This window comes from Ursus americanus, chromosome 6, assembly GCF_024610735.1.
Source record: "Ursus americanus isolate L20-20 chromosome 6, mUrsAme1.1.p, whole genome shotgun sequence".
NCBI classification, from domain to species: Eukaryota; Metazoa; Chordata; class Mammalia; order Carnivora; family Ursidae; genus Ursus; species Ursus americanus.
Window position 1 is genome coordinate 61,057,525 of NC_142132.1, and position 124,104 is coordinate 61,181,628.

Here is a 124,104-nt window from a genome sequence, read left to right on the forward strand (position 1 = left end):
GGTCCCTCTGGCTGCTGTCTCTGTCTCAGGTGATAAAGGCTATTTTTCTCCTTCTTTGTTTTTTTTTTTTTAAGATTTTATTTATTTATTTGACAGAGATAGAGACAGCCAGCGAGAGAGGGAGCACAAGCAGGGGGAGTGGGAGAGGAAGAAGCAGGCTCATAGCGGAGGAGCCTGATGTGGGGCTCGATCCCATAACGCCGGGATCACGCCCTGAGCCGAAGGCAGACGCTTAACCGCTGCGCCACCCAGGCGCCCCTGTTTTTCTCCTTCTGATACAGGAGAGCGGGGAGGGGCACCTGCCTGAAGGGAATTTCCTACTCAGCCCTTAGACAGATGAGGGAGGGTAAAGAGCTTTTACCTGCATCAGCGGTTTCTCAGTTCAGCTCAAAACATTATTTATGCCAAAGTGGCATATTTTGGGGGAGCATATTCTTATCCCCTTCACCTTCTAGGACACAAGCTCCAGAACATCTTCTAGAATGCACTCAGGAAAGCATCTCGTTCACTGCTGTATCCAGAGGACCTAGAAAGAGCCTGGTGCATGGGGGACTCACTAAGTGATGTCGAATATGAATGGATGAATTGCCTCAATAAGTACACGAAAGATGAATTTATGATTTGTGCATTTTTGCTCTTCTAAACAAGTTTGCCCCACTGTCTCTTGTCAGCAGATGGGTTTGTGAGAAGAGATTAAAATTGCTCAAGGAGGACATCCAGAGTTTGTACCTCGCAATGGGGACACTAATTTTGTTCTGATTTCTGGTACACTTCCTTGCTTGGATGACTAAGAGCCTATGACACCGTCCTTGACCTGATGCAGACTCTCTGCTTCATGTTGAACGAGCTCAGCACGGTTCTCTGAGTAGGTGAGGTCATGGCCTGATTTGGGTGCTGACCCTGTTTACAGGCATTCTCGATGCCTTCAGAGCTTGCTAATATACCAGAGAGAAAATTCGAGAAGGCTGTTGAGCTGTTTTTTTTAAAGATTTTATTTATTTGTTGGACAGAGAGAAAGCGAGCATAAGCAGGGGAGGGGGAGCGGCAGACAGAGGGAGAAGCAGGCTCCTTGCTGGGCAGGATGGGGGACTGGATCCCAAGGTCCTGGGATCATGACCTGAGCCGAAGTCAGACGCTTAACCGACTGAGCCACCCAGGTGTCCCAGCTCCCGAACTATTTAAACTCCAGAGTAAAGGAACTGCTCAGGCCCTTCCTGAGAGGAGGTGTTAATAACACAGAAGCCTTCTGTATCTGAGGTTGAGAATACCCAAGACAATCTTCATATATATTATAATCTAGTGGCAGACCAGCCCCACCAATATTTTTCCACCCACAGCTTAACTTGATTTGTTTTCCATTTGATTCTTACTTCCCCAATTTGGAGGGGGGGATGTTTTGATATCTTGAAGGGTCATTTGAGCAATCTTAGAGCTGAAAGATATCTTACTGATCATCTAATACAGTATTTCCCAAACCTGTCTGAACAGAAGAATCACCCAAGGTGCTGGTTAAAAAAGTCAATTCTCAGGCCTCACCCTGTTGATGTGGATTCAGCAGGCTTGGGTGAGGCAAGTGATACCTGTATTTTTAAATAGCACCCCAGGTGATCCTCATATTCAAGCAAGTTTGGGAAACACCAATCTAACACAACCCTTTCATCTGGATGTTCATCGGGGTCAATGGCTCAAGAATCTTCATGTGTCTTGACCTGATTCTTTTTCTTATGCCACCTGGCCTCCACTAACTCTCCAACCTCCTAAAAAAAAAAAAAATGCTGTTTAAACAAGAGAACTGAGCACCTAGAAATGCTTCCTCAGTATTTCCAGTGAAAATGTTAGCTGACTTCTTTCAATATACCCTCATTGTGAAACATCTTCTTTTTTCAAAACCTCTCTACTTGTAGTGTGTGTGTGTGTGTGTGTGTGTGTTCCAAATTAGCATCCAGACTTTACAAGCAAGCTTCACAAATAACATGTCGTGGTGCTCTCTGGACCAGCCTATGGCTCTGTGGAGTTAGCCATCGGTCTCTTCAGTCCCGATCTGGAACGTCATCAAGCATCACTTGATTTATCTGGTGTGTAACAGAATCCAGTAGGTAGGTGTCCGGGCCAGGGTTTTCATCATCAGGAAATAGGAACAATTACTGATCTGCTTTCACTAATGCCGTCCATCTGTGCATGAGCAATTTGTGTGGTTTTTCCTAAGAAGGACATCATATTCTCCATATATTTAAATGCTTAATACTTGCAATCAAAGAGACAGAAATATCCAGCCAGCCTCAATTCTTATAAAACAGAGCTGAAAGCAGGTGATTCAGCTGACTTAGATGACTCAGCCTGACTTGATGGCCAAAGTTGGTGAGTCATCTGTCTACCGTCTGAGGAAATTCATTTCAGGAACTGAAATTCCAGGGACCTCCAAAAGCTCATTAAACTCATAAGTAACGTGTTGGTTCTGAGTTATCCTAGCCTTTTCGCCTTAACGCTTTTTATCCCTCATCAAAGAAACCCAAACTGACCTTAAGAGATCCGGAGCAGCAGGTCCTATAGGAACTATCACATCTAAGGTGACCTTGTACTTCCTTGTGGTTTGATGTCTCTGGTAATCTGGGATTTCAGGGGAAAACCGAAGTGTGGAGTGGTTTTGCCAGGGACAAATTCAGAGATTTACTAAGCCTCATGGTGAATGAAAAATAAGTAAGAAAAAAAAAAAGAAAGAAAAGTGAGTAGAAATATGTGCCTCGTCTGTGTTTACTGAGAGAGCTCAATGTAAATTTTAAAACTTATAATAAAATGTGCTGGGGACTGTAATTATTTATATACTATTTGATATAAAGAAGTTATGTTTCCTACCTAGATTGCCTTCAATCGTATTGATATATTTGAAAATCTCTCAGATCCTGAACCTTAAGTGGCTACTACAAAATTGTTCGCCTTCTGTCATCGTACTAGTAGTAATGGTGGCTATAGTTAGTTAGCATTTGCTTTTTACTCAGTATCGGGTTAGTTTGAAAATACAGAGGTACTAATTTACTTAGAGTAGTCTAAAAAGATGGTGGCCTTTTAAGGAATTTAAGAATATTAGTTATTTGTTTAAGTGAGGGATTTAGAAAGAGAACCCAGAAAATATCAATGGTCAATCTTTCTGTGCTAGATCTGTGAACGCCAAAATGCCCATTTTAGTAAAATACTCTCTGGAAATCAGACTCTAAGATGGAAAAGACCAAAGTTCTCAAACTATAGCAGCAACACTGGCATTCTATCATCCCTAAGTTTGCTCCTTACTCTGGAAGATTCTGAGGGTTGAGTCAGACAGAGTATTGGCTTAAATTCCTCCTGGAGCTGATGAGCACATGTCTGGAGCCACACGACAAAGACAATATGGGAAACATGAAAAATGTTCTAAAATGTCTTGGATTTGCCCCTTAGCATCCAGCAGTGCTAATCCAGGCACAGGCTGAACTCACCAACAGAGCCCATGTTCAGAGTACTGTAGCTTCCGGATTTGAGCATGTCCACTCATAAGCAATACTCCCAGAAGCTCTATGTGGCAGACACAATACAGAAAACTATTTTAAAGGAAAGTTTAGAGATCTTACAACTCTTTCCTTTCTCATATGAGAAAGCTGAGATCCCAAGAGGTGATTTGCCAAAGATCATAGGGTGTTTGTGACCAACCACAGCATGACCTCGGGTCTCCTATTCTTTCTTCTACATCAAATCTTTTTTTTTAAGTATCATTTTTGGATCTCAATGTCATTACTGGAGTCTACATTTGCACTGGGTATTTAAAAAAGAAAAAAGAAAGCAAACGACACCAAAAAAAGAACAAATGTTACTTAAGCGTCTCTACTTACAATGGCAGAATGGAAAATTCATTAGATGGTTCTTTCTATGAAATCCTCCTTAAAATATTACGCATTCTTACCTCGTTCTTACATCCAGAAGCTCATGACCTGTTTTGCTTTGCCCTTATCACTGAAAGCTTATTTTGTTGCACATACTCTTTGACCTAGAAATTCATCATCGATGTAGACTCCCCAAAAAAGTATTCCTGGAATCTACATTGTGTCAATGATTGAAACCATCAAAAACAGGATATATCCATCAGTAGGGAACTGGTTTAAAAAACTGCATTACAGACATACGTAGTCCATGTTGCTATTAAAAAAAGAAAGAAAAGATCTCTACTTATTGATACAAAGAGATGTTCAGGAAATATCGTAAAGTAACAAGAACAGCATGCATGTATGCAGGATGACAGCATGTGGGTTTGTTTTTAAGTGTTCATATACATGTATATCTTTGTTTCTACATAGGAAGTTCTGGAAGGATACCCAAGAGCATTACTGTTTTTGTTATTCACATTATTACTTGATAATTTCATAAGTAATAAGAAAGAGCAGGTGGAGGGGAAAGCCATTGTTTTTCTGAATCAGAGACTGTTGGCCAAAATCAATAGATTTGGCCTATTTGTAAAAAGAAGTTAGTCCTCCCCCAGCAAGGCTGCTGGAACAGCAACCAGGGAAATGTGATAGAGACAGAGTGTGAAACACTTGACTTTTACCAACCGCTTTGGTTTTCCCCTTTGGCCAAACACGTTTAAGAGCCATTTAAAAGGGAAACGCTGTACTTACACGCTATGTGATAAATAAAAACAGCAGCAAAATGATAGGATTGGACTCTTCATCGTTATTACCACCTCCCCGGAAGATGGGTGCGACAGCCGCTCACTCAGGAAAACACCCGAGGCCACACCTTGTTTGTCATATTACATCTTGTTTGTTACGTACCTTATGCTTGGTGTTAGAGCCAAAAGAAAAATAACCAAAGAAATTTCACCCAACAAGCTATCCAGGTTGGCTAGGCATTTGCACAGACCCACAAACTTGGCCGGTGTCTTTCTCCTTCCGAGTTTGGCAGCTTGCACATTGGTGACGAGTGATGGGTGACTGTTTGTAAATGTCACCAAACTAGGGTTTCCTGTTTTGTCCAGAACCTTAGCTTTATGGCAGATGAAGCTTAAGGTGAAAACCTCACAAGGGTCCATTTCATTTGATTTATATTTTGAATCCTAAAATGAGGAGGGCTTTCACTCATTTAAGGAAGATGGGAATCTCATGGAAATACAATCTTTGAAAACCTTTCTCAAAAGCAGTTTCGGGTCTACTAAACAAGAACATGAAAAATGTCTTTGATTTTCCCTCTTGTGCAGTGTTGGTGGGAATGTAAATTTGTACAACTACTGTGGAAAACGCTATGGAGATTCCTCAAAAAATCAAAAATAGAAATACCATATGACCCAGTAATTCTGCTATGGTATTTACCCAAAGAAAATGAAGGCACTAATTTGAAAAATAGATGCACCCATATGTTTATTTTAGCATTATTTACAATAGCCAAGATATGGAAGCAACCCAAGTGTCCATCAATAGGTGAATAAGGAAGATGTGATACATATATTTACACACACACACACACACACACACACACACACACACACCCTGGAATATTACTCAGCCATGAAAAGGATGAGATCACGCCATTTGCAACGACATGGATGGATGGAAAGGGTGTTATGCCAAGTGAGGTAAGTCAGACTGAGAAAGACAAATACTGTAGGATTTCACTCATATGTGGAATCTGAAAAACAAAAAAATGAATAAAAAAACAAAGAATAGAATCAGACCTATAAACACAAAGAACAGACTGGTAGCAGCCAGTGGGGAGAGCGCTGGGGGATGGGCAAAATGGGTGAAGGGAAGTGGGGGGCACAGGCTTCCAGTTATGGAATGAATACGTCGCAAGAATAAAAGGCACAGCCCAGGGAATCGAGTCAAGAATGTTATAATAGATAGCATTTATGGTAACAAAGGATAGCTACACTTGTAGTGAGCCCAGCATAACAAATGAAGAAGTTAAATTACTATGTTGTATACCTGAAAGTAATGTAATATTGTGTGTCAACTCGACTCAAAAAGAACTTTTTAAATGTCTTTATTTTTTGATACAACGATTTTACATCTGTAATTCCATCCTAACTACATAATCAAAGAGGTAGACAAGATCTATTAGTATAGTGGAGTCATGCTGATATAGACCAGTAAGAGTTCTATCAGCTGTAGTAAAATCAGTCAAATTCGTATGACAGAATACTCCAGGGCCATTAAGAATATCAGTGACAAGATTCATGTAAACTACGCACATACGATACCATTCCAATGTTATTCTTTTTAACGCTGTCGCTCTCCTGGGATTTGGGATGCTTTTATGTTTTTCTGTACTTTCTAAGTTTCCTACGATGACTACTTCTTGTTACCAGAAAAACAAAACGTAAAAATGTCACCGATTTTCCCGAGAGTTTACTCAGTACCACCCGCCCGCCCGTTGGCCTGCGCCCACGACAGTGGCAGCACCAGTGCCAGCATGCTAAGCATGCCACCCAAACTGAGATCGGACGGCAAGCAAAGCAAATGTGCAAGAGAGCCAGAGCTCCAACTTTTCCGCAGTTCCACGTATGCCTCCTAGTGGTAGAGGCCACGGAGAGCCTCGCTGCCCAGCTCCCTGGTCAGTGGCTGCCCATTGGTAGCCTGACACTGCCCGGGGTGAGGGTCTTTACACCACAGAAAGCAACAAATGCCATAAATCAGGGCCTTGCCCACGCCTACCCTCCCCAAGCCACTTGTTCCTGTTTCCCAGCATACGACTGGGAGAGTCCCTGAAGGAGAACACATCTCGGAGTGAGGTGTCTGCAGGGACAAACCACAGTCAGCAACACGGTGTGCGATGGTCTAAGCATCGTTTCTCTGCCTTAACCTGTGCTTGACGCTACAGAGCCCTGTACCACTCCTGCTTTTTCATCACACGGGCCTCCGCCTTGTTCAAATAAAGCGAATACGGGCTTTCCCCACATGATCAAGCCTCCAGGGCTATTCGTCAGCAACTCCGAAGACTGTCGCGCAAGAGGAGGGCAGCTCTGACCTACGACTCTGCCCCCTACTGCAACAAGAGCCAACGAGGGTCCCCAGCACAGGAGCTGCCTTCTAGCATCTAGAGGAGTGCCAGCCGAGAGGGACAGGAGCCATTTCCCTCCTCATTTCACAGACTGGACAGTAGCAAATGCAGGGCGATTAGCAGGCCCCAGCATCCCTCCCGGTTAACACTGTGAAGTGGAATAGGCAAGGACACAAATTACCCAGGTGGGAGGTAAACGGAAAATTACAAAGTATTATGGGAGCACACTGGGAAATAGTGTTTCCTGCTGGGAGAAATCAGAAAACTTCCCAGGGGGACACTGATATTTGAATTGGGACTTAAAGGCTAAGTAGGCTTTCAATAATAGATGTGGAGGAAGGGGAGTGCCTGGCAAAACGTATTCTGGGTCATGAAGACCGCATAGGCGGAAGTACTGGATTGTTTATACTGTTTATTTTCTGTCTATTATGGTGTTTTGACATCTTAAAAACCTTTCTGGCTTGGGAGAGACTGTCTGTGCTGGGACGAATCAATTCTTAGAGCTAGCGAGGGCCAACTGGGAGCATGATTTTGATACACAAACCAACCAGTCCAGAGCCCTTTCTCCTCTATCTGGCCAGTGCGCACTAAGAGGCAATATTCCCCGGCCTTAATCTCCCCAGCGCCAGGTCCCAGGCAAATAGAGACCACCCCAAAGGCTTACAGCCTTTCAAAATTATTCACAGTAGCCAATCCTAAGCTGTTTATCCTGTCCTGCCTTGCTTCTCCTGCAGCAGCCCCCCAAAAGACTCCATTTAGGCTTTGCCCTGGCCCCTGTCTTGGACCACCTGAACAAAATTTGGCATTCCTCACATGGCCCTGCCTGGCACGGTATGTTATGATTATAACACACTTTGTTTCCCTGAACTTCTCCTGTGTCCCCTCCTGGCCATACCTGACTGACCACCTCATGAAAGAACACACAACTATAAAGGAAGGGAGTTCTGATATGTTGGGCTGTGCGTGTTTAGGAGGGGAAACTGAAGGGTGGTTGACCGTTTGTGAGGGATCTGGACTGCTGTGATGAAAAACAGACAGAAGATTCTGAAGAGGGCAGCAGCAGGTGCAGAGCTGTGTTTCTGGACAAGGCTGGACAAGGCTGGAGGCAGGGAAGCTAAGAAGCTGTGGGAGCCATCCAGACGAGCTGGCATCCAGACACAGAGAGGAAGAAGGGAGAATCGGAACTAGAAGAGAGTGACGTCATCAATAGAGAAAGGGAACTACATAATCAAGTTTGGGGACAAAGATGAAGAGTTTGGTTCTTGAGTTACAAGAATAAAACTTTTAGAATAGGCTTTAACTTAAAGGGAAGAATTCATAACGTTTTGACTAATTGTTGGCAAGTAACCGTCATAGAGTCAAAATGAAAACCTGTTATGACATGATTGTTTTGACTTGCATTTCTTCAGTTATAACAAACTCAAGCATCTTTTTATTCATTCACTCATTTCTTCCACAAATACATTGAATTTCTACTAGGTGTCAGCACCAGTCTGTGTGAGGGATATAGCAGTGAGCACAAGAAACAAAATTCCCTGACCTCATGGGCCTTGGCTTCTAGTGAAGAGCAATGAACAATAAGCAAAGAAATAAGAAAATAGAGAGTGTGCCCAATGGTGATCAGTGTAATAAAGAAATATAAGTCAGGAAAGGAGAATAGAATATGCTGGCAATTGAGGGTGCAATTTTAAATAGGGGAGGTCTCATAAGAAAGTGACATTTCAGCAGAAGCTTCACAGGTAAGGGTGTGAGCCAAAAGGAAATTTGTCAAAAGAGCAATTTAGGCAGAAGAAACAGTGAGCATAAAGGCCTTTGGTTGGACCATATCTGATTCCCTCTTTTCAAATATTTATTGAGAATTCATCGTTAGTACTCTGGGAACCACCTGCTCATATGCATTTTTCTTTTAGGTTGCCACTCTTGTTGAAATCTAAGAGTTCTTTGCATATTAAAGAAATTGGCCCTTTTTATGGCTGAATAATATTCCTCTGTGTGTGTGTGTGTGTGTGTGTGTGTGTGTGTGTGTGTGTGTGCTATATCTTCTTTATCCATTCATTCACTGATGGAATTAAAAGGAAAAAAAAAAGAAAAGAAAAAAAGAAATTGGCCCTTGCATAGCATATATATTACAAATATTTTCCTGATTTATGTGTGTAAGTATATTGCCACATATTTACCATATGTGAGTGTGTGTCATGTTTAGACACAATTGCTGTTCAGAAGTATTAAATTTTATGCAATAAAATGTATCAACCTTTTCTTTATTGCTTCTAGGTTTTGTGTTTTATTTAGAAAGTTCATCCCCACTCCAAGGATAAAGCAAAATTTAGTCTTTTTTTTTTTTTCGTCTTGCAATTTTATGGTTGAACGAAAAAGACATTTAGAACTTGGATCCTCTGGAACTTATAATGTAATAAATACAATAGGGCTTACTGTTTACAAAACAAAGCACTCTTGAAATTGAAAAACTTCCAAGATCCAGGGGCACCTGAGTGGCTCAGTCATTTAAGCGTCTGCCTTTGGCTCAGGTCATGATTCCGGGGTCCTGGGATCGGGCCGGCATGGGGCTCCCTGTTTAGTGGGGAGTCTGCTTCTCCCTTTCCCTCTGCTCCTCCCCTCAGCTCATGCTCCGTCTCTCTCTCTCCCTCTCAAGTAAAGAAATGAAATCTTTAACAAAATAAAAATAAATTTAAAAAGTAAAAAAACTTTGAATATCCAAAAAAAATGGATTTCTGAATGTGATATAGTAGACAGGGTTGTGTTGAAATTAACTGGGAAAGATCCCAGTAAATTTGTCACTCTCCAATGCCACCAGCCACCCTCTAGAGTCTCATTTCCCAGAGTGCTTCTGTGGCACGCGAGTGCTACAAGATGACTACAGGTATTCAGCCAGAAAAAACAAAAAAAAATTCCATGTTAAAATAAGTTCGGAAATTTTGGAATATTATTTTTTAACTCTAGGACAATCGAGATCCTTTAATAGATTAATATCACGGAGAGTCTCCAACTGGAGGGCTTTTGTGTCATAATGCAGCTTGGGAACCAGCATTCTCAGAAATACCTAGAGAGACTTTTTATAACAAAGACTGTTCAACCTCATGCCTGTCCCATTGCATCAGAATGAGCGAGGATAACATGCGGCGGTTTTTTTAAGCTCCCACTGGTGTTTTGGAATCAGTATCCAGAGCGGACAGAGGTTCCGCTAGAGAATTAGCCCTACAGAAAATTATTTGAATGACTATTTTCTCAATTATCCCAAGGATAGGACATAGCTAGCTCTGTTCTTAATGCATAAGAGGGAAATTAATTCATTGCGTCTAATAAATTCCTGAGGGCATTATGATTTAATTCTTTCCCAAAACCCAGGTTAAAAAGAGCTGGTCTCCAAATTCATGTAATAGCTACAATAGAGCTATGTATATGGATCCTGCGGGGAGAAACAAATTGCCCCCCTTCTATCTTACCACCTCATATCCCTTACAAACAGCACTAAACCAAACTAAATGTTGAATCTGGGAGCAAAGATGGGCAAGAGGACCAAAATGACACTAAGGTCCGTCGGACCAGCACACTCACTTGTGGCTGCTCAAATTAATAGGGTTCTCAGAAATTTGGCCTGATCAATCACCTTTTGTTCTCTCTACACATAATAATGTTTGATATGGTCTGTTATAAGAGCTCATTAATAACACAGAGTCATTTGTAATAAGATCTAAATTTTTCTTTTATTCTAACCTCATGCCTTTATCTTGTTTACGATGATTTCCTCCACCAGCGCCTCAAAAGGAAGTATCATATACTTTAGGCTCCATGAACTTTAATGCATTGTGCAAAACTAGGTACATTCAATTTTGAAATTAAGAATGATTTTAATAATCTGTGTAACCTAATGTGTAAACATAGTGCCAAATATATCATGCTTATTATTATAATTATTTCTCTTTCTAAATCAATTGGTTTGTAAGCGCAAAGAGTGCATTTCATTATATCCTAATTGGATTCACAGAGCTGTGATCTCCTTGTAACCCTAATCCCTATTACAAAATGGAAAAATCATCATTAAATTTGATTTATACACTCCTTTTGGGTAGTGTCACCTACATTACCCTCATGGCAAGAATTTTCTATTAAAAATCTCTCTCTGAACTAAGAATTCTAGTCATTTAGAATAACTGAGTTGAGCACATCGTATGTCCCAGTCAGTATAAAAATTTAACACTCTCATTCCCGGCTATCAAAACTAATACTCAGTCAAAGCCTGAATTGCTGAAAACCACAATTACCAAAGCAGGTTCTGAAAAGCATTACTCCTATGAAGTGCCCTGTGAAGAAGGGGTTTTAGGGGCAAATAAGTTTAGGTAATGTTGAAATTCACAATATATCTTAGTATCGTATCTCCTTCAGAGTTCCTACAGGTTTTTCTTAAGTTTCTATTCAAATTTTTCCAAACTCACTAGATCAGAAATTTTTCTTATGTGTCTTATTTAGTGACATCCTACAGAACAGTTTGGAAATTGCTGAGCTGGACTACCCTTCATGGGAACATCTATTATACATGCTGGTTCTCACCACAAATTCACTTAACATTACAATGAACCCCTTCTTAGCTGGTGCCGACATACTGTGTGAAATCATCCACTACGCAGGGCCAGATACTTCCTTCTTCGGACAAGTCATAGGGAAATCTTCAGGAAACCAGAAGGCCTGCTGGATCTCAATCTCACAGACAGTTCTTTCTCATTCCCGTAATTATGGAGTATCTGTGAACTCAGTTTTATGTTTGGTGGATGTGTCCAACTCACGATGGACAACCTAGGTTGTGTGGTCACGTGGTGACCTGTTTCAGCATTCGGTCTTCACCAGGACTGAGCGGAACACTAAGAATTATTTGAGAAATAAAGAATAAATATTTTCAGAAGAGGGTATGACTTTGCTCTAAAATCCTCCGGATCTGCACTGTGATTATCTTATGGGGTTTCTCAAAGCTCCACACAGTATCTCTAGCTGCCGGTTTGCCTGGGCATAAGGCTCAAATAGCAGAGCAGTGTGCACTGTGGCGAAGACCAGCGGGACCCAGTCAAACCTGCAAACTGGCAGGTCGTCACCTGGTAAATAGGTCAAAGCAGTACATTTAAATGTGGTGTATGCTGCCTTTAAAATCTAAAGAAACCCACCAAATGCTGTGCCTTCCTAGTGATAATGGTATGAAGTACAGCAATTTGTCTTCCATTTTTGGGGAACTATCACATTTCCCAGACCACTCAACCCCTAGAAATGTCACCAAGAAGACATGCCTTGATTTTTTGCGTGGTGTTTCTCCCACCTCCAGTACTCAAGTATTTTACCAAGGCGTCTAAAGCGCTGGTTACTTCCTACTCACCTGGTCCGATCAGTGTGAGTCATCATATCACAGACTGACACGCAGTCCTGTAGAAAATGGTGACAGTCTTGGTCTCTGTGGGCCAGATTATTGCCCCAAACTGGAATGTTGACACAGCTCTGAATGAAAATGATGAAGGTATACTGCTGTCCCTGGCAGATCAAAGCAAACTGCTTTTGATGGTTTTTGCTGTTGTTATTCAGAAGCAGGGGGAGCATTATCCGCATCAGTGACTTGAGTCCCAGCTATTATTCCAGCAAGGAGTCCACACCTGTAATAGCTGCAGTTGTAATTGCAGTCATCTGCTGCTGTCATTATTCCAGACTCATCTGTATTCTGTATGGACCAAACAGATGAGTTAACATTGATGTGAAATGAATCAATAGCCCTGTAGCTTTCAAGAGTTTGATGGTGGCCCTGATCCTTGCAATTACTTCAGGGATGCAGTATTAATCGCTGTTTATTATTTGGGAGAAGCAAATAATAGACAAGGACTTCCTCTTGGTCTTTCCTATTATAAAAGTCTTTACTCCAGGGGCTAGGATGCCATTGTGGGGGTATTGTCCGTAGCTAATTAAGTCTACTTCAACCGTGCTTTTAGAGATTAACATGGTAGGGTTTTGCAGACCTCTCTGGCCAACTGTGATATGAACTTAGGTTAATTTTCCATTTTCTACTTAAACTTCAAAGTCCCCGCTCTAACTAATGGACCGTAGGAGCATTTAGGGTCCTTATGGATTTGCATTGGTTCACAGCCAGTAAAAAACAATTTCTGAAGATTTTGGGTATTTTACCTTATGTACTGTGACTCATGCTGGTAAATGGCCATAGATTCCTTTGGGAAAGGCTAGGTAACAGATTTACAGTCCATAATTGTGCCAACGTTATAAGATCCTTCATCAAGTTGAAAGCCCTCCATTCACAGGACCCTGTGAACGGGCTCACGTTGGAAAATGTGGATGAGACTATGACTGTCGATGACTTAGGTCTCTTGTTATCAAACAAATGGCTACCTATGTATTTCAGTCCAAGGTACATCAGAATAAATCAGGTATTCCCCAAGATGTCTGTGGGTAAAACTAGTCTGAATACTGCTCTCGTCCTACCACTCCCCACGGTAACCACATCTACTTTGTCTCTGAAAATTAAGTGCTGCCGCTCCACTGCTCCTGCTTCAGGATCCCCTCATCCTCACTACAATTAAAGAGTAGAGCCGTTTTCAGTTATAGCGTTTCCCACCATTATCTCTGAATTGCTGAGAGCAGCTATGGCAAAGCTTTCCAAGGATCCTTACTCTTTTTTCTCATTGCCTTGCTTACGAAGGTTTCAAAAGCCCTTCTGAGAGAATATAGTGAAAGAGTGGGGAGCAGGACACACGTGATATAGCCTCTCCAATATTCTATCCTCCTAAGCCTTTAGATTCATACCTCTATGTTATATCAAGAACGTCCTAGCAACTCAACTTCGTTTAATGTAGTTTGCCACTGATTTTAACTAAAAGCCATTCTCAGTTGCTTAAGTGAACACAATGAATCTAGAATTTCTGGTAAGTACCTCAAGGAAAATGTTGGCCTGTTCCTAACTGGTCTAGTATGCCTGTCAACCATTCTCACACATATACTCCAAGTTTCTGCCAGTATAAATCAGCCACATCAATCATCACACAATTCTTTTGGCATTTAAGCTGTCCCCTATTGGTTAGACTTTGCAGTTGTTCCCCTGTAGCATGTTGGTTGCCAATCTAGAGACAGCGTGGGGTAGGGATGGGTCTTAAGAAAGATCAGCAACCCCTTCCAAAGTAATTGCCGAAGGTAAAGTTGTAATAGAATTGTCAAGCAAGGGGAAATCAGAAAAGCAGGAAGGCTTAGTGGGATTTGAGGGATTTACTTAAGCAAATTTCCCTATTCCAATTCTCAGGGTCTCCATCAATGCTAAAATTTTTGTAAAAGATATCTATACTTATACTATCACTCAGCAATATGCAAAATCAAACTTTAATTATAGTTTTAAGATAATACCACAATTATAAGAAATAATGTATTTTTAGGACAATCATAATTATGATTTTTCAACCATGTCTAAATGTAAGAATTTAAAACCCTGGGTTTGTAAGTTCAGTTAAAATTTGCACTAGCCCTTTTCATTATTCATACCTTAGCAATCAATTATAACAGCCACTTGGTTTCCCAAAGACTTCCTCTCAAATAAACATTTCATTCCAAGTAAAAATAAATGAAATAGATAAATACATATTTTGTCAGTGAATATCATGAATTATCACTATCAGCTATCAATGTCCTTAACCCTAAGTAGGCTGCATTTCCATCTTTGAGAGTTTGTTTCCTGGAACAGCTTCTGGTACAAAATGCTTTCTCAATAAGTTTTCAGTAAGAAAAACAGAAACCACTCTAGAAGGGATTAAGTGCTTATAAGACCTAATTAGGAAATTAGGCTTTTATAAAACCATTGGAAGGGACAGAAGACAGAAAGTCAAAGAAGGCCATCACTTGTTTTCAAGTTCACTGCCAATTTTCAGGGAATCAAGATATTTCTTCTCCCCTCCAGGCCAAGAACTCAAAAAGCTGCCAGAGGCAGAAAAGATTGCCAAGTATTCTATTTGCTTTCCTTTATTTCTTGCTTCCTTGCCGTTATGTGGGCACCATTGAAATGTGAGAATTTAGGTGCATCATTTCTGGGTTAGGAAAGAGAAAATCCCACATGTAACTCTCTAGTCTCTTCACTTCTGTGACATGATTATCTAGGATACAAGTTTCAGTGTGTGCAGTTCCAAAGATGCTGAAAGCTCCATCAGCATGGATGCCTAAATGACTGTGGAGCAAAGTACCCTATCAACCCATGGTGAATGTCAGATGTTCAAATGAAAAAAAAATCTTTTTTGTGTTAAGCAATTAGATTTCAGGGTTAATTTTTTAAATTGAAATTCAATTAGTCAACATATAGTACATTAGTTTCAGATGTAGAGTTCAATAATTCATCAGTTGAGTATAACACCCAGTCTCATCACATCACATTCCCTCTTTACTGCCCATCTTCCCACCCACCTCCCCTCCAGCAGCTCTGTTTTGTTTCCTATAGTTAAGAGTCTCTCATGGTTTGTCTCCCTCTCTGATTACTTCCCATTCAGTTTCCCCTCCCTTCCCTTACAATCCTCTGCACTGTTTCTTATATTCCACATATGAGTGAAACCATTATAATTGTCTTTCTCTGATTGACTTATGTCCCTCAGCATAATACCCTCCAGTTCCATCCACATCGATGTAAATTGTAAGTATTCGCCCTTTCTGATGGCTGAGTAATATTACATTGTATATATGAAACATATCTTCTTTATCCATTCATCTGTCAATGGACATCTCAGCTCTTTCCATAGTTTGGCTATTGTGGACATTGCTGTTGTAAACATTGGGGTTCAGGTGCCCATTCAGGTAATTACATTTGTACCTTTGGGGTAAATACCTAGTAGTGCAATTGCTGGGTCATAGGGTAGCTCCATTTTTAACTTTTTGAGGAACCTCCATATTGTTTTCCAGAGTGGCTGTACCAGCTTGCATTCCCACCAACAGTTTAAGAGGGTTCCCCTTTCTCTGCATCCAAGCCAACATTTATTGTTTTGATTTCAGGGTTAATTTATTGCTGAAGAATAATCCTGGGTATGCTGACTAATACAGATGCTAGTGGTCACAGCTGCCTACAGCACTGAAGTAACAGGTGGCAGGTAATCTGGAGGTTGCTGCAAAATTTCATAGCTGCTGAAACTAATGTATGTGCCTGTTGTTGCAAAAAGAATAACAGCCTCTGCTTCCCTCTGCCTTCCAAACTGTGTATGAGTACCTCTCATTGGCAGAAATAAATTGGGACTCAACTGGCAGGAAATTCTGGGAAATAGTTTCAAGGCTTCTCGTCCCTACTATTTGGGGATACAAAGAAAATAGTCAAGATGGTGCTGAGTACTAACAGACAATCTGAAAGAATATATAGAGACAAAAACAGTAACTTAAAGATATGACCGTAAAACAAGAAATGATAAACAATGACAAAGATTGTCAATAAAAGAAAAACAAAATATGGAGAAATTTAAAAACATAAGAATTGAAATGGAAAACTCATGGCTAGATGAAATGACAGATTAGATATAGCTAAAAGAATCATTATTGAATGGGAAGAGAGTGCAAAAACTATATCAAAATTCAACTCAGAGAGACAAAGTCATTGAATATGTGAAGGACTAATGAGAAGGACTAATACATGTTCTCTCGAGTTTCCAGAAGTAGATAAGTTAGAAAAGAAAATCAATCCTAAAAATAGTATTTGTCGAGACTTGCCTGATGTCTCAATTGTTGAAAGAACCCAGTTGAAAGAACCCAGTTCTCAAATTCCAGAAGCCCAATTAACCCCCAAACTATAAAATACAAGGAAATCCATAAGTAGCCCACTGTGGTAAAATTTCAGAACACTATACCAAAAACAAACAAAAAAGATCTTAAAAACAGAGAGAAAAGAAAGATCACCTACCAACGAAGGAAAAATAGAGTGACAACTGACTTCTGAACAGTAACAATGTAAATAAGAAGAGAATGGAATAATATTTTCAATGTGCAGAGAGAAAAGAACTATCAACTTAGTATTCCGTATGCAATGAAACTCCCATGAATGAGAAAGAATAAAGTGATTTAGATAAACAAAAACTGAGTTAAATACAGAATGGGAATAGATTGGACAACCTCCAAACAAATAGTAGAGAGAATAGAATAAGAAAAACTCAATCCCAAATGAAAGGCAAAAAGAGGGAAGAATTTTAAAGCAAGACAAATAGAAATTACATTAAAAGATGGGGGAATTAATATAGATGTATAAGTCATCATATCATTATAAATAGTTTAAACTCTCAAATCAAAAAGTAAGTAATCAGACCAGAAAAAAATTCAGTTATATGTTATATGGGTAAAGACATACCCAAAACTTAACAACAAGAAAGACAGAAAGTAATAGGATAGAAAGAGGGGGTGCCTGGGTGGCTCAGCCGTTAAGCATCTGCCTTTGGCTCAGATCATGATTCCAGGTTCCTGGGATCGAGCCCCACATTGGGCTCCCTGCTTGGTGGGAAGCCTGCTTCTCCTTCTCACACTCCCCTTGCTTGTGTTCCCTCTCTCACTGTCTCTCTCTGTCAAATAAATAAATAAATAAGATCTTTAAAAAAAAAAAAAAGAAAGAAAGAAAGAGAACCAAGCAAATATCAACCAAAATTAGTTGCTGTTGCTCTATAAACATCAGATAAAATTGACTTTAAGGCAAAAAAACTTTAACAGAGGGGTGCCTGGGTGGCTCAGTCATTAAGCATCTGTCTTTGGCTCAGGGCGTGATCCCGGGGTTCTGGGATCGAGCCCCACATCAGGCTCTTCCACTGGGAGCCTGCTTCTTCTTCTCCCACTCCCCCTGCTTGTGTTCCCTCTCTCGCTGGCTGTCTCTCTCTCTGTCAAATAAATAAAATCTTTAAAAAAAAAAAAAAAACTTTAACAGAGATGAGAAGGACCACTATGTAACAATAAAAGAATCAAGTCTTCAGGAAGGCACAAAATGCCCAATTTTTTGTACCTAATAGTACAGCCTAAAATAAATATAAAGTAGACATTGACAGAACTAATAGGTGAAGTTGATACACTCAACGTTATAGTAAGTGATTTTAGCACAGTTTTTTCAATGGTTGCTAGATCACAGGTGAAGTAAATTCAGTAGGGATATAGATAATATAATGAATAGTCAAATTAACTTAATTTTATATGTATATGATATAATAGGTATATCATTACAGCCAACATTAGGAAAAAAATATATATCTTATATCTATCTATCTATCTATCAATCAAGTATATATAAATACTGATCATGTAACAGGCCATAAAGCTATAGCACCAAAAACTTCCAAAGGACTGGTGTCACAGCACCACATAGTCTAACTGGTATGTAACAAATTCACAACTAATAACAAGACATTAACTAGGGGGAAAAATCCTTTCAATTGGAAATTTTAAAAATACACTTTCAAGTACTTAGGGGTCAAAAAGAAAACATAATAAAATAAGAAAATACTTAGAATTGAAAATTATAAAAACATTTCACACTGAAACTTGTGGGATATCACTAAGGAGGTACTAAAAGGGAAAACTGTAGTCTTCAATGCTTATGTTAGAAAAGAAGAAAACGTAAAACAATGAACTAAATTTCCAATTGAAGAAATTAGAAAAGCAATAACAGAAGAAATTCAAATAGAAGATAAAACATAACAAAAGTAAAATTAATGAAATATAAAAAGAAAAAGAGCAGTAGGAAGAAACAACAAAGGCAAGACTTTATTCATTGAAAAAATTAATAAAACAATAAACTTCTGGCAAGATTAACCAAGGACAAAAGAGAGAAGAGAAAGATAAACAAGTTATTTTGAGAAACTTGAAAACTTAATTAAATGGATAAATTAGTAGGGAAAAAATGCAGTATAACAGAATTGACAAAAGTCAAGAAGTAATCCTATGAATAATCCTATGACTCATACAAAATTGTATCAGCAGTTTAAAATCTTCTCATCAAAAAAAATTAAAAAACAAAGCCCCAGGTGGTTTTATAGGCACATTCTAACAAATATTTATTATGAATTAATCTCAAATTTGCATAAACTGTTCTGAAAAATAGTAAATCCAAATCTAGCTTTGATATCCAAATAAGACAATGTCAACATAAGAAAGGAAAATTACAGGCCAATCAATCTCCACTTAAATGCAATAAAGCATATAAACATAATATATACTGACCACATAGGATTTATTCCAGGAACTCAGGTTTAGTTAATATTATAACATAACATAATATAACCTACTATACTTCTCTACATTAAGAGGTTAAAGCAGAAAAACAGAATAAAATAAATCTCATTAGGTATAAAAGAAAACATCCCTCCAAATTTATATGCATTTGTGGTATACATAACTAAAAAGAAAATCTCTTAGCAACCAAAACTTGAAAAAAAACTATAATAACCTGGAATGGGTATATACCTAAAACCTATAGCAATTATCATACTCAATAATAAAACATTAATATATGAGGGTATCTCCATGACCTTGAGTAGGAAAAGAAACAAAAATGTACCAAGCATAAGACTATCAAAAAATGACTAAATTAACACCTTGACCTTCTGCTCAAACACACACACACACACACACCCCAAACAAACAAAAAACTGTGAGGAAATTAGAGAAGATAAAGATCTTCTACAGGTTAATTTTAAAAAGAGAGAAAGAGAAAGAAAGCTAATTCAATAGAAAGTAGGCAATTAACATCTAAAAAGTCTCAACCTAACTTGTAACCGTGGAATGTAAATTCAAACACAAATGAAGTCCGAATACACATCCGACAAAATGCCCCAAATTAAAAAGACTGACAATGCACAGTACTGACAAGAAGGTGGGTAAGAGCAACACTCATACAGTTGGGGTGATGATAAACTAGTAAACTACTTCAGAAAACAATTTGTAAGTACCCAGCAAAGTTAAATGTGTGTTTCGTAACACAGCGATTCCACGCACGCGAGTGTGTGCTAGAGAAATTCTTGTGTATTTGCACCTAGAAAATGTATAAGAATGTTCATGTCAACATTGTCAGTGGTAAAGTTAATACGTATATCCGAACCCACAAAATGGAGACCAAGCCAGTGCCCCAGTCCACCTCACAGATCTAAACCTGACTCAGCCTGCATTTACCAGAAACACCTCACTGTCAAGGATACCTAACATACAGGCACCACCATCCTCCAACTCAGCTTTAGCTAGCTTACCTTACTTTAGAAAAGGACGTGCTAGCCTTAGAAGGAAATCCCCAACTTCCTAACCTGCCACGACCTCTTTCTGCATCACCACTTCTAATGCTTTATAAAACTCACTTTTGCCCCAAATCCTTGAGGGATGAGTGCTCCACTCCCTGTGAGGCACTGGACCTCCCACCCCCCAAATTGTCTTCTCTTGAATAAAGGGCATAAAACTCATTACTAAATTGTATTATTTTGTCATTTGACACCAGTTAGAGCAAAGACTAAAATCAATCCAAATACCCATCAACGGTAGATGGATTTTTAAAAAAATAATTGCAATGCACTCATATAATAGAACACCTTACAACAATGAGACTGAGTGAAATGCAGGTAATAAGTACGAATAACAAAGAAATATTAAGAAAAAAAGAAAATCACAAATGATACATACAGTAAAATAAAATTTTTAAAAATTTCTGAAACAAAACTAAAGAAAGTACTGTTTGCAGAGACTTAAAAATTCCTTATAAAGGTTCTATATCTTAAACTAGGTAGGGATAGGGGGGTGTTCATTTTATTATTTTTTTTAAAATATGCCCATATATTATATATACTCTCTCGTATATATAATGTAGTTCACATTTTTCATGTAAAAACAGATCTATTTGTTTTTGTTATTTCCAGTTGTTGAAGCAGTGTTTCTTTAAATAATTGCTAAAATTTATTGAGCTCTCACTATTTACCTGAAGTTGTACTAAGCTCTTTATGTGGATTATCTATATTAATCCTCACAGCAAGTCCTTGAGGTAAGAACTATTACGACATGCACTTTATATGCATGCAAATGGAAGCTTAGAGATGTGATTTGCCCAAGGTAACAAAAGTAGTAAACAGTAGATCTAATACTAATCTGACTATATAGCCTAAACCAGAACCAGTATACACCATCTTTAAAAATGACACAGTCCTGAGATTGTTCATGAACCCTGTGTTACGCAATCTTTGCGAATAGACTGTATCAAAGCAGAATGCGTATATTTGCTGTTGGCTTTCCTCCCATAAGAAACATTGACCAGAGTTGAGTCTTTCAGTGTTATATTCAAGTATCATCCCCAAAATGTAGACCACTTAAAATCATTCTTGACTGTAATCATATTGGATTCTACTTTTTTATTCTTTTAGTTATTTGTGCATTTCTGTCATTGTTTTCAATTTTTATACATTTAAATCAATTTTCATTGTGTAAAACATTGATTTGATTCCAAAATCAAAATCATAAAACAAAGTAATTCAGGGAAGTCTTAGTTGTATCCCTGTCACCTCTTTCCTGTCTCTCCCTCCCTTTAAAAGGAAAACTAATTTTTATTAGTTTTTAGTTTATCTTTCCATTGTGTCCTTTTACAGATATTTCCTGTGGCGCCTGGGTGGCTTAGTCAGTTAAGTATCCAACTCTTGATCTCAGCTAAGGCTTTGATCTCAGGGTTGTGAGTTCAAGCCGCACTGCGCACAGAGCTTACTTAAACAATAAGGATGACAACAAAAATTCATATTTCTTATTCTTCCCTTTCCCTTTTTGTGTAAGGTTGGCAGACAATACACAATATACACACAGATTCTGATTTAGGTATTTTTTAATATACTGATGCATGCTAAGAGGAAAGTAAGGTTCTAAAGAAAAGTAAATTTGTTACTTGTTTTCAAGGAGGTCCAATTTTAAGAAAAATTAAGAAGCTCAGGCTGTAGTTCTTTCTCTGCTACTAACTCTTCACATGATTCTTGGAAAATCACACAATCAATCCATGTCTCAGTTTCCCCAAGTATAAAAAAGAAAGGAAACTAAAGGTTCTAGAGCCCTATCCATCTCCAACAAAAAATGCCACAATGCCTGAGTTGGGGATGATGAAGCATATCAATCTTGAGTTAGACAGTGCAGGGGTTCAGAATGTCACCCCAAAAATATGCTCCTTTGTCATACTGATTATTTTGGATTAAAGGTACCTGAGAAACAGCCAATGCAAAAAGGATACTCTGATTTTCCTCTAGCCTCCTGAAAGCAGGAGATTAATCTGCCATGTAAAGCTACCCTCTGTACCCAAGAAGGTAGAAGGCATCTTTATCACCAGACAGGGAATTTAGGGTTAATAGGCTATATGAGCAAATCTTGTTACTTCTTCACCGTTTTATTACCTCCTAGCCCAAACTTCTTCATTTTGTCAATTCTTCACAAGTTTATTGTTTTTGTCTAAAAGGTATCAAAGCTTCCTGCTTTTGGTCACTTCTTTGAGTCTTGTATCTCTGTGAGACTCCCCTACATACATATGTAATTAAAATTGTTTTTCTCTAGTTAATCTGTCTTTTGTTATGGGGAGGGGGGGAAGCTGCACAGTCAAGAACCTAGAAAGGTAGAGGAAAAAACATTTTTCCTCCTCTGCAATAGATCTGACAACTATTAGCAATGCCTCAATGTTTTTATTATGATGAGCCGATTTTCATTTTTTCTCACTTTCCACGCCAATCCTTCAGAAGTAAAGTCTGTAGAAAAGAACTTTAGTTGACTCAAACATGGCATTCACAAAAAAATGAGAATGGACATTTTGTTCATGTTTAGGGCAGTTTCTATTTACGAAAGACTATTGAATGCTTTATCCACTGAAATCATTACCGGTATGTTTAAAAATGGCTACTAGGGCACAAAGTACTAAAATAATCCACTCTAAGCACTTCAGACAGGATGCCCAGTAATAACCAGCATTAGGCTGATTATGAATAAACATTATAATGACGCAAAATAAGGAGAAAGATAGTGTGTTTAGCTTAAGTAGATTCAAGGAGTTGATGACCAATGCTGGAAATTTTTAGGAGAAATGTAAGTGGTCATTTGGTAAACAAAGTAAGTACATTTTTGTGGTTGATTCTCTTTAATAGAAATACATACTTTAATATTGTTTCCAATAACTCTTCTGTGAACAAAATAGGTCTATTAGATCTCAAATCTGAAATTCTCTGGGTTACTGAACTACAGAAGGACCTTGCCTTCAAGGGTTTTTATAATTGGTTTGGAGAAACACATCAAATCACAGTAATAACCTCATGCTGTATGATTGCATATCTACTCAACTTCCTTTTCTCTCTCTCTTTCCCTCTGTCTCATAAGATTTCTATGTGAGTAGAAAAAGTTTATATTGAGCTGTAAGTTGTCACCTAATATTTTAGGATCTATAGCTTTTCAAAAATCTTTAATCCATTATTATTCCTATTTTCTGTCATCAAGAAATTGGAAGTAATAGGTTCTCTCCTCAAGATACCAGACATGTGTTTTTCGATTCCGTATTAGGAAAACATGGGAATATTTCAGATAAAAATAATTCTTCAGAGAATGAATACCTAGAGAAAATGCTTCCCTTCTTTCATTAGGAGAACATTACTCGATTAGAAATGATCATTCTTCCACCAAAAGTTATTTCTTGCTTCAGCTCACTCTGTGTTCAGCGTATGCTGATATAGGTTCGTAATAGTTTTCTTTTTTTTTTTTTCTGGTAATATTCCATTTGATCAGGTGGAAGCCTAAGCCACTTGACCTGTTTTGGGAACCTGTGCTAGAGGGATGAAATATTTGCACTGCTCGGACCTCAGAGTAATCCAAGAAAGAATCTGGAGTGAAACCAAAACAAAAAACCAGAGAAATCATGTGATCAAAATGTCAATTCAAAAGGCAAGAAAAGAACATCCTGTCCTGAGGAGAATGGAGTAGTATGAGGCTGACCAATGTTTCCTTCAAGAACAACTACAAATACCGTATAACATATAGATTCACTCATTTAAAGAGATCAGACAGTTGCTGAATTGAAGAAGACAAGAATGACTAAATTTCTCAAGAGGAGAGAACTTCAGATCTCTGGCAACCTGCAGCCACTTTTTCCTTTGGGACATATGCAGATTCCAAGAGATTGGCAATCTGGGGTTTTTCCCAGACAGCTGCGGGAAAGAAAAGCCAGCAGAGATTTTAAAGGTCTTGTGGGGCTGTAGAGATGCAATGAAAGGCTTGAGGGACCTCAAACACACAGTCTCTCAAGACATGTGCTATTTTCTGAGGCTATGAGGGCAGGTTATTAAAAAGCTAATCATAAAACCTCTGAAACACAAAGTAACATTTTTTCCCATGGACTTTTGGTGCTGGGGAAACAGAGTAGACTCTAGGACTTGGAAGCTAAGCCCAAACCTCTGAAAATCAGAGGGAAGTTCTCCACTGTTCCATAATGCTGAAGAGACAAAGATCAGATCCTGCTAGGAATAGGGAGGCCAGTGAACATACCACCGTGCATTCAATTGAAAACCCTGAAGGACAACACCTCAGTAACAAATCAGAGCCATACTAAATCTTACCAAAACTAAAAGTCAGTCTCGACTCAGTTCAATGTCTGATTGGCTTAAGATAATCAGTCCCAATTTCATCCGCCTAGCAGAGGAAAAGATGAACCCACTGTGAGGGAAGAAAAAGTCATTTGGAAGTACATAATTTTTACACACAATGATCAGCATTCAGTAAAAAATTTCTAGTCATGCTGTGAGTCAGGACCATATTATGAAAACCACAGGGAAAAGCATTCAATAGAAATAGAACCACAGGTGACATAGATATTAAAGTTAGTAGAAAAAGACTTCAAAATAACTAGGATTTATACATTGAAGAATATAGAGAAAATAAACTTTAAAATGGAGAATTTTTCAGAGAATTATAATCTGTAAAAAGGATCAAAGGAAAATTTTAGAATTTTAAAATACATGTGATTATTACGTGTTTAGTAGAGATTAGACACAGAAGACAGGATTAGTGAACTGGAAGAATAAACAACAGAAAACATCCAAACTGAAGCACAGAGAAAATAGGAATGGAAAGTAATAGAAAAAGCACAAGAGATATGTGGGATACAGTGAAAAGGTATTAATATATATAATATGGAACCCAAGAAGGACAGGAGAAAATAAGGCAGAAATGATATTTGAAGATATAATGACCAAGAAGTTTCCCAATTTGAAAAATGATATCAACACACGAATTCATGAAATTCTGGCACAGATTCAAGAATAAACCATAAGCAACATAAATGTAAAGAAAGCCATATTGAGGCACAGCATGACTAAACTGCTTTAAATCAGAAGTCAAGGCAAGGGAAGAATCTAGCTACACAGGGAAGGCCAGAGACTAGGGAAAGCTGTCTGAACAAAAAAATAAATTAAAAAGAGGATGATTACCTGGATGATCCACTGGGTGGTACACTTGGCAGACTATTTCAGAGATGGAGGTGAAAGCTCTTGAGAATAGGACAGGATAACCTTGAGCTTCACTCTTAGTTTGCTTAAACAACGATAAAGTCCTGAGCAATTTTTGCACTAACTAATTTGAATCACAACCAATTTTCTCTCTCTCCCTCTCATATCCAATAAATTAATTTACATAATTTATTGCTTGAGAAACACTTTAAGTTTCAGTAAGTGTTTGCTTTTTGCTGGGTATCCTTAAAGATAGAGGACTACTATCCCTGACTCTCTCAGCTAGCAGTCCCGCCTGGGAAAATCTGAGCCGAAAAAGGGAAGATCTACAGTATATGAGTATTGCCTAGGGGCACTTTCTCCCCTTCTCTCTCTTTACAAGAGTCAACCAGAAATTCGAATAAGGGATGGTGAGAAGTGGGCCAGTAATTGCATATTAAATTGCTCTCCACATATTTCTGTACCCCTGATTAAGAACAATTTCTCTATATGGGTGCAAATGAATCGTCCTGAAATCCTATTAAATGCAGATTCCAGTTCAATAGCTCTGGGGAAGGACCTGGGATTCTGCATTTCTAACAAACTCCTAAGTGATGCTGGAAACTGCTGGTCCACAGATGATTTTAAGAAACAAGGTTTTAGGTAAATTCAAAAATAACCAAAAAATCGGCCTCTCCAGCTGTTAATTGTGAGTTACTTTAAGATAGAGTGTGTGAAGTTCTCCTGAGGAGAGGGGTGCCCAGTGGTTGTACTTTTGAAGTGTTTACTGAAGTATATTCTGAACACTAACTACTCTTATAGTCACAAAAGGCGTTAATGCATGCTCCCTAGACCCAAACAGTTCCATGGTCAGATAAGTTTGGGAAGCATTTGTATACCTTTTTCCCCTCTAGGAGAGTCACAATGTCCATTTGCATTGTAATGATTCTAAACCATCTGCTGTAGGGAAACATGTTTAACCTGATCATTCATTCATTTAACTATTAACATTCTGAGAAACTGGTGTTCCATGGAACTGACTTTGAGAAATACAGCCATACACAGCAGTTTTCCAACTCTGGTGTGTATCAGAATTAGCTGGAGAGCTGATAGAGAACACAGATGCAAGGGCTTGCTGAAGTAGGATAGGTCCTAGGCCTTTGTATTTTTACCAAATTCCCCAGGCAATCATGATTCCCACCAACGTTTGCGAATCACTACTTTAGGGTAATCTCAGAAGAGTTTGTTACCATCTGGGGACGCAGGGCTACCTATGAACCCAGTTGCCATCTTGCAGCACCTATGCTATCTGGGGGAGGACCAGCATCGACTATGAAGAACCATCATCGAAAAAAGAACATTCAGACCACATGGTGCACCCTAAAGATTCTTTTCTCTATTCTACATACTGGAGGGATTCCTTCAAGTCTTATTTTCGTCAGTCAACAGAGAGGGAGCTATTCCTTAGCCCTGCTCTAAATCAGATCTCCTGAGAAGGGTTCCCTCCAGAACCAATTCATTTGTTCATTGAACAAATCTTCACCAATCAGCGTTTTGGCAGTATTCAGTGAAAAAGACAGGCAAGGCACTCCCATGAGGCAGGGGTAGGGGACAGACAATAAACAAGTAAACAATAAATAATTTCAGATAGTAATCCATGTCATGAAGAAGATAAACAGTGTCACAGGACAGAGAATGACTGTGTCAGGATTCTGTTTACATACCGTGGTCCCAGAAGACTACAAAAGCCATAAGGCCAGTCAGGGTACTGTGGACACCATTCCAGAGGCCAACAGTGACTGAGACTGGCCTTGATGGTTCAGAAAACTTCACCAGCCCCCTCAAATATGTGTACTCAGGAGGCAGCCTATATCCCTTGTACCTACTACAGTGACTGGCTTATACAGAGTCCCCAGTGAACACTGGTGAATGGCTGGTTGGATAGATGGATTGTCGGATATGTCTTTAATTCTAGTGATTTCGACAGACAGACAAACATGGCTTATATTTCACATAGGTGAAATAACCTTATTCCCCAGGTCTCACTGGCCCTGTGCCTTCTCCCTCTCTGGCTCTGCTCAGACTTCCTAAAATGCTCTCCTTCCTTCTGCCACCTCCAATCCTACTCAGCCTGCAAATGCCACTTCCTCTTTGATCCTCCCCAGCTGGGAGAAAATGTACTTTCTCACTGTTCTTTCCTTTTTTTTTTTTTTTTAAATATATCTAAGGGTACTGATGCTCACAGACTCTGCAAACACTCCCTTACTGAAGACTCAACCCTGTATACCAGGTTCTACACTTGGCACTGGGCACATACTGGGGATAAAAGATGTAGGCATGGCCTCTAGTTCATGGAATTACGGGCTAGTGGGGGAGGCAGGTGTGAGTCAAGGAATCACACCATTAGGTCTATAGGGGCACCTGCGATTCGTCTTACGGGGGAAAGGTACATGGTGTTCCAGGTGTTACAAGGCTGCCTTGGGGAAGGGACAATTGACTTGGAATCTGAAGGCTGAGTAGGAATTAACCAGGTGGAGAAGAAAAACAAGGACATTCCGGGCAGAGGGCATAACCTGCCAAGTGCTGTGTAGGGGGAGAGCAGGGTATTGGAAAGGCTCTGGGGGGAAGCCAGTGGCTGGTGAGGGGCAAGTCAACACGGAGACACTAGAGGAAATAGGAAAGGCAGGCCAGAGCCAGAGCACAAAGGCAAGTTCTGGGCTTTGTTCTGCGTCCCACTAACTGCATCCCCACTGATTTCCCTGACCCATCGCCCCACCTCAAACCTCTTTATGTTTCTGCTTGGGTGTCCCTCACCTCATAAGAATCTGGTTCCCTTCACCAGCCCCATGTTTTGGATTATATAAGAAATTTCAGCTATGCTGTCAAGTTAGAGGTAGACTTAAATAGGGATAAAATCAAAAGGGTGCATTCTTGAGAATGAGGGAAACGGACACCGTGCCTTGAACAAAGACAAGAGATTGAGACCAAGAAATCAGCTGTTTCTCTATGACATACCCAGTGAGGCGAATGCGGACTACCAATCTGAAGTGTCCAAAAATGTGTGCCCTAAACTCTGACAGATCTGAAACTCTGGAATTCCTTGCCAAGCTGGGGTGGCTCTATTATAAGGAAGGTATCTAGAGGTTACAAAGTGGTGATATTTATATCCCCCCACAGCAGCTTGCATTAAAGGGGTGCAATCATTGATAATAAATATAAAACTGAATTTTAGGACATTAGGAACCGTTGTATGATCAGCAAATGTGCAGCCTTAGGGCCATTTTCTGGGATTCTTGTCATGGCACAATGTGGTGAAAAAGAGCACAGGCTGAGATTCGGGAAGATGGGATTCTGGATCTCACTCTGGCTCTGAAGGAGCTCTTGGGCCCTGGACAACATTTCCCAACAATTATAAACCCCACCTTCAGTAAAATATGGTGAAGTCAGGTTCTTAAGTATCGTCAGGAAGCAAAAATCAAGTATCATCAAAACCACCTGAAAAATGCTCGAGGAGGGCACAATATTGGAGCCTGACGCACCACACTTCTTCTCTTACTAAGTCCAGTGTTGCCAATCCTACCCCTCCCCCCCACTATGCCCCAGCGTTGGACAGCATTGCTGTTGACTCAACTGAACACCGGATGAAGTGGTTGGCTTGCATTCAGGAGCCACGTTGTAACCAAAACAGCGTACTTTCTCTTTAAACACCGAAACCACGTTCAGTGAGGTGAGGTGCTTCCCAAGAAGCACGTGGTCCCGACTGAGGCAACAGTGCCAGGGGTCTAGCTCCCATTTCCCCTGATACCGTTTCTGCACATGCTACCAGAAGAAAATACCTCCTCATCCCTACCCACCTCAAAAGCATTTTATGAGGTTAGCTGTGGAAACACATCACAGGAAACTTCGCGAAGTCCAAGTCAGTGAAGTAAAATTTCCAAAACCAATTTGTCGCATCCACATTGTTTGACGCAGCCAACATTTACAATAATGTAGCAACAGTACTTATGATAGAATCCCAGGACTCGACGCTCTTTGAAGAATCCAGTCCAATTCCCTACCCAAAGCAGAGTCCCATCAACCACAAAGGAGGGAACGGCACAGAGACAGGGAGCTCACTTTTCAACGAGGTGACCTCCTCTGTGTTGCTCTTAGACAGGTTTCATTCAATGACTTAATGTCTGCTTTTGTAGAACTTTCATTGACTTGTTTTTTTTTTTTAACATTTTATTTATTTATTTGTGTGTGAGAGAGAGAGCACACAAGCAGGGGGAACGCCAGAGGGAGAGAGAGAAGCAGACTCCCCGCTGAGCAAGGAGTCCGATGTGAGACTCGATCCCAGGACCCTGGGATCATGACCTGAGCCGAAGGCAGACCTTAACCGACTGAGCCACCCAGGCGGTCCAACTGACTGATTTTCGTAGTGCCTTGCGTAGCTACACCAAATAAGTATTCCTGCATGTGACAGCACGTCAGATATTCGGGGACAGCAATCATATCTCCTCTTCCCACAGGACATGGGTACCAAAGCTCTCATTTACCATCCCCGACACCTGCCTCCACATATACAAAATTTACCAGTGTCCCCACTACAGCGTGGGCAGGAGAGCCAGGCCTGCCTTTATGTGAGGTTCCTCTAAGAGAAAAACTCATTTCCTGGAACAGCTTAGAATGTCTTATAATAACGGCTACAAATGCAGAGTAAACACATCATAGTGCTACAGATTAAAGATCCTTTTCTTTCTTTTTTTGTTTTTTAAGATTTATTTATTTGAGAGAGAGAGAGAGAGTGTCCAGGGGAGGGGCAGCAAGAGAGGGAGAGAGAGAATCTCAGGCAGACCCCACTACTGACGGTAGAGCCTGACGCAGGGCTCGATCTCACAACCCTGAGATCACGACCTGAGCCAAAATCAAGAGTTGGACCCTCGACCAACTGCGCCACCCAGGCATCCTGATCTTTTTCTTAAATGAAAATTTCAGATGTGTCTATTTTATTAATACAGAACATGGACAGAAAAGAATGCAAAAAAAAAAGAAAAATTTACCACCTTAATTTTACGCGCACACACAAAATCCAGTTTCTAAAGCTCCCTGTTATTTAAATTTTCAAACGGTTCCAGGGTTTGTGTTTGGGCCTGCATGTATGCCATCTCCGGAATTCAGTTTTTAAGGATCCAGCCTAAACAGAATCAAGATTCTGGGATTTATTTATGTTCTCTAATGCCCAGAGATAATTGAGACTGTCACAGTTATTTTTCAAGAACATTATGACCTGGTGAATCCATCAACTTCAACACAGTATAAGTACTGTGTTCAACACAAGTAAGTATAAGAACAGACTAAGGTTATCTCTCTAAAGGCTCTAACAGCTCCTAAACAAATGGCATCCCCTAAATTTTCCTAATTCCATGGTTCTTAAAGGACCAATGGCTGAGTAATCTACCAGTGATATACAGAGTTCTGTTATCTATTGTAATCACTCTCTGTGTCTTGCAATGACTGAGATGTATGGCCTATATAAGCTGGGATATACACTGTGAAATCTGTCCATGGTTTTTGCTAAGAGTTGCCAAGTTTAAAAATAGAGCGTAGGAAAATTACTCATCGTGTGGAGGAAGATGGGAGAAAAGCACCAAATGGGCTTTTAATGAGGACTTCTCAGTGTGAACATATGTAAAAAGAACTTTTAGATATAGGCATTGTGAGAAATAAAAACGATCCAGCTAAGTTCTCAAGAAAGCTTACAGGTACAAGATCATGGTGATTATATGTACAGTGAACAGCTTATTCACGAAAAACCATTTTGTTCACTGTTCAGTGGACGAGCACACTTGGCTCCCCAGAAACATTTCGACTAGACAAAACATACCAACACATTAGTCATAAATATAGCTTTATTATTATAATATTTATTTCATAATCTAAAAACTTCTTCAATTCTGGGAAAAGAACATTCCAACTTCCATACAACTGATCTACCCTGCAGAATGCTGGAAAACAGTGTCTAAGCAACCTGAACTGTGCAGCTGAAAATCTATAACTTGGTTTGGGAATAAAAGAATGAAAGACCAGTTCAAAGAAAAATTTCTTCCTTATAAAACAAATAATAAAATTAGATCCATTCTTCAGTTCAGCCTTGAACATGTTTTCCCAGAAACTTTGGTAATTTCTCCAAAAATCAACTCGCAGGTTGACTGCCCATGTGGACAAAAAAAATATATATATATTTAAAAATAAGACCCAAGTGGGACATGGTACATGGCCCAGGCCATGGCATGTAAGTGAAATATCCCTTAGAGTGAGCCAGCTCCCATGTTTCAACAGCAAATTTATGTCTCTAAGGAAGTACAACATATATAATGCATTTCCTTGTATGAAGGTCAGAATTTAGTTGGAATTAAAAAGAATTTTTAATACACTAAATCTTAAAATCGTTTGTCTTGTGTAATGTACATAGAGTAGATATGATATTATGGTGCTTTCTGAAGATCACGGGGTACCACTGTCAAAGAGGGCTGTCATGCCCTCTAGGCATACTAAATAAAAACTGAAAATGTAGGTTATGTTAAATAAAATGAAAAAATCTGGCTCTACCACCTTTAAAACAAGTTGTTGTCAGTGCACACATGTGTTACGGGACAAAGGGCATGCAATAGAACTAACAAGCCAATTTTTTAGTATGTAAAAGGCTGGAGTGCAATCATGGTATAAACATCAATAATAAATAAGTTTGGAGGAGATTAACTCTCCAAATAAACCAATAATGATAACGCTACAATTTTTATAATGTTAGCCTAAACAGTGATATTCACTTCACAGCAATGTTTTTTCCCACTTGATAGATGCCTATATACCAGATGAATGGCCCACCCCTGTGAACCAGATGTCGAAGTGAAGGTTCAAAAATCAACATTTTCACTATGATAGGTTTCAAAATGTTCGTATAATGATAAGTTACACTTTTCAACTTACTGGCATTTTAAGTAACTGCATTATACCTATTTTTAATGCATTGCTAATCTGGTGCTTATTGCAACAATCATTCTACTAATGTTAACTAGGTTACAGTTTTAATTTTCAAAATAAGAGAATTCAACTTACATGAACTAACATACATAGTTTAAAAACCACCCACCACAAACACACACCTTTTGCATGAGTATTTAAAAATAAATTATTAATATACCTGACATATACATTTTGTTATATATATATGTATACATTTGTGGACATAACTACTCTTTTTTCCAGAAGGATGTCAGCACTTGTAAACTCTGAAGACCTGATGATATTGTTAACATTAAAAAAAAAAAAAAGTAACATGGAAATTCATTCTCGAAGAGAACCATAAAGCAGGAGGCTCTTAACAGATGGTTCTTTGTGGAAACAAAGGCTATTTTAGGGAGGGAGAGGAGGACAGTCTCAGACTGTGGATCCCCCATGCACTGTTTCAGAAACTACTTTGGAAAGCAGTGTCCAGTGAACGCTTCAAACACCTGGTTGAAAGGTAAGGACGTATATTTAGTCATCAAAGGGCACAGAAGCAGCGGGAGGTGGAAAAGTGAGGCCAGCAAGGGGACAGTCATGGCCACAGCCCACAGCAGCTGCTGCTAGTACCAGGGAAGCAGGGAAGGGCTACGTAACGTCTACAGTGTTGCCAGGCCCCGGCTCACGATGCACTAGATGTGCCATCCGCTGCTGTTCCGGCCCTTCAGACCCCAAACCGGTGATGGGCCCCGATCAAAGGGTTTTATGGTTGTAAGGTTCTGATGGGGTTTTCCGCCCCAACCACAGGCAACACTAACGGCTTTGAAGACAGAGGCTACAGCTCGGTCTTTGGGTGCAGAACACTCAGCCCAAGGGGAGAGCAGAGGCACCCCCAAATCAGAATAAACATGCATCCAGACAAACAAACCTGAATCGAACAAACTAGAAATGAGAACTGAAGCCTAACGAGATGAGTCCCAGAAGCAACCCAAACACTGAAATCTCGATTAACCAGAATAGTTGGGGAAACAGGAATCCTTATTCTGGAAGCTTTCAAATTAATTGAGGGCAAAGTTAAAAACAAACAAAAATATTACTATTTCACTGCTATTAAGAGAACTCTGCATTCCCATTCTTTGCCCCACAATTTGGAGAGCAGGAGACCCAGAGACTTTTTTCCTAGTGCCTGACATTTTGTGTGGCCTCAGCTGAATCACCCCCGCACAGAGCCCCAGATACAGAAACTACTGGAGAGTAGTTTTACAAGGTGGAACTTTAAAATTTTGGAATAAGACAGTTTTCATTTTTTTTTCCAATTCTTTCTGTAATCTGCCTCTTGCTTCTAAAAGGGGCCTGTCATAAATTTCTGGTTCCCCAAGATCCCCATTTGTTAAATTCTGGTTAATCCAGGCGCCTGTATGGGCATGAAATAAACAGGTTATGCCCTTCTTTTTTCCAATGTGTCGTAACTGTGGGATGTATCCCAAAGGGAATTATTGTTGGCCCCAGAACAACATTCTGCAAAGCCGGCAATGGTAGTCCAGGGCCACCACCCTTTAGATGATGTTCACAATCGCTGTTGGCTTTTTTTTGGCCATTTTGGGCCTGATGTTGCCTTTCCGGCTAAACCCCAGAGGCTCCCCTTTCTTCGATGGTCTGCAGAGTTCTCTCGGGGACTCAGCCTGTTCGTGAATGGATTTAGCGGGCTGCATGCTGGCTCTGTCCTCCTTGGCTTTTCTCAGGTAGCTCCTTCCTTTTGGATGAAAATGGTTCTTGAGATCCGCGTGGTTACACACAGGATGTGGGTGCCCTCTACTTCTACAGATGGTCGAGCAGAGGGACATGAGCAGAAAGAAAGATTTTGTTTAGAACCTTAAAAGAAAAAAAAAAAAAAACCACCACCATCCATGGCACAATTACCCCTACACACTGGAGTGGCAGAAATTCTGCCAGTAAGTCAAATATAAATTGGTATCTTTCTCTCAAAAAGTCCTGTGGCCTTCATGAAATGATCTCATGATGCCAAATTCCCAGGGAGATGTTACTCGTTCTACTACCAGTGACAAAACTGAGGCACGGAAAATGTAAGGGGCGATCCAGGGTAATACATACAGTTGGTCTATGGAAAATAGGAGACGAGAATCCAAACCCCTGACTCTTTAAGTGACTATATATAGTGGTATTAGTAATGTAGCAATTGTAAAGTATGTGATTCCTAGCATAAAATTATACATATATTATATATCTAACATAGTACACATACTATGTTAATACTACCATATACTACTCCAGAGCTATCATGCTTACACTATACCTCAATAAGGGACAGTTGCACTATAGAATCCTGTAAAAATACTACTGGACTACGAACATATGGCCATACACTAATGGGCTAGTAGCATAGTTTAAAGTTGTAGCCACAATTTAGGTACCCAGGCAGGTACATTTTCATGGCAGACTCTCAAATCCATTTAGAATACAGATATTATATATAGAAAATGTAACAGGAAAATACATTATGCACACATTATCAAATGGCCCAAGTATAAAAAGATATACATACAGGCATTTGGGTTTCCTATTTGAGGAGATATCTGTAAGCTGAAGGAAAACAAATAAGAAAAAACATTACTTCGCTTGAAGGTTGGAATTGGCTTTAAAGATCTTTCTTGCTTTTATCTTTAAGAAATTGTTCCCATTAAGAGGGTCAGGAACTGTCATCAGTAGCACGGCCCATGGCACCTTCCACCACGGCAGGGAACAAGAACGTCTCGTGCTCGGCCTCTGCTTCCTCAGGGAGCCTCCTGTGGCTCCCTGCTCTGAGATTTCCAAGAAGCCATTATCAGTAGATCTAAAAAATTTCAAAATGTCAAAGAGCCCTCTAATGGAGCAACATTTGAAGAAACATGTTTTTTAAAACTAGAATGATGCGCCATTATTTCTTGATTAATTCAGGCTGCATGTGCAGCTAATTTACTACAGCTGTGCTTGGTCACAGTGTATCAACTAAAAGGAAAATTGGCATAAAATGTTTATTGCCTAAAATACATCATTTCTAAAGTGAGAGCATATGAAGACCAACTCCACAACGGTCCCTGAGGCCATCTATCATTGAGATTATTTTCCACTCCCAATGAAGTATCTGCATGCCCTTTGTGGCTGGGCTCAAATATCATTTGCAGAACAAATTGAGAACTATCATTTTGTGAGCCAGATGTCACCATTCACTTTAGAGGCAAACCCAGTGCATTCCCAACCTTCATTCCTGACCTCCCTCATGTAGCCTTCGCTAAAAGAAGGGCTGTCATAGCAGCAGGCAGGCCCACAGAAGAGGATGATAAAGAAAATGTGCAGAAAGGGCCACCTTGGTATTGGGGCCCAATGTGGCCAAGACGCGAGTCCTACCATATTCAAATAACCAGAGAAACCAAGTTCAGCATAACAGGGTCACTCCCCCGGGTCTCCAGTCTGCAGCTTGAGCTGTAGTCAGAAGCAATCAGAAAGAAGCATTCCTAAACAAACTTTGGAGGGTCATGCCCCCACGAAGGCAAGACGAGATTGCTGGCTTCTGCCTTCTGACTCAATCAAAAGGAAGCTTTACTGCTGACCCTGTTCACACTAGGCTGGATTCAACAGGAGATTAATAAAGGTGGACAGGAAGAGGCACCGTCCTTGCAGGAGGGTCTTGAGATTATGCAATATACAAGGAAGGTCAGACAGATGGCTCAGGCAAGCATCAGGCTGGCAGCTTCTGGGAAACCCGAAGGTTTCAGCATTCCCATCTCTCTGCCAAGGCCCCACTACCATGGAAGGGTTTTTCGGCTGGGCTCCTGGAATGGACTTTAGTATATGTATAAACTGTTAAAAAAAAAAAAAAAAAGGAAAATAAAAGCTTACAGAGTTTTTCTTCCTTTCAATTGCTTCTTTCTCTTTATTCTTAAAGCGTAACAATTTTTTTCACTTTATATATGTATGTAAGCAAATAGTTTGATGATTTGTTGCATATGTATATATAATACTCTTTGAAATTTTATGTAAAGTTAAATGTGTGTGTGTGTGTTTACATGCATGTGTATACTTTCCTTCCTGAGGAAAACGTCAACAATATTATCTCATATTCAAAGAGGTCCCTGACTTCCAGAATGTTTTAAGAACCAAAACCTTTGGTGCCTATGAATGTCACTGATGGACCTGCCAGGGTAACACTGTAATACTAGTGTATTACATAAAGGGAAATGCACAAATAAATACGGGTAGAGATGAGTCCTAACCTCACCTCTACACAGATATCTAAGTACCATAACTTGTGCAGGTCTATATGTCACACACCGGATAAAGTGCTCACTCTAGAATCACCACAATTAACCCTCAGAACAACTCTGTGAGGTAAGCATTGTCATCCCCATTCTACAGATGGGGAAAGTAAGGCCGAAAAGTTCAGTAGCTGGTTTGAAGCCTGAACGCTTTACCAGTTTTGGAGCTGGGCTTCAAACACAAGTTAGCACGTTCCATGTCCGAGCAAGTCTTCACGCCGCCCTGCCCCCTTACGGAGCACGTGTTTGTGGAAGAGCCAGCAAGTACACAAAAAGCTCAATGGAATCCGTGGCTGGATCCGAATCTCTCCAGTGACCCTACAGATCATGAGGCTTGGGTGGAGGCGGGGCCTGCTACCACCGTCCCCACCTAACCTCACATGCTCTCCTCCCTGTGAACACAAGAGGGCGCTGTTCCTTCTGGCCCCACAGCCTCAGGCAGATGGAAACCCTCTTCCCCCTTGGCTCCCCTCATTGTCTCTACTTTCTCCTAGTCCAACTACTTTGTGGGAGGATGGGGATCAACAGAGTTTTTAAGTAAGGTTCCAGGTCGGAAAAATATAAATAACTGCACGGAGAGACGGAGAACAAACATGGTGTCTCAGGGTGTTCTGGGTTGGAGAAACTGGGCACCCGGCCCTCCTCCCACCTCCCCTCTGTGTAAATAGCAGCGCTGTATACTCAACTATTCAGGCCAAAACCTTAGATTCAGTCTTGATTCCTCCCTTTCCTTCACCTGCTAAAACCTAATCCTTCAACAAGTCCAACTGGTTCAGTCAACACTGTCCCCAGGATATATCCTATCCCCGCCATTTCTCTCCGCCTCTGCTCTCCCCAAGCTGCCATCCCCTTCCCTGCCACACCATAATAGCCTTCTACCCTTCTTTCAGTCCTGCACCCCTCTAGTCTATTCCGCACCAAGCAGCCAGGGGGATTTTGCTAGAACATAAATCATCTCCTGCTTACAACCTTCCAACAGCTTCCCTCAGTGCTCTGGAACCGATCCAAACTCCTTATGTGACCCAGAAGCCCCGGAATGATCTGGGTCCTTCTTGCATCTCTGACTTCAGCTCATCACTCGAATGTGCCAAGCTTGTTCCCTCCTAAGCCACTTCCCAATTCTCACAGAGCTGCCCTGGTCCTGCTATTCAGGTCACCGTCCAAATGCAGCCTGCTCTTCAGGGCCTCTCCCGACCACGGAGGGATGGTGGGCCACTCACGCATGTGCTCTTACTTTTTCCTTTACAAGGATACTCACCCATCATCCTAGTTATGTGTGGACTTGTTTCTGGGGTCATCGCCCTCCTCACTGAGGGCAGGGGCCTCACCCACCTCATTCACCCTGTTCCTGCAGCGCCCAGTAAGGGCTGTGTTCCCAACAAATACATATTAAGTGTATGGCTGCTAGCCCTGCTTTAGCAACCTGCAGGAAATAAATGCAACACTTAAAATGAGATTATCCGAGCTGCTTCATGACCTTCCCTTCGAGCAGGTCTGTGCGTGATGTTGGCAGATGAGATATTAGGTCACTTTATGTCTAATTCGACAGCATTTTTCAGAGCACAAAGACAAAATGCCTGAGTACGCATGTTACGTTTTTAGAAATCAGCCAGGTGAAAAAGAACACAAATGCTCAAGGGAATTAAGGGGAAAATACAGATGCCGAAACATCATTTCAGAAAAGGCACTAAGTGTGGGGGGGAATTTTCTAGGGCATAAAAGAATCTTAGAGCAGAACACACCTTGGAAAGAAGCACCTCATACATCAATCTAGAAATTTCACTGCTGTCTGGAGGTGGGAATGAGAAAATGAGGGAAGAGGGCAGACAGTGCTTCTGCAATGCAGCCTTTGTGGTGATGAAGAGCCGTGTCGGCTGGGGACAGCATTGCAGGCTGTCCCGAGCTACAGCGTGGCGGGCCTGGGTCAGAACGTTCTGCTCCATCTCAGAGCGCACAGGGGCAAGGAGCTCTCCTGGGAGGGGCGGAGGCTCCAGAAGCCAGGGCTCCTCACTGCTCTGTGTCTTCACTAAGCTGGGCCAAGTCAGTCAAGAAAGCGATGATTCGAAGCTTTTCCTGCTCAAAGCATCCAAGTTCTTGTGTGTGTGGACAGCCACAGGAACCTGGGGGGGCCAGACTGAGCGCTTGGATTACATCAAAGACACTGTGCCTCATTTCATCGGTGCGTGCATACTGTTAAGATTAAACAGATGAAGCAAAAGGGAGAAATGGTCCGAGGGTCTGCAGACTGCATCGTAATGTGCGACGCTATGGTCCAAAGCGGAGTCTGGAGGACTTCCATGAACACAGGGAAAGTGTGTCTCTGCTCAATCCTTTCAGAAACAAAGCGTCTCATTCTTGGTCTTCTCGGGGCGATGCGTCCTCCCTACGACAGTCACAGTCCGCCTCACTGTAGCCAGACTGTGTCCTGCTCACAGACAGCCCTCACTTCTACCTTCCCCACTACCATCTTAACTGCGTCTTACTCTATTTCGATCTGTCAATTCCTCCTCAGGTGGATCCAGTCTGACGAAGGCACATCATGTCATGTTTGAGACACAGGAGGCATAAATATGGGTTAATCCCCTGCTATATGTGTATGTACAGATGTATGTATACACGTGTGCCTGTAAATCTACGTGTTTAAGTGTATACACATGCGTGGGCTGTGTGGGCGCAGACACACACACACACTTAACTAGTATATACACAGCTGACTAGAAGAGGTGAGGCCCGCCCGACTTCTGATGGCGTGTACCATCGTGGTGAAAATAATCACTGGCAATGTCTCTTAAAGGATGTTTGATTTTCAAGCTGGAAAAATAAACTAAGCAGAGGGAAGTGAGCACAGAAATACAAACAAGAGAGAGAACGAATAGGCTTCCTCTCTTCCTCCTTGCCTCCCAATGCTTTCTCTCTTTAAGATCCTCTCGGCTTAGTACAGTAGAATTTTACCCATTTCTTCGTTCTGGGTTACTTGTAAGCCTAAATACTAAAACTATTCATGCTACATTTTTATTTTAGAATTCTTAACCACTGAAGTCAGGTGATGAACAGAGAATTTAAGAGGCCAGAGACCTAGTCCAACTGCTTCATTTTACAGAATAATTATAGGTCCAGGAAGACAAGGAGCAGGGTGGGAATGATCTGGAAGCCAGGCCTTTTCACCTCACATCTGGGCCCTGTGACCCCAGGCCATACTCTTTCCTCATAGAGAGCAGAATGGGAAGAAGGCAGGGAAGGGTTCAGAGTGTGTCTCCAGCCACATCGAGTTATGACTGCACTGTTTCCCAAGGAGATGAGAGAACTGAGGAGGGAAGTGTAAGCTCCCTCTCAGGAGACCACAGACACCAATAGGAAAATAATAAACATGTCAGGTGGCTGAAACTGCTTTGATTACAGTTACTGGAACCTCACAGAAGTAACAAACTCACTTCTTTCCAGTCCACTTTTGCTCCTGACTGGAAAGTTCTAGAGCTCCGGTTGCTGCCCTGCTCTAAGCTGAGTGTAAATTACAGTTAAGATTGCATAACATTTCTTCACTTCTTCCTTCCTCCCTCCCGCTCTCCTTTTTTTCCTGACTGTCCCTCCCAGTGTTCCTTCTTTTATCCACCTGCTTGTCATCTCATTCCTTCTTGTGTTATTTAATCATGTTTCCCTTTAATCTTCGCTTCCAGAATGCTCAAACTAAACTTTTTAATCAACCAGTAGCAACTTTACCAACATTTTGGTTAGCATAAATGTTCCCTATTTTTCCTTCCCTTATACGTACAGTCCACTCGGGGGTGGGGGAGGGGAGTAAAATAATCATTTTAAAATATTTTGGGAAGGGGCTAAGCATAAATAAAGTTCAATACATCATGAAAATGTTATAAATAAACCACTCTGGGGTTTCAAAAATTCTTTCTTTGGCTTTGTTGTTGATATCAAAAAACCTGTTCGGAGGGCAAATAGGACCATCTCCCTCATCTAGAGTGTGGTTATTTGTATCTCCCCCCACCCCAAAGAGACCAGGGAATCTTGATAAAGCCACTTAGCAGAATCTGTTCAGCCATATCCACGGTTCTTGTCTGAGCTCTGGGGGTTTCTTAAGTCCCTGAAACAATATATAAACTTGTATGCAAATATTTATTATCGAACCGCCACCTGTGAAATTTCCTAAGACTTTCTGAAAATCTACTTAAAGAATATTTCACCTATAGAGATTATCGGATGGTGTTGTCCTTCCTCTTAAGGAAAAAAAAAAAAAAGATGTGGTTACAAAGAAAGGCCAAAGCTTACTTAAGATTCTCTTGAAGACCTCCAAAACAGGATAATACTTTCCAATCTCCGTGAGCACCAAGGCTGAGACCGATGATTTCTTTGGCCTCTTCCAACTCTGTTATTCTCTAATATAAAAATATCTCTACCTATTTATCTTGGTGCGGAGTGGCAGGGCGAAGACAACCGTGCATCTGGAGTTTCGCTCACTTCCAGGTGTCCTGGATTCACCTGTATCACTTCATAACACAGGCATAGCTGGTGTTGATGTCTAGACGATTCCTGCAAGTCATTCCCCAGCTCCCCTTTCCTCTGTCCTTGACCCAATCTCACCATACCCAAGGACTGCGCGCATGGTGGCTGGACCTGTGTGACTTACCACGTGCTCGTTGATGTCTCGGCAGAGGCCAGCGGCCTGCTGGCTTTGATAGTACTCTAACTGCTTTTCCGCCAGTTCTACCCGTTGCAACAGATTCTCAATAAAGTCCTGGAGCCGCGCTTTGCCTTGGACCTCCTTCTCAGCAGCTGCTTCCAGGAAATGGTTGAATGTAACAACTTCTCTGCAGGCAAAAATGTCAGAACACAAAGCGGAGAAATGAGACAGGAATGCATTCATTCAACACGTATTTATTGAGTGCTTACTATGTGTCGGGCACTGCCCTGGGCAGTGTGCTCGCAGCAATGACAAGAGACAAAATGACATTTTAGTGATTACACTTAGAGATTACATTGCAGTAGAAAGAGAGTGTCATTATCCAATATCCAAATAAGTACCTAGGTCAGGGGTGGTAAGGGCGAAGGAGAAAACTGAAATTGAGTGCAAGGGCACAGAAAGTAACAGAAGAAGGCGAGTGTGAGTGGTATTTTAGAAAGGCACCAGGGACAACCTTCAGGATGGGGAAACAGGGGAGCAGATACCTGAACGAAGCAAGGCATAAGCCAGGCAGGTTCGCGGGGAGGGTGAGCCCGGCCTTAGGCGGGAACACGCAGGTGGGTCTGATATACAGCAAGGAGGGCGGCCTGGCTGCACCGCGGTGGGGACCGGGGAGCACAGAAGGAGTGGGGGCCACTGTGACGACTCCAGATTTTCTCATAAATGAGACAGAAAACCAATGGATGCTTGTGAGAAAAGTTCTGACTTACATTTTAAAAGTCTAGCTGCTGGGGGAGAAGACAGCGCAGCGAGGGAAGGTATGGAAATGAAAGGTCATGCTGAGCACTGAAGGGTGTGCAGTGAGTCACCTTGTCCAATGGTGCATGTTTGAGCTAAAAGTGAAACAGTCCAAGAAATGCCATCCTGAGGTAGACCCAAGGTCTGCTGGGAAAGCTGTGTTAGTTGACAGAGGAGAATCCACGTTCCCCTAAAACGTTGAGCAAAATACTTCAAATAATATTCCTTTATCCATATAATTCCTTGTCATTTACAGATCCAGAAAAATTTTAATAACTTTATTACTATTTGATATCTTTTTATTTCGAATGCATGGATGAAAACACTTTCCTGATTTATAATGAAATTAGTTCTTTATAAAGATTCAAATACACGAGGAATATAAAAAGATGAAAATACCATCTGAACCCCATTATCCTGAGACCACCTGTAACAATTTGGTAGCCATTCTCATGAGCAACTCTACAAATACACACATACACACACACACAAGTGCTTGGGCTTTTTCTCAGGCCAAGCACCAGGTAATCATTATGACCAACACGACTCTTTTCATCCAGTTCTCAATAAGAAATTATGAAGATCCTTTCAACCTTCCAACCAGGAGCAATGAATTCCATCATTTTACTACCTGTGGATATAGTACTTCTTGTATGTGTCTTCAGAATCTCTCTGGACTCTCAAGGAGTACCTCCTCCTTTTTCTGGCCACGTTCAACTTCTGCAGAACCAAGATTCTAAAGACTGCTCATTCTCCTCCCAGCCTCTTTCATTTCGGATCAAGAAATCCCATTTAAAAAAACCTAACCTCGTGCAGTTGTTCTAGATGGTGGATGAAATCCACTGCCTCCTCTGCACCTTCCACTTAAGTCCATAATTTCTTGAGAGCAGAACTTCAGGTAAGTCTGACACAGGAACTTTTGCAGAAGGTTTTTGCGAAATCGCTGGTAGTGCTTTCTTGCTCCTTTATTCTGTATAACTAGTAAGTGACTCATTTTTTCAATTAGTTGTGATTTTTTTTCTCTCACAAATATGTCACGCTTGGCTATATTGAAACTTTTCTGACACTTCCTTCAGAGTCAAACATCTCTGCAAAACCTTGGAAATGATATATTTATAAAAATAGAAAAGAGTCTGGTTCTGACATGATTCATCACAGAACTGGCTTATTAGACTAGCCCCCCCTTTTTAGTTTCCTATCCAGGATCAAACATAAACCCCAATTCCATAATAATTCTATTATCTTTCAGTAGCTAAGAAATATTCACATAAAAGAAATGAATCCCTTTGGAAAGGAGTTTTCTCCCATCATCAAGTCTCAAGTTTATTTCCAGATGTTTCCGCATGAGCCCTGAATGGAAGACGTGCACTTTCCAAGCTGTGCGGGCCACAGACGCCAGACAATTTTCAAGCTCTGCCATCATTCAGCTTTGATCTGCCTACTAAGTGACCTTAACTAGCAGCAAAATAATGGAGGGTCCTTCTGGATGCTAACATCCAGCATGCCACATCCGTTCATGGCTCCAAGGAATAGTTGAGATCCTTTAGACGGAGCTCCAAAGTACCAGTAGAACACAGAGCCCAGGAAATGGCTATTCCTTCCTCTTTCCGATATTAAGGCTTCCATTCGTTCAGAGTCAAATCCATTGTAGAGACTTTGTAGGTAATATTTATGATACCCGAATCATGACACGAGTCTCCAAACTGGACTTACAGGGAAAACAACCCAAACCCACAACCCTCTCCCCTACTCAAAAGAAAAACATAGAAAAAGAGCCAGTGTATTTTTTTTAATTCATTTTGGTTTGTAATAGTTACCTCATTATGGAAATATTTTACATTTATTTTGGGAATCATAAAATTTGACCTATTAAAAGATCTAAAACTGAGCAAGGGACAAGCCAGCTTTTTTGTTCTCTGCTCTAAGCCCATCATTTGATCTAATACATGGTACATAATATTCAATATATATTTGTTGTAATGAATATTTTAAAAGGACAAGGAAGAAACAAAAAATGACCCATAATCCCAACACCCAGAGGTAACTACTATCAACATCCTAGTATATTTTTCCAGTCTTTCTTTTTCTATGCATATTTACTATTTGGGGGCTCTCAGGCTGTAAAGCTTAGAATATAAAACAGCAATATTTGACAGCTTAATCCCACAGGATGAACATCTCAAAAGCAAGAAAACAAATCTGTGTGCAATACAGTTTATGACTGTGGCTGTATTTTTAAATCATGGAATGTTTTGCTACTGGTTCTACATAAAACTTTTGCAAATTAACATGAATGCCCCTAGCTGATCCTGGAGTGTTATGTCATGTTGTAGAAGACAAGCGTCTTTTTCTAACCGCTCCCTCATCCAATTACCTTGTGCCTTGAAGCTGAGAAGTTAACACCCTTTGCATTTTTCAACCAACCTGGCGTCAATACTAACTTAATTTCCGTTTATGAGTGGTTCACATCAACGACGAAAGAAAGAAAGAAAGAAAGAAAGAAAGAAAGAAAGAAAGAAAGAAAGAAAGAAAGAAAGAAAGAAAGAGAGAAAAGAGTTAAAACAAGCCTGATGATTTAATTTTAAAAAGGATGTTATATAAGACGCTGGCTGGAGAAGTGCCTCATGCTGAGAAAATGTTTGGGTGTCTGTATTAGATAAAGACGGTAACCAAACCCAGTGACTAATTATGGACCAGCCTGTGTGTACAACTTCAGAATCCCCTTTCACATCCTGTTCAATCTGGATTAACAATATCCAGAAACACCTCATATTTCCCCAAGGAATCTCGGGAATTTCCTGAATGAAAAAGAATGAGGTTTAACCACATTGCCTTTATAACTGCTTTAATAATTAGACCAAACAGTCAAATATCCACTCAAAGTGGAAGACACGAAGGAAGAACAAGATATTCCCTGATATGATTTCAGAACCCATATCTTGATGAATCGTAAAGAAACATCAAATTGTCAACTTTTGGCATAGCAGCAAATCAGAATATCCTCTGTTCTCTGAAAAAGCTGTTAAAGTACCCCTCCCTTTTCTTACTACATATATATGTGAGGTTGGATTTCCTTCATGCACTTCAACCAAAACAACAGATTTGTAACAGACTAAATGCAAAAGTAACAAGGTCCAGCTGCCTTCTATTTAAGTCGGATATTAAAAATACTTGCAAAACTTATAAAACCATGCGACTCTTTTTGCTACGCTGTTTTTGGGAAAATAGTTATTTTTCATAGAAACATGTAATTTATGCTAACAAGCCATAGATTTCTTACCGTTATTTTTAAATAAATAAATAAATAGTTGCTTTTTAAATTTCTAAGATTTCTTTCAAAATTTTATTTATTTATTTGAGAGAGAGAGAGAGAACACGACCGGAGGGGAGGGGTAGAGGGAGAGGGAGAAACAGACTCCCCGCAGAGCAGGGAGCCCGATGTGGGGCTAGATCCCAGGACCCCAAGATCGTGACCGGAGCTGAAGGCAGATGCCTAACCAACTGAGCCACCCAGGTGCCCCTAATACAGTAAATATTGATAGATAAAACTCACGCAAACAAAACTTCTGGGGGTCCTCAGATATTTTTTGGCAATATAAGGAGAAGCGGGGCCAACAAGTTTGAGAAGTGCTGCCGGGCTGCGTACAAGTGATTCTGAGGCTCAGAACGCGGGTGAGGAGTGGGCAATGAGGGCTGGAACCCCAGGAAGATGTGGTCACATCCATACGTTTATTTGTTCTGCTATCCGGTAGCTCAACAAATATTTATTGAATGTTAGCAGGTACTGGGCTTAGTGCGGGGGCATTCATGAACCCATGGCTATCCTCATGAAGCTTACTGCCCAACCCAAGGTCAGCCCACTTTTTCTGTGAAGGAGTGGGGAGTATGTATTTTAGGTTCTGCAGGCCATATGGTCTCTGCCACATTTCCTCAACTCTGCCTAGCACAAGAACCACAGAGGCTGTGTAACAATAAAGCTTTATTTATGGACACTGAAAATTGAATTTCATATAATATCCATATGTCGTGAATTCTTATTTTTCTTTCTTTTTTTTTCAAATTAAAAATTCTTAGCTCACAAGCTCCTCAAAAACAGGTAGCAGGCTGGATCAGGCTGGCAGTGTGCTAACGTTGGATACAGTGGGAGAAGCAAAAATTAGAAGAAACAACACTGAAATAAATATGTAATTACAAAGCTGAGCTGAATGACTGTCACAACCCTGTGGCCTAGAATACAGGGGGAAGACTGGAGGGCCAGACGGGAGAGAAGACAGAGGGGGCCTGAGTGAAATCCCGTCAGGCTGTGGAGCAAACTAGCTTTGGGGAAGCTAACTTAACTCTACGCCACTTCCAGCCCCATCTTTGACTTCTCATATACATATTTTTTAAAAAGGTTAAATATGACAGAATGCAAGCTTGGTGGAAAACATGCTTATTTAAATCAATTTTTGATACTAAAGGAAAAAGTACCAGTATAGGATAAGAAACTGGCCTGAAGATCACTGTTAAGCAGAATGATTTGCACAACTAGAAATCTGTCCGTGTCCTGAGATTCAGAAACTAAGGGGCACCGAGTGAAAAAGCCCTTTCAGTGCCATCAAAGCTTTAGTATTTGTTCCTTCATGCACTCTTCCGATTTACAGGAGGGCCGTAAGGTCTGCAACATTGATAATATTTGATTTTTGACAGACTGAACCCCTCTATTACTTCTTCTGAGGTGGGTTAAAGACAGGGTAATTCAGAAAAATTAAAGATACACTATCATGTGACGAACCCACTCTAGAAGCAGGTGTAGAGATCGTGGTTCATTAATGCACATTTTCCCTCTGTGTTCACTACAATCGAACCATGCATTGTTAATAGGAGACAACACACTGATCATAACATGTACTGTAATTTACAGTTATTTCTCTACGTTTCCAGCTTTCATGGCCATCCTGTAGCCTGATGTTCCCCTTGGGCCTCATAAATGCACATCACCTGCCTCTCTGCTCCAGCACCAGGGAACTCCCTTCATTCAGCCTGTGAGCCAGATTCTTACTTCTGCACATGCTGTTTTTCCACTGGGGTCCCTCCCCCTGCCTTCCCCAAGCCCCCATTCTTAATGAGTCTCCTAACCTCAGGGCTCTCCTGTTAGGAAGCTTTCCCACGCATGCCCAGGTGTGGGTTAGGTGACCTGCTGTGTTCTCCAACAAAACTTTGCACCCTATCAACGCACACTGCAGAGAGGACTAGTCAAGCCATGTACCCCATTCCATTATGAAATCTGTGTGGTCAGGGACCTTGCCTGCTCTTTCACTGCGGTTAGCCCCAGCACCAAACACAAGCCCAGCACACAACAGGGGCACAACAAATTTCTGCTGAATGCATGAAATGTATGACCCATCTCTAGTTGAAAATCTTTAAGTGACAAAAAGAGCCTGAGGTCTCTTTTTATCTTTTTCCAGACAAGTACTGGGGCACAAAACCAAAAAGTAATCCATAATACAGGTACCTCCCACAGGACTGAGGGTGGGAACTAAAATTGATGCTTCTCTTCTATTCTTAAACAACACTTTAAAATCAGCTTCTCCTCCCAAAGGCAAAGCTCTACCAAGTTATTTAAATTTCATTTTACATTACTGATTTATGAACCTCTTTGGAGGTATGTGAAATGGTAAAAATACCTCTGGCTAAAAATAGGCTAGCTATTGATCACAGAGCACCTCAGACAGACCGTAATGTCAGCCACGAGGCAAATCCTGAAGCTCAAGTCAACAGCCTGCCAGTGCGGGGAGCTGGGCTGCAAACCTGGAGCTCAGGGTTGGCTCCTGTGCACCCCATGGGGCCCCACAGGGTAGAATGGGTACCTGTGGCCCATCCGAAGCCATGCCTTCTCTACTTCTGTTGGCCCTTTGCCTCATCTTTCTCTTTCCGCTTCTCTGACTAAACCAAAAGGTATATAGTTCTCATTAAGAGCTTAAAAAATAACTCTAATGAGAAAGTCAGATGACTCTTACTGGTAATAAGCAGATCAACAGTACATCTAAACCCCTCAGTCCACAGAGAGAAAGAAGGTGCACTGACATTAGACAGAGAAAAGCAGAATATTTTCCTTGGTCTCCAACTTTTAACCATCCGTAAGAGGGCATGTTTGACGTCCAGTTTTTCCTACACTACTTTGTAAGTCTGCAGGGAAAGCAGCCTGGAAAGAGAGGACCTCATTTACATAAACACACTCAAATGTGGAGCAAACAGACCCCTCCCTGTCCCACTGAACCGTACATGTAACACGATTTTTCCTGGCCTGTTTCCTAGCTATGGATCCATCTGGAGACCAAGTTGTCTACTCACTACTTTAGCTGATCAAAAATAGGAATGCTGTAATTAAGTGGCAAGAGGGTTTAGCTATGCGAAGCCAGGTACCAAGTCAAACTTGCCTTTAAAAGGTCAGCATCCCACAGCCAGCCTAGGATAGAAACCTAAATGCACGTTACCTGGCTCAGGCCATCCCTTTATGCCTCTTTCATCATACACCTAATGATCTGTTTAATGTTGAATTTTACCTTCTGGCCTTTTCCTTCCTGCCATGAAAGCAGAAACGGGACTCATCTGGTCTACCACTGTATGACCTAGAACAGTAAGCGGCAGTCAGCAGGCACTCAGTGCAAAATTTGTCTCCTGGGCTGAGAACAGGGCAAATACTGAAGGAAGAAGGGAAGGATTATATCTATGGTAGCTTGCAAGGGAGTAGGATGGAATTAGACAGAATTACAAGGGGGCCCCTCACCACAACAAGGCCTGGTTGTGGCACATGCTCCATTTTGACTGGCCACAGACATCCACAGAGGCAAGTTAAAAGCCCTGGGCTGGTATTCCAGAAGCTGACTATCATAACCACACTTATGACGCCAGCATTTCCCTATTTCCCAACACCTTTGATGCCAGCTGACATTTCCTTTAATCTCATCAGAAAAATAAATGATGTCACCCTTACAGCTCTCTCAAAACAGCAAAGAAGCCAGCCCATTCCAAAATGGGCCAGATTCAGTATTACATAAGTCTTGACGCTTTGGGCAAATACCACATTTTCAAAAGTCTGGCTGAGACACAGTGAATTAATGAAAAAAGTACTCAGCAGAGAGACAGGGAATATGGGTTTCAATTTCAGCTCTGCTACCAAGTTTTTGTCCTTGGGCGAGTCATTCCACTACTCTGGGCCTTATTTTCCACCTCTATAAAATGCGAGTGCTATCCTGAAGGAGACGAGGAGAACCTTCTAGTTCCAAAATCACACGATCTCCTCAGGGGCCACCTCTAAGTCTTTCTTCTCCCTGCTGTCCCTTCAGTGTTGCTCTCCTCTGGCCGCCGATGCAAATATTGCCCTTCCTCCTCACTTCCTCAGTGTGGCCTCTCAACATTAAAAAAAAACATCTGTTCTCTAATGGTTTCTCAACTTGAAACCATGTCTTGTATTTAAGCACTTCTTCCAACTTTGGGTCTGAACATGCACAGGGTCCCAGGGATGTTTTATTCATCCTATGTAGGACGTTAGCTCCTTAGAGGAAAACAGCATGAATTTTATGTTCCCCATATACACCTAGCACAGTGCCGGGCACATCACAGGTGCTCAGTTAGGGCTTTCCAGTCTCACCAGAAGGAGGTACAGAAAAACTCGGGATTACTGGTATTACACGGATGTGCTCCAAACCTTGGATGACCGACTCAGCCTCAGATCAGCTACCATCCGAGCCCGTCCTTGTTAAGGGATATCTTACTGCAAGGTTGGCTGGGATTGATTTACCTGATTACGGGCCGTGCTACCCTATAGCTCTGAATACTCTTGAATAAGTAAATGTCTGCTTCAATAGGACTTTGAAAGTTGCAGAGACCTCATAAAGATGATGGACAACATCTCCCTTGGATTTGAACCCCAGAAACATATAGACACCTCTCTCCAGAGGTACCGTGAGACTCACCAGCACAAAAGTACAAGCTACCGCCTATTCGAACTCCTGTTGCAGAGCTTACATGGGCCTTCTACAATGCAAGGTGATTCAGCCTATAGACGGCTTCGGGCCAGAAGCGGCCCTGGAATCTTTCATTTCAGTTTGAAAGGAAGGATTTTAAAGTTGAGAGAACAAATCCGTAAGCAGAATAGCCTCCTAAGCCTCACTTGAAAGGATTTTAAAGTTGAGGGGGAAAAAAATCCAGACTCGAGAGAGCCTCATGTAGGTGTCTGGGGTTTTTTTTAAAGGGAATCTCCCATCTGTGTCTCAAAGGGTCCCCACAGTTGAAGTCCATTTCGAATAGGATTGTAACTGCCCACTTTCTCTCACAAATGAGTCTTGAGAGCTCATTTGGACAGGTTTAGCAGGGCAGCACAACCTCTGGTTTGTTCTCTGGCCAAGTAGGGTCTTCCCTTATCTGAGTATCTGAGAGGTCACCTCTTGGGTTGAAGACAGCTCTGTGAGGGCTGGTGAGGAGGGAAGGGGCTCATCCCGGGAAGACAAATCTAGTCGAATGAACGCGGTTTCGATGGTGAGGCACCTGGGCAGCTGGTTTGCTCTCCCCATTTTGGGGGCAGGGGCGGGTGTCAGGGAGGCTGAACACCACAGACCCTGAGGGAGCTGGCCACAGTCACGCTCTCACACCAAGAGCTCCAGTGTCCTTCCTGGGAACAAAACTCTTTCAGTGCAATTTTATGTACAGAAAGACTGATTATTTGAGGCTTGAATACAGAAACTGACAGGCCAGGCCAAATGAAGGCTTAAAAAAAAATGAAGACTTTGTTAATTTCATGTTTAAAAGTTTAAGGCACTTTCACTGTATTTTTATCGAAAGTGGTTTTTTTCCAATATTATTGCCTCCCCCCCAGCTGTCCAAAATGACATACTAAAAACCAATTCATAATTTATCTTCAGATATACTCACAAAAACGTGAACAAAGATGTATGTACAAGGATGTTAACTGAGGCACTATTTTTAATACTAGGAAAACGGAACAAAACCGTGTATTCATTAATAGCAAACTGATGAAATCAGCCATGAATGCATCCACAACACAGAATACCATGCAACAGCCAAAAGGAGTGACATAATCCTGTATTTAGTGCATGAACGATGCCTACCACATACTACATTAAAACAAAAACAAATTCCACACAAATTCCACATGTGTCACGATTCCATCTGGGAGAATATAGTATCTCTCTCTGTGTATAAAGTACATATGATTGTATGTACATAGGAAAGGTCTGGAAGGATATTTGCTGAGCTAAACCTTGGCTGCCTCTGGAGGATGGAGCAGGGTATCCTTGGAGGAAGGGACACTTAACACATACAGTTCTACTGTGTTAAATTTTTTTTTTTTACAAGTATGTATTACTTTCTCAATTGGTCCTCAGGTGACAGCACTGGGTTAACATTATCATGGCCCACTTCTCCTAAGTTAACCAGATATTCTTCATAATAAAGCACTCTTGAACCCACAACCCTAAATACAAGTTAGATCCTTGACATAACCTAGATCTAATTATATGATCCTCCCTGCCATCATACTGGCTTCCCTCCAGGCAACCACCAGCCCAAATCCCACATTGATTATTATTTGTGTAATTAATATGACAAATCAATATGTGCAAACAATCAGTTTGTTTTTCTTTTAAATTCACCGCTCTTCAATCAAACAGAAATACCACAAATTTAATTCTAAGCTTTTCTTTGCACAGAGGGGAACCCCATCTGCCATTTTTCCAGTGATGCAATGTTAATCACCTTGGTGGCCGCAGTGGGTCATCATGGCCCTAACTTCCCAAGGGGAAACTCCAGAAGCCAAGAGAGAAACATTTTTCATCACAGATCATTTCCCTAAAAGCAAAGTAAATCCGTGGCTGATTCGAATCTGTCGTCACTAGGTAATTAAAAAAATTTCTAGTTGATCAGAGCAGGCTTTCCCTCTAGGTAGAATGTAGGCATTTAGTGATTCTAGGTAACGATCTCTTTAATATATAGGGTTTCTCAGCCTCTTGGCAAATGGAGAAGCTTTAATTACTACATTTTAAGAGACAATATATGGTAGAAGAGTGCCAGTGGACACGGAAAGTATGAAATTAAGTCAACCTCTATAATATAATCCAAATCATTTGAAACCTTCCTTCTAGGTTATCCTAAGGTATCCATTTTCACGCCCTTTGATTCTACGAATTCTGAGCCTCCATTTAAAATTAAATCCAACATTCTGCATTTGGGAAGTACACTGCATTATTAGGTATGCTTTTTTAGTTTGAGTTAAAGCCATACTCACTGATACGGAAATGCTTTTCCAAGTACGATGTCTTTCACCTCCATCTTGTGAAAACCACTCGTCAACTCTGTGTGAGCAGGCCTGACTTACTCTACTATCACATACCATTCTACAAAAAGAAAATTCTCAAACTTAAATCACAGAAGCCAGCAGGATCAGAAAGTCTCCTCCGGGTTTACTAATGTCTGCTTCTTCCAAATAAAAACTATAATTAAATGGGTTCTCAGCTACCAACGTTTAATTAACATGAGCAGATAATCCAAAATGGCAAAGAAGCCAGCATTACTGGTATTTAGAGCATATTTTTATACTTGAACAAGACGGCATCTCATGTTCTTGACTATGCTACGCGGAGGCTACCATGATGGAATGGGTGGACTAGAGCCCCCTCTCTGCCTTCCCATTCACCTCCCCTGCTCACCAGCTGGCGCTGGGAACCGATCCCACCGTGGACAGGCTGGGCTACTCCTCTCTCTCAAAACGTTCTGTAGTTTCCAAGGCGAGAAGGGACTGAATACTTTGACTTTAGTGCTGCCGGGCTGCAGACTATACACAAAAAGGGTGAATAATACCAAAAGCCTCGTGCATCCCACGTTCAACCATATCAACGGGAAAGGCAGCCAAAGGACCTGCAAGTAATAAAAACCAACGCCGGCTTTACGCGTGCTTGTAAGGTGGGGGGAGGCGCCTAAGGCGGGGGCACAGCAGCACTTACTCTTCCTTCCGGAGCAGCTCCTCCTCGGACGCGGTCAGCCGCTGCCTGAGCGCCGCGATCATCTCCACGGCCACGTCCACCTGGCGGTTCAGGGCCCGCTCTCGCCTCTGCACCTCCTGCTTCTTCTGCGTCAGCTGCACGAAGGCCGCCCGAACTTCCAACAGTTCGGCGGTTTTCTGGGCCAACTCTTTGGTGAGTTTATCGATTCTCTTCTCGATGGTCCTGTCCACGGCCTCGACCATCCGGTTGAACTTCTCCCGGACATGGGCCTCGAAAGCAGCTTTGGTGTCCGAGGTGGGCAGTCCGGGGCTGGCGCGCGGCCCCTCCGGCGAGTCTGCGCGCAGGTCCACCGCCGCGTAGGTCTGCACGTAGGACACGGGCCGCTCGGCCACCACCTCGAACGGCTTCCTGTCCTTGCAGTGTTCGTGCGAAATGCTGTATAAGTTCACGTAGCTGGGTTTCTGCTTCACCACGTGGCCGGCGCCCGGCAGCTTTCCCTGCTTCAGGGCTTCCGAGGAACCGACGAGGTCTGTGTCTTTGAGGGACGGAAAGAGGCTGCATTTGGTCAAAAGGGTTCTTTCCTGGTAGCTGTGACTGAATTCCAGATGGGCCCTCAGCGAGGACAGACTTCTGAATCTGGTATGGTCTCCACACCTCGGGCAGCGGAATGGCAGGCACACAGCAACATTCTCGAAGGACTCCTGCCAGGGGTATCTGCTTTCCTCAAAAGCCTTCTGTTGCATTACTCTTCACGTCCTGGGCAGGGCAACATAAAACATGTAGTTTACATGACTGTTGAAAAAATGCTCCTGAAGCGCTTGGGGCCGCTCAGCTCCACCAGGGCAGAGGTTTTGGCTTCAAATGCCTTTGGCATATTATATCTTACATTAAAATTAAAAATGCGATCCGCGGGCCAAAGCCAGCCACGTTCACTCCTTTCTGTGTTGCCTACTGCTGCTTTTGCACTAAAGGCAAAGGTGAGTGGTTGAGACTGAGCCTCTAGGGCCTGCAAAGCCAAAATGACTTCCTCCTTGGCCTTTAGGAAAAAGCTTGCCGACGCCCCTCCCCCCAGGATAAAGAAGGTGGGTAGCGTTCTCTTTTTGCAGATGAGAAAAATGGAGCTAGGAGGTAAAGTAATGAATTCAAAGCCGGGCGGAAAGTGGCAGACCCAGAAGTGGAATTCAAGTTTCCTGCCCCCCTGAATTAAGTACACTAGCTGCAAACTTGTGTCCTATTTTACTGATACAATCCTGATAAGCATGAAATCCAGAAATGAGGAAAACGCACATGAATTGTCAAAATTTGTCCCGAGAGAGCGAGTTCAGCGATCTTTCTTCAAACATGGGAATGACATTACTCAAGCTAGGCGCAGTGGCATTAAACACAAAACCAGCTAGAAATTTTTCAACCTGAGATTTTCCCTTTAGTTATTGTTGTGATGGCATAAATCAAAATGTTATTGTAACAGTGATAGCCTCCCATATTCCAGATTTACTGACATTTGGGAACTCGAGATATCAAATATGTTTTGACCCAAGAGAGGCCACGGCCATGGCCAAGACTTTTTAAAAATACAGTGTTCTGAATGGATTTATCTCATCTCTGCTCCTGTTTTAATATGATAACCTTTAGAGATGGCCATTATTTGAACCGGGCAGGTATCAGCATAACTCTTTTAATAACAGGAAGTTCTTACTTCCTCGTAGGAATTTATTATCTTAGCCCTAGCAACAGATGACTGCTAGCACCCCTATTCTGCAAGCGGGGCATACCTATTCCCTCCAGGAATGGTTTCTACTTAAATGTAACAAGCCCTGGGCTCCAAAAACAGGAAGCTCAACTAAGGGTCTGGACTGGAAAGTGTTGCTATAGGGCCCTCAACCTCTTCAAAAAGCAGAGGCGCAAACGGTCCCCAGTCAGCTAAGCAAAGCCTCCAGGTTAATAAGCCTCTGGGCCCCTAGAGAGGGGAACCTCTTCCTGTGCTACACCGGGCTGTTTAACGACGGGTTTTGTGGAGATAGGATGCAAATCCCGGCCGAAAAGGCAGCAGAGAGGTAAGGCAGGGGAAGTCAGGATTCCAGGGGGCAATGGGAAAGGGTTGGCATCCTGAATGGGAAAATGGGTAATCACACACTCTGGGAGTACTCATGCTTTCAAGGGCCCAGCGGAAACCCCAGTCCACAGGGTTCGCGGAAAAGCCCTAATTTCCTTTGCCCGCGCCGGGCAGGCCGGCAAAGACGCTGCCCGGAGGGTCCCGGCTCTCCCCGCCCCCGCTCCGCTGCGGGCCAGCCCTCGGGTGCCAGAGTGGATTCGTGCGCACACGAGTTCCCCCAAGTGGGGGCCGACAGCCCAACTCCCCGCCGCGCGGAGAGGACGGGACCCCTCCCCATCCCGGGACCGCTCCGCCGGCCCCCTCTGCCGCGCCCCCCGGGCCGGGCCGCGGGCGCAGAAGCCCAGCTGCCGCCACTTACCCGACTTGTTGCTGCAGCTGCAGCCGCTGCTGCTGCCGCCGCGGCCGGTGCTAGTGCTGCGGGAGCGAAGCGGTTTTCAGCAGAGCCGTAAATCAGGCTGAGCCGGGCCCGCTCGCACCCCCCCGCACACCCTCGCGCGGGGACCCGCGGCGTCCAGGGCGGAGCGTGGCGCGGGCCGGCGGGGGCGGTGCGCGCGCGGCTGCCGGGGACCCCGGGGCCCGAGAGCGAACGCCCCGGGGCGGGGGAGGCCTGGGGCGCCGCGGCCCCGCGAGCGGCAGCCCGCTCTGCCCAGCGTGGGGGAGCACCCGTCTGCCCGCCCCCAGCCGTGAAGCGGGATGAGGCTCAGGAGCCCACTGACATCACGCGGGGAGACGCTGGGATCGTTCCCCGGGGGAGGGAAGGGGAAAAGCGTGCCAGGCTCGGAGGCGCTGCGCTTTCTGCAGGCCCTGGCCAGCTGTTTTGCACTTTACAGTTACTGGGGAGCGGGAGAGTGTGGACAAGGATGAGGTGCAACTGGGTATCTTCGCTCATCTGCCGGCAGGAAGGTCCGGTGTTCATTTTAGGACCTCTTCATCTTAAGCAACCGGGCCGAGAATGTCCCAAAATAACCTGGAGTCTACTCTAGCCTTACCGGCGAGCATCCTGGTGCTAAGTTAACCGGCGGAGCTAAATCTAGTAAAGTATGTGGGTTGTGAATAAATAAAGCGAGAAGACCCCCCCACGCCCTCACCCGGATCTGTAAGGGACACGCCTCCGCCCTCCCCTAGTCCTCAGGCATCCAGTCCCTGCCCCTCCCCGCAGGAGCGAAGATATCTCACCCTACAGAGGTTTCTTTCCTTCTGAAAGACCCTGATGACTCAGCTTTTTATTTTAACCTGTTTGGGGGTATTCCTGGTCTAACTCTTGAAATATGAAACCAGGATAAAAGTTCCTGTTGGATTTTCTTGTTAGAGAGATTCTGTTCATCTGTATAGTTATTTCAATGCATCTTCTTGACTCCTACGGGTGTCTCTGTTTTGAGTTTACTATATTATTCCTTTCAACACTGATTTTATTTCAATTATGAATATCTCAATAATTATCTTAGATTTTGTTTATTTATTTATTTATTTTGGGCAAACGAGTCATCACATCCATGTAATTAAGAGCCCAAGCTCTGGAGTCACACACGATTCAAATCCCAATTCTGGGATTCAAATCCTGACTTCTAGGACCTGCTTCAAGTTAGACTTTTCTGTGCCGTGGATTTCTCATCTGTGACATGGAGGTAATCGGGACCCACCTCTTAATGTGGTGATGAGGATCAAATGAGGTTGTGAGGGTAAAGCACATTCTCTGACCCAGAACTACAGTGATAAAATCAGCTCTGGTTATTTCGGTTACAAGAGAGGAGCCTACACGTCTATAAAAAACCGAAGAGAAGGGCAACTAGTATGTACTCACTTCCACAAAAAGGGTGATATAGGCTGTTGTGCTGGGGTGCATTCTCTTTGAAAAGATTATGTTTCATTGAATTTATCTGATGACTCAAAAATATGTTTATTCCAAAAATCAATTCACTTAGTAAAATATTTTTAAGTGTGAAATGTACATGTAACGAAGGGCAACGTCATCTTGGTCATCTAGGGGATGGGGGGAACATCCAGGGTAAGCCTGTCTCAGGGGCTGCCTGGCACCTGCCTTAGAACAAAATGCACCAAAAGTAGCTCTGGAGAAAAAAAGCTCTTGGGTTCAGGCCCCTCCCATTTCTTAGGCAGCTTCCTGCCTCTGGTCCTTGAGTTCCTCCCTGGCAAAAATAAAAGGATGGGGATTTTCAAGGTCCTTTTTTCACCTTAAAAGTATCAAGGGTAGTACCAATTACGGAGAGTTTGTGCTATGCAGGGTCTAGGGTTGAGCACTGTGGGAGATTCAACTTTGATAGAAGGCATTCAGGACCTTTCAGTTTACACCAGTTGCTCTCAAGGGGTATCCTCCCACTTCCAACCAGTGGCATGAGCATTAGCTAGTTACTAGTTAGAAATGCAAATTATGTGCCTCACACCAAACCTACCGAATCAGAAACTCTGAAGTGGGAGCAAGCAATTTGTGGTTTAGCAAGTTCTACAGGTAATTCTGATGAATACTAGTTTTGAGAACCTCTCATTTACACAGTACTTCTTCATTTACTGTCTACAACAAACCGAAAGGTGTGTTATCTCCATGATCATTGTGTTTATGCTGGGCACTATGCTAAGCATTTTATTATCTCATTTCATCTTTCCAGCACCTGTGAGGGAGAGGGGACCTTGTGCACTCGGTTTCAGCCACGCTGGTATTCCTTTCCTTCTCCAAGAGTCCAGTTTTTCCATTTCAGGTCCTTCTTTTCTGGATAATGCCTACTTATCCTTCAGGGCTCAGCTTCTGTGTCCCTTTCCCAGGAGGTCCGCCCTGATCCTGTCCAGCTAGGTCAGCTCCTGCTAGTAAAATTTATCACACAGAGTTTATCACAATGGAATTATTCGTATACTTACCTATTTAATATTCATGTCCACTATTAAAGTATAAGCTACATGTGTCAGGGACCCTGTCTGTCTTATTCCCCAGCGTATTCTCCTTACCTATCATGGTGTTGGTCACATACAAAGTGCTCAGCAAATATTTTCTGAAGGATTATAAATGTTGAAAATGAATTCCCTTTCTACTTAAGGGGAAGCTGAGGCTCAAAAAAATTAAATAGCTTTCCCAAGCTCACACACGTAGAAAGTATTAGAGCCAGGACTCCAAACTCCAGATTTTTTCTTTTTTTAAGATTTTATTTATTTGACAGAGAGAGAGCACAAGCAGGGGGAGCAAGAGAGGGAGACGCAGACTCCCCGCTGAGCAGGGAGCCCAGTGCTCCATGCAGGGCTCGATCCCAGGACCCTGGGATCATGACCTGAGCCAAAGGCAGGTGCTTAACCAACTGAGCCACCCAGCTGCCCAAACTCCAGATTTTAACCACTATTCTCATAGCCTTTCCAATTTCTGACAAAGAAAATCAAGTTCTGAGAGAGAAAATGAGTTGCTTGAATTTATATAGCTAGTAAATAATAGAATCAGGATTAGAATTCATGTCTTCTAGTACGTATGTTCTTTTATACTACAATACGCTGCTTTATCCTGCCCTTCAAGAATTTACAACTAGTGGGAAGGACAAGACATATGTATGGGACAAATTAAATTCATAGTAAAAGAAGTTAAGTGGGACATATCTACAGGGCCTGGTATTGTGCCTGATACATAGTAGATGTTCAATAAGTGTCTACTGAATGAATAATGATCATAGCTTCTACGTTTGGAATATTTACAACCTGTCTCCTGCTACTAAGTGTTTATGAGCATATCTAATGTTTCTCGAAGTAGGGCCCTTGAAGTCTGGGAAGCTTATTAAAATGCAGATTGGGATGTCTGGGATTTAGACCTAATTGCTTGGAATCTATGGGTGTGGGTCTTGAGAATCTGCATTTTCCCCTATCTCCAGGTGACTGTCACATCTCCATTGAAGTCTGAGAAACAATTCATTGTTAAAATCACCGTTCAAGGCAGGCATGAGCAGCACAAGGGGAAACGCTGCTTGAGATGTCCTGAAAGTTGCTGAAGGTCACACCACTAACAAGCATCAGAGATGGTAAGGATTTGAATCATTTTGACTCCAAAAGCCTGTGCTGTTTCCACTACCACTGCGAAGAGATAGGGAGGGATGGGGAGAGGAAAAGACAATGGACAGGACGGAAGAATCGGCAAGGAGGATGGAGGGAAGGAAGGCCAAATGATTACTAGGGAAAACAGATTTCACTGAAGGGGGAGAGAGACTATCGGGCGTGATTGTCAGACTATCCTTGCTGAAAGCCCTGGGAACTGAAGATGGAGATTTGGGGGCTGCCTTGCCTCTCTCCTTATCTAATAACATCTACTCATTGTGACCAGAAGCCTTTCAAACACAGGCTTCTTGAACCACAGAGGCTTTTTAAGTGACAAATGCATTTTATTAAATACGGTGATTACATTTGCCAAAAAGTGACTTTAGAAGGACCAAACGCAGGCCCTCTCCAGTGTGAATAAGCTACCCCCCCAGAACAAAGAGGACCCCAGATCAGCATCTGTGTGCAGGTGGGCCCCCTGAGCTGCAGAGCTAGTGACTTGAAGATCAGAGGCTGTCCTCCACAGTCAGTCAGTCGTCACACACAGAATGTCAGGTGATTGTGAAAATCCAGGGAAGATATGAGTAAACTTGCTCCAGACTGACTCTAAGTATTGACTTTAAGTAGCAGATGGGTTCTCTGCTGCTACCCCTTCACTCTCCCTAATGCACCTAATTGCGTTTATGCATTCTGTTTTTCCAGCAAGTAATAACGGCATGCCTACTATGTTCCATTACTAATTGCTTGCATCGTTTCAGCTTCAGAGTCAGAGCTCTAATCTGGCTTTAAAGCCTCCACCAGAATAATCTACTAGAAAACTCTATTTCTGTGAAATTTTGTTGGCATGGCAACCACCAAGCAACACCATGGAGAGTGCCTTAAATCCCACAGCAGTCTGTTAGGCTGAGTGAGTCTGCAGGGAGGAGGCCATATAGAGAGGCTAAAAATAGACAACTTACGGCAAGGTGCCCCTGCACCCCTACCACCCAGAAGGATTATCGCTTACTTGTTCCCCTTGCTGGGGTCAAACGTGAGCCACAGGAGAGAATGGGCCAGGCTTCCTGTTAGCAGATTTTTCCATCCCAGTGCCTGGACTGGGAATGTGGAGACCCAAGGTCTAACGCCAGCTTCACCCCCTAATGAGCTGTGTGAGGTTCTGTTCGGGCGGGGCAACATCTCTGGGATTTAGTGTCCTCATTTGTAAAGGGCAGGAGCTGGTATGGATTAAGGACTTCCCAGTGCCACAGGCCTAGTTACTAGTCCGACGTGTTTGTCATTGCCTTGCTAACACGGACCGGGGGGCTAGGGGAGAAGACATGGCAGGTGGTCATGATGGTGGCAAAGTTTGTCAACAGGCAATTTGGCAAAAATCGTTAGTTGTCCCCTCTTCTGGTAATAACAGCTAATGAGTATCAAGTGCTTACCTTGTGCTGAGGGATGGTTCTAGGTGATTTTCACAGCATATGCCATTTTACCTTCCCAACAAGGCTAGGGAAGGGCATTACTGGTATCCCTGTGTTATAAATGAGTAAACTGAGTCACAGAGAGGTAAATAGATCATTTTCACAGAAGTAGCCAATTATATAGCTAGGATTTGAACTTGGAACCACCTAAATTCAGAACCAATATGCTTGACCTTGATTCCATTGTATCTCTAGTGCCTCGATCGTTGCCTGGCACCCTAAGGGCTCTCAAAAACTAATTGTCCAACGAACAGTAAATGACTGTTATGCTAGAAGGTTCTCAGTGCCTATTATTCAAAAATCTTCAAGCCTTTTTTCTTTCTTGGTAGTTTATTATGTGAAGAAAAACCTCTGAGCCATCTCTTCTAAGTGAAATGGTTGTGGGAGAGCTAGAAAGCATGTTGCTATGGAATAAAATATACAGAAAAAGATACAGTTAAAATTAGGGGGATTGTTAGATAATGAGTCTGAATTATGTAATTATGTGAGGAATGAATTATGAAACTGATGTTCTGTCAAAATAAGGCCTGTTTTCTAGGACCTAGAATACATAGGCAATTTTATTCCACTATTTTAGGTGAAATTTTGTTTTTAGAATCAGAGGGGGAAAAGAGAGCACTTATAACTATAGGCAAGAGAGAACTGAACTTGAAAATAAAGCACAGGCTATAGAAATAATTCTTCTTATTAGGAAGAAGGATTGCCCCTCGACCCCCAGCAGTGCAAGACTGATTTTCTAGGTTATGTTAAGAGATGTTTTGTACTAAGTGGCTCACGGCTAAGATCAGAAGGTAATTTAAAAAGACAGCTTCTTCGGAACATGACTGTTACAAGGTGAAAATAAGTAGCGTTTTTCAGTTTCTACCATCTAGTCTAATTCCTCCTTAAAAATGAGTTGTTAGATTAAACTTTTTATTGGAGACAAATATACAGATAATAATTTTTCATATCTTAAGTGTAAATGATAATGAATTTTCACAACTAGATAAGCTCATGTGACTAGAATCCAGATCAAGAAACAGAGCTTCTGCTTCCCAGAACACTCCTTTGTATTCCTATCAAGTACTCACCCTTTCCTCCCCTGCGGTAACCATCATCCTGACTGCTAACAGCATGGGTTAGGCCAGCCTCTGTGTGCTTCACGTAAATGAAATTGTATTGCGTGTACCCTTTTTGGTTTGGGTAGATACTGCCTAAAAGTATTCAAGAGTGTTATCCCAATTAATAAACCTACCAGCAATGTGGAAGGTTCGCAAACACTGCACTTCCTCTCCAACTCTGATGGTAATTGAGCCATTCTGGTAGATGTGTGCTGATAATCTCATCGTGGTTTAATTCACAAGTCCCTGACGGCTAACGAGGTTGAAGCGCTATTTCACACATTTTTTTTTGATATTTGATATTGTCTTGTGAAGTATCTGTTCAAATCTTTTCTTCATTTTTCTCTTGGATTGTCTGCCTTATTCTTATTGATTGGTGGAAGTTCGTGTGTATTCTAGATATGAGTCCCTTGTTCTATATACATGCGGGGATTTTTTCTTTATGGTTAGCACATTTTATGTGTTATTTAAGAAATCTCCACTTCCTTCAAGGTCATGAGGATGTGTTCCTATGCTGTCCTCTAAAAGCTTTATTGTTTAATTTTCACATTTAAATGCAATCCATCTGAAATTATTATTTGAGTAATAGGAGAGAAAGGGGTCAACATATATATATATTTTTCACATATCCAATTCACCCAGGGACATTTATTGAAAATATTATTCTTCACCCATTGCATTATTGCTTTGGTCATGAGCCCAGGTGTGGGCTCTCTAATCTAGTTAACTGGTTAGTGTGTGTAACTTTGGGTCAATTCCATGAGATCTTCATTACTGGAGCTTTATGATGGGGTTTGTTCTCAGGTACGGTGAATCTTCCAGCTTTACTCTTCCTCTTCAGTTGCCTTAGATATCCTTGGCCCTTTGCATTTCCATACGAAGTTTCGAATCAGCTTGTCAACTTCTCTAAAAAGAAAAAAAAGTCCTGCTGGGATTTTGATTGGGATAGTGTTAATTTATAGATTAATTTGGGAAGAATGGACATGTTGAGCTTTCTAAATATTAAAAGTGTATTTCTAAATGTATTTAGATATTTAGTCTCTCTCAAGAATGTTTATTGGGCATTGCAAGTCTTTTGTTGAAATTATTACTATATAGTTTATATTTCTGTAAATATCGTAAATATTTTTGTAAATGTTGTAAATAGTACATTTTAAAATATGATTTTGTATTTCTGAATGATATATAGAAATACAAATGATTTTTAAACAACCTTGTATCCAACAACATGGCAGATTTCAATTATTAGTTCAAATGGTTTATGGACTCTTTTGAATTTTTGTGGAATATAATTATGCAGTCTACAAATACTGACAGCTCTTTTTCTTTTCTTTCAAATCTGAATATCTTTTAAAAAATATTGCGATGGTTAGGACCTCCAGTAAAATATTGAACATAAGTAGTAATAGCTGGCATCCTTGTCTCATTCCCGATCACAGAAGGAAAGTTTTCAATATTTCACCATTGGGTATGATGTTTGCTGTTGATTTTTTGTAATATTCTTTTATTCTCAGTTTGTGAAGAGTATTTTTTAATAGATAATAAATGAGGGAGAGCTAAGTTTTGTCAAATTATTTCTCTGTATCTATCGAGATGTTCATTTAAACTTTCTCTTTTTCTTTTTTAGTTAATATGGTTGGATTAATTTTTAAATGTTAAGCCAATCTTATATTCCCAGAATGGGTTCAATTTATATCACTAGATTCAATTGTCTAAAATTTTGTTAAAGATTTTTACATCTGTGTTCATGAGAGATTGGTCTGTACTTCTTTCTCTCTTACAATGTCCTTGTCAGGTTTCGAATTGTGGTATATTGGTCTCATAAAAGTTGCATTTGAAAAACAGTCTGTTTTCTGAAAGAGGTTGGCAAGATTTGTGTTATTTTTCTTTTCCTTAAATTTTGCGAGTGAAACCAAGTGAGCCCAGAATTTTCTTTGGGGGAGATTTTAAAATAATGAATGAACTATCTTTAATAGATATTGAACTTAGTAGATTTTTCCACTTCTGACAGTTTGGGTAAGTTGTATTTTTCTAGGGTTTTATCCATTTCACCTAAATTGTCAAATTCATTGTTGTTAAAATATTTAATTACCAGGTAGCTACATTATTCTAGTTATAGTTTTGTTATTGATTTGTACTTTGGTTTTATTGTGGAAAAATAGCGTACTATGAGTGACTTTAATTTTTTTCAAATTTGTTGAGAATTTCTTTATGATTTCAGTAAAAGATCCATTTGCACTTGAAAAGAAGGTGAATTCTTTGGTGCAGTATTCTATATAAGTCAGATCAAGTTGGTCAATTGTGTTGTTTTTACAGATTTTTTGTTAGACTATTTTATAAGCTATTAAATGAAATATGATTAAATTTTGCATTAAGAGTATGGAATTTTAAAAAGATATTATTTATTTTCGAGATTGAGAGAGAGGGAGGGAGAGGAAGAGAGAGAGGAGAGAGAGAGAACGCATGGGGGTAGGAGGGGAGAGGGGGTGGGAGAGGGAGAAGCAGATTCCCAGCTGAGCAGGGAGCCAGATTCAGAATGGATCCCAGTATCCTGGGATCCTGACCTGAGCCAAAGCAGACGCTTTACCAACTGAACCCCGGCGCCCAAGCGTACGGATTTGTTCGTTGCTTCTTTTAATCCTGCGCATTTCTGCTTCAATATTTGAAACTCTATTACGGAGTACATACAAATTTAGGATTGTATAATCGCATCCTGCTGGATTCCCCCTTTTATAATTATGAAACCTCTGTCTTTGTCTGTGATAATTCTTTTTTGCATTAAATCTACTGTGTCTGATTTTAGTATAGATATACCACTGTTGCTTAGTGTTTTTGTGGCTTTGTTGTTTTTCTTTTACTGTCCGCTTTTCTGTTTTTATCTTTCAAGTGTGAGTCTTTAGGCACAATGTAGTTGTTTAATGCAATCTGACAGCCATAAATCTTGATGTATTTAGTTCATCTATGCTTAATGTAATTACTTGCATCGTTGAGTTTATATATACAGTGTTGCCATTCATTTTCTTTTTCTTTTTTTTTAGATCTTATTTATTTATTTATTTGAGAGAGAGTGGGGGGGGGGTAGGAGCAGAGGGAGAGGGACAAGCGGACTGAGCACAGAGCCCGACACAGGGATCAATCCCACGACCCTGAAATCATGATCTGAGCCGAAATCAAGAGTCGGACGCTTAACTGACTGAGCCACCCAGGTGCTCCCCCATTCATTTTCTATTCAAGCTCTCTGTTGTACCTTGCTTTTTTCCATTTTTCTTTCCTTCTTTAGGACCAATCACACTTTCAAAAAATTATTATTCCATTTATCCCTTCTATTACCTTGTAATTTTTGTCATTAACTACTCATGTAGTGGTTCCCCTAGATATACAACACGTTCTTGTCTTACGATAGACGAAGACAAATTGCAACTTTTACTATTACCTACCTCTCACTTTTTCTTATTGTTCTACATATAATGTTAAACCTCATGTGACATTATGATTATTGTTTTGTATAATTCATATTTCTGTTTACCAATTTAGTTTCCCTTTCTGGTGTTCTTCGTTTCCTTCTGCATTTTCATGTTTTTATTTGGGATCATTTCCCCTCTGCCTGAAGATATTTCTTAAGTTACCTTTAGAGAAGACCTTCTATCAACAAATTCCTTTAATTTTGTTTGCCTGAAAAATGTACTTATTTCACCATCATTGTTAAAAGATATTTTCACCGAATATAGAATTATAGGTTAGGAATCATTTTATTTTAGCTTTCTAAAGATTTCATCACGAATAGTCTTTCCCTATATGGGGGAAGATGCTGTGTACTACCAACATTCTTCTTCTAAGGTGGAGGTACTGATCCCCCTCTAGCAAGGAGTATTGCATGCTGACAGAACCTAGTTTGGTCCCTCCCTAAGAATCACCCTTGGATGAAGACAGTGCCTTGTTCAAGGTTACAGCAAATACCTATGATGTGGGAACCAGCTATGTGCTTGAGACAGGACCCCTTCCCCAGTGTGTGGAACTGCAGGGGATTTCACCTGGCTTTGTAGAAGCCTAACTCCCCCAGAGTCGACAGAGCTCCAGAATACCCTGTGTTGTGAGGCTCCAATTTGTTGCTCCAGCCCCCACGATCCTGAAGGCTTAATGGTTTCCTCTACCTGAGCAGAGGCTCTCCTTTTGGCTAAGCTAGACTTTATCCTGAACCCAGGATCAGCAATGCCTCCAGGGAAGGAAGAGCTGGTGGCTGACAGCTCCTCTGGGAAAGTTCTTTACTCCCCATGAATGCATGATATTCACCTCGGCCTTGTTAGCAACCAAATGTTTGCATCCCCACAAAATCCGTATGTTGAAGCCTGAAGCCCCAATGTGGTAGTATCTGGATACGGGGCTTTGGGCGATAATTAGTGTTAGATGATGTCATGAGGGTGGACCCTCATTGTGAGATTCGTTTGCCCTTAGAAGAGATACCAGGGAGCTTGCTCTCTCTGTCTCCATGAGCAAGCACCACGGAAAGGCCATGTGAGCACACGACAAGAAGGCGTCTCTCTGCAAGATGGAGAGGTCTCACCAGAACCTTGGCCATACTGGCACCTTGATCTTGGACTTCCAGCTTCTAGACCTGAGAGATAATTCCTGTTGTTTAAGCTCTCGGTCTAAGGAAAGTATCTTATGGCAGTCTGAGCAGACTAATATAGCCTTCATTGCTTCCATAGTTCACTGAGGTTTTTAAAGTATGATTTTCAGAATTTATTTGGCCTTTTCTAGTTTTTGCAATAGAGCATTACCCTGACATGACCTATTATGTCCTACTGGGAAATGGTTGAATTTTTAAACCAGATTTTTCTATTGCCTTCAGTGTGTAAATTACTTCATTGGTTTTACTGCATTCTTACTGTTGTACCCCAATATCCATTCTCCCCTTTTTACATCGTGAACAAACCCTCAACCAATATCTGGGTACATGGCTGCCCAGAGGAAAGACTACATTCTCCACCTTCCATTGCAGTTAGGTGTGAATCTTTTTTTCCCTTAGAACGTGGGCAGAAATTATGTGGACAACTTCCTGGTGATACCTGCAAAGGAAAGGAATCTGCTCTCACTTCCTTTTTCTCCTTTCCCACAGGGGGGAGTACACATGTGGTAATGTGCCATTTTGTACTGCACCTTGTACTTGGGACAAAGGCAACTCCTTCAGAAAAGAAGAGAAAAAGGGGAGCTGGTCCCCACGTTTTCAGTGAGCAGAGCCACCGTACCAGCTCAGAATTTTACTTGAGAGAGAAATCTCATTTTTATGGTTTGTACCATTAATGCTTCCCCTCCATTTATACTCTTGCCCTTAGCTTATCTCCTCTTGAGGTGTAATCGATATACAATAAGCTGTACATATTCTATGCGTACGATTTTATATCCCAACTAATCTACTTACAGTATCCTCATTATCTGGAGTTAGAATGTGGGTATTTGTGAATACAGGAATTCATTCAACAAAGTATTTACTGTATGTTGTGCCAGGCCTTGGTTATGCAGACTTGAAAGACTGTGGCTCAGAGACCAAATTTGAAGCACAGATAGGATTTATCTGGCCCAATTTTGGCAGCCCACGTGGCAATAACTGCCAGGGTCCGAGTAGAAGTTGTCCTTGTTAGATGACACTTCGACTTTTTCACCCAGGCTATTTCACTCCTTTAATCTGCCTTCCTGGTCACTATTAGAATTAAAGTTTGAGACTCTTCAGTTAGACAGTCTAAGATAAAAGACCTGCTCCCTGTCTTCAATATGCTTATATTCTAGAGGAGTGACCATCTCCGTATTATAATGTGGGTTGTCAAGCTACAGCCTGTGGCTCAAATCTGTCCTACCATCCCTCTTTGTAAAAGTCTTTGTTAGAACACAGTCCTGCCTGTGCGTGACACACCGTCCACGGCTGCCCTCACAGGACATGGCAGAAGTGCAGAGCTGTGCCTGAGACTGGGTAGCTCCTGACATAGGTGTCTGTGGCAGCTCTAACAAGCTGGGTGGCTAAAAGTGCAAACATTAAACCTTCCACAGTTGTGAAGGTCAGAAGGGCAAAGTCTCAAGGTGTTGGCAGGGCCACACCCCATAGGGGGGCCCTAGAGAACAATCCATCTTTGGCCTCATCCAGCTTCTGTTGGCATTGCTTCATTCATGGCTTCATCACTCTGATCCCTGTCTCTGTGGTCACACTTCCTCCTCTTCTACCCATCTTCTCTTTTGTGTGTCTTTTATCAGTCATTTGTCCTTGAATTTAGGCCCCACCTGGGTAGTTCCAGATGCTTTCCTCATCTCAAGATCCATTACATCTGCAAGGATCGTTTTTTTCAAATCAGGTGACATTCTCAGATTCCGGGCCTTAAGACACGGATCTTTTTATTTTTTTATTTTTTTTTTAAGATTTTATTTATTTATTCGACAGAGATAGAGACAGCCAGCGAGAGAGGGAACACAAGCAGGGGGAGTGGGAGAGGAAGAAGCAGGCTCATAGCGGAGGAGCCTGATGTGGGGCTCGATCCCATAACGCCGGGATCACGCCCTGAGCCGAAGGCAGATGCTTAACCACTGTGCCACCCAGGCGCCCCAAGACACGGATCTTTTTAAGGTCCACCATTCAGCCTACTACACTCTCAAAACGGAAAATACTAATTACTTAGCCCTTCACAGAAAACAATCCCCGATCTTCACTATAGGGTAGTGCAAAGAAGAGGGCCACTTAACTCAGACCACTGGAGGTGGGAGATCAAGAACACTTTATTCCTAGAGGAAGTGATGTTTGAGCTGAATTTTGGTGGTCGGATACAATTTCACCAGGTTTGAGAAGTGTTGAAGAGATATGAGAAGAATAAGAGAAAGAGGGAAGGTGCTTCAAGCTGGGGAAACAGCGGCATATAAAAAGCCAGGAGGCATAAAACAGTGTGGTATGTAGGTCAATACAAGTAGCTCAGCATGGCTATTGTCTCAGGTACAAACGGGAGGGAGGCAATGGTCAGTTCATTAGAAACCAAACTAAAAATTTAATATATAATCTAAAATACCATAGAGAACAATGATGAATTTAACATCAGGGAGAAAGACAATGAGATTTCCTAAGGATCAGTTGCGACTGATACATACCAATAAATTGGAGAAGAGTAAGAGTTAAGTCTGGAGACAATTACGAGGCTATTACAGGAATCTGAAAGTTGTCATGAGCACCTGAACTGAACTGAAGTGGTGGCAGTAGAGGTGGAGAAAATAGGGGACTTAAATGGAATTTAGGAGGTAGAATCAACAAGACAGAGGTTTTTTTTTTTTTTTTTTAAATGGATGTGGCGAGAGTTGAAGATATAAGATGATTCCGAGATTTCTGGATTGGGAACGTGGGCAGATGTTTCTGCTGAATGTGGAGATAGAAAATACGGAAGAGTAGATTTAAGAGGGAAAGATGGAGAGTCCGTGGTGACCTGTTGAGCTGGGGGAAGACGATGTCTCACGTTGCGAACATGTTTGAGTTGCGTACATCTAGCTGAATCCACTGAGGAAGTCCTTCTATATGTGGGTCTGACAACTAGGCAGATACTAGGAGTGGAAGGATAGGTTTCATTATTATTTTTATCCCTTTTGAAGACCACATTTTAATTATCCTTATCTGTTCCAAATCTTCCCATGCAGAATGAGGTAAAGACATTTTCTTTAAATTGGTAAGATTAAAGGATGGTAGGATGTTACTCTTTACAATAATATTGTGATATGTTCATTACTATCAGGTAATGAAAATCAACCACCACTCCACTTATATTTCTCCTCCTACTTTACAAACACTAATTAGTATTCAAATCATTAATGCATGGTGAGTAAGAGCTTCACAGAGATTATTCATATGCTTCCTGGTTGCTGGGGATCCAACTTATCCACACAGTGGATTGGACACACAGGAAGTGACTAACACGGGGGTTAAGCTGCATGATGAAATAAGCGAAGCAAGTAGAATTTCCCTGATTTGGAAACTTACGAGGAAGAAAGAAAACAATTTCCTGTTTGGGATCAGTTTTCAGATATTTTCCAGGGCTTGATTATTCAGTTTGTATCTACATATAATATTTTAATCAAAAATATCTTAATGATAAAATGTATTTCCTATTTTTCCTTCTTGTTGCCAACTGGTGGCTACCTGCAAACAAAGGTTCTGTGACATCATTCATTCGCTCAGGCATTGTGCTACCCCATGTGATCCTGGTTTACGAGTCCTAGACACGGAAACTGAGTTCAGCACACCACGCTCTTTCTGATCTCACCAGGAGTCTAGAAATCTTTCCATCGCCACTAATGTCCAAGACCTAGACTGAATCCTTAGATTAGGAAAATTTTCCCCACCGTGCTGTCGTCATTAGTTTACCTGAGTTATTTGTTTCCTTGTTAGAATTGAGCACAATCTTTATTATCTACACTATTTTTTCTCAATCAGACTCAAGAAGAATTTAATGTTATTGATCTTTTCTATTTTGAAAGCCTTATTTGTCTTTTGAAAAAATTTTAGCTTTATATTTATTGTTTCTTTTCTACTTTAAAACATCATCTTTCTAGTGATTTTTATTTTGTTGACCTTTTCAGTGTTCTTAAGATGTAGACTAAGAATCCACTCCTTTTTTGTTATTTCTTCTTTTTTTTTATTTTTTTTTAAAGATTTTATTTATTTATTCGACAGAGATAGAGACAGCCAGCGAGAGAGGGAACACAAGCAGGGGGAGTGGGAGAGGAAGAAGCAGGCTCATAGCGGAAGAGCCTGATGTGGGGCTCGATCCCATAATGCCGGGATCACGCCCTGAGCCGAAGGCAGACGCTTAACCGCTGTGCCACCCAGGCGCCCCTCTTCTTCTTTTTTTTAAAGATTTTATTTATTTATTTAAGAGAGTGAGAGAGCATGAGCAGGGGTGGGGGGCAGAGGGAGAGGGTGAAGCGGATTCTCCGCTGAGCAGGGATGGAGTGGGACTCCGTCCCAGGGCCCTGGGGTCATGACCTGGGCCAAAGGCAGACACTTAACGAACTGAGCCACCTGGGCACCCTGTTAATTCTTCTTTAATAACGAAAGTATTTAAGGCTGATACTTTCACTCCTTACTATGGCTTTTGCAGCAGTGTCTCATAGATTTTGATGTGAAGTGATCTCCTTGTATTGCTTTCTAAACAGTTCATAACTTGTTTTGAAATCATCCTTAATCCAATGGTTATTTAGAAGTGTTTTTCTCAGTGTCTGAGTAGTTAGAATGTAAACACATTTCATTATGTAATATCTGATACATTCAAAAGACTGTATGTAAGAGTGGGTACCCATCAACAAAACTAAAACACAGAATATTAACAATGTCACTGAAGCCCACCTTTGTGCTTTCTTTTCTTTTCTCCTGATCGATTTGACTAACCCTAAAATAAAACCACATTATCTCATTACTCTGGTTTTATAATTACTTTTTATAACTTATGGGAAGCCCCCACGTTATTTTATTTCTTAAAGAGTGTTTGAGGGATATCAGGAATAATGGCGCACAGTCAGGAAGTCCAAGGTCCTGTCCCTCAACAGAACACTGAAAACTGACAAAAACTGTCAGAACCAACTCTTTTAGAACTCTGTAAAATAGTCAATGGCTTCCTGCAACCAAGCAAACTGTTAATCAAGAAGAAGCAACCAAAACCTGGTAGGAAATCCTTGTGGCAATTCTAACCTACCCTTGCCCCGGGGTGAAAATACCCCACTTGTGCTGCTCGGTGGTGCTCTGGAAGACCACAGCCCATGGAGGGAGCAGAGCTGACCTTGTTCTCAAAAAGCTGTGGTTGTGCTTTGACCTGACCCTGGAGGATGAGACAAGAGCTTGCCTTTACTTTGCCGAACCTGGAACTCTCTCAGGAGAAAGAAGCTGCAGCATGTTTCAAAATCATTTGAAGGAGGGATGTTTCAAAATCATTTATAAGCAAAAATATTACTTTCTGGGACTAAGGCTATCAGTTGAGGCAAACAGCTGACACTCCAGAAAGTCTGGGAGAAAGGCTGCAAAGTGAGATCCTTTGAGAAAGAAGAGTTTTGAAAATTTCCTGTATCAACCTGGGAATCGAGAAGTCCACATGGGTGCCCAGGACGGAGCTCTCACACACTGCCAGTGAGAATGGAGAATGGGATAGCCACTGTGGAAACAGTTTGGGAATTCTTTAATAAGTTAGACCTGAAGACTGTACTTTCAGGGATCATTTCTATAGTTTGTTAATAAGTTAGACCTGAATTCACCGTATGACAGCCTGTACCATCTGACTCCACTCCTAGGTACATACCCATTACCAATAAGAACTGAAAACAGGCGTTCAAACAAATTTGTGCAAAGGTGTTCATAGTAGTACCATCGAGATAGCCAAAAGGTAGAAGCAACCCAGAAACTAACAGTGTCTAACTGAACATAATAAAAATAAAATAAAATAAAATAAAGTAAAATAAAATAAAATAAAATAAAATAAAATAAAATAAAATAAAATAAAAAAGAAACTAACAAAGAAATGTAGCATAGTCTATACAGTGGAGTATTAGGTAGTCACAGGAGTCATAAAGTCTTGAAACATGCTACAACATGGATGAAACATGAAAAAGCCACATACCCTATATTTCTGTTTATATTAAATACCCAGTATAGGCCAATTCATAAACAGAAAGCATAGCATTTGCCAGGAGTTGTGGGGAAAGGTGAACGGAGACTAACTACCTGATAGGTTTGGGATTTCCTTTTGGGGTGAGGAAAATGTTCTGGAATAGATGATGATGGCTGCTCAGACACACGAATGCACTAAATATCTTTAACTGTATACTTCAAAATGCTTACGATGGTAAATTTTATGTCATGTGTATTTATCTGTAATTAAAGAAATAAGTGAAGGGGTGCCTGGGTGGCTCAGTCGGTTCCATGTCCAACTCTTGATCTCAGCTCAGGTCTCAATCTCAGGGTTGTGAGTTCAAGCCCTGCTGGGCATGGACCCTACTTAAAAAAAAAATAAAAATGAAAACAAAAAAATTAAAATTAAAATTTTTTTAAAAAAGTGAAAAAATTGTGTCTGGGTTCACTTTAGGTCATTGTTTCTCCATATACAATTTTTAAATAGGCCTGTCATTATCCTGACCTCTTCATATTAGTGAGTCTTTCAATTTATTAACATAGTATTGGTCTCTAAGTTGTCTTTACACCTTTTATTTAATTTTAGTTTTAATTTTTTTCTCTTTAAAGAAGTTGCTTTCTCTGTTAGATTTAGTCCTAGGCACCTTACATTTTACAATAAAGTTTTTGTAAAATTTCGTATACATGACTGTATGAGTATAATTCATAATGTATGGCTTGATGAAATAATACAAAGTATACTCATGTGAATACTAACCAACTCAAGAAATAGAACATTACCAGCACACCTCCGACAGGCGTTTCCTTTGTATTTCTTCCCAGTCCCTAGCTCTGCTCTCTGCCCAAAAGGAGCTACACTTTTCACTTCTAACTGAACTCAATTTCTCAATGCTTGCATTGTAATGGGGGCTTTTTGTTTCCTGTGTAAGAAATCCACCCCCCAGGTTTATTAAAATATTCTCTCATGTTATTACATTTCAGATACTTCCATTGTGACTTCTTTTTTGACTCATAATTTATGTGAATGTATTTGCTTGATCTTCAAAAATTGGGAGTATGTTCTAGTTTTCTTTATTATTGATTTCTGGCTTAATCTCACCAGGATCAAAGAGCATATTCTCTGTTTTCAGTCCTGTCACATTTGTAGAGACCTGCTTTATGGCCCAGCATGTGGTCAACAAAGGTTTATTCCACATACACCCCGAAAAACGTGAATTATATCACTGTTGGGTTGAGTGTTCTATATATATCATTTAGTTCAAATCTGTTAATCTTATTTTTTAAATCTTCTTTATATTTAATGAGGTGGTTGTTTTGTTTTTTTCTTTCTTTCTTTCTTTCTTTCTTTCTTTCTTTCTTTCTTTCTTTCTTTCTTTCTTTCTCTCTTCTTTGGTAAGAATACTTGAGATCTACTCACTCAACAAATTTCAAGTATACAATAAAATATTCCTAACAATAGTCACTATGCTGTATATTAGATCCTCAGAACTTATTCATCTTATAACTGAAAGTTTGTACCCTTTGACCTAACATCTCCCCATTTTCCCCACTGTGAGCCCCTGGCAAGCACCATTCTACTCTGTCTCTCTGAGTTTGATTTTTTTTTAGATTCCACGTGTGAGTGATACCATGTAGTATTTGGCTTTCTCTGGCTTATTTCCCTTAGCAAAATGCCCTCCAGTTTCATCCATGTTGTTGCAAATGGTAGAATTTCGTTCTTTTTCATGGCTGAATAAGATTCCATTGTATATACATGCCACATCTCTATGCATTCATCTATCCATGAGCCTTTGGTTGTTTTCATATCTTGGCTATTGCAAGTTATCCTGCAGTAAACATGGGAGTAACAGATATCTCTTGAGATACTGATTTCATTTCCTTTGAATATATACCCAGGAGAAGGATTGTTGGATCATATGGTAGCTCTATTTTTAATTTGGGGGGGAACTGTTTTCCATAATGGCCGTACAATTTACATTTCCACCAACATTGTACAGGAATGAATTTTTGACTGCTTGTTTTATCGCTTACTGAAAGAAGTATGTAAATTTTCTCATCATTCTTGTGGACTTGGATGTTCCTTTTTTAGGTCTGTAAGTATTGTTCTATATACTTAAAAGATACATCCAAATGCAGTATACAGATCTTGTATCTACTCTGATTGAAAAATATATGTTAAGGCACCAGGGACATTGGAATACAGGCTATACATTGGATGATATTAAGGAATCATTGTTAAATTTATTGGATGTGATGGTACCTACTAGAGACACAGACTAAAGGGTTTATGGGTTGAATTTTATTTTTTTTTAATTTTTATTTTTTAATTTTTTTTTTTAGATTTTATTTATTTATTCATTCGACAGAGATAGAGACAGCCAGTGAGAGAGGGAACACAAGCAGGGGGAGTGAGAGAGGAAGAAGCAGGCTCATAGCGGAAGAGCCTGATGTGGGGCTCGATCCCATAACGCCGGGATCACGCCCTGAGCCGAAGGCAGACACTTAATCGCTGTGCCACCCAGGCGCCCCTATGGGTTGAATTTTAGACCACAGAATTTGCTCACGGAGCAAATTGAGAAGACTGAGAAATATATTTAATATTTTTATACCAAAGACGACTTCTTACAAAGATATGATAAAGACATGATCAACTTATCACATGATAAATAAATCAAGCTGCTTGAAATGGAAAGCTAGCCTGATATTTTGTCATAGGTCTTAGACATAGGCCAAAAAAATACATTTTTAAAACCACTAATCTATGATTTTTCTTTCTATTTCTATATGAGCTAACAAACATTTTTGGAAAAAATAATCCAATATATACAGTTATAGATGGATGGGAACATTTTCAGAATAAAACTAAAAATTCATGTGATGGTAAATTTTATGTGTCAACTTAACTGGCCTAAGGGGTACCCAGATAGCTGGTCAAACATTATTTCTGAGTGCATCTGTGAGGGGGCTTCTGGAAGAGAATTTGATCTGTAGCATTCGCTTCAGTAGACTGACTAGAGATCCACCCTCGCCAATGTGGGCAGGCATCATCCAACCCACTGAAGGCCCAAATGCAACACAAAGGAGCAAAGATGAATTCCCTCTTTCCCTTCTAGAGCTTGGACATCCATATTTCCTGCCTTCACACATCAGAGCTCCTGGTCCTTGGGCCTTCTGATTCTAGAACTCACACCAGCGGCCCTCTGGTTTTTAGGCCTTTGGCTTTGGACTGGGACTTAACACTAGTGGTTCCCCTCATTCTCAGGCCTTCTGACTCAGACTGAATTACACCGCTGGCTTTCCTGGTCTCCAGCTTGCGGACAGCGGACTGTGGGACTTCTTGGCCTCTGTAATTGTATGATCCAATTCTCCAATAAATCTCTTGTTTATATCCGTATATATCCTAGTGGTCCTGTTTCTCTAGAGAACACTGACTAATAAAATCCATAAGAAAAATTTTGTTTATTTATTAAAAATAACAAAAACAAAAACATGGTCTAAGGTGAGATTTCTGACTAAAAGAAGTTTGCTAAGATGTAAGACTGTGCCAGCAGTCTTCAACAAGAATCAACTAACGAGGCTGTGAGCCACACGCTATAAGAAGAGAATGCCATTGCGAGGACATTCAACTCAATGTGGCTTTTGTAGGCTCAGCATGTGGTGGGTGAAATGGAAACTAATATTTTCCCTCTATTCCATGAGTTTGAAACCACCCCCAAGCAGCATTTAAGGCATTTGTGCAGAAGTACTAAAAATAGTATTTGCCAATTGCCTGAGCTCACCTCTTTATAGCCCATAGAATAAGTACTAACTTTTCCTGTTTTAGTTTCCACTAAAGTTGAGACTTTCTTAAGACATTACAGCTTATATGTAGTATAATGACAGCATCAACCCTTTACTGAGGGAATACTGTGGGACAAGCAGGATGCCAAGTATTTTATCAACATAACTGTAAGGAATGAGCTCACAAGGAAGGTATGATTATATCCATTTGACAGATGGGAAAACTGAGATTCTGAAAGCTTAAGTGACCTGCCCAAAGCTCTACTCTAAGTGCTGGGTAGCTGGGATTTAATCCTGGATCCGTTTGGCTCCAAACCCTACATTCTTTCTTGTGTATAATAAAGCCATCAATTGCATGTGCTTCAAATTAACATGATCACTTAACTACGTACGTATGGGATTGCTTTAGAACACATGATCTTTAAAAGGTTCTTTTTCATTTTCCTTGCTGGTTTTCTTTCTTTGCCATTTAATTAGTTTTGAGAAATTAAAAAAGTAATGCTTGCTTGTGTTGTTCTAAAAAAGAGATCAAATACTATGAAAGATATAGGTAAAAGTCCCTCATACTCTTTCTAGAGATGACCGCTGTTAAATTTCTTTTTTTTTTTTTTTAAGATTTTATTTATTTATTCGACAGAGATAGAGACAGCCAGTGAGAGAGGGAACACAAGCAGGGGGAGTGGGAGAGGAAGAAGCAGGCTCACAGCAGAGGAGCCTGATGTGGGGCTCGATCCCATAACGCCGGGATCACACCCTGAGCTGAAGGCAGACACTTAACCGCTGTGCCACCCAGGCGCCCCCCGCTGTTAAATTTCTTACATAGTGCTTTTCAGAAATTTTCTGCCTATATTCAAACACACACATAGATTTTTTTTTTTACTTAGATGAACACATATTTTGCATACTGTTCTGTACCTTTCTTTCTTAATATATCTTGCACATCTTTCAATACAAGTATATTTAGTCTACATTTTCATTTTAATGGCTACCTACATTGGTGTTCCATTTATGAATGTACACCATCCACGTGACCAATCCCTGTTAGAGTTGTTTCCCCCTTTTTATTGCCAACAGTACTGCAATGATCAGTCCTGAACTGATATCTTTGAATACTTATGTGAGTTGATCTGTCAAATTGACGGGGATGCTTGAAAATCAAGGATTACCCTATAAGCAAGTCATAATTTGGGTTATAATAAGTAATGGGACATAAATTTCAGGGACTCAAGAGACTCAGCAGTCGATTAAAAGAGTTACGATACAGCATCTTTATTTTCTACTCAAAGCAACATTATTCGGTATTCAGGTATTTCCACATTGGCTTCAGTCTGCCGCTGGTGAGCAGAATTCTTTCACATACCTGAGCTGTCTGGACTCACCATGTTTTACTGAGATGATTATGAAAGTTCGCTCTACAGGTGAATGATACCTTCAAAGGGAAAGTAGGTTTTCATTCTTTTAATTACCTTCCTTAAGGTAGAAATCATTGGGGTGCCCCAAGTCCCTCATGCTAATTTGTTAAAGTAATATTAAACAGCATGCTAGATCAGTTGTTTGTTGTTGTTGTTGTTGTTGTTGTTAAGATTTATTTATTTGAGAGAGAGAGAGAGAGTAAAGGGAGGGGCAGAGGGAGAGAATCTCAAGCCAACACCCACTGAGCGTGGAGCCAGACATGGAGATCAATGTCATGACCCATGAGATCATAACCTGAGCAGAAACCAAGAGTCAGAAGCTCAACCCACTGAGCACCCCCAGGTGCTGCTGGATCAGTTTTTTGAAGAGATGTCTCATAAACTCTACAATCATTAGATGTTCAATTTGTGATGTGAAGTTCTAAGAAAGGAGCATACCTATCCTGATGTGACTTACTCGCAAACAGTTGTTACCTCACAACTTGATATTTCTCTTTTTCCTCAAGAGACAAAAAGATCATTAAATATAGGGAGTGTGTTCAAATGGGAATTTACTAACATGGATGGACCTAGAGGGTATAATGCTAAGCAAAATAAGTCAGAGAAAGACAAATACCATATGATTTCACTCACATGTGAAGTTTAAGAAACAAAACAAACAAACAAAGAGACAAAGAAAAACACGGACTCTTAAATACAGAGAACAAACTGGTGGTTGCCAGAGGGGAAGGTGGGTGGGGGGATGGGTAAAGGGGATTAAGAGTATGTTCATTTGATGAGCACTGACAAATGTATACAATTGCCAAATCATTAGATGTAGACCTGAAACTAATATAACACTGTGTGCTAATTATACTTAAATAAAAACAATTAAAACTACATATATAGTGTGCTGAAAGGAGGATTTGACTAAGGACTTATTGGAATGGGGGTAAAATTCCTCTAAGTGGAAGTGCTGACCTAAATAATATGCCTTTTAAATTTTGATAAATATGGTCAAAATGCTCTTTAAAAAGTTCTTTAAATGTATATCCCTCTCCACACACAAATTTGCATCCTGAAATTTACGAATGTTCTAACTATGGAAAATGTAATTTGTAAAATAAGATATCTTGTTTTTCAATTACATCCTGAAATTATGAATGGACTTTAGCATTGCAAATTTCTTTTACTTATGAATTGCCCATCTAAGAATTTCTTTTAAGCACCTCAAAGCAAAGTGGGGAACTCATCTCATGGTGTGTAAATTTGAAGGGAGTAAATATGAAGGGAGATAAGTCCAAATTGTCTTTGAAAAACAGCTTCTTTTCTGCAGGACTGCTCAGATTTTTTAGCACACTCTTGCACACTGTGACTCTCTCAGAGGCAGGGTGGAAGACGGGTTTGAAGGAAAATCTTCATTTCATACCCCTAAGTTTCATACCCACCTTTCCTACCACAACAATTTATAATGCTTCCACCTCTGGGTCCTGGATGCTGTGGGAATATTATTTGTGAACTGTAAAGTAAAAGTTTATTTGCTGTTATTCACTGTACAGTTGTGTTATATATTGGTCCTCAGGAACTGTCTTATGTGATGAGCAGAAAGGGGGTTAGATAGTGAGATAGATTGTCTGCAAAGGTAACTGCCCCTCCCATCAAGCAGTGAAGACTATTTTACTTCCCCTTGTCTCCAGCTCATCTTGGGACTTGCTGTAGACTACAGAATGCAATGGAATCATTTGGCAGGAATCTAGGCATGAGCCGCAGGAGGATGAATCTTAGAGGTCCTGTTGGAGAGCCCCAACCGAGGACCCCAGGGAGACCACCCCATTCCACCCATCAGGCAGTCGATCTTTCCCAGCCGAAGAGTTAAGTTTGTCGTGCTTGTTGCACTTATACAGAAGGCAGCCTCCCGTCCTTATTCGACCTGTGTCTCTAGAATAGAAATAATGTCGCCTTTTCCTACCCCTGCAGGCATTTCGAATGCATCTTGGGAAAGGACATGCGTCGTTGGCTAATTGTTATATAATCCAGTCCTGTCACTCAAATGTGGCAACCCTAGGACCCATCCAAAAGAAAAAAATTGGTAAAAGCCCACACCCTGAGTTTCTGAGGCCTTTGTCTCTCTTGACTGGCCCGCTCCTCCCTCCGAGTGTACTTTAATAAAACTTTGCTCTGCTTTACTTTCATTTCGCTGTCCTGTGATTCTTTACTCCGGCAGCGAAAAGAACTGAGGCTTCTTTCCTTTCCCAGCTCACTCTCGGTAACAGAAGCGATGTCGGGCAGGTTCTAGCCCCAGCCCTTAAGAAGTCTGGCGGCTTCTGCTTGCACTTGTTTGTGGTGTGTAATAAGAGTCGAACTATAATGAGAGAGAGAGAGAGACAGACAGACAGACAGACAGACAGACCCAGTTAGCTCCCAGCCATGCCAGTCGCCCAGCTGACGTGCCCGGCAGGTGGCTGACGCCATCTTGGTCGCTCGCGGTCACGTACAGCTTCCAGCCGATGGCGGGCACACGAGGGATACTGGTCAATCCCATGACAAGAGAAGAACCACCAGTGGCGTTCAGCCAACTCTCAGAATCATTAAAATAAAAGAGAACTGAAACTACAGTAGAGACTAAGAGAGCACCTGGAGAGAGAAAACCATGTGAAATATAAAATGAAAACCAGTTACCAAGACAAGGGTGCTCAGAACAGGTAGATGGGGAAGGTCCCAGACCAAGAACAGAGTACAAAGGTCTGAGCCTGAGTTAGGGTTCAATTGCTAGGACCCGTATTCCAGGCCTGTGTTTCCAAAGAAATTTTGTGTGATGATGGGAGTGTTTATCTGTGGCTGTTGGACACTTGAAATGTGGCTAGTGCATCTGTGGAGCTGAATTTTATATTTTATGTGATTTTAATGAATTACATTCAGATTTAAATAGCCCCATGTGGGTAGCGACTACCATACTGGGCAGTGTAGCTGCTACATCACACGTCAGACTTCACCGTGGTGAACAGATAAAAATCAGCAACTCGTCCCCAAATTGTGCCCTTTCATCTGCTTGCTTCTCTGAATTCAGACAGGAACCTTATTACTTAGACCTTGATCTGCTCACGTCCCAGACAACTGCTTAGAATGACCATATAATCTGTCAACATTTCCATTTGGAGAACCAATAATCAGAAGAAGGTTCCCCCTTTGTTAGGGTTTCTGGGTAAGCAGAGGTGAGGCTGGGAATAACAACTTTTACAAATCTGTCTTTGCCTTTTAGTCTATGTCTATAAATAATCTTGAGGTGAAAGCACGTATTATTAATGACATTTCTAAGAACTTTAATTAAGGTGTCGAAATTCAAACCCAAACTTCTATAGATGACTGCTGTGTTTCCCAAACTTCTTTCTATATAGAAATATTTTGTGTGTGTGACTTCTATTAACCTCTTGCGGCAGCAAGAGGACACATTTTGGGAATGCTTTTTTAGAAAACTGCAGAAGTTTTATTAAACTGGGCTAAATGTCATTATGAAATATTGAACACTTCAACCATGAATACTACATGATAACTTTCCAAAATCAATTCCATTTCCTTAATTAGAAAATTAATCATTTGAGATTATTAAACAAATATGAGGCAAGATTAAAATGATGATTTTCATTTCCTTATGGGTTAATTTTTAAATATTTAACAAAAATCGGATAATAATCCTTTCAGAAAAGGCAAGATTTTAGCTGAGACTTAATTTAATTATATGGTAACTAGGCTCCAAAATTTTAAAACACTGTTTTTAACATTCCTACCTCCTGAAGGCAATATTGACATTCACATGAACAAAATCATCCTTCTTTTATACCCACCACCTGGCAATCAGCCATGATTTTCCAAGGAGCCAAGGACAAACAATTATTTCAAGGACATTTTTTTGCTAGAGAGAAATTCTTGCTTTCTTAAAGAGAGAATAGATTTTGTTCTGCTTCACTGTCTGATTTAAGACCACTGAAACCGAAAACTGTTATTTCTACTTCTGTGAGTCCTCAAAGACTCTCCTACCCTCCAGAGTTCGTTCCAACTGGATCGTCAAATTAAGGTACTCCTCCCCAAATTCCGATTCATGTGAACTTTATTGTTGGTAGCAATCTTCAAAGATTATCTTCCTCAATGGTTCTCATGTTGGCTGTATATTAGAATGGGGTAGGGGTGGGGCTTTTAAAAATACAGATGTCTGGGCCCCACTTCAGACTCATCTCAGCAGGGGGCGAGGGGAGGAGCAAGTATAGATATCCGTAAAGCCACTTGGGAGATTTAATAACGATTACACTATTGAGCTAATTCCTGCTCACTTAAAAGACGTGGGGACCAGCCAGCTAAGTGGGATGTCACCATTTCGCTTCTTACTTATGAGGCCATTAGGACCGAAGCCGCCTGAACAAGTGATGGCTTTCCAGCTTGTGCATGAGTCACTAGGGTTATAAAGTGGTGTCTCCAGGGCCAGCTCAGGGGGTGAAAAGGGACAGTGAGGGAAGGGGAGACTCTGATTTTCTACCAGAACACCGCTCCTAGCTGTTTGCATATTGAGGTCCTTCCTATTTTGTTTGAAGAGAGGGTTCCACTGCTAAAGTCTGCCAAGTCTGAAAAATCGCCCCTCAAAAAATGTGAACATCATGTGTCCATTTCTGAGATGTTTATCAAAATATCTTAGACGCCAGACACCAGTTCAACTATTAATGAAATGTAAAAACACTTAAAAGAACAGAGGACTGTTTATTCTTAACTAACATTTTCCCCCAAGTGTTTGATGAGCTCTAAGGGGCTATCTAAGCTCAAATATTTGCACCCATGAAAAATCTGTATACCGGGTAATAGTGTCAGGACACAAGTGCACATTTTTAAAATGTATTTCATTTTTGTGCAACTAACTTAGTTTCTATTTTTATGTCCTATTACCCCTGATATCTAATGCACCCTGCCTCTGCCCATGGTTGTGTCTAAGCCAAGGGATGTAGGGGTACCTTTCTACACACACATAAAGGGGACATGTGGATCCGATTTTGATCGATTTCTTGACCTCCCTTCAACGCTCATCACTGTTTCATCCTTTTCCCCTGGCTACGTATATTCTCTAGTGTCTAGCAATAGGTATTCATAATATAAATTACAGAAATGCCATATGATAGACAACTATGCATTTATAATAATATTAAATTGATATTAAAGGACATGAATACAACGTTTTGATTCCAGACATTGGAAATGTTAACGTGCCCTCGTGACACACTGGGGTGTAAGAGAAACAGCCCCACCAGTTCCTCTCGCCGCAGGGGGCGGGGGCTGAGGCTTGTTTGACCACGTGGTCCTCCCTCCACGGTCGCTAATTGGCTCAGGAGTGAGTAACAGATCGAAGAGTAACCAAACAGTAGACTTACCAACAACCGATTCATTATCTGTATGGGCTTGATGGAAAAATGAGCAGAGCAAAATTTGAAATTTGTATGAAAAATCCAGAAATCATGAGACGAGTAAGGTCACAGCTCAGTTAAAAGGTCACAAGGTAAAATTGACACTGGAGGAGCCCCTGTGAGAAGTAGGAAGCTGAAAGTATGGGGCCACAGAAGTTAAGAACAAGTCGAGAGAGCAGTCGAAGGCAGAGCGAAAAGACAGATGGAGGGCAGCCAGTGGAGGGTTGGCAGCTGCCCCGGGGGGCAGACCCATACTCCAGCCAGGTGCACAAGGGGCTTGTCCTAACCCTACCCGGCTCTTAGATTTCCAAGCCAATTTCCTTGCCATTCTTTGTAAATCCTGTCGGTAAGCCCTTTGCAGGGTCTGGCCTCAGTGGCTCCCTATCTTGCAACTGTTACGAGAGTATATAGACTTGAGCCCAATTTTATATTTTTAACGTGTGCTTGCATGTATGCACGCCTGTGAAGTAGAGTTTGTGACTCTACTAACAATACTCAAGATTATGTGGCTTCTTTATTTCTTCGTTAACTGATCTGATCACCTAAAAGTTACTAATCACTGGGTGCCTGGGACCATTAAACTTGGCAATGTTCCAGTATGTTGTGGCATAATCCAGTTTACATATTCATTTAAAGTTCAACCCTTTAGGTTTTTGTTAAAGATTATATCTCATGTAGAAGATGGCGGAGGAATAGGGGACCCCTTTTTCAGCCGGTCCCCTGAGTCGAGCTGGATAGGTACCAGACCAGCCTATATAACCACGGAATCAGCCTGAGACGCAGGATGATGCATCTGGATCTCTACAAATGAACATCTCCAGCGCTGAGTATTGAGGTACCAAGAGGGGAGCTGTAAACCGTGCACGGATATCGGAAGATAAACGGAAGGGGGAGGGAGCCGCCGTGTTTGGGCGCCGGGAAGCGGCAGCCACCTGCACGGGGGAGCGGGCGGACACACAGAGGGCACCCGCGAGAGAGCGGACTGAGACCGGTGAGCCGTGAACGCGCGCGCCACCAGGCATCTCCCGGAACTCCGGAATCCCGGTGTGCTCACGGGATCCAGACTGAGACCGGGAACTCCCGGAGCGCGCGCGGGGCGGCTGGCGGCTGGCGGGCCACCTGCACGGGGGAGCGGGCGGACTCGCGGTCGGCACCCGCGAAACAGCAGACTGAGACCCTGAACCGGGTGCGCGCGCCACCAGGCTTCTCCCGAAACTCCGGAATCGAGGTGTGCTCACCGGGCATAGACTGAGACCGGGAGACCCGGGAGCGCGGGGCGGCCGGTGGCTGGCGGCATTAGAAACACAAAGGACAGAGACACAGCCGGTGGCTGGCGGCATTAGAAACACAAAGGACAGAGACGCACCGGCCCTGGAAGTGAGGGCAGGGTCGCCGAGTTGGTGCGCACATCCCGGGACGGCCGCAGGGTTGAGCAGCACCAACAGTAACAGAGTTAAAGTGGCCAGAACATCAGTGGAGAACGGGCCGCAATCCCTCTGTTCTGCGACAATGCAGCCTCTGCTGCTCTGACCCTCAGAAGAGGCATAGCCGGCCGCCAGGGAAAGCCGCCAGAGAACAAAAGCCTGGAAATACCGGCTCAGAGAGTGCCCATCCCCATCCTCCCTCGCAGGGGACACGGAGACTCTAACCAAACAGGGTTGCCTGAGTATTGGCGCGGCAGGCCCCTCCCCCAGAACACAGAAGGCAGGCTGAAAAATCAAGAAGCCCACAACCCGGGCGCCTGGGTGGCGCAGTCATTGAGCTCCTGTCTCCGGCTTAGGGCGTGATCCCGGCGTTCCGGAAAGGAGTCCCTCATCGGGCTCCTCCGCTGGGAGCCTGCTTCTTCCTCTCTCACTCCCCTGCTTCTGTTTCGTTCTTGCTGACTGTCTGTCTCCCTCTCTCAGATAAGTAAATAAATAAAATCTTTAAAGAAGAAGCCCACATCTCTAAGATCCCTATAAAACAAGGGGCACGGCCTGGGACCCAGTCAATAATTTTGGGCTCTGGAAAGCCCGCAACCTCTCTTCATCAGAATGACAAGAAGGAGAAGCCCCCCCCAGCAAAGAAAAGACAGTGAGTCAGTGGCCTCTGCCACAGAAGTAACGGATATGGATGTAACCAAATTATCAGAAATGGAATTCAGAGTAACAATGGTCAAGATAATGAGTAGACTTGAAAAAAGTATTCAGGAAAATATTACTGAGAATATACAATCCCTAAGGGCGGAAATGAGAGCGAATTTGACAGAAATTAAAAATTCTATGAGCCAAATGCAGGCAAAACTAGAGGCTCTGACGGCCAGGGTCACGGAAGCGGAGGAAAGGGTTAGTGAATTGGAGGATGGGTTAATAGAGGAAAAAATAAAAATAGAAGATGGTCTTAAAAAAATCCACGCCCACGAATGTTGGCTACGGGAGATTACTGACTCAACGAAACGATCCAATGTTAGAATCATCGGCATCCCCGAGGGGGTGGAGAAAAACAGAGGTCTAGAAGAGATATTTGAACAAATTGTAGCTGAAAACTTCCCTAATCTAGCAAGGGAAACAAAAATTCGTGTCCAAGAGGCAGAGAGGACCCCTCCCAAGCTCAACCATGACAGACCTACACCACGTCACGTCATAGTGCAATTCGCAAATATGAGATCCAAGGAAACAGTATTGAAAGCGGCCAGGGCAAAGAAATTTCTCACGTACCAAGGCAAAGGCATCAGAATTACATCAGACCTGTCTACACAGACCTGGAATGAGAGAAAGGGTTGGGGGAGCATTTTTAAAGCTCTTTCAGAGAAAAACATGCAGCCAAGGATCCTTTATCCAGCAAGGCTGTCATTCAGAATTGATGGAGAAATAAAGACATTTCAGAATCGACAGTCACTAGCCAATTTCGTAACCACGAAACCAGCCCTACAGGAGGTATTACGGGGGGTTCTATAAAAGTAAAAAGGCCCCAAGAGTGATACAAAACAGAAAGTCACAGCCAATACAAACAAAGACTTTACTGACAACATGGCAGAATTAAAAGCATATCTCTCAGTACTCAGCCTGAACATTAATGGTTTAAATTCTAGTTTCAAACGCCACAGGGTTGCAGATTGGATAAAAAGAAATGACCCATCCATTTGCTGTCTACAAGAGACTCATTTCGAACCCAAAGATGCATTCAGACTGAGAGTAAGGGGATGGAGTACCATCTTTCACGCAAATGGACCTCAAAAGAAAGCTGGGGTAGCAATTCTCATATCAGATAAATTGGATTTTAAACTACAGACTATAGTTAGAGATGCAGAAGGGCACTATATTATTCTTAAAGGAAGTATTCAACAAGTGGATATGACAATTATAAATATATATGCCCCCAACAGGGGAGCAGCAAGATACACAAGCCAACTCTTAACCAGAATAAAGAGACATATAGATAAAAATACATTAATAGTAGGGGACCTCAACACTCCACTCTCAGAAATAGACAGAACACCCTGGCAAAAACTAAGCAAAGAATCAAAGGCTTTGAATGCCATACTCGACGAGTTGGACCTCTTAGATATATATAGAACACTGCACCCCAGAACCAAAGAATACTCATTCTATTCTAATGCCCATGGAACATTTTCAAGAATAGACCATGTTCTGGGACACAAAACAGGTCTCAGCCGATACCAAAAGATTGAAATTATCCCCTGCATATTCTCAGACCACAACGCTCTGAAATTGGAACTCAACCACAAGGAAAAATTTGGAAGAAACTCAAACACTTGGAGACTAAGAACCATCCTGCTCAGGAATGACTCGATAAACCAGGAAATCAAAAATCAAATTAAACAATTTATGGAGACCAATGAGAATGAAAATACAACAGTCCAAAACCTATGGGATACTGCAAAGGCAGTCCTAAGGGGGAAATACATAGCCATCCAAGCCTCACTCAAAAGAATAGAAAAATCTAAAATGCAGTTTTTATATTCTCACCTCAAGAAGCTGGAACAGCAACAGAGGGACAGGCCTAATCCACTCACAAGGAAGCAGTTGACCAAAATTAAAGCTGAAATCAATCAAGCAGAAACCAGAAGTACAGTAGAGCAGATCAACAGGACTAGAAGCTGGTTCTTGGAGAGAATCAATAAAATTGACAGACCACTGGCAAGACTTATCCAAAAGAAAAAAGAAAGGACCCAGATTATTAAAATTATGAATGAAAAAGGAGAGGTCATGACGAACACCATTGAAATTGGAAGGATTATTAGAAATTTTTATCAACAGCTATATGCCAATAAACTAAGCAATCTGGAAGAGATGGAATCCTTCCTCGAAACCTATAAACTACCAAGATTGAAAAAGGAAGAAATTGATTTCTTAAACAGGCCAATTAATTATGAAGAAATTGAGTCAGTGATAAACAACCTTCCAAATAACAAAACTCCAGGCCCGGACGGTTTTCCTGGGGAATTCTACCAAACATTCAAAGAAGAAATAATACCTATTCTCCTAAAGCTATTTCAAAAAATAGAAACAGAAGGAAAGCTACCAAACTCATTCTATGAGGCCAATATTACCTTGATCCCCAAACCAGGCAAAGACCCCCTCAAAAAGGAGAATTACAGACCGATTTCCCTAATGAATATGGACGCCAAAATCCTCAACAAGATACTTGCTAATAGAATCCAACAGTTCATTAAAAGGATTATCCACCACGATCAAGTGGGATTCATACCTGGGATGCAAGCGTGGTTCAATATTCGCAAATCAATCAGCGTGATACATCATATCAACAAGAAAAGACTCAAGAACCATATGATCCTCTCAATCGATGCCGAAAAAGCATTTGACAAAATACAGCATCCTTTCCTGATTAAAACCCTTCAGAGTGTAGGAATAGAAGGTACATTTCTCAATCTCATAAAAGCCATCTATGAAAAGCCTACTGCAAATATTATTCTCAATGGGGAAAAGCTGGAAGCCTTTCCCTTAAGATCAGGAACACGACAAGGATGCCCACTCTCGCCACTATTATTCAACATAGTACTAGAAGTCCTTGCAACAGCAATCAGACAACAAAAAGAGATCAAAGGTATTCAAATCGGCAAAGAAGAAGTCAAAATGTCTCTCTTCGCAGACGACATGATACTCTATATGGAAAACCCAAAAGAAGCCACTCCCAAACTATTAGAAGTTATAGAGCAATTCAGTAACGTGGCGGGATACAAAATCAATGCTCAGAAATCAGTCGCATTTCTGTACACGAATAACGAGAACGAAGAAAGAGAAATCAGGGAATCCATCCCATTTACAATAGCACCAAAAACCATACGTTACCTTGGAATTAACTTAACCAGAGACGTAAAGGACCTTTATTCTAGAAACTATAAATCACTCTTAAAAGACATTGAGGAAGACATAAAAAGATGGAAAGATATTCCATGCTCATGGATCGGAAGAATTAACATAGTTAAAATGTCCATGCTACCCAGAGCAATCTACACTTTCAATGCTATCCCGATCAAAATACCGAGAACGTTTTTCAAAGAACTGGAACAAATAGTCCTTAAATTTGTATGGAACCAGAAAAGACCCCGAATCTCCAAGGAACTGTTGAAAAGGAAAAACAAAGCTGGGGGCATCACAATGCCGGATTTCGAGCTGTACTACAAAGCTGTGATCACAAAGACAGCATGGTACTGGCACAAAAACAGACACATAGACCAATGGAACAGAATAGAGAGCCCAGAAATGGACCCTCAGCTCTTTGGGCAACTAATATTTGATAAAGCAGGAAAAAACATCCGGTGGGAAAAAGACAGTCTCTTCAATAAATGGTGCTGGGAAAATTGGACAGCTACATGCAAAAGAATGAAACTTGATCACTATCTCACACCATACACAAAAATAAACTCCAAATGGATGAAAGACCTCGATGTGAGACAGGAATCCATCAAAATTCTAGAGGAGAACATAGGCAGCAACCTCTACGACATCGGCCAAAGCAACCTTTTTCATGACACATCCCCAAAGGCAAGAGAAACAAAAGATAAAATGAATTTATGGGACTTCATCAAGATTAAAAGTTTCTGCACAGCCAAGGAAACAGTCAGAAAAACTAAGAGGCAGCCCACGGAATGGGAGAATATATTTGCAAATGACACTACAGATAAAGGACTGGTATCCAAGATCTACAAAGAACTTCTCAAACTCAATACACGAGAAACAAATAAACAAATCAAAAAATGGGCAGAAGATATGAACAGACACTTTTCCAATGAAGACATACAAATGGCTAACAGACACATGAAAAAATGTTCAAAATCATTAGCCATCAAGGAAATTCAAATCAAAACCACACTGAGATACCACCTTACGCCAGTTAGAATGGCAAAAATAGACAAGGCAAGAAACAACAATTGTTGGAGAGGATGTGGAGAAAGGGGATCCCTCCTACATTGTTGGTGGGAATGCAAGTTGGTACAGCCACTCTGGAAGACCGTGTGGAGGTCCCTTAAAAAGTTAAAAATTGAGCTACCCTATGATCCAGCCATTGCACTACTGGGTGTTTACCCCAAAGATACAGACGTAGTGAAGAGAAGGGCCATATGCACCCCAATGTTCATAGCAGCAATGTCCACAATAGCTAAATCGTGGAAGGAGCCGAGATGCCCTGCAACAGATGACTGGATTAAGAAGTTGTGGTCCATATATACAATGGAATATTACTCAGCAATCAGAAAGAATGAGTTCTCAACATTTGCTACAACATGGACAGCACTGGAGGAGATAATGCTTAGTGAAATAAGTCAAGCAGAGAAAGACAACTATCATATGATTTCTCTCATCTATGGAACATAAGAACTAGAATGATCAGTAGGGGAAGAAAGGGATAAAGAAAGGGGGGGTAATCAGAAGGGGGAATGAAACATGAGAGACTATGGACTATGAGAAACAAACTGAGGGCTACAGAGGGGAGGGGGGTGGGGGAATGGGATAGACCGGTGATGGGTAGTAAGGAGGGCACATATTGCATGGTGCACTGGGTGTTATACACAACTAATGAATCATCGAGCCTTACATCGGAAACCGGGGATGTACTGTATGGTGACTAACATAATATAATAAAAAATCATTATTAATAAAAAAAAAAAAAAAAAAAAAAAAAAAAGATTATATCTCATGTAGATAAAAATAACACATTTATAAAGTCATTCATTGTACTACTGTTTGTAATAGCAAAATGTTATCTATGTCTATCAATAAGGAAAGAGTTGAATAAATCATGAAGCATCCTGACAATGAAATACTCTCCCCAAAAACCGTGATTACCTTATATACTATACAGATATGGAAATCCCAATAATGTATTTTAAATGAGAAAAAAATAGTGATGCCACCTTTGGTTTAAGAAAATGAAAAAAAAGATTAAGATTATATATTCACATTTGCTAGTAATAGCATAAACTCTGGAAAGATACATCGGAAGCCAACTAAAATAATGTCCTTTTTGGGAAGTGCTCTTGGGGGAGTAGGAATGGAATGGAAGGGGGCAGGACTTTTTCCTGTAAATTTCTGTACATTGTTTCAGTTTATGGATCATGTGAATATATTGTTATAAAAATGAAGCATATTTTAAGAAGCACTTAGCATTCCAACCTATGAAAATGATTTAAATAGTATCTTTTGTGTGACTCTGAGTGAAAAGACTGGTCTCTCGGACTTACCCTAATTCTCTGGTTAGGGATAGATGGAGTCATCCCATGGTGGTGGAGTGAGGGGAACTGGGATCCCTGCTGGGGATCTCTCTTTTCTTCAGAGTCATACTATCCCTGCTGGCATCTGCAGCTGAAGTTGACAACTGTCTGTATTTCTCAGTGGGTCGGGCTGAGTGGTGCTACCAGGCTGACTTGGTCTCATCTTAGTGCTTGCTGCTGTTCAAGGCCTTCTGGGTCTCTCCCATATTTTTTATCTGGCTCTACGCTGAGTCTGATCCCACAGCTTCTGCTATAAGACCATCCTGCTCAGGCCTGCTGATTTCTACCGAGCAATCTTCATATTGGACCCTTACCCTCTACCTCATTTCCCCCCTGGACTTTCAAGAAACCCTGTGACCAATGGGTGACACAGAGGAATTAGAAGATTTGTGGAAAGCTATACATCTGTTCTCCCTATATCTACCATGGAGAGAACCTCACAATTCACATTGATGTGGCCAGTTCCTGGGTTGGTACGTGGAAAACTTGCAAAGCTATCTCCCCCAGAGAACCAAATTTGAATCTGAGCAAACACTCCTGCCTTTAGCATTTTTTTCCACCTTCTTAAGCATTTGGCTTTGGCCCGGAGAGGGAAATTTTGTTTTATAATTTTTATTTTTTTAAAAAGCAAATGTTTTTTGTTTTTAGGATTTTATTTATTTATTTGATAGAAAGAGAGAGAGAATACAAGCAGGGGGAGCAACAGAGGCAGAGGGAGATGAGCCCTGGGGTCATGACCTGAGCAGAAGGCAGATGCTTAACCTACTGAGCCACCCAGGCACTCTGAGCAAATGTTTTTTAAATGTTAATTTTGTTATGACTGGAGAGAACATGGGAGTTTGATATATTATCCTTTGTACTCTCCTGATTTTGTTTCTTCTTGGTCTTTTTTTTTTAATTTGAAGAAAAAAATTCATTTTTTCCCTAGATTTGATGATGTTTTGGGTCCATTTTTAAAGCTTTTTTTTGGAGGACAAACTTGGATTTGATTCATCATCATCATTGGTTTGTGAACTGCACAGGTGAGATGAGGAGGGATTTATAAAATTAGAAATGGAAGATAACCCCCAACACACACACACACACACACACACACACACACACACACACACACACACATACTCATCAGTCATTTATTGTTGTTGTTGGTTTTTTCTTCCACTATCCAGATAATTGTTTCAAATCCCTAGCCTATTTGGCTAGTTCAAATCCAGCGTAGGAGACAGATAAGGCAAAATAGTTTACATGGTTCTTCCATAACTATCTTTTCTCAAGTGTCAAAATTTGGATTTTGAAGTCCATCCATTTGATCAAGAGAATGCTGACTTTCTTCCTTAGTAATGGATTTTATTTAAGGTAAAAATGTACTCAGAAAAATACTACCTCTTTGGAAATCTTGGCAAGTCTGCCTTCAGATTTCTTTTATGTAGAAAATAACTCTTGTGTTTTCAAACCGCTGTAGTTGGGTTTCTTCTAATACCAACCTGACTTAATTCCTACCTGAAACAATCATGAGTGGGAATTTGTGCATTCATTTATTCATTTAATTAACAAATTATTACTGGGCTTCCAGATTCCAGGTGCTGCACTAAATACTAAGTATTCTGGGACCAGATATTGGAATAATGAAAATTTTAGAATAATAATAACAGTTAACAATATTATGCTGAGCCCCTTTTCCGCTCGCACCTCTGAATCCACTCTTCATGCATCTTGCTTTGTGCCCCCGGGGACTGACCCATGTGGATGTTATCAGTGAACTCCCCAACTCTTTGGCTCTAGTTGGATTATTTTTCCCCTAGCTCCCTCCCTGTGGGATTTTCATAAACTGATTCATCTCTCTACTGAAAGTCACAAATCCTGTCAGGCAGCGTTCTCCAACTATTCTGTCTTCAGGCTCTGACAACTGTCCCCTTTTCTTATTAGTTCAGACCTCCCCTGGTCATATTGCCCAGTTGTACCAAGCTTGGGATTTCACTACATTCTTCCCAGACCTTTACAAAGAGTTCCTTTCTAAAACTCTTCTCAAATTAATTCAACTGGAATGTGCCACCTGTTTCTTTTTGGGAACCTAATGACACTGCTCTCATTTATCAAGAACTTCTTTTGTGCTATACACTGCTAGGTATGCCATTTCGTTGATTCTTGTCCACACTTTACCAAGTTAGGCTGATGAATAGAAGTTAATTATAACCAAGTTGTTAACTAGATTCTTTCATTTTCCTAACGAGGAATCTTCCAGAGAGAGGCTTGCTCTTATACAAAACAGTATAATCAGCATTTAGCAGGGGTGTACCCCTCCATCATGGTCCCTATCCCAGCTTTTCTTTCTGTGTGTCTTACTCACAGTACCATGTGCTTCCTCTTGGGGTTCCAGGCTCCCTTCTGTAGTGTCTCTCTCTGGCCTGCCATACCAGCAGTGCTCCTTGCCCCAGCCACAGTTACCTTTCCTGTGGAAGGAAGGGCAAGGTATCAAGATAATCATACCATAGCGCTTGCTGCTAAGTATTAATTATTACCCCTCTGGGGGGTAGCAAGAACTCTAGTTGACCCGTTACCTTAATTCAAACAAAGGGCTTAACCGGTACTGGTAGTTTTAGATACTGCTGTGATGATTTAAAGACACATTTTGGTGATTATGTTCTTATTGACTGCAGATCCAGTGGTACAAAGTGGTCTTATGCAAGGCACTCGAAAAACTCTCATATTTGGTGTTATGAAAAAATTCTGTGGCAGTTCTCCACCAAAGTAATTTTATTCCTGAAATCATTTTCTCTTATGTGTCTTTACAAATTCTGAGTTATATATTCCACACGAGGAGAGGAATTCTCCAGGCAACATGCGGAATTAACAGAGGTAAAAAAGAAAATCAATTCTGCTGGTGGAACAATGCTCCCTGTTACCTTTCATTTGAGTAGAAAAAGCCGAGCCAAGTCCATTTATCATTATCAAGGACAATAAGTAATTTCGCTATCTAAACACTTTCACATTCCCTTCCCACATTATAATAACAATTTTTAAAAAGACCTGTGTCCAAAAGTGCATTCAGCATGTATCCCCAGACAACACACATTCTATAGTTTCAACTTATTTGTTTCTAGTATTACTGGGAAGCAGGGGGAAAGAATCCAAGTGGTTTGAATTGTATAACAAAACCTACATGCCGGGAACTTTTTGAGTCACAATTCCAAAAGCGGTCCTCCAAATATGCATGTCCTGTTTCCATTATCCAAACAATTTTGGAGTGGCTTAGTGTATCCTAACTACCGAAGGCTTGTTTATACAGAATGATAGTGATGGCAAAGAATTCTGCCAAATACATTCTGTAGCACAGGTATGAGGCTTGCCTGAAGCATAGACCTCAAGAAACCCGGTCGTCTGGTTTAGCTTGGTACATTTAATCCCAGTATAAACTTTTCAAGAAAAAGTGGGATGCCTTGCAATATTCTATTCCTATGATGTTGGAGAGAAGTATATAAATTTTCCTTGACTATTGCAATAATTAGACAGATACTGAAGACTAGAGTAACTCTGGCAGTTTTAAAACATGGCTGCAAATTCTTTGACACTCCTCCCATTAAGAGATAGGGGCTCAGCCCTTCTCTTCGAATTTGAAAAGCTAGTGAAAATTTTGACAAAGAGAGTACGGCAGAAGGAATGCTGTGTGATTTAGAAGTCTGGGTCATAAAAGGTCATGCAGGTAAGCCTGTTTGCTGGAACATTCTTCTTAGAGTCTTGAGCCACCATGTAAGATCCTGACTGTCTTGCATCTGCCATGCTGGGAAGGCCTGGAGTAGGCATCCCGGTTGACAGTCCCAGCTGAGTCCAGGCTCCCAGCCATCTGTCCCTACTAAGGACACATGAATGAAGATGACTTGGACCCTCCAGACCAGTCCAGATTTTCCAGTTGAATACCATTAAGCAAACAGAAAATCCTCTAGGCAACCACTGCCTGAAATACAAACCACAAAATTGTGAGATGTTATTTTAACCACCAAAATTTGGAGAAGTTTGTTTCATAGCAACAGATAGCCAGAACCATTACCTCCTAAGTTATCTAGTCACTGATGGGCATGCCACTGTTCAGCAACATAGTTCTATCTGATAGACAAGAATCTGAAACACGAAGTCACACAGTAATGCAGGGCTGGAGCTTGATTTCAGTGATTACTGAGAACTGTGTGTTCTTTCTTCACTGTGCCATCTTTTCACATTGTTCATAAAATTTTCAAACTAGAATATTAAAAACAACTAAGTCCATTGGCTCTCAAATTGTGTTCTCTGGAGCCTTAGGCTTCCAAAAAAAAAAAAAAAAGGTGACTCAAGGATAGAATCGCCAAGCAAGAGAGGTTCTGGCTCTGTTTCAAACCATATTTATTCTGCTTTTAGTAGCTGCATTAAACATATTAATATTCCACTTAAGAGATCTTTTAAAAATGTTTCATTACTAAAACAAAACTGTCAAACACGGAAGTTTTCAAAGGAGTGATCTCATCTGAAATTCTCATTTTATAATTAAAAAGCCAAGTCTTGTGACTACATTTATCGTGGTGAGCACTGAGTAATGTATGAAATTGTTGAATCAATATGTCGTACACCTGAAACTAATATAACATTATATGTTAATTATACTTGAATTAAAAAAAGGCCACATCCTGAGAAACAAAGCATCTTGTTCAGTATTATATCTAGTTATGGGCCAGTCAAATTCTGATTCCCATCACAGTGATTTTACCATGATTATATAATTAGCCTGTGTCATGAATATTAGCAAGACCAAAGACCAAGATGAGTTAACTTATCCAATCAGTATTTACTGAACACTTGTCAGGTACCAGTTCCCATACCAGGTGGAGATACGGTGTTGACCATGAGATGCGTGGTCATTGTTCCCACTGTTGTTACCACTTGACAGGAAACACTTATCAACCAGTAATCCATGAGCTTCCTTCCTGAAAATGGCTTCCTGAAGATGGTGTCTGTCGCCATCTTATTCACAACAAGTGCTATCCAAAGGGAAATGTTTAAAGTCATATCGTTTAGTCTCTTGCTGAGGACAAATGTCGTGTTGTAAGAGAAAGAAAAGGAAGGGTGCAGGAACTATAATAATCCATAAACAGTAATGATTAGGTCCCCGTTAAGCAGAGAGGGCCATGGGCATAAGAGTACAAGGCAATCTGGAATTTTTAAGTTGTTATAAAATTACCAAAATGAACTTTCGAGAAGTTTTACCCACTTTAAGTTGTTTATTCAGTTTTGTTTGAGAACATCTCCTTAATTGTTCCAAGAATTTTTTTAAGTACTCCATGATTCAGGTAACATTTATATAACATGCTTTGTAAAGATTAAACTAAACTCAAGTAGGAATGTGAGACAGTTTTGAAAAAGAAATAGGCCACTTGAGAGGGTATAGGGACGTGGGTAATTTCTGAGCATCTACAGGCATAGAGATAACATATCAAAATATCTCATCAATTGAGTCATAAAAATTCCATCTCTTCAGCAAACCAGTTATAGAACTTATGAACCAAGTAACTCTTTATGACCAAGTTAACACCATGGACTCTTCACTTTTAAAGGTGCAAAGACATATTTTAAACTTTTTATTTTAATTTAAATTTAAATAGGCAAAGGCTTTGCTTGAATTCTTGACATAGTCTAGCTGTAAGAACAATCTTTCCAACACATTCTGTTCTTTAAAAGACTCCAGTTTTGGCAAAATCATCTTCGGTTCATCAACAAATCCTTTGCTTTGCATAGTCCACAATTTAAACTGAAGGTATTTTACTTTTTTTAATAGAAAAAGCTCATTTATCTGGCATTGTCATCATGGGATATCATGCAACTGCGAACTAAAATTCCAGAAAGTGATCATATTTAGTTTGTATAAATTATTGGTTTTCACATCTATGAAATAGAAACAAAACTCTCTTACACAAATTTATTTTTTTAATTGCTCTTTTATTTATTTTTGTTGAGGTATAATTGACATATAACATTACATTAGTTTCAGGTGTGCAACATAATGATTCGAAATTTGCATACATTATGAAATGATCACCACAAGAGCTTTAGTTAACATCTGTCTGTCACCATACCTTGTTACAAAAATTTTGTCTTTTTTTTCTTATGACAAGGACTTTGAAGATCTACTCTCTTGGCAGCTTTCATATATGCAATACAGTATTATTAACTATAGTCACTATATAGTACATTACATCGCCACAAACTCATTTATTTTATAGCTAGAAGTTTGTGTCTCTTGACCACCTTCACCCATTTTGCCCCTCCCCTCCCTCACCCTGGCAACCACCAATCTGTTCTCTGTATCTATGAGCTTGTTTTTTTTTATTTGTTTGTTTTGTTTTTTAGATTCCACATATAAGTGAGATAATACCGTAACTGTTTTTCTTTGTCTGTCTTATTTTACTTAGCACAATGCCCTCAAGTTCTATCGTTGTTAAAAATGGCAACATTTCATTCTTTTTTTATGGCTGAATAGTATTGTGTTATATATATGTAAAATAGTATTCCTATTTTACCACAACTTCTTTTTCCACTTATCCATTTATGGACACTTAGGTTGTTTTCATATCTTAGCTATTGTAGATAATGCCTCAATGAACACAGGTGTCCATATATCTTTTTGAGTTACTACTTTCTTTTTCTTTGAATAAATATCCAAAAGTGAAATTGCTGGATATGGTAGTTCTATTTTTAATTTTTTAAGGAACTTCCATAGTGTTTTGCATAGTGGCTACACCAATTTACAAACCCAACCAACAGTACACAAGGGTTCACTTTCCTCCATATCCTTGTCAACACTTGCTATCTCTTATCTTTTTTAATAACAGTCATTGTAACATGTGTAAAGTGATAGCTTACTGTGGTTTCGATTTGCATTTCCCTGATTAGGGATGTTGAGCATCTCTTCATCTGTCTGTCTGTTGGCCATCTATATGCTCTCTTTGGAAAAATGTCTATTCAGATACTCTGCCCATTTTTAAATTGAATCGTTTGGGTTTTTTTGTTATTGAGTTGTGTAAGTTCTTTATGTGTTTTGAATATTAACCTTTTATTAGATATATGATTTGCAAATATTTTCTTCTGTTCAGTAGATTGTCTTTTTATTTTGTTGGTGGTTTCCTTTGCTATGAAGAAGCCTTTTAGTTTGATATAGTCCCACTTGTTTAATTTTACTTTTTGAGTCAGATCCAAAAAATCATCAGCAAGGCTAATGTCAAGGACCTTACGTCTATGTTTTCTTCTAGGAGTTTTATGGCTTCAGGTCTTACGTCCAAGCCTTTAATCCAGTTTGAGTTAATTTTTGTGTATGGTAAAATAATAGTCTAGTTAGATTCTTTGCATGTGCTGTTCAGCTTTCCCAGCACCATTTATTGAAGAAGCTATCCTTTCCCCATTGCACGTTCTTGACTTCTTGTAAATAAATTGACCATATATGCATGGGTTTCTCACACAAATTTATGCTGATGATTATTTAATTTTTGGTGATTCAAATGGCTCAACAAAGATGGAGTCTCAGCCTCACATTGTAAACACTTATTCTCATTGTTTAGGGCAGTGTAAATGATGACAAATACCGGGTTGGGTCTCTAGTAATGCAGGAGCAAAACTTTGAAAATGCTTTTAAAATCAATCTTCTATGGGAGAGTTTTACTTCCATTTGTTTAAAAAGCATCCTTAAAAATAAAAAAATAAACTTCATGCACATACACAAACACACACACATAGTTACATATATGTATCTATCTCCCTAAGTCAGAGATTTTTGTGACGACAACCTTTTTTCTTGAAGCTTTATATACCCTGCTGTTAGTACAGAGCCCATCTCAAAGACAGCACTCAATAAATGTTTGTTGGCAGAGCAGATAATAAATAGTACTTCATAGCATCTCACCTACGTTGATTAATTTCGTCTTGTTTTTCACAGCAACCTTATGACAAAAGAAGGTCAACTAAAAAAATGAGGCTTAGAATATTTATGACTTTTACAGCCATGGTATTATTCTGTGGTGGAACCAGAACTGGACTTTCTTGACAGAATCCTATCTCCTTTCCATCCCTGGACCTGGTTCCCCTCGTAGAAGGAGAAAATAAAAGCTTTCAGGGTTTTTTTTATTGTTATCGTTGTTATTCCAGCAGAGTAAATCTGTGTTCTATTTATTCTCTAGCACTTTCTCATTTGTTTCACAATATTTACACAATCTGTAATCCCCTATATATGTGTGTATTTGCTTGTTTATTGTCTGTCTCTCCTACTAAACTCTAAGTTCTATAAGAGTAGGGAGCCGGTGGCTTTCATGACTCAGACCCCAGCCCAGTGCCTTTGGCTTAGTAGGCATTCAAAAAACACGTGTTGACTGTTGAAAGCTACAGAAATTGTTTCCATTCCGTCTTCAATCTCCAACTACAGTAAATAGTGATAGGAAGCCTGTGGACCGTGGGTGGCAGGGAACACGAGGAAATGAGGTGGCACAGGCAACACCAGCACCAGGCGCCTCAGATCCTATCTTTGTGATCTGACCACACTCTCAGAGCTGGGTAACTGACATTTATCCTCAAATATTAGCTTTCCGTCTCATTCAGATGTTGCTTCCAACAGAACCTGACATTTTTGTGTGCAATTGATTTCCTACATAGGAAAAACAGAACTTGAGAATCCTTATAACTTGGCAAGTATTTTCTTTCGTTGTTGTAAGCTTTTTTTTTATTTTTGAAAATAAAACATGCACCTGATACAATACTCAAACAAATAATGTATTAAAAATAACTCTTCCACAAATCTGCTCCCATTTCCAGAGAAAATCTCTTGTTTAGTTCCTTGTAAATCCTTTCCCAAAGGTTTGATTGATTTACTCCTCTATGTGGATACATGCATGGATGTATGTGTGTGATCTTATAATTTATTATCCTCATCCAGACACTTTTGAGGGTGAAAGAAGGTGCAGTTAATAGTTATGTAGGGACAGCAAGCGTAAGCCAAGATTGTCCTTAGCAAACCTTGACACGCGGTCACCCAACCTTGAAGTGTTACCCAAACTCTTGTAGTGTGCATCAAGATCATGACCTTTAAGGGCCTGGTTTGCTGAACTGTCCAGCTGTTCTGTCCTTTTGCTTTAGAGCTTAGTTTGTGATGAAGATTTTACTGGTCCGTAGGGAAAAAAGAATTAAAATTCAATCATGAGATTATAACTCAGCTAAACTGACTGAATTCAAAAATTTATATCATATTCTGAGATTATGCTCTTCCAACTCTTTTTGGTACTTAAATGTCATTTCGAGTGTGTAATGGTTGTCATTTTCTTTCTCTCTCTCTCTTTTTTTTTTTTTTAAAGATTTTATTTATTTATGTGACAGAGAGACAGCCAGCGAGAGAGGGAACACAGCAGGGGAGTGGGAGAGGAAGAAGCAGGCTCATAGCGGAGGAGCCCAATGTGGGACTCAATCCCGGTACGTCGGGATCACGCCCTGAGCCGAAGGCAGACGCTTTAACGACTGCGCTACCCAGGCGCCCCATCTTTTTTTTTTTTTTTTGGTCAGTTCCAGTTTGGATTTCAATTACAAGGAACAATAACCCATTAAAATAGGCCTAACAAAAGTTTGGAAGTAGGTAGTCATGAGCCGCTGTGAAGGTTCAGTGGTGTCAAAAAGACTCAGGCTCCTTCTGTATCTCTGCTCCACCATCCTATACATGAAACCTCCTCAATTCATGGTAGTAAGACCATCACTGCGATTCTAGGCATCACATTCAAGTTCCAGGCAGAAAAAGTAAGGGGAAGGGCCTTCTATTCATAGTGCTTAGTTTATTAAAAATTTGGCAGTAGAAGCCCTCCCTAGTAGATGTCCTTTTATATTTCATTAGACAGAAGTGGGCCATGTCACAACCTTCAGACCACTCACTGCCCAGGGGACATCAGGACAGCTCGAGAGCTGTTTAAAAAAACAAATCCCAGATCATGTGATGCCTCTGCTCAATCCTCCAATGGATTCCCCATTGTGCTCAGGGTAAAAGCCAAGGTCTACCTGATTCTATACCGTCTGACCTTCACCGCTGTAATCCCTGTCTGATCTTTCCCTTACTCATTTTCTCCCTCACTCATTCTGGTCCAAATGCCCTGGCCTCTGCTGTTCTTTGAACACACTCAGTATGCCTCCTCTTAAAGGCCCCCATGCTTGCGGTATCCTCTGCCTCCAGATGTCAGTATGACTCACTGCCCTTTCACTGAGGCTGTCTCCAACCACCCTATGTAAAGTAACCACCATCCTCCACCTCAGCCTATCACTTCCTACCTCATCTTGCTCAGTTTTTCTCCCTAGCTCACCACCCGGCACACTGTCTTTGCTTATGTAGATAGTAACTGTTTGTCTCCTCCCACTAGAATATAAGCTTCTTGAAGGCAGGGGTTTTGTCTGTTTTGTTCACTGCTCTATCCCTAACGCTTAGGGTGGTGCTGGCTCATAGTAGGTGTTTGATAACACATTGAATCAATGGAAGAATGACCACAGTGGTCTTGAGTCTCATGATTCACCCCTAGGCCTGAAGTAAAGGCCTACCTTTCCCAAGACCAAGAGATCTCTCCTCTCTAACTGAACAGGCCTGACCTGGCAAGGAGGAAAAGGCTGACACGTAGGTAAGAGGCAGCATCATCTACAAGGCTCTTACTCAGGAAACTGAAATATTGAAAACCAAATTTGGTTCCACCCAATTTAAAAACAAACAAACACCAAAACTATAGTATCTAGAAACCTCCCTGGGCCCTGAGACGACTGCCTCCCTACCTCCCCTTTGCCCTGCCCCATCTATGGTGCTGATGACCTTGATCCTCTGACCTGCTGAGTTGGATGTCGCTTCTGGGACCCTTCTTAGCTGTTTGCCTTCAATCCTGACAGTCTCCACTTCCCGGCGCTGCCCTGTTTGTAGCTCCTTCTCTGCCCTCTAATCCCTCCAGCTGTTGAAAATGGGACCCAAACAAATAAACCACTCTTCTTTTTTCTCTTAACCATAAATTCCTAAGAAGCAAACCAACAATAAACCCTAATAACTAAATCAGTCAAAATTGAAGAAAATCTATCAGATACCTCGAAACAAAATGTATTAGAAGGCACATGCAATAAAACATTACGTAGTGAAATAATTTCAAAATTATTTAAGTTGCATTTCTGAAAGATAAATTCTCACCCTGTTACTAATTTGAATCAAGATTTTAGTCTTTGGTCATCGATCGCCATTGGAAATGTAATTAGATTCAGAATAACATGTTCCAAATTGTTGTTTTAACTCTTACAAATTGTTTTCTGCCTCTAAAGTTTACCCCTCCACCTCCACTCCTCCCCCCGTCGGGGCTGTCACAAACTTGTGTGAGGAGTTCACCTCTATTATTAGTCTTGTTTTTTAGCAAAATGATGATCAAATGTCAGGAAATTGGTAGCATTCTGCCTAATTCTGTGTTGCACAATTCGGAGAATGGATGTATCTACCATGTGGAGAACAGCCAGTGGGGTTGTGGGTGGGAGACAGGGAAAGGAGGACAGATTTCCCCCCATTCCTGGCGTGCAGAGAACATCTGTTCCTTTATATTAAATGGAAAATCAGGCTCACCACAGCACGATAAACCAATTTCTGGGTATAATTGGGTATTTAATATTCAAAAGAAATAGAATGCTCTGTAAAAACAATTTTCTCTTGGCAAGTGGGACTTTCCTTTTGAAATTTTGTGTAAGATTAAATAATCTTTTATCACCATTTTGACATTGGATTTCAAAACAACCTTAAAGTGTTTTATACTCATTTGGTCTTAAGATGATAAACAGATTGATGGCCCCATTGAGGAGACATGATGTGTATATTTTCATAGAATAAGTTGATGTCACCACCATTGAATGAAATGTCTCCAACCCTTGCTCTAGTCCCTGTATGTATGTGTGGACATGTGTGGTGAACATACATTCCATTTGGTTAAATATCCGTATATTTAAACAATGGTGAAAAAACTGATTGGAGCAGTACTATCTGGGGTTTATGGAATGACATTTTTCTTTTTTTCTTTTTAAGTAGGCTCCATTGGGTGTGGAGCCCAATGCGGGGCTTGAACTCATGACCCTGAGATCAACACCAGAGCTGAGATCAAGAGTTGGACACTTAACGGACCAAGAAACTCAGGCGCCCCATGGAGTGACAAATCTCAACAGAACTTCCCTTAATGGTGTGGAATTCAAAGGAGGGGAGGTTTTTTTGTTCAGAGTGGTAAGTTAAGGGGAGTTTTTTATCCCAAAATATATTAAATTATAGTATTTTTTTCCCCTCTGTGCTGGGTATTCCACTGCACTGACTGCAGCAAGCTGAATATCCAGTTAGCTCAGTACAACCTAAGAATACTCAGTCTTCCAAAATAATTACTTGGGTTCATCTATAAAAGGTTGAAACTCTCCAATAAAAGCAAATACAAAGACATACTTTAAATAAACTGTGTGTGCTCTCCCATAGTTTCCTTTGTCAGACTCCCAGAGAAAGCCCATTATTCCTCCAAATGAGTTTTCTGATCACTTAAACAAATAGAGCGTTCTGTTCCTCTCATTACTTGTCATAATGAATATTCTCAAATTAATGTACCACACAGTTAATATGTATGACATTGTTGTTTTCTTACAGATTTGCTGTCAAACTTTGAAATAAACAGGTCCATAGTTAGAGAATAGATCTATATGGTTTCAAATATTTTCAAAGCTCATTTCTATTCCTTCCATTCTAATTTCTGAAAGAATAACAGAAGCATAATAAGTGTTTCCTTTCTTGAATATAACTTCCTGAATCTAGTGAGAAATATAGGACACTAAAAATGCTAAACCTCAAAACCGAAATCTTCCAATATCTATCAACAAATAATAGCTTCTCTCTCATGTTCAGAAGTTGGCTTTAACAGACATTAGAATTTTCCATTGCTATTGATGTGGTTTAGAGAAGTGAGAAGAAGATGGAAAAGACATGAGAATCTTCTTCAATTCTATAGGGCAAGATGCTTTCTAGGATGAAATTCAAGATGTGTATAAATATAGGTCCATTCTGAGTTAATATGACCATTAGGACACATTTTAGAATTATGTAAGTTTATAAGAGGAGGATTTGAATAAATCTGTATTTATTAAGCAAAAGATATTAGAGATAAAATGATGCTTTTTTCCCCCTTTTTTCTAAGGAGTATAGGTGTCAGGTTCAGGATGATCAGTAATCTGATGCAGGTTATCCCCTCATCATGGGACCTGTCCCAGGAGAAATTTTCTCTCCTCAACTTTAACCTCCCAGGTAAGTTCTGTTCCCTTACTTTCTCTTTTTAATTTTCTGAACTTTACTGTACTATTCAGTGGGGGCTTAGGAATTCAGATTTTCACAGTAATTACAGTAAATGAATGTGAATGGGTCCTTGAAGCCTCAAAGTAAGGCCAAGAGAACTTTAGCTTTAAAAAGAAATAAGTATTGTCAAAACAAAACTACTCAGGAAAGCACCAAATGAACTTTTAATTTTAAAAAACAGCTTTTTTTTTTTTTTGGTGAACTCCCAGAGAAAAAACAGTTAAATGTATCCCTAGAAAATGGGTTGTTAACTATAAGGCAGTTAATTTTAGGGGAACATTTTCCAAACATGATGACTCTGTTATCTGTTATTCAATATTAAACTGAAGTGTTTTGGGGAATAATTAGAAAACTGGGCCAATTGTCAATTTCATAATGGGTCAAAATTAAAAACTTTGTTTTTAGGCCTTTTTCACATCCATTGGAGATATTTGTAACAAGATAGAAAAATCAGATTCTACATCTGTAAAGAATCTTGGAAAAGTCCTACCGGGTCCACTCCTTCCTGTATCCCAACCCACTTCCTGTTTATTTACGATGAGAAAACAGAGAGGCCAGAAAGCTTGTGGCAGGCTGCCAGTGGAGCTGAAGTAGCTTAGGTTTAAGCACATGCACCAAGAGTTCACCCGCTTCTGATTCTGGCTCAGGAAGTTCTCACCACCTAACTTTCTAGAATGCAGTCATCATCTTACCAACTCTTGGAAAGTTTTATAGAAACTTTCACCCTACCCCATCCTCTGCCATTCCTTTGCAAAACCATGATACACAATGCACATGGCATCTGTCTGCTGTGTCGTAATGGCTGATTTCCCTCTATCTCCTTCATTAGACTGGGAGGGCAGGTATTATGTGTCTGACTTTCTGTATCCTCAGCACCTACATAATACCCAGAATATATTAGGAGCTTAATGATCTATGTATTTAAAAGTTTCAATCAATAGAATTATAGTCTCCTTATTTCTTATTTCTTTTTTTTAATAGTCTCCTTATTTCTAAGACTACATTTTTCTCTATGCGTTCTATACTTAGGCAATGCAAACATTTATTATTTTTTTTAAGATTTTATTTTTTAAGTACTCTTTATACCCAACATGGGGCTTGAACTTATAACCCTGAGGTCAAAGTCACATGCTCCACTGACTGAGCTGGCCAGGTGTCCCATGTAAACATTTATTTTTATTATTACACCGAACATTTGGATTTTTTGTTGCATATTTATTTTGTTTGTCTACATAGCATCCATTTCCATTTTCAGTTCGCAATACTGAGAAATAGCTCTACTCTATGTGTGGTTGGGTAGGGTGGAACCCACCTTCAACTCCAGGGGTCTCAGGAGACCTGATTGCTATATTTCATATCTTTGGCTGGAGAAACTGTTCCATGGAAGAGTACAGAACTCAAGCCAGATGAATCTCACTAAATCCTAGGACACTTTGGGAACTCTTTTGGAGGAAATTCTCCTTAGGCTAAAACTGGTATCAGTAAATTTGATGTTAGTTTATACCTGCCTGGGGCCACTACTTGGAGCCTGATAGTAGTGAAGCCAACAATGAGGGAAAAAGAATTGTGAGAAAAACAGATAAACGTTTGATAATATCCCTCGAGCTTCTGAACCTAACCATGCATGAAATGAGTATATTAATTACAATGCCCTTGGGTACACATAACAAAACATTGCAGTAGAAGTGATCATTGCATTTCATCTAACAAAGAGTTCAGGGGTAGATTGTTCCGGATTTGCCCCACATCTCTTGTGTAACCACTGCAGCATCACATCCTCACACAATCATGACTAAAGAAAGGAAGGAAAATTCTTTTCCAAGGGTTCCAAGTTGACTTCTCCTTGTGTCTCATTGGCCAGGATTAGGTCACATGCCCACACCCTAGCTGCAAGGGAAGCTGGGAATCTGGGTAGGTGCAGATTTGTTGCTTTCCACCTGCACAGTGAGAGATAGGCTTTTCTGGCAAGGGAAAGAACAGTATGGGGTGGGAGGTGGCAAGTGGGGGTGTGTGTGGGTGGGGGGGAACCACTAGTAGGGTTTACCACACTGATTTTCCATGGATTTTTCAAATACCTGAGGGAAAACAGTTCATTTATTTAAGCTATTTTGAAGCAGCTTCTGTCCTTTGCAACCAATTGTGTATCATAAAATATTTCATTTTAAAAATTTATCTTTTTATTATAAATTTTAAAATATTTAAGAGAAATTGCTTATAAATTAGTGTACTATTACCAAAGAAATAGAAAATTATAAAGGTTATTCAGTTTTAGAAGATGGGTTTGCTGTCCATATTTTCATACAGGTGACCCAAACATAAATTCCTGGGTATTAAGTAGACCACTCATGCACTTACTGAAAAGATAACTGAGCTGTTATCTCACAAATAGGGCACTGGAACAATTTCAACATAAAATCAGTTAATATTTCATAGGGTTCTTCATCTTTATCTTGTTTTCAATCTTTGAGGTAAAAATATTTTCAGAATTTAAGATTACTGTGCTCTTTTATCCACCACACATTCTGTAAATGCATGTCATTCCATTGCTCACTGCTTAAATTTTTTTTTTTTTACAGAAAAAGACCAAAGAGCATAAAGACATAAAAGCTGAACTCAGATGACTGGCAGAATTGGGACTCAGAAATTTTCTTCTCTTCACACACACAAAAAAACTAGGCTACTTTCAGTGAAAATTTTATTTCTTTAGTGCGTTTTTTGGTGACTAACTTTTAAAGACTTGAATCATTTGTAAATTAGATATTCTTTCCAATTTTTTCTAAATGATGTTGCTTAATTTTTTTTTCAAAAGCCAGGACAGATGGCTTGTTTATTTTCAAATTTAATTATAGCTGTACATATGAGAAACAAAATTGTTACTGTTTTTTGTATTAATTTTCTCAAAAATTTTCAGACAATTTAGTAAATACTAAATTTCCTCAGCTTTCATAATGGTTCAGAAAATAGATATCAGAAGGGCAGGTGGACTAATTAGGAATGAGTATTGCAAAAAAAATGAGCTTTGTATGTCAACCATAATTGTAGTGAGATATCAAATTCTTCTGAGTGTAACTACAGATTAGTGAATAAAACTATAATTTGATCAGGGAACCAAGATAAAGGCTAATCCTAATGGTAGTTCAGAAGTCTCTCTAAAGTCATTCCAATATTCTTTTAATCTATGGTATATTTCAAATTATATGTTAGAAATAATAACTATTTAATGCAAACAATTAGTATCTAAGATATGAAGATGATAAAAATGGACAAATTGGGAAAAGTTGGGGATGAAATAAAAGTTGAATGTGACCATGCCTCTGGAGTTTCTCAATCTTGGTGCTATTGACAATTTAGCTAGATAATTCTTTGTTGGGGAAAGGGATTATCCCAGGTACTGTAGAATGTTTAGCGTGTCCCTGGCCTCTTCCCACTAGATACCAGTAACACTCCCCTTCATTGTGACAACCAAAACTGTTTCCAGTCATTGACACATGTCCTTTGGGGTCATAATTGCCTGAATTGAGAACTACCACTCTAGATCCTGCTCCAATTTAAAAGAAATTCAAAGGACAGAGGAACAGGACATGCAATCAACAAAACCTACACTGTGGGAATTTATACATATCAAATGACCTGGTTTTTTCCCTAAAACCAAATCATAAGAAAGAGCAAAAAAGGGATTAAGAGAGACTTAAGAAGCATATCAACCAATTTCAAAGTATGGATCGTATTTTGACCCTGATTCATACAAACGAAGTATAAAAATGTTATGCGATGATAAGAGAACTATGAACACACTGGCTGGTTATTTTATGACAGTAAGGAATTACTTAAATTATGGGACTATGGTCATGTTCCTAAAAAGAGATCTTGTCTTTTAGAGAGCCTACTGAAATACTTGCAGAAGAAGTAATATGCTGTTTGGTATTGCTTCCAATTAATCAGGGCTGGAGCTGGGAGGAAGGGGCAACTTTGATAAAGCAAGACTGATTATGATTTGATAGTGCTGAACCCAGGTGACGGATTTATGAGAACTCATTAAATTATTCTTCTTACTTAGAATAATGTTTAATATATGCCACCATGAAGAATTTAAACATATTTAAACATCTTTTTTAACAGTTTTAGCTTCATATACCATCTTTACACCAGCAGCTTTTAATTTTTTTTACTGCACTCAGTAAAAAACTTTATTAGTTACTAAGTTAATTGCCAAGAGAAAAACACAATGCATTTGCTTTAATCTAAATTTGGCAGCTCTACTGATTAATTTAAGTATTGCTAAGTCACTATCTTATATTAAATAGAGGAAAATCTGACACAATGCCCAGTACATTAGTTTTCAGGTAGTATCCCTCACCAATCCTGGGGTTGCACAGAAGTACTTTCAGAAATACCTGATTCAAATTTCATGGTTTAGACACTTCCAATTATTTTTTAAAACTGCCATTTAAAAGACTCAATATGGAGATCTACCTATCTGTTACCATGTGTGCATGTTAATTTGATTTTCCTAAAACTAAGAGTGAAGTTACTTCTGCCATCATTGTTTTATTGAGTAAAGAGCACCCTAAGAAAGTAAGGTGACTGGTTGAAAAGTAGTATAATTTCCATTACTAGTTTGTGTGAATCCAAATTTTTTTCAGTGTTTTCTAACCTGTTCCCAAAGTATGTAAGTCTGAAGTACTTTATGACTGCAACTTGCAATCATAATATCCAATATTAATATTTTGTTTATTGTTATTTTTTAAAAAGATTTTATTTATTTATATTGAGAGTGGGGGGAAGGGAGAGGAGGGGCAGAGGGAGAGAGAGTAGCAGACTGCTCACTGAGATCATAACATGAGCCAAAGGCAGAGACACTTACCCAAGACTGAGCCTCCCAGGTGCCTCTGTTTATTGTTATTTTGAATCAATGTAATACTATAGAAATGTTTGTAAATGTAATAAAATAATTTTATGCTAATCAAGTCCTGAGTTGTATACACATTTGAAAAAATGGTAGTGCTACAGCAAGAAGTTTGAATATCAATGTCCATGTGGGAAAAAAAGCCTGGGCATCACCTTTGAACAAACAGACCAGGTACACTGGAGGCAGGACCACATCTTGAGAAATGAGGCCTTCTACATTAGAAATTTAATTCCACCTAAAAGACCTATCAGGTCAAGAATTATATCTGGTTTAGTCACAACCATATGACCGGACTATTACTAAGGTGCGGCTCATGGAAGCTTTAGTTCCCACCTGAATCTCTATTAACTAAGTTCAAGACATTCTAAATTCAAAATTTTAAAAATACCAGTCAGGAAACCTGGAGGGAAGGGAAGTCCTCAGGAAGATTGAAGAGATTCTAAGGAAGGCCCTCCTCCCTGACAAGTGAGCTGAGAGTGGGGAAACGAAGAGGCATGGTGAGGTACCTAGGGTCCAGCAACAGGGGAAGCCATTGGTGTCCCTATGCCTAGAAGAGTAAAGAGAGGGAGTGCTACTACTGAAACCCAAAGGCAGTTGGATCCTTGAAGTAGGGGTACAGCCAGGAAGGCACACAGCCACTACTCAAAGCAAGAGAGAGTGAGGAAGAAACACGGACCCCTGTCTTCCCCTATCCTTCAACTACGGCCAGTGCCTCCCTCTGGCTGAACCAACCGGAAGCAGCAGCAAAGGAGCCTGGGAGATGCGGGTCCCAGGGGCGGCCTCCATAGCACAGCCCAGGAAACAGATGGATGACGGGCGCGGATGAACGGAGAATAATCAGCAACCTTCTTCCTCTCCACCTCAGAAATATGGCAAAGTGAATAATTAAAATCCTCAGGCTGACGATGTCACAGATTAAATAACAAAAGAATGAAATCAAGGAAATCCTTCAATCAAGGGTGACGCTTGGGTAACCAGTGGGAATTACAAGCAATCCTTGTTTCGGTTTCTGTTTAAAGATTCCGTTTATTTGAACAGGGTCTCCATATATCTAATAAGTTTACAATTTTCATTTTGTGGCGATCAGTCAATTCAGCTTTGTTCTGTCCTTGGGGTGGCAGTCTTGGGTAGTGTGACTTGTATAGGGTGTCCCCAGCAACTTCTACTTCCAGTGACATCTGCGGAGATGGCTACTAACTTGCCTGCTTCTTAATTACAGGTCCCCACCAGTTGCCGAGAGTGTCCCTTCACTGCAAGTTCCCTTCTCTGGGGTCCAGTTCTCTCTGCAACGTCAGGCCATTCTCAATGCATGCAGGAATCTGCATGCTTCTCCCAGCTGCTACTCTGGCTCTGGGAGGGCTGTCAAGGACCTTCCCCCTGGGCTGGAAGGGGGTGTGGAAATCCTTCTCTGCTCCTACAAAGAGGCAAGGGAAACTGCGGAGCCCTTTCCCAGCACATCTACATACCTAGTCAAGTATCCCCTCTCTGGGGCCTCACTGCTTCTCCACTCTCTATCCAGGAGTAAGGCCCACGTCCTCTTGTTCTTGGATCTCCAGCCTGTTTGGGGTTTCCCTTTTCCAGGGACACACAGTCTCTAAGCTCTCTTAGCTTCTCCTCCTACTTTTCACCTCCCCTAACTAGTTGAATTGTATCAAGTTTGAGAGTGGTGTCTGTGGTAGAAACCAGTTTTGGCATTTTTTCTTTATAGCAAAAACCCTTCTGGCTCTAATCCTATCAGAAACAGACTCTCCTGTTGTAATTCTATTCTATTCTATTCTATTCTATTCTATTCTATTCTATTCTATTCTATTCTACCACTAGTGGAAAGGTAGTGTAGAAGGCTCTAGAGTCAAACAGATCTGGTTTAGGTCCCAGCCAGTGTGACCACTTATTAGTTGTGTGAATGAAGCAAGTTCCTTAATTTGCGAGTCTTCCCCCCTTCCTGTCCTATATTCACCTGCCTCAGATCAGCAAGGATTAAATAAGATAGAATATGTAAAGCGCTAAGTATCATCGCTGTGAAACAAAAATACCAAGTAAATATTAGCTGCTCCTCCTGTTATTACTATATGTAAAGTCTCTACTTCATACTTTATATCCTGGGGCTACTGAAAAGATTCAGTTAGTATCTAAGCAGAGACTTCAATTCCATTTGTAAATGGGGAGAATGTTTAGAAGGCATAGAAAACAGAAAAATGGGGTGCTTTCCTAAGCACATCATTTAGTGAATGTACTAAGGTCCATAGAAATAATTTAAGAGTAGGTATGTAAGCTATGAAATCAAAGCCATTAGGAAAATACATACCACTTTTCCGTAATGCAGGTAAGAAAGGAATTGACCCCAATTAAGTTAAATAATAAACTTAACATTCAGAATAATTGGTTAGTAGAATTTTCATGAATTGTGTTTTCAGAATAATGATTCTGCTTATCTTTATTCTGCAGTTATTTTCACATTTTTTCCATTTTAATATTCATCTGTAACTTAGCAATTGCTAAATGAAGTGGTAAATTCTATAAATGCATAAAGGGAATGACATTTCTCAAATATAGTAACCATAGAAGAGCTTAGCCCTTTGTCAGAAACCCAGCATCTCTTCAGCATGCCTACGATTCAAAGATTTAATTCTTACTCAACATTTCAGATCCTAATTCCTAATTAGCTTGCAGGTAATATGTTTCTTGCTAATATTATATCTTCTGCTAAAAGATAAATCAAAGATTTTGATTCTTAATATCTTGGGTTCTAGCTTAAATTAATAAGAGATTTGTGTAGCAAACATAGAGTCACAAAAATCCAAACGAGGGTACAAAATAATTAAAAAATGAAAGATGTTAATGTACCCTTTTGTACTTTTAGCTAAACATCTTGAAAATAATTTTCCCCTAATCAATAGTGTAATAATGAGTGGAATGTTTATACTATGAAGTCAAATATAATTAATTGTAGAATAAATCAAGTTTTACAAAATGTATTAGAAGTAGAACTAATAAAATTACTGCAGTATTATCACATTAGTATAGAATAATTAAAGAGAAAATAAGCACATCAAATTTAAAGGATATAAACATGATTTATAATATCCATAAGGATTAACAACTTACAAGAGAATCACTTATTTCTTTAAACAGTTTTGGTTTATTAAAAAATAGAAGTGTGAAATGACTAAGACTTATTGCTAACTGACCTATTTTAGAAAAAAGCAAGTTGATTATTAGGAAAGCAATTGAGAGCCAAGAGAAATAATCTATCCTAATTGATCATTAATTAATTTTGACTGGTTATTCTTGCTAGACATTTGTATGAAATTATTAATATTGAAAGTAATTCAATAATTTAGCCAAGTATTTGATGTAAGTTATTTTAATGATACATGAAAGATATCTTGTTAACATTCTGGAATGAAGAACTTTATTCATACCATCATAAATATGATGATCATAATAACAGATTCACATTTGTAGTCTCATTTTTTAAATTAATTACTATGGCATCAGACTGACATTTTACCTAGTGTTGTATAACCTTTTGATATTAATCTTGTTAATTTGAGGTTTGAAGTGTAGCCACAGAAATAAATAATGATGAGCCTGAGAAATTATTTAATGTTACAAAGTATATGAGAGCATTGAAGCTGAGGGTGGAGGTGGCAAGGCTTTTTGTTGTATTTTTCAACTGAAAAATTAGAGGCTTAATATTCAACAGAAGAAATCCTATGTTTGGTTATACCTCGAACTTTTCTCCAATAAAAACTGCAAACAAATTCCACAGCATTGAGGATGGGTCTTGGCTTTAGACAGAGAAATGTGACTATTGTTTAAGAGCTCTATCTTAGAAGCTAATTTTGCTTTATATAGGAAGAGAAAAATTGCTGCTACTACAGGGAAGAAATAAAATGACTTTCTCAGTGGACGAATGACTATATGTATTCTGCGGCGGAGACAGCTGTAGCACGAGCAATCAAGGAAGCATTTTATTTAAAAGGCATCGCAACTGTCACGACCACTGAGCTCCTGGTTGATTAATGTCTTGTCTTATCTAAACTATGATGATTGGATCTGGGAGGCAGGAAAACAAGAAGCACGGCAGGATCTTCAGGGCTGGGCATCTTTTCTTTCTCATAATCTTTTTTCTCCATTGAACTGTCTACACGTCCAACAGCATTTGTAAATTTAGTCTCACAGCTGGAAAGACAAACCGGAGGAAGAACCTTTCAAAACTGTCCTAGCAAGATGAACATATGGAGATGGCCCTCGGGGAGATCATGCACTGCTACCTGGGGGAAACCCTGGCCAAGACTGTAAGCAGTCGTTTTAAAATGATGGAAAAAATATTGTGGTAGCTCATTGTTAACAACCAATTCAGGTCCTTCAGTAAATGTTGTCATGGGAAAGGCCACATCAGAAAACCACTTTGTGAATTTTTTTTTTATCATATATTGGAATTTTACCTCATGGCGTATACTGTATATCAGCGTTTATATAAATACATAATAAATAACCGCTGGTAATGTATCATATTACTAAAGATCTTTCAGAAGAGATTGCCAATATGCCCCAGTAGTATATTAAAGGTACTTAATAAGTAGTAAATTCTTTAGTTATTTTTATAATGCTTTATAATGATTACATTGTTTCTACCCTCTTCTACAAAACCGTAGAATAGAACTGGATAGATACTCTCTAAGGCTTCCTTTAATTTCTAAAATCTTATGATTGAATCTTCTTGGCTCTGAAAGTCCTGTAATACATTTTGCCAATAGCCATAAAAATTCTGACCTGATTAAGCCATAAAGAGTTGACATCAACCCAGATCCTTTTTGCTAACATTGTTACACAATAGATTTTATTCTGTACCTTAGAAAAACATAGCATAGCATCTGCCTTGAATACGTGGTGATAATTACTAAATCACTCTCATATTCAAAATACATACAGTAAAATCTATTATTTAACAAATCTAACCTGTCATTCATTAAAATGAATTTTCTGGGACAATCAAAATTTTTCCAGGAGGAAATACTTTGAGTAATAAAAGGTGGTTAAATGCTTAATCAATAATTTGATTCCTCTAATAATGAATTAAGATAAAGAAAAAATCAATAAGATACACAAAGGACTTTTCAGTATTTTTTATTCATTTCTACAGACGTTTTCTACTTATAAAATTCATTTTTGTTAACACTGCATTATGTTAAAAAGTAATTTATGATAATCCAGATTTCCATAGCCATTCTTTTTATTTTATTAATTTTATGAATTTGAAACACAGCTAATAGAGGCAAATTCCGTTTCAGGAAATAAGTAATGTCCCAAAGTGGAAACTAATTACACCTTAGAGAATAAAATACATATAATTGTGTATGTAATTTCTATGATTAGCCTGAACATAAGAAACTATCAAGCAAAGAAGCAAAGTAGAATTCAATTAAATAAAAACTATGCAGAAAAACAATATATTAGGGGCACCTGGGTGTCTCAGTCAGTTAAACATCTGCCTTTGGCTCAGGTCATGATTCTGGGGTCCTGGGATTAAGCCTTGTGTTGGTCTCCCTGTTCAGTGGGGAGCCTGCTTCTCCTTCTCCTTCTGCCCCTCCCCACTGCTCCTGTGCTCTCTCTTTCTCTGCTCTTTCTCTCTTACATAAATAAATAAATAAATAAATAAATAAATAAATAAATAAATAAATAAAATCTTAAAAAAAAAGTGAAACAAGATTTTGGGCATTGGGAAGAAAATTTTTTCAGCCGGAAGATCACCAGTTTTTTTCTATTTATATGAGTATCTTTTTCTGGACACAACATTTTAAAGGAATATTTTGATTTGACACTTTTCAAGTACGAATCTAGTGTATGATTAGTACATAGAATTCTTCAAAGTATTTAGTGTTACACATTAAGGAAGACACATTAAACCCGCAGGTAAAAATCTCAGATTTTACTTATACTATGCTAGGGAGAAAGAGTGACATTGCTATAAAAACATCCACCAAACAAAGAAATGAAACTCCAAATGATGAAGATATTGTTAGGACATAAAAAAATAAAGATGTATAGCTGATAACTATATTCTCAAGCCTACACAAATGTCCCTTCGAGAAGTCAGAGCCACATTTTTGAGTCACAAGTGACAAAAAGTTTTTATTGATATTATATACTATCTTCCACTCTATTTATTTCAAGTAAAGAATTTAGTGCATGCTTTATAAATGAATGATTTCTGTAAGTAATAAAGAAGTGGTTTGAAGAAATGAAATTATATTCATGGCAGAGTTAACAAATGGAAAAAATTAGAGCAGTGGCCATCAAAAAGTGAGCGTTCATTTAGCATTAGCTCTTATTTAACACTTAATTTGAGCATAACTAATCAGTAAAGCTTACACAGCTCAAAATGAATGCTAAATTTTTTAGATTTCCCATTGAAAACTAGAAAGGACAGAGATAAGTAACCCATCCCAGGTGTCTTATATATGAGAAGGAACTCAGATTTTCGTATATAATTATTCATCACACATCATCATCATTATTGTGATAGCACCAGTCAACACAGCACTTTACAGAATTAACACGGAGCCTGCCCTACCTGCCTGGCCATTCATAAGACAGCAAATGGCGAGCCAAAAACAACAATTCTGCAAGACCCAGAGTTCCTTGTCATGGATACCTTAGGTGTTCAGTTTATGGTCTTTGTGAACCAGTGCAGAGCTGCTAAACAGGCTCACACATTCTGGAAAATGGTCACAGGATGTTTTCCTGTCTTTAGTTTTCAGAAAATAATAGGAAGGGCATTTTTATAAGACTTCATGATTTATTCTTTCTAATGTGGTGCTCTCAATGGAAGATAAGTGTCAATTGGCAAGAACTCAGAATTTTGTGGTGAAGAAATGGCTGAAGAAGTTTGAAAACAAGGCAGTTTAATAAGCTTGGCTCTGGAATTCATGATAAGCAAGCCAACTCAATTCCTACCTTGATATCACATTAACAAAAAATATAGTTTTCAAGGCCAAAATAAACTTTTTTTCTTCCAAAATTATCTTCTGTTTTATTTTTCTTAGGTATAACCCCTTAAATTACAATGAAATTTCAAAAACATTAAAGACTCTTTAAAGACGTTTATGTTTACAAAAGAAAGTGTGCGTAGTTATTTAGATATTTTAGACAAACATGTCACTACTTCGTGCTGAAATCATCAAGTCATTCATTACACCATTATCTGATTTAAGTCTCGAGTTTTCATAACTTCCTTAATGTTTTCTTCTTAGGATTGACATTATATAGATGGAAATAAACCAATTCAATGTTGTTAATGATACTACTGGAATATATTTGCAGCTCCTTTACATTTTTCAGACACCTTCACAAAAGCTGGATACCAAAACCAAGCCAGTGCAGCAGACTGGGGAAGAATTATTAGTCCTACTTGACAGGTGAAGGAACTTGGGTTTAGAGGCACCAAGTGACTTGGCACATGGATACTAGGTGGCAGGGCTAAGACCATACTTTAAATCCTGTCCCTCAGCTTTGTACTTGCATCAGTCAGTACGGCCCACGTGAGGCGGTAGCAACAATCCCCGGATGCAGAGGTTCACAACAGCAAAGAATGATTTCTAGCTCTTAATACACGTTCATCACAAGACATCTGGGGCTCTCTTTAGTTCTCTCCCTCTGCAACCCAGGATATTGTACCATCCACTATCTGGAAAGTTGCCTGTCACTGGCACAGAGGGAGAGAAAATTGTAGCAAATCACACACTTGCTCTTAAAGTTGCTGCTCAGACACTTCTGTTCATGGTTCATCAGCCAAAGCTTGCCCTACAGCCTTGTCTAGGTGCAAATGGGCAACCTATGAGGGAGTGAACCAAACCAGACATATTTTGTGAATGTCACTGATTACAATAGTCCTTCAAGGCACAAAATATTCGATGTATTCTCCTTCCCATTAGGCAATATATACTCTCCCCTCCCTGAAGGAGAAAACCCAAAAATTGCCATTTAGTGAGGACCATAAGCACAAAGAGCAGATCTATGGATGAGACTATAGTGTAGTCCCTACATCAGGGAGAAATGTCTGGGTGTGGCCCCTCTTGAACCAAAACACCTATGAACTAAAAAGGCAAGTCATCTGCTTGCCAAACATCCAGTATACACTGGTGAAACATGTTCAGGGTAACTTCAATAACGATTTCTATGAAGAAAAGAGAAGAATGGGAGACACAGCATTTTTGTTTATAGCAGGTGTGAAATCCCAGGGGGCAGATATTTAAGGATCCTCTAACGCAAAGGGAGAGAAAAGGTTTTTTTGTTTGTTTGTTTTGTTTTTGTTTTTCTTTTCCAGACCTACAAGGAGCTCTCCAATGCATTTATTCTCCATGACTCTCTGATCCATCCTCTGAAAAATTCCATCTTTGTCCAAAGATGAACAATGGAGACCTTACTGGGACACTGAAAAATTTTTTCAGGTGGCAGGAGAAAAACAAAGATAACATGGCAAGTTTCCCTTAAAACCAAAAGTGTGCGGTGTAAGACTGCTCTTTATTCTGCAGTGCAGAATATTATATACTTGTCACATTTTTGGTGTTAAAAGTACCCTTTCCTGTGGGTTATATCAGCAGTACGGTGGACTTCATGAACAGTGGTTCCTCTCATTATTGAACAAGTTTGCATGAATGATAAATTTTGCAACAAGTATAACTTTTGTAGCATAGCTGAAATCTCAGGAAAGAAGAAATAACTTTTAAGGGACTAAAACTCGAATAACAACCCCACAAAAACCCAAACAAACAAAACAACCGTGAGTGGAAACCTGAGCTGTAAGCTATGCCTGCCCTCATGCTATGCACATACACAAATGGTCTTGCTCTGCCAGTGCCACATAGAAGGATCTGCACCTGAGATCCTGATATTAAACCTAGGAATCTGGGGGCGCCTGGGTGGCACAGCGGTTAAGCGTCTGCCTTCGGCTCAGGGCGTGATCCCGGCGTTATGGGATCAAGCCCCACATCAGGCTCCTCCGCTATGAGCCTGCTTCTTCCTCTCCCACTCCCCCTGCTTGTGTTCCCTCTCTCGCTGGCTATCTCTATCTCTGTCAAATAAATAAATAAAATCTTAAAAAAAAAATAAACCTAGGAATCTGGGCTAACTGGTCTCACGTGTCTAGAGCCACATGGCTCCCAGCAGAAGCATGTGCAAATCGTCCCTGGAAGAAAGTTGAGATTAGCTACATATGAACACTCAATTAAAAGCTACAACACACAAGGAAACAAGTCACCATGAGCAAATGTCAGTGGAAACATGAAATTAATATCCTCAAAAACTACAAATATTAGAATGGCTAGATAGAGAATTTAAGTATGAAAAAGATTGAAAGAAATTAAAAATAGAATCACATGAACGCACGGGCAACAAACGATTACCCCAAATGACAAGGCAGATACAAAAAAGTAACTAAAGTGGAACTCCTACAAATGAAAAATGTAATCATAGAAATAAAGAAACTCAGTGGTTGGATTTAAGAGAAAATTAGACATAGATAAAGAGACAGCAAGATGGAAAAATACTCAGAATTCAGCCACAAAGATTCAAGAAAATGGAGAATATAAGGTAAAGGTTAGGAGATAAAGATAGAGTAAGAATTCACCTAGGTCTAATTGTAGTCCTTAAATGACAGAACAGAACAGAGGAGAGGCAATTTTTAAAGGGTTAATGCCTAAAAATGAAGGGCATAAATCCAAAGTAACAAGATATATAATGCAGGGAGGTAAAGAAATGATTAAACATTAGAAACATTTCCTTTAAAATCAGGAAGAAGACATGCGTGCCCACTTTCCCAGCTTCTGTTTAACACTGTATTAGCTGCCTGTCCTCGCCACAGCAGTAGGTCAAGGAAGAAGAATGATAAGAATTAGAAAAGAAAGAAACAAAACTGTTATAATTCACACTTAGTTGTCTACATAGAATACTGCCCCCTGCCCTCTGCAAACCTACCATTTATTAGAGGTAATAAGAGAATTTAAGTTATCAAGGATAAATTGGTATTTGGATGTAATACCAACAAATGGAAATCAGGGGTATTTTTATACACTAGCCACAAACAGAAGACATATTTTTAAAGCCATTATTTATGGCAGCAAGAAGAGATATAAGGAATCCAAAAACACATGGAACAAAAGATATGTAAAGCCTCTATGGAAAAAAGTACAAACCTTTTATTGAAAGACATTAAGGAAGATCTAAATTTGCATCACATGTGATGCACATGGACAGGAACGTTCAGTACCCTAAATATGTAAATTTCTTCTAAAGTCAATACAATTCCAATAAAAATTCCAACAGGCTTCTTTGTTATTGCTACAGAGCTTGAGAAGAGGATTCAGATTTTTACGTGAGAGAGCAAAGGCCCTGTAATAGCCAAGATGGAGAAAGGGGAAAACAATGGTGAATATCTATAGAGAGAACAACTCCAGAACGTGAGCAAGAGGAGAAGAACATGTCCTTAGCCTAACTGACAGTATTAATGCATCTGAAGAAAAAAAAAAAATTCCTGGAGAAGGAGCTGAGTCTGTCTGGGAAACCAGAAGTGGCCGCAGGGACAGTGAGGGGTGGTGGGAAGGGGAGGAGCGGAATCAGAGAAAAATTGGGGGAAGTAAGTCTGCAAGCATTCCTCTCTGTCAGTCAGACACATCCAGGTCTTGCAGTGTGATATTATTAGATATCTAAATCAGCACTTTTCCAAAATATTTGTGCAAAACTCCTAAAAGAATTTTTAAAAACTTTTTATCCTTTAATTTATTTTTAAGGTGGCATCTGTTATGTCTTACCATATATTTAAATAGTTACAAAGGACATAATTGCTGGTGTATTGAAAATAATTACAATTATACAATTTAAATCATTATATTTACTAAGTGTATCTAATGGAAATCCCAAATGTTAAAGATTTAATACTCAGCCACCATCATCCCTTTAGAAAAGACCTGAACCACTTTATCTCTAAATTGGAAATTTTACGTTGTTCCTTTTTCTACTTGAACTTCTATTTTTATTCCACTTTCTTCACAGACTTTTCTGCTTACATAAAATATTTTTATGCTTGAGGTCTTCATCGCTCATCCTATCATGTTTCTCTTCAGCAAGCATATAAATGTAAATTGGAATTTTATACATTTTTGCATTTCATGTGACTATAAGATTTAATGGTCAAGAGTTTTCTTTTGGATTGCATTATCAAAATTGTTAGCGGTATACAATTGATAACAAAATAAGCATATGACGATTACAACAGATCAGTATTAAACATTGAAAGTAAAACTTTCCTAGAAATGAAATCTCCGAAGGAGATAGATGAGCCCTTTTTTCCTCCAATTAGTTTATGTATCCATGAGCAGATATTAATGCTAGGATGAAACAGTTCTCAACATCAAGTCTACGTCTGCTATGTAAGCAATGAGCCCCTGGTTCATTGATTGTAGCAGCATCAACACCAATGAATTTAATTGTCCCTTTGGCCCCCAGATGGTTTTTATACTGAAGAGCAATGCTGTAGTGGGAATGGCTAACAGTGATGCCTTTCTTTTGTCCAGTGGGAAAACGTGACTGTGAAAGGGGGATCAATGGGAGGCCTAGACAACAGGCTCTTTAGCTAGATCAATTTTAGGATGGAGAATGTCAACTGAAGATCTTAACAATGATTCCTTTTAACACTGCCCAAACCTATGACACTTTGGTAAGTTGTGGGATGCCACTGTTTGAGGACCACTGATTCAAGACATGTAACGAATTCCTCTGGCTGATTCGCTTGCTCAGTAAGGAGCCCTCTGATTCTAATGTCATTTGAATGTCCTTAGGCCTATGTGTAATATACAGGTCACATTAACAGGAACTACTCAAATTGCACTTCACTTTGTCCCCACCTGCTGACAAACCTCTCATCCTTTGCAAAATCTACCTACCTCAGCTGCCATCCAAGCTTCCAAGCAATGGCTCTTAAGTGTTCATAGATAAACCCACACGGCCAGTTTCCATCTCTCACTGGGCGTAGGCACCAATGTATTACAGCTGTACTTTCACACTTTCACATACTAAAATGCACTGGAAACGAATCAAATGTAAGTCAAATTTTGGAAGCCAAAAAATGTATTGTTATTTTGCCAAGAAAGGATCTTTTAAAAGACCATCCATTATCACCACTGTTTAACTTGTACAAGAATATCTCAAATGTCTTAGAATGATTTCTATTATGATATGTGGGAAGCACACAAAAGAACATATGCAATATATATGTATGTTACTAGATAAACAGTAAAATAAATACCTGGGAACCCATTACCCAGCTTCAGAACTAAAACATTACTAGTAGCTTTGTACTAATGCTCTGTCTCCCTCCCATCCCCCGGCCTTTTTCCCAGAGAGAGTCACTATTCTGAGTTTTGTTCTTAGCACTCTCTTCCTTTTAAAATGTAAGCTTTTTATTGCATGTATGTGTTCCTAAACAAAATATTGTTTAGATTCTCTTATTCAGCTTTGTAAAATTTACATTTTCTAAGTACTTCTCTGCAACTTGATTCCTTCATTCAATAGTTCCAAGATTCAGCCATGATGTTATATATATCTATGATTTACTCATTTTTACCAACATATGTCATTGGGTACACCACCACAATTTTTTTATCCATTGTCTTGAAATGAACATTTGGATTGTTTTGTATTTTTGCTATTACAAACATGTTGCTGGTATACATTTGTAAGAAGTTCCCTAAGGGTGTATGTACCTAAGAGTGGAATGGCTTGGTATATACGCTTTTTTTTTAAAGATTTTATTTATTTATTCGACAGAGATAGAGACAGCCAGCGAGAGAGGGAACACAAGCAGGGGGAGTGGGAGAGGAAGAAGCAGGCTCATAGCGGAGGAGCCTGATGTGGGGCTCGATCCCAGAACTCCAGGATCACGCCCTGAGCCGAAGGCAGACGCTTAACCGCTGTGCCACCCAGGCGCCCCTGGTATATACATTTTTTAACTTTACAAGATAGTTCTGAATTTTTTCCAAAGTAATTGCATGAATTTACATCTCCTCTATCAGTGTATAATATCCTTTTGACCTGTAAAGTTGCCAGTCCTTAGTATTATCAAACTTCTTAATATTTACCAATCTAGTAACTATAAAATATTATCTCATTGGGGTCTTAATCTGTAAATTGCAAATTTGCAAATCTACAGATTAAAACTGATAATAAAGTTGAGCAACTTTTCACATTTTATTTGCTACTTGGGTTTAATCTCCTACAAGATGCCTACCATAACATTTGACCATTTTCCTGTTGGATTTTTATTGATTTGTAGTTCTTTATAATATAATCATGGTATTAATTATTTTTCAGTGGTAGGTGGTATTCACATAAGCTATTCTCATTCAGTTCTCAGTGCTCTGTGGGCCCTGTACCTCGGCCCATAGGTGCTGATGCTTCCTTCCTACAGTAGCAGTGTCTCATGTTCGTGTGGATAACCAGTTAACAAAGCACTCTCGCAAATCTTATCTCTGTTGAGTCTCCCAGTGACTTTTAAAAAACTAGCCGGGTATTATTATACTTGTTTTATAGATAAGGACACTGAGTGGCTTGCCTAAGGTCATAGAGCTAATAAGTCTTCAGATTCTGTATTCCATATCCTCCTTATGATTATATGATGCTTCTGCTGTTTGTAGATTATGGCCTATTCATTTAAGCAAATGCTGAACCTCTGCTTAGCATCTTTGCTTCAGTTTCTTCTTTTTTTTTCTTTATTTTACTTTTTTTGGTATATAATTCAAAATACAGCTCTAGTCTATGAAGTTCGTTTTAAATGTATTACCTACAAGATAACAGATGAATAGAGGAAGCACTGAGAGAATTTTTCAATAGGAGTTTTCTAAGAAAGTCTAGGAGGATATTAAAAACCACAACAGTTATCCGTTCCAGGGAAGATCACATTTTTAAACATAATGGGTCTATTATGTAAGAGAGCTGATTTCCAGTTCAGTATTTTCCTTTCTTCTGGCCTTTTAGAGATTTAAAAATAGGGATGCAGGGATTAAGAGAAGAAAAATGTGCTTTAACATTTATTAGTATTATCTAAATTGGCTATTCTATGTCAAATACTGATTTTATATTTATTAATTATTAAATATGATCAATTTTTATATTAGAGATAACAAATAATTAGTCTTACATGTTGAACTTATCATGGCAAGTAATATCGGTAGAACAGTAATCCCATCATTCACCTTTCATCTGAAGTTTTTATACTTGGGCAATTGGGTGGGCATCCATTGACTGTGGGAGCCCAAGGAGGGTGGGATGTTAGCTCTCAAATGAGAGATGCCCAAATACTATTTTTCAAACAGTTGAGCTGGTAAAAGATCATACTTCTTATTTTCTGGGAATTGTTAAATTCATTCATTCATTCATCCATTCATTCATTCATTCTCAAGCTAACCAAAGTACTCATGTGAAATCTTTAACCTTTTGGTAGTTTCCTTCTCTTTTTAGGTACATCATATACATCAGAGAAACCTATGTTTGATGAAACTACCAGAAGGACCCGGGGATAAATAAGGAAACAGCATTCCTGCTCGGAGGTATTTTAATCTCCATTTAATAGTTATATCTTAAGCCCTTCCTGGACACGTCCCTTGATGAATAATAAAGAGATAGGACTACATCATATCTTCTCCAAAGAGAAAGGTCTTTAATAGCAACTGTCAATTCCACAGATAATTACTAAATATGGCTTTTCCTAGATCTCATTCTTCAAGTATTATAAATAAATGCATCTCCATTAGTATTTACTCATCAAATATTCCTACACCCATGCCCAATTTAAAATTGGTTGGCTTGCCTCTGTTTTCATAAAGTGATGGCTTCTATAAGTATTTTGGTTTGAATCTGAGAGCTGTGTGTGTTATATGAGAAATAATGTACGTCTGATGATGAGCTC

General features: G+C 40.1%; 1 protein-coding gene and 1 long non-coding RNA gene across 4 annotated transcripts; one reads left to right on the forward strand and one right to left on the reverse strand.

The window, feature by feature from the left end:
• Positions 1-9,171: 9,171 nt before the first annotated feature.
• On the reverse strand, positions 9,172-56,296 carry ZNF365 (zinc finger protein 365). 3 transcript variants are annotated; one of them, XR_015724842.1, is made up of 5 exons: positions 55,660-56,296; positions 53,189-53,944; positions 41,397-41,577; positions 12,395-12,730; positions 9,172-11,891 (listed from the first exon to the last, which is right to left on the reverse strand). XR_015724842.1 is itself a non-coding variant. In XM_045783562.2 (5 exons), the coding sequence occupies exons 2-5, from the start codon at positions 53,929-53,931 to the stop codon at positions 34,004-34,006; spliced, it is 1,224 nt and encodes a 407-aa protein (XP_045639518.1). In that variant the 5' UTR covers positions 53,932-53,944; positions 55,660-55,953; the 3' UTR covers positions 31,337-34,003. The 3 variants fall into 3 exon arrangements, 2 of the variants coding, with proteins under 2 accessions (XP_087719208.1, XP_045639518.1); XM_045783562.2 differs by lacking the exons at positions 9,172-11,891; positions 12,395-12,730 and adding exons at positions 31,337-34,265; positions 35,011-35,048 and having other exon boundaries at positions 55,660-55,953; XM_087863082.1 differs by having other exon boundaries at positions 9,172-12,730.
• On the forward strand, positions 55,136-103,121 carry LOC148109819 (uncharacterized). Its single transcript, XR_015724843.1, has 3 exons — positions 55,136-55,242; positions 59,159-59,305; positions 102,935-103,121. It is a non-coding gene; the product is annotated as an uncharacterized LOC148109819 (long non-coding RNA).
• The last annotated feature ends 20,983 nt before the right edge of the window (positions 103,122-124,104 follow it).

Bases quoted from the DNA above. Each gene is read 5' to 3' on its own strand.
- ZNF365 (XM_045783562.2), bottom strand. From the start codon at position 53,931: ATGCAACAGAAGGCTTTTGAGGAAAGCAGATACCCCTGGCAGGAGTCC. The intron at 41,578-53,188 runs GTAAGTGCTGCT...TTTTGCCTGCAG, and splicing joins GAGCTGCTCCGGAAGGAAGA to AGAAGTTGTTACATTCAACC. The intron at 34,266-35,010 runs GTATGTATATCT...GACCATCTGTAG, and splicing joins AATAGGAAACCCAAATGCCT to AAGTAGAGGGCACCCACATC.